Raw genomic sequence first — 144,179 nt, 5'->3', positions numbered from 1 at the left:
ACTCATAAAGAATCTTACAGTTCACTTGTACCATGAGCAATACTTACATATTATATACAAAGTTGATTTCAATGGTAGAATCTGTGGCAGTACATTTCATGATAATATAAATTTAAATTTTAGCAACATTAAATTTAAATTTTAAATATAGAATAATATTTACTAATTTTATTCATAAACTCGTTCCCTTACATAAAATTATAGTTCCTTTTAAAATATCGAGTTAGTTAGGTAGCAATATTTAGTTTTTCGTTTAATATTGTTATATTTATCTGATTTTTATACTAAATGTAGTTTACTATATAAAAAGAACTAACCTAACTGAAAATCAATATTGGCATTTTGATCTTAGTGAAACTTGGAAGGTTATTAGTACAATAAACCTATTTGGGACATAGCAAGCATTTTTTTATTAACAGATTTCTAGAGGTTTTCTAATCTCGAGATAGATAAAGTATTATCCATAAAATATAAAAAGCGGTGTTTGTTTTCCTTTTTTAATTTTTTTTTTTTATGTCATATGTGGCAAACGAGCAGGAGGCTCACCTGATGGAAAGTGACTACCACCGCCTATGGACATCTGCAACACCGGGGGGCTTGCAGGTGCGTTGCCGGCCTTTCAGGAAAGAGTACGCTCTTTTCTTGAAGGTTCCCAAGTCGTATCGGTTCGGAAAAACCGTCGGCGAAAGCTGGTTCCACAGAGTGGTTGTGAATTATAGAACCATAACACACTACATATGATTTTAACGCTTCAAAAATGAACTAAATAAAATAAAACGAAAAATAATACAATATTTTTCGTTTTATTTCTAAAATTACATCAACATCCGTCAATATTTAGAGGTACAAGTGATATAAGATAGTGAATAAAATCATCATCTTCTAAACTGTTGTTTCGTAACAAACAAATCGATAACTACAGTCAGTATTACAACTGTTTTACCCTTTGGCATAGAAATAGTGTGTGGTTTTGTGAAGGAGTCAAAGCTTTGTATTGCTCAAAGAAAATCAAACACTTTGGTAACATTTAGTTCTTTAGTTTTACATAATGTTGTTTTTTAAAAATGTACACCATACATAAAAAACAAGGTGCAAACTTGTACGTATATTTATTGAAGCTAAAAATATTCTTTCAAATTATGATACCAATCTTAATTCATGATCGATAATAACACAGTTAATTTAATTATCTATATTTTAAGCCTTAATTTGAAATATTATTTTTGCTTTTTTTGTGTTATTTTTGCATTATTTGTGGTAATTTATAATATGTGTTTTTTTTCCTATAATACTTTAAAATTATAAACAATTTACCTAAAAATATTTACATATTAGTTAAAAAAAACTATTCTTATCGGGATACTTAGTCCTCGTATGCATACCAATTATTGGTAAGTTATAATAAGTAATATTTCATGTTAAAATAAGTTCCATAGATATTCAGTAAATAAAAAGAAAATAAACACACAAATACTTCACTTTGTTTAATCCTTTTCACGGGTTTTGTTTTATTTCTTTTTTACCATTCAGCATACCAACGACGATTTGTCCAAAGTTCACAATTAAACTGATAGTCTTTTTTCCGACGCAACTGAGCTAGCTGGTGCTGTGCGGATAACAAATCCGTACTTCCAAAGCTATGCTCGGGATGCATTATTAAGGAAAGCTTAATTTTTCGTCGTGAAAGTTATCTTTCAAAACGATTTTTCTGTTTGCACTTAACTAACATCAGAATATTATATTCAATGGTTGAATATTAGGACAGTATTAGCATATAGTTCCGATAGGGACACTCCGAATTGGGGGCCATCTTGTAATATCGTAAAAATGAATATATATTAGGTAAAATCTGCCTCAGCAAATCAACCGCTTTTGAGATATCGATATTTTTGGGATATGTCATTCCACGTTTGGTCCTATCATTAATTTTTTCTATAATGACAAAGGTGGGTGAATATAAAGATTAACCTTAACCAATCCGAATCAGACCAGACTTACGTAAGATACGAAAAACCTAATAACATTTTAAGAAAGTTTTATATTTTCTTAAAATGTTATACAAATAAAAAAAAAAGTAATTAAATTAAAATCCTGCCTCGTTGTATCGTTCCTTCCGGGTAACGCTAAGTGCAGGGATACCAGAGTAAAAACCTCAACACAAAAAATGATTGCTTAATTCGAAAAAAATATATGCGGAGGTTGAAATTTTAAGAGTGATTTTTTTTAAATATTAAGTAAAAGCTGCGTATTTAAATCGAAGTGTCTTTTGGAACAATAGTCCAGTATTTGAGTTAAAACCATTCCATATTGTTACTTCCTTATAGATTTTTTTAAATACCAATATTAAGAACATATTTATATTACGTATACCACATATTATTAATACCAAAATAATTATATTTCAATATAAAAGCATGAAAAACGTAGTCTTCCAAGTAGTTATGAAATTATTCAAAAGTAACTAACCGGAATACGAAGAATTTTTCACCTTATAATTTACAGAATGATTATGTTGCCATATTGAAGAAGATTATATAATTATGTAACATTTAGATTTTGCCATTTGATAGAAATATACCCTATTAATCACGGTGTATAAATTTTTTGTGCATATAATTTTTTTAACTATTTTAGAAAAATATTATCGCCAGATGTCTTTAATTAAATAATATTATATATATAATTTATTGTTAATAAAAAAGCAACTTTTTTCGCTACCGGTAATATTAAATTATATTTACATTTTTTAATTTTGTAATATTGGCTGAATAATTTGTGCTCGATACAGATAGCTAATATAAAAAAGTAACTTTGATTAATACATATTTTATTTTTATTACTTTATATTAATATAATTTTTAATTTTAAAAATATGAGTTTTTAAAGAGTATTTTGTTCTTAAAATCAAAAACTGATATGGATAAAGGCAGAGTAACTTATTGTACTGACCTTGAAAAATCTGTTATTATAAGCAATTTCGAACGGCGTGGTTGGATCCAAGTCGGACCCGACGACGAATGGAACTTCTACTGGTCATTCACCCAAAATTGTCGCAACATATTCAGCATCGAAAATGGTTACAGAATGAGTGATAATCAAATAATTAACCATTTTCCAAATCACTACGAACTTTCGCGAAAAGATTTGTTAGTGAAGAACATTAAAAGATATCGCAAAGAGCTGGAACGAGAAGGTAATCCCTTATCAGAAAAGACAGAAATCATGTTACCTAATGGGCAAGCTGTCACGCGTTACCTGCATTTGGATTTTATTCCCGTGACATACGTTTTACCTGCTGATTATAACATGTTCGTTGAGGAATATCGGAAATCACCCCAAAGTACATGGATTATGAAACCCTGTGGGAAATCGCAGGGGGCTGGAATTTTCTTGATAAACAAACTTTCTAAACTGAAGAAGTGGTCTCGTGAAGCTAAGACTCCATTACATCCACAGATCAGCAGTAAAGAAAGTTACGTTATATCGCGTTATATTGACAATCCCCTTTTGATTGGTGGCAAGAAATTCGATCTGAGATTGTATGTTTTGGTAACTTCGTTCCGTCCCCTAAAGGCTTATTTATTTCAACATGGCTTCTGTAGATTTTGTACTGTGAAATATGATACGAGTGTTACTGAGTTAGATAACATGTACGTTCATTTGACTAATGTAAGCGTACAAAAACATGGGGGAGACTATAACAATTTGCACGGAGGAAAGATGAGTATACAGAATTTCCGTTTGTATTTAGAAGGTACTCGAGGACGTTCGGTTACAGAGAAACTATTCGCAGATATGCATTGGCTGATTGTCCACTCTCTGAAAGCTGTGGCCCCTGTAATGGCAAACGATCGCCATTGTTTTGAATGTTATGGATATGACATCATTATAGATAAAACGTTGAAGCCCTGGTTGGTAGAAGTTAATGCGTCTCCCTCTTTACAGTCGACTACACATAATGATAGAATATTAAAATATAAGTTGATCGACAACATCGTCTCCGTCGTTGTCCCCCCAGACGGGATACCGGATGCGAGGTGGAATAAAATTCCGAGTAACGAAGCTTTGGGCGACTTCGATGTCTTGATCGATGAGGAATTAATTGAAAAGGATGAAGCACCTTTACGCGGCAACAAATTTAATCGTTATAGATCGTAACTTGTTTTTTCATACATTTTTTTATGAAAACTTTTGGAAATACATATTAGTTTATTTTCAAATATTATTTTTTTCTTATTTAATCTACAAAATTTTATTTTATATAGTCTCAATAAGCTCGATTAAGCTGATACATCAAGATTAATGAACCGAAACAAAAGTATCCTCGTTTCTGAACTAAAATCTATGCGTCTATCAGAAAACGATTTTCTCGCACCTTTCCTTCGGTAAAAAACAAGGTGTTCCTAAAACGAAATTATGCGGAAGATTGCTTTCCTTTGAACGTCAGCCTTCCTTCGTTCATTTTCGAATTACCTAGAAACTGTAGGAATTGTTCTTTGAAATTCTTATTGACAGGAGGATATTTCTATTTATGTTATTATATTTACACGATAAAGCTGTTACAAAAATAATCGTATTCGATATTTCTGATTATTTATTGGTTTTGATGAGAAGGTTTATAGGAAATTATTCATTCGGAACGGAAATATAAATACAATGGACAAATTATTTCTAAGATACCCCACAATTCTGGTTCTAACCCAGAACCAGAATTGTCTTTGAATATCACTGACATTTCATGTGCGTAATTTGTGTTTTAATTCATCTCGTGAGTAAACTTGCATGTGTCGGATACAAATCTGCAATATGTGTATCCTAATTAAAGGAGAAGAGGAATCAGGCCAGAAGCGAGACCTTTACAGGCCAGGAAAATTAATGAATAAGTTGAAATTTGAATGTATTATGTAAATTATTTTCAATTCAAACGCTGCATAAAACATCCCTAACAACATGGAGTATATATTGACTTTCCAAATTAAACTGACCGCGCTCCACCACTCAACGTCAAACATAATCGAAATTCAATACGATTAATGAAGTGCAACATTTACATCCAAGTCGATTTCTTAGATCAAAATGAGTTTTACACGATTCGAACGATGAAGATCTATAAAAACTTGCCTTGATTATGCAATTTGTACACTTTGAACTCTTGTTAAGTAAATAACTACTCGTGATTAAAATCGTGCTAAGCTTTGCTGCTCCGACCTCGTTGATCTAGCGTATGGTACTGTGATGTTAAACAGTCCTAATACCATCTATTTATCTGACTTGTATATTCTACGATTAGCGTATTGAAACAATAATCTATGTAACGTCGTTACTTCTGATTTTGCATAACACAAGTGCTTTAATTACTTACATTGGGATCAGAGTAATGTATGTGATGTTGTCCAATATTTATTTATTTATATTATATAGATCATACTCGGATTTTAAACGAGATTTTACCTTTTGGATCGAAGTTCTTTTACGCGTACAGTAGAGTAAATTGACAGAAATCGTCACTCTTTCTTCTTTCTCTTTCTATCTCTTTCTATCTCGTTCTATTGTGTACGCTAAATATAAAATTATTTAAGCTTATTTTTTCTTATTGTTTTAATTCACACGGGATTTTAATAACAATTTTGTCATTTTCATTTAGTTATTTGTAATCCTAATCAAAGGCGCGTAATTAATTACAATAAAATAATATCAATCTACTTATTAATAATAAATTTATTATTATTATTATTACGACTTTGTAACTTTTTTTGTTGACCAATTCTATTACACTCACTCGCAAATTGATAATATTCACAATTTGAATTTGTAATAAAATAAACATTTTATAATAAGATACGGTGTGAAGTTATCTATTTCTAGCGACTTAATTGGCGGCTTAGTGAGTGAACTCATCGTGTAGTCGTGTCAGCCTGAGTGCATCATAGGATTTCTCATTCATCATTTCATTCATTTGTTTAAAAAAGAAGTCTAATATATTTCTAAAACTTTATATAAAGTCCAGAAAGCCTTATAATATCGGCATTTTGTTATAGCCCACGGCATATCGTACGAGTCTACTCTAACTTTCAAATAGTGAAAACTAAAAACAATTCATTTGATCAAATAAAACGTTACAAATAATTTCTGGATGTCTGATATTTTTCTAAAAAATATACTGTTAGTGTTTTCGTATTTTATATTTTAAATAAAACCTTTTTTTTTCGTTTTGTCGTTTTTGTACGCTTATTCGTTATTCGGTGAGTTTTTATTAATATTCTGCTGCTCGTTTCAAATGTATTTTACTGTAATTGTTTATTATGAATTGCTTGAAAACGCTTGTAATAAAGAGAAAACAAACAATTCATGCTACTTATCATCTATCATAGATTTGTGAATTGTATTAATTATTTTATAATTTTGGGTGATGGTAATTGCCCACCATCGCTTATATACACTGGCACGGTAAGAGATTTGAATCATTCATTACGATGCCAATCCGCTAGCAACCTTGGAAACTAAAATGTTACGTACTCCGTGCCTAATATTTAATATTTTACTGGCGAACTCTTGTTCAAACCGAATATCAAGTATCACCGCTTCGTTGTAGAATAAGTGTTGAGTGGATGGTACCCACCCACGCTTGCACGAAGTGGAACCACCAAGTAAATAATACTTCCAAGTTTATACATTCTTAATAATTATTACGGAACACGTACTATATCTAATCATACTATCAATATTTTTTGTAACATTTACTTGCTATTTCGACTATCAATATAGTAATATACAATTAAATTATACAAAAGTATATAGTATTTAATCTATGGTCTTAAATGAATTCGTTTTGTGAGATAAGATCTTGTGATTAACGTGAAACTTTTATTTTTGCATAGTAAGATCCATAGCAATGTATGGTGCACTCACACGGATGGATACTCTAATCGCAATCAAACATTTTTTTTACAATCATTATTAATCCCTATTCATATGTGTTTGTTACTTTGGGCATTAAATATAGAAAAAGAAAACACTTAAAATGTATGAGTAAGATAAATCTGACTTATTGAGGATAAACAAGTTCTATTTTATTGCGTTTCGAAATTGACGATAAAATATAAAACATGACACAGTTTCTGTTTTTTTTTATTAATTATAATGACCACGATCGCTTACTACAAACTGAAGCAAAGGTGAGGCGCTTTAAGGTTAAATAAAAACAACAAAAAAAATACCTCAATTTTCTTTTATTTTTGGGAAATGTAAATAGAGTATTTAACGTTTTCATCAGAAGCGGAATAAAACGGTATTTTCATTTTACCTTTTCATACAATTCTCAGGGCTGTGACTATTCTTTTTTTAGTTTATTTTTACAGGTACTGAATCTGCATATGTGTGCTCGTATATACGATGTATCATAACGTGCATTAGCATTACTTGTTGAATTTTTCCTTTCATGATGTCATTATATAAAACGCAAATGCATTTCTAGTATAAAATTATTATTATGAATATAAGTAAAATATTATGTTATATGACAACAACATAATATTGTACTGTTTAATAGACTACCTAAAATACTGTTAAAAACTGTCATAATTTAACATAAAGAACAAGCTGAAGTTACATATTGCGGATAATATTACAAGACAATTATTGCATTTAATATTAGTAAAATATTTAAGTCTGTATAATTAATGATGTTAAAATACACTGTATAAATTTATTTGATGAAATACGTGATCTTGAAATACTTTATTTATATACATGATTCTACTAAAATGTATTTAATATGAATATAAATTACTGTAATGTGTGTTCTTTATGAGAATAAATATTTTATTAATCTGGAATCTATAATTAAAATGACTCAAAAGATGTTGTTCGTTAGTCAGACGTGTACGTTATCAGAGAAGATAAAAAGGATGCTCGTAAGATACATATTTACTTTAAATAAAAATTGCATAAACATTACTAATATTCAAAAAATATGATTTCGGAAATATAAATGATTTTTTTTAAATTATGGAACATAGTTAAACATTTTTTATTTATTTTTTTCTAAGCGATTTGTCATTTTTAACAGAATATATAAATCAAAAATACGTCTGGAATATTTTTTATAAAATTTTCACTTAAACTTAAACAATCTCCTAATTAGTTGGTTAATTACTATTTTTCCATTCCTTATTTTAAATCAAACTAATCTGATTTCATTTCCCACCAATCAAGTATTTCAACTGAAATTCACACTATATCCATACTGATAATAAAAAAAAAAAACATATATATATAACGCCTATCCATAAATCATAACAAACGCTTTTATAGAAAACTAAGTTTTAAATCAGAAATAAATATGTATATCTTCGTTTTTATAATAGGTGGACGAGCAAATGGGCCACCTAATGGTAAGTGGTACGAAGTCTGTCTAAGATAAGTGAAAATTCTAAGAGGTATTTATACGCGGCCGATTCCTAGTACTGACTTCCTTGTCGGTCCTTCTCGGTATAATCTACATTCCGAACAGATGGTAGTTTTAAATTTTGTTCCATGTAAAATGAAGATTTAAGAATGCTAGTAAAAGTCATTTTGAATAAAGTATATTTTAGCGCTGTGAGAAATAATACTCTTTACATCGCTTATGCACCACCGACCTTTGGAATTAAGACACCATGCCGCTTGTGTCTATAATTACACTGACTGCCTTGTTCTTAACTGCCTCGTTGGTTTAGTGGCTGGATAAGACCACAGATTCCAAAACCGGTTCAAACCCCAAAATTCGGGCTGATAAAAAGTTATTTGGTTTTTTTGTCAAAAAATTCTCAGTAACAGCCCGAACTCTAGTACACTTCCGTGCCTCGTAAAGCACGTAAGGTTCTATGAACTATTTCCGGTCGTGTCAGATTTTCCGTCCCATCGGATTATGAGAGTGACTAAATAGAGATAGATTGTTTGCGCACACAATTGTGTACTGTGATGCGTACTGCGTATTCAGTTGGTCTTGAATTTTTATTTAATAGGCGTGAAGAGGCGTGAAGAGGCTTCTTGCGGGCTGGCATGACGAGGACGACTAGAGCAGTTCATTCTCGCTGACAGTACTGGCTGTCTTCGCGTTTGGACTCCACTACCACTTACCACCAGGAGTGGAGTCATATGTCTAACCGGATTGTATAAAGAGATTGGCCGTCATAATCGAAATCGGTATGACTATTATAGATATATATTCTACCGTTCCAACCGCAACAGAAAAGTACCAACTATTGCTGTTTGTTATAAAATATTGACGCTTTTAACTTTCGTGTAACGAACCGTTAAAATCGTTCCTATAATTATTTATATACCGTTCGTATTTATTTTATATACCACTATTATGTACTATGAATATTCTTCTGCCACTCTTTCGTTATCTATACTTCACATGTTGTGCAATAAAATATTAGGTATAAATATCTAGGAGAAAAACTTTGATGTCTCAAATCTGAGCGTGTTTTTATTAAAGTTATTTTATTCTATCGTTAAAAAATATTTCATAACCATATAATAAAATAACTTACGAGTTAAATGGTAAAAAATAATGAGATTTTTATCTTTATTCATTAAAACGTGTATTTTAGAAAATGCATCGTCATTCCGGTTCACGATATGGCTTATCTGATTCATTAATATTTAACGTTACTTTATGAAAATGAAAATTCGATGTGATGTGGAAAATGTTCTATTATCTTCCTTTTAAACATTTTATTTTTTATTTTAACAGTTTTATTCAGAGGTTAATCGAATTCAAACCTTTCATTTATCTTAGATAAGTAAGCAAAATTTTATTTAATACCGAGGTATATTAATATATAAGGAGAAATCGTTTATTGAAGAATAAACAAAATATTCTTGTTATGTTTCCGCCTTGTAAAATTGAAATTCCTGGCTTCCATGCTATGCATGTATACCTATAAACCTCCCGAATCACTATATTGATAAAAACCGCATTAAAATCCGTTGCGTAGTTAAAACTTCTAAGCGTACGGTCGGCGGGAAGCAACTTTGTTTTATACTATGCGCCTAACTACAAAAGCCACTAAGCCAATATACATAAAACTTCTACCAGACTATGCAGCACATTTTGCAGATTTTATATATTACATACAAATATTATTATACAAATTGCTGCGCTTCGCAGTTTCGTCCGCATTAAATTTAGACTGTTGCTGTGACAAATGTGGATTCCATTTTCTTGTATTTTAATCATTCATACCTGTGAATGCAACGTGACTGACACGCTGTTGGTGGTATACCGCGATTCGTCGACGTGATTCTTGATATCGCGGGGAAATATCTGCTCTGAAAATTAAAGTATACATATTCATGATTTATATTGACACTTTTTTGTGAGTATGATATTTAAATATTTGCATACTTATTCAATGAAAACAAAGAAAGTGCTGTAAGTTACCATCGTCATTGTTCGACCTCTAGGCTTGAGCCTCTAACACAGCACGCCGCTGAGACTCAAGACATGATTTCGTCAATAAAAAAATTCCCTAGCCTGAAGATTAGAATGATGTACACAATCGAATTTTTTTAATTAATAAATTAATACATAAAAGTATATATCGGCTCTTTTGTAGATAAGGTTTTAAAGGTAGGTCCATCCATTCATTATATGTACGTATATCACACAATCGAAAAGCAATACTCAGTATTAGTTGCTCCGGTTTGAAGCGCAATTGAGTCTGTGTTACAGGTATAAATGTCATATCGTCTTGGTCTTTGATGACATATCTCCTGTAGTTACACTGGCTCACTCACCCTTAAAACCGGATCACAACAATACTGAGTATTGCTGTTTGGCGATAGAATATCTGATGAGTGGGTGGTACCTACCCAGACGGGCTTGCACAAAACCCTATAACCAAGTAAAGGTCCAAGGTTGGTGATGCTTTCTCGATATAAGGAATAATTAATGTTTCTTAGACTGCCCTTTTGTCCCAATTTCCAATGTTTCTAAGTAGCCATTGGCCAATTTCCCTATTTCAAATAAAAAATAAATAAAAATATTCCTTACTTAGGAACGAGGGTATCTACCCGAGGTCGCGTACGTAAAATTGAATCAGTATTCATTTTTCTCGATATTGGTATTCGCAATAACATAAAGGCTTTTTCTCGTGATTTGCTTCACCGATTTTTTTTATCACGTTTCACTGAAAATATTAAATTAGTGTGAAAACACTCTATTATTAATACTTCAAAGGTGAAAATAAATTGAAAAGGCAGATTTTTACCGTTATAAATTATAATCGTTTACATATTTATTTCGATAAATAATCAAGTATATGAAAATAATGTTTACTTCATTCAATCAAACGGTTTTTACATATGCGTCGACTGTATAACCTTTTGTTACCTTATTATATTCCTTAAAGTTACCTAAAAAGACTAAGACAACGCGTGATAATGTGTTTTTATTTTTTTAGCAGCCTGTAAATTTCTGGGCTGGGCTAAGGTTTGGAGCATATTTCACGCTGCTCTAATGCGGGTTGGTGGAATACACATGTGGCAGAATTTCGTTGAAATTAGACACATGCAGGTTTCCTCACGATGTTTTGCTTCACCGCCGAGCACGAGATGAATTATTATTAAGCACATGAAAATTCAGTGGTGCCTGCCTGGGTTTGAACCCGAAATCATCGGTTAAGATGCTCGCATTCTAACCACCGGGTCATCTCAGCTCAATTTTCATTCTATTAATATTTTATTTCATTTTATTCTCTTAATATTTTCACGAGGAACAATATGAGATGTTGTTGGTAAACCCTCTAATACCCAGTAGTATTAGTTCGCATTCACAGATTTAACAATACAAACGATAGTTTTAGAAATTTCTTGTAAAACGCTAAACGTTCACCCAATCGGTATTTTAATGCTTTATTTAATAATAATTTATTAGAAAAACGTTCTAAATTTATTTTTATTTCCTTTGATACATTGAATCCTTTCAATGAAACCTTCGAATTATTGCCTCTTCAAAAACCTATAAAGAAAATGTCTATAAAAGCGACGAGGAATATATACACTCACTTCCTTATAGCAATTTAATATCATATTAGAAATTTATATAATTATGAGGAAAAAGTATGTCACTACCTGAATACCATTAAAGAAATAATTTCCATTTCCCTTAAGAGTATTATTATAAGTAATAAATAAAAAAATACTTGCGCTTCATTCACAATTCACATTGTAAAAAGTAGGCCATTGATCCCGAAAGAATAAAATAAGAACAAACATTATCACGCAGGACATAAAATCTTACTATATGGCAAATAATTTATTTGTCATTTTATCAATATACGCCTATAAAAAAAATGTAGGTTATTTTGTTTTGAAGCCTAATTAAATTAATAAATGGAGTCAGTTATGAGTTACTCCTAAAGAACCTATATGCTGCTGAACAGTTCATATAACTATTTTTTTATAAACTATATGATTCATAAATTCAAAGCATTTGTAAAAAATACATAAATAAAAAAGCATATTATTTAATACAAGATTATATAAACGATAGAAAAGCGTGGAGCTAATACGGGTTGGCTTCCAGGAGGAATATATTATAATTGTATTTGAATATCATAACTTTGTGTTGTAATTGTTGGAAAAGAGTAACTTCTGAGTTTCTTGTCGGTTCTTCTCGGTAGAATCTACATTCCGAAACGATGGTATCTTCATTAAAATCTTCACTTAATATAATTTTATAAGATGACGATACAAAATTGCTTGTAAAAGCCTACTCGAATAAAGTGTGTTTTGATTTTGGTTATTTCGTTTTTGTAACTTACATTACCAATAAAAAGTTTAATAAAATATATTATTTGATTTAGTAATGCCCGATGTGCTTCGTAAGCCTGGCCTAGCTTATATTGAAATTATTGGCAAGCAAATATCGCAACTCGGGTAAGAAAGGAACAATGTACACGCCCCTGCCTCGGAAAACACGTAAAGACGTTAGCTCTGTTTCTGATCTCTCCAGTCATCAGACTATCGGACCATAAGAATAAGGAAATAAAGACTGTGCCTGTCTTTGTGTCTACATTTGTGCACTATACATATGACATATAATGTCCTGGACTTATAATGACAATAATAATGTTTTATTGTATAAGTACAGTCGGCTACAGTCCATATTATGTATTTATTAGAATAATACTATGATATATTTATGATTGAATTGAATATATACCCACGACAGGTGCAACTCTAGAGAAACGATGGACAAAATAACAATAAAGAAAATATATGATTGCGGTTGAAGCCCGAATATGACATATAAAATAAATCGTAAAAGTTTAAAGTGTACATAAACAAAGAGTCATATAGTGGAATATAACACACATATATTCTAAGTTCAGTGTAAGTGGCCATCAACGCATACAAGTATGCCAAGTGCTCTAGAGAAGGCATTGCCTCTCCGAGACTACAATAAAAATGTCATCATTTTAAGACATTTCAATAAATAACATATTATACGTATAATTTTTAACATTTAGAAGCAATAATAGTAGAGAAGTTAGTTAAGATATTAATATGCCTTAAGGTTTTGAGTAAATTCATTTAAATTCAATATGTGTGCTAAAATGTTTATTATTCCAACCTTCGAAGAAACTGAAAGCATTATTGATGTAGTACGATACTTTGATTAACTTCATACATAAATTACAAAGATGTAGCCATTCTCAAGAGTGTGTTAATCAGGTAGGGCCTTAAAACTTTATTTTTAGGGCCTCTCAGTTATGCCATTGCTAAAAGTCACTAGTATGCTAGTTGTAATGCTAACCTTTTAATTTGTGCACAGCTATCATTATATATATAAAACAATGAAATTTGAGTGTAGAAGATTTTTTTGTGCAAGAAATTAAAGTTTAAGAGTCAATGTTTTTGCTTATCTCTCGCCGCTTCTCTCTACTTTCTTCTGTGTGCCTAACGCCTATATTATATTTCGGTAATGTTATAATAATAAAAAAATATATAGCAACAAAACCACATTTTTATTTACTTTACATGATTTTCTTTAATAATAATAAAAAATTAATGAATATCAATTTTGACCACGTCCGCCGTACATCCCGTGACGTCCGCATTTTACTTTGAATTTAACGAACGGGCTAGGAACCTACCGACACCTTACAATAGAGTCGTGCGAATTTCGATCCACGAGTATGCGGCTTACGAGCCGCGTTCCATGAATCCCTTTGAAAATATTCCCATCTTTTTATTTATAAAAAATAATGTTTGCCTTTGCCTCCGTAGAGCCTTTTAGTGGTTCCGTAGCTTTTTTGCAAATATGTAATTACTCTATATCATTTTAATACAAGTACAAAAATATTTTTATCAGCGAAACAAATGTTCGTATTTGCGTTTAACGTGATTAATAAATGGACATCAAAGCTAAAATAACGGGTGCTGTAGAATTAATTATCTAATACATTTATAGATAAAAGCTAACATAGATTTGAAGTACATTAAAACAATATTTTGAACCATAGCCAAAGGTTATATGAATTTATTAATAAAATTTATTATATTAAAATTCATGATTTAGTATTATGCATCGCGTCCGGATTTATGCAGATTGTGTATTATTTGTTTTGGTAAAATAAAAATGTAATACGCCCGTGGTATAGAGGAGCCGCAAAATAGTGATGAACGTAATCAGAGTAATGGTTGTCGGGAACTGTTATAAAAACGAATATATGTTTTGTTTTGTTTCACCATTCTATTTCCTGTAACTGTATGAATGTTTTTTTTTTTATTTATTATTATTAACCATCGAACGAACTAGGTTGTTTAAAATGCGATCATTGCTATTAAACATAAAAAATATTCATCTACAGATAATCTTTCTATAGACTTATTATTGTCTAGTGAAAAACAACTAAATTTATTATTACGTATTAGATGATTTTATTACGGTGAAAATAATTACGATACAATTTTAATGTATTTTAATTTAAAACGATACGTTCAGAATGTCGATTCTACTGAGAATAGTCATCAAGAAATTCATAAACATAGTTATATTAATTTATATTTATTGATTTTTAAGATAAGATAATAATACTTGTGATATTAAAATTTAGAAGCGGACTTAGGATGAAGTGTCTTTGGAAATACAGAATTTTTGGTGTTACAAGTTCGTCCATTCAAAATCATTAATATTCTGTATATATAATACATAATATCTGTTAGGTTCTCAGCGATTAGCATAAATATATGCATTTCTATTTGTCCATTGAATTTGAAGCTTAAACTGTTGTGTATAATTGGTTATAAAAGTTCCATTGGCATATCCATATAAAAACATGAAAATATCATGAAATTGAAATATCATTAAAGTTGAGCAAAAATTTGCTATTTTCAACGGAAAGTTAGGAGTGCTACTTTATTTTTTCCTAACTGTTCGTAATGTTCATATAGTATGGAATTTTCGCGTATTTCTGGAACAGGGTAACAGCCTAGATCGGGAGTAAGGACTCAAACTAACCGTGACTAATGAACTTATATATATTTTTTACTTAAACTTTCTAATTCACAGACGAGTCTGATATTTCTTATCATTATTTTGATTGAATTTACTTTATAGGATAGTTTGATCTGTCGGAATTCTAAAAAAATAGTTCTTGATTAGATATAAAATAAATAATTAATAAAATTAAATTAAATTACGGGATGGTTCAGAAAGAATATATATAATTAATAAAAAAATATATATAATAAATTAATACATTTATATATCAATAGATATAATAAATCTAGTGATAATATTTATCCATATTATACATTATACACCAATGTTTTCTATCAATTTCGATTCGGTGTATAAAGTTACATAACCCGTATTAGGTAAGGTTTCAATCTAAAATCTTATTAAGCGTAAATAAATAATGTTTTATTAATAACATTGAGAACATTATTATGGATTAATGTTTGTTGAAGTACATTAAACAATTTCGAGAATGTGTCCTCAAATATTGTAAGAAAACCGCGTGTTTACTGATTTATTCTTCATGTGTTCCACAGATTACTAGAGGGTTTTGTATAATATTTTACTAAAAACAAAGTGAAATTTAAATAATTAATTAGTATTTAAACTTTAACAATATTTTCCAATATAAGATCTTAACCTTATTAAATTTATAGGAAAAAAAGTGAGATTTTATACCACGTGTACTACGCGAAAACGTAGCCTCGAGCGTCAACTCTAACACATTAATAGAACGGTATTAAATTATTATTAATCAGGTTGTTCTATACGTTATCGCGTTCCCATAAATTTAGTTAATTATGAAATACAGCGGCGAAATTTTCCAATGAATAAAATAACCGACTCTAATTAGATCGTTCAAATTCACGCTCCCCTTTCATCACTTAAATCAAATATATAATAAATAATTTTAAACTATGAAACGTATCTATTTAAAATTATTGGTTTTGTTTTATTTTTATGGAATCACAACTGTATTCACCATAAATAAAACATCAAAGTTCTTGACTCGCTTGACTTAAGTCCAATTTTGAACCCACGATGCTTCAAACGTGTATTTTATTAACTGAATAAAATATTATTATGGAATTATTTTAATCATCAATATAAAAAACACGAACGAATTTATGAGTAATCTCATTAATAAATTTATTATAAAAAGTAAGGTTATTATTATGAAAATGGAAGTAGCGTCGATTCAAGAAATTCTATAGAAAATCATTTCATTGAAATATGTTTTTCACAATACATTAAATGGATTGATGTTTCGCAACAATGGAATCGCAAATATTCCCATTACGATAACTACATATGCGACAGATGCCAGCTCCAGTTTTTTTTTTTTTAATTTATAATATTGTTATTACAGCAAAGGCAATGCTTTGTTCGTCATAATGTTTATAAAAATAGGCAGACAAAACAATTCAGTACTCTTTCCTCTTATGTTTGTTAACCGATGTTCTTATTTTCGTTTTGTAGCTATTGAAGAGTATTTAATAAAAAAAAATATATAAATTCTGAAAAATGACGATGATTTTTGAAAATGTCGGAAAAATCATGCCGACTGGGGGTCTTAACTAGCGCGAGCCGCTTTAGCCAATAGTTATAATTTGTAGTTGTCGCCTGCGGCTTTGGTCGCGGTTTAGGGGTTTGTTGTTAGGCATGAAAAAGTCTTTGTCCTTCCTTGGATTTCAAGCTCCCTTCGTACGAAATTTCATCAAATTCGATTTAGTGGTTAGGCCGTCAGAGCAACAAATAAACAGACAGATAGACAGAGTTACTTTCACGTTTATAATATAAGTATAGTAGTACATATTTATTGCTTATATAATAATAATGTTCGAATATGATAGGAAATAGTAATCACATTGGCTCATTCACTTTTCATACCAGAATTAATCATAATAAACCCATGCATTCAACAAACAAAGATAAAAATACCGTTTCACTAAGTCGTTTTTCAACATTTCCCGAATGAAATATGAAGTGAGTTGTTGCAGAATAACACTGCAACATGCAGAGAATGCGAGGTTTTTACTGATTTTTGAAGTAGGATTTTTTATTATACTTTAACTACTTGTAAGGAACATATTTACAATGAATTTGGAACGGATATAGAACTGCCTAAAAACTCTTCTTAATAAATGAATTCAAAAAAGTATCAGACTATAAATTTACGTTATAAATTCCCTCCAACACATACAGGTTTTCTAACACAATTACTTAAAACAAAAACAAAACCTTCGAAAATTTTAATTGCTTCCTCATATATGATCTCGTAATTTGCGGGCAGCATTAACTCATTCTCACTGCTATTATTTCGGTTTTGAATGATAAATAAATAAAATATATTGCCATATTTTAATATACAAGACTAGCTGTCTTGTATATTAATAATAAGAATATTTATTAACGAATGAAAATAGCGAAAAATATACTTAATTGAATTCGGCAAAGTTCGATTCGACCCTGTACAAATTACAAATACCTTCAAACCCTAGAATGAGTAAGAGAGTAATAATTGTATGAGAAATCAATTAGCTGTAACCCTTAACTGCATTATTAACATCGCTTTGCTTTTACCGAATTAACCCAATATAATTATCTTCGGAGAGTTTCCATCGAAGGGTACGCAATTTACTTTTCTATGGAAGGATTAACAGGATTCTGTTTGTGGAATTTATTTGGTGATTATAATGTACTAAGCCAAACGATTTTGCACGCTCACAACGAGGATAAGGCTCGTGATACACATTTTGAACATAAACAAGCGAATCTCGAAATTATTTATTTCATACCAAACTCCTTATATACATATAAGAGTTTATAAACGCAAGTCAAATTCGCCATTTTAAATTCAATCTTAAATTTCATAGAGTATGATACGGGAGACTAACGGCTGTCTTGGTATGGGCATGTTATGCGGAGGAATGAGGACCATGTTATGAGAAAGTTTTTGAAAATGGATCTGGATGGATATAGAGGTAGGGGACGACCCAAGAAACGATGGATGGACTGTGTGAAAGACGATATGGTTAGAAAGAATGTTACTAGTGAGATGACGACCGACAGAGAAGTATGGAAGAAGAAGACATGCTGCGCCGACCGCAAGTAAAATTGGGATAAGGGCAGGAGGATGATGATACGGGAGACTAACATGACACTAACGACTTCTCATTTATGCGAATATAAGTAGCTTTAGAGTTAAATGGTTACATATCGCTCATACTTCTGAAATCATAACCTTTATTTTTGCTCTCCGTATTCAGCTAGGAATATCACAAAACTATAAAAAGCGTTGAAATTTAATGAAATAAAATGAGAAGTTCTCCACGAAATAAGTGAGGGCTATTGTTGCGCTGATCTTTTGTGAGAACAAAAACGTTCGTTAAAAGATTAAACCAAGTTTAAGCCTCTATGGACGTTGAAATATTCATACCATGGGAGAAAATATAAAACGTTTCAATATTTATCTTTCATTTGTAATACAATAAAAGTTTGACTGGTTTTAATTTTGTAACTATAATTTTTTTACATTTGTTGTATTACGCTATTCAAATTGAAAATCGTTTGTGATAATTGGTACTCTAAAGTATAGTATAGTAATAATTGACTCCCTTGATTGTTAAAGTTAATAAAAGTTTACGCAATTTAAAACTTCTATCTAGATAATCAATCAATTTACTAAGAATTTCGATTGGAATAGAAGTATAGTCCAATCGAAATTCGTAGTAAATTGATTGAATCGAAGAAGGAATAAAGATAAACAAACCTTAGATTTATGTACGTATTTCATGCGATTTGCTAAAAGCGCGGCTAATATATAGTTCTTGATTAATATGGTCATTATTTATGATACAACACTTTTCCACTTAACGATTTACATCCACTTTAATTTTTCTTCCAAAGTTCCGATAAAAGCATCGTCGTTCAAAAGGCTTTTTTCGAAAATTCACATATTTATATTCATGATAATTATCACAGATTATCCAAGCTCTCGACCAATGATATCGCGTCAATTCAATGCCCAGTGTATTTTATTTGGCTTTTGTCCTCTTATGGTTGGAATATTCTGTAGGTATCATTAAGAATCGCAGCCTAAAGTTATTTATCGAGAACCAAATCTAATCCAAAGCAAAATGTAATTGTAGTTTCAGATATTAGCACGTTTAATCTTCTCCAGTTTTATAATATCAATATAATATGTAGATAATGTATGCTTTTAGTGCTAAATATATTTTTTATTTATTCCAACTAAACAGTACAAATTGTTTTTTTTTTATATAAGTGTTCCATAGTATTTAAATTAATTAATAATTTTCATCAATTATTTATGGAAAATATACACATAAATATAAAGTAATTCTTAAAGAAAAACATTTTTAATAAATAGGTTATTTAAAGTAGAAATTATTTTATGAATATTCATTATATTTGAATTTATACATGATGTAATTGCATTTGAGATTTTCTCAATTATATTCTTAAGAGAAAATTTTAATTAAATTCAATTATAAATATAAACAAATTTAAATATTTATTTTTTATTAATTAGAATAACATACGTGGTCTCTTTGTCAGTGATTATACAGACTCAGCTTGTGTCATAAAAAAATGTCTTTAATTACTTTGAAGCTCGAATTAATTATTATAATAAATAGCTAATGTTTCTTTGTATGAAACTTAAACTAAGATATCATCGTAGTTGACGTTTGCATAGTTGCACTAAAATGATTTTAACAATATTATTTAAGTTCACACGAATATAGATCTTTTTGGAAGAAACAGTTACAAAAACTACGGTATTGTAAACACGAGGAGTAAAGGTAAACTTGTAATACCTAGTTTCCGACTTCGCAAAGTCAGTACATCCGTACACACATCAATACGTCCGGGGTTGTACTTGTTTCTATAATATCTGTGCACTATTATGTAAATCTTATGTCAAGAAAACAAAAAAATAATAATAAAATAAATAAATTACTTATACAAAAGTAGGTATATTTTATTTACGTAAGCATTATTTTAAGTACTTAAAAGTATACAAATATGAATTGAGAATAGTAACTGTATAAATCTTGACCGTGTGGAATGGTGGCAAGAATGCTAGCAGCTTTTCCCGATTGAATTGCAATTCCGATTTAACAGCAAACGGGACAAAACCATTATTTGACATAAGGCACGAATATTTGGATCGTTCAGATCGCTTCTGCTTTGTTTCTCGGGTATGAGACGGGGCCAGCATGTCAATGCGTGTAGCGTTCTACACAAGGGCCCATCAGCGTTCCCAGGCAACCAATGTCAGTCCATCAGATTTCTTACTGTCATCACGACTTATTACGATTAAAAGGGTGGATTATAGTAACCAATGTTTTATATACATAGTTGTATAATTGTATTTAACTAACATGATTTCGTATTTTAAAATGTTGAAAAAGAGTAACTACTGAGTTTCTAGCCAGTTCTTCTAGGTAGAATATGCATCCAAATGTAAGTAGCTAAAGCACTTGTATCGTGGAAAATCAGAAGTAAAGACGGTACCACAAACACCCAGACCCAAGACAACATAGAAAACTAATGAAATTTTTCTACATCGACTCGGCCGGGAATCCAACCCGGGACCTGGGAGTAGCGTACCCATGAACACCTGTGTACACGCTAATCGACCACGGAGGTCGTCGAAATAGTTATAATTACATGTTAATTATAATTACGTTAATTATATTATATAATTAATAAGGATTGTAGTCCCTTAATTGCATTATCGAATTTTTGCTATTAGCTAACCCAAATAAATGTAATCGAACTAAAATTATAGTTATAATTATTGAAAAACTGTTTTTTTAATATCTTTTGTTCAAACCTCATTGCCAACGTACGGAGATTTACAATAAAAGTACCATATAAAAATATTAGTTTACTATCCACAGAAACGGTAATAAAATAAATAAGGCTCAATTAGGACAAACGGAATCGTTAAAGTCCTTCCAATCAAAAAGTAATGAAGCGAAATTGTTGGTACGTGAGACCACATTAAAACCTTTTTGAAAATTTCATTCACGAAATCGCTGCTGCATTTATGAAGCTTTATTATATGTGAAAATTCCGACGCTTTGCGATTTGCTATAGAATTGCATATTCCAAGTGTGTCTGAGATGATTTTCTTCGTTATTTTACTCCTACGAACACGTAATCCGAAGGTAGAAACTAAACTTTTTGAAAATTCAGCGTTCACACAGCGCGTGACCATTCACATGTAACCTAACGTGACTTTTATTTTCTTCGTGTTTTTTTTTGTTTTTCTTCCTTAAATAGCTTCGTAGGACACAAATTCACAGTCACGGTTATAAATTTTTAACTTACCTTTTTTCTTACATAAAAAGTATACTTTTTTTAAATAATTTATAACAATTTTATTTGGAAACATAAACCAATAACCCCACTAATTAACGTACGAGGTCGGTGTGTCTTTACTGTACAACACAAGAAAAAGTTAAGTTTTACTTGGTTGTGGGGCTTTGTGCAAGCCCGTCTGCGTAGGTAACACCCACTCATCAGATATTCTACCGCCAAACAGCAATAGTCAATATTGCTGTGTTCCGGTTTGAAAGATGAGTGAGCCAGTATAACGACAGGAACAAGGCACATAACATCTTAGTTTCCAAGGTTGATGGCGCATTGTTGTGATGTAAGGAATGGTTAGTATTTCTCCAGCGTCAATGTCTATGGGCGGTGGTGACCACTTACCATCAGGTGACCGTTGGCCCGTCCACCTATCTATTACATAAAAAAGCTCTGCTTTATTAATCATACAATTAATTAAATAAACTGTAAGATATCTTTAAAAATGATAGTAATTATTAAGTTACTTACTCGATTCTTTAAGACTAATTGACAATACTGATACAGTAAACTAGTTTTGCAATAATTCATACGATTATTAGTTTACCGTGGAATAAAAAAATAATAGCACCAAAATTTCCAAATAATTTCTGTTTTCCTGTTCCACCTATTTTTTTCACATTCTCACCCGAACATAGAACACATTTATTATGATTAATATGTCTCGGTGCAGATAAATTCGCTTGCTTCGCTGAACACAATGCGAATATTTCATATTTGTGTATTGAATATCTTTCATAGATGATATATGACTATTGCTTCTATATTATATGACATTATTAACATGATAACTTTCAACTCCGTTAACAAATAGATGTTCTACGAGATTTCGTTTTATATTTAGAATAATATATACAAGCACCAACCAGTCGAATAAAAATAAAAAAAATAAACATATTCAATTGTTCCAAAAAAAAAAAAACACTACAATTATTTTATTCTTTTTGGTTATAAAAATGAGATTCATTAGGTTGACTAGCTTACAATATAATATCAGAACACTTTTTTCAAAAAGGTTTTTAAAAGCTCTTTTCATACGTCATTTTACAATGTAAATTAATAGCGAGAAGTACCAGAAAGAAACTTCGTAGATACTCTTTTCTACCGACCAATATTGTTAATAAAATAGATCATATATATGCTTTAACTCAACAAAATATTACTTTATAGAAAAATATTTTATGTTTTTTCGATCATACATCACAGTATCAAATTCAATAGAAGATGTAAAATACTTAAAATATAACTTTTACCTCCAATTAGATAGTATAATTACCAGACAATTAAGATTCGTACAACCGTTCTCTACGACGGTTGGCAGTTGACTGACACTTCACAACCTCTGCTCACTATTTATAAACTACCCTATAACACTACAGAAGAGAAGATACATTCAATATTTTGATTTATTAAAATTTCTGTCTTAAAGAAACATTAAACTAATCGTTCTAAATTTTGACACAGTAGGAAAAATGTTGGAGTCGTGAACAGCGAGTTTTTACTAATAAAAGTTCATATAAATTGTAAAATCTATTTGAATTTTGTATGTTATGTGGTTGAATTTTGATCTTTTGTTTTCTAAATAATCTGTGAAATTTGTTTCTTATAATCACAAATAAATTTTCATTTACATAATTTGTACTAACTACACACTATACACTATAACCTACGCAATAACCACCAACCCTTCTCTAAAGGAGAAGAGGCCCCAACACGCTTGCTTGCTTGCCTGCTGTGCTTGCTTTTACACGAAATTTTTGTACATACCCATTTTAACCGACTAAACTTATTTTGACAATTGCGTAGCATCATTTGAATACAATTAAAATATTTTCTTGTCCAGTGTTTAGTTTAAAATTTGTGGCAGTAATCTTGATACAGGAACTTTATAGTTGTTTGGTAACTGTTATCACTTACAGACACGCATAACGGAGCTATAAAACGTCTAGCATCGAAAACTGAGTAGCTATATAACATTTTACGATTTTCGTTTGAACTTCTTCATTTTCGTATATTAACAATTTTATGGGCGAAGGTAACGTAAGGTAACCTGACGTCAGCAACAAAGTTAATACGCAAAACTTTTTACGGCTTAATACGGTAATGCAATATAACGACATAGTGAAACGAGATTTCAGCTTCGTTATTGTATGAAATAGTACAAAAAATATTATTTATTTTTAATTTTCAATATATGACGATGTGAACAATACTCTCTCTGAAATAGTAAATTGGTTTAGTGTTAATAATTTAATGTTAAATAGTAAAAAGACTAAATGTATTAAATTCACTACTCCCAATGTAAGATGTGTCAAAACGAGTGTACGCTTAAACGGGGAAGCATTAGATGTTTTAGAATCAACAGAGTTCCTTGGTATGACAATAGACTCTAAGCTCCAATGGGGCCCCCATATAAATAAGTTGGCGAATAGACTCAGCTCTGCAGCCTATGCGGTAAAAAAAATTAGACTTTTGACTGATGTGGATACGGCTCGCCTTGTGTACTTCAGTTATTTCCACAGTATATATACGACATTATCGTATGGCATCCTACTCTGGGTTAATGCAGCTGACATTAATACTATTTTTGTACTGCAGAAGAGGGCTATTCGTGCAATTTATAACCTGGGCCCAAAAGATTCGTTAAGAGATAAATTTAAAGAAATTAAAATAATGACTGTCGCTTCTCAATTTGTTTTTGATAATGTTATGTATGTACGCAAAAACATAAACGATTTTCCCAGAAATTGTGACGTACATTCTATTAACACTAGGAACAAGAATAAACTTACTTACTCCAAGTACCCGATTACACAGGGTTAGTAACTCTTTTTTGGGGCAATGTATACGTTTTTACAACAGGATCCCAGAAAACGTTCAAAATTATTCAATTATAAAATTCAAAAGAATCGTTAAAGAGCGTTTGTGTGCTAAAGGATATTACAACACTAATGACTTTTTAGTTGACTGCACACCTTGGGAATGAAATGATCGCCTCCAGGCTGCTTCAAATAACTAAAATATAATTATCATTGTACATAATAATGGTTAAAAAAAAAATATATATATATATATATATATCCCGCTGAGTTTCTTTCGCCGGTTCTTCTCAGGTCCGAGGTGCTAAATTCCGAACAGTTGGTAGATTTTTGACAATCAATAAGCAAGTGTAAACACTTCTATATTGAATAAAGATTTTTGACTTTGACTTTGACTTTGACTAAGTTTTTTATGTTAAAAGCACATATTGTAAGAGAACAGTGTAAAAATAATCTTTATAAAATAAATAGTTTTAATATGCCTTTAAAAAACAAATTATAATAATGTTGGTTCATTTTACCAAAGACGATAACGATCGATTATAACATTTAAGAATGGAAACAGTGCGAACAAATTGTTATCATACTGTTATTAAGTATCTGTTTGCAAACTACTGAAACTAAGGTCATATCTGAATATTTTATACAATACTCTTAACATGAAACGGACTTAAAACAAGGCAGAATAGTTCATTAATGTTTCATCTCATATTTGTTTGTTTGTGTATGTGCGATTTACTCAGAAACCTTACGACTTATATTTTCGATTACTTGTATAATCTATATATTTATAACAAGATTCCAATATCCTAATAATAAGATACTTAAACTCTCGATACAAAAATATCTCGCTTCCACGTGGGTGGGAACCGTGGGAGGGTAGGTATTGGTCGCTTTTAGGTTTGTCAGTTTTTGTAATAATATGTTATACAACAAGTGAATAATTTTGCTTACGTAAATTCAAACAAATGTCTAAAGTTTCTGTTGTCAAAAGTAAACGCCGCTGAATGTAATAAATTGCGGTTAGGACATTGGCAGCAGTTTGGGCATATTAACAAGTTTACAAACGATTTCGTCGCTGTTTCGCTTAAATTTGAATTACGCCTGAGGAGACAGCAAGTTGCTTACCCATTTATATCAAAATTCCGGTATTGAATAATTTGCCATGAACCTTTATAATCCATTTAAACTCCAGAGTATGATCAAACGTAAATATGATAATTTATAATTTTATATTTGCTTTAAGGGTAACCTTAGGGTGTGTTATGAATATTGTAAACAATCAAATATATAGTGCCGAACCTTTCTGTATGTAATCGAGCCGACTTCGCATGAGATTTTAATATTAAACTAAAATTATAGAGTATGAGTATGTGCAAACAATAGCTGTATTCTCATATCTCATCTCACTTACCATCAGGTGACCATTTGCCCGTCCGACTATTACATAAAAAAAAAACTTTAAAATGTATTTCTACATGCATTGAATTCTATAATTATATTTCTAGAATAAACTATGGACGAAAGCTTCTCCTCAAGAGAAGAGGCGGCCTTATCTCGGCTTAAGGAAATTAAGTTACAAAATTTTCAACCCATTCATATTTTAGTACGTTCCTAATAAACGAGTTAATTAAAAATCTTAATGCAATGAACTCATTATGTGGACGTTTTATTAGATCGTATGAGTGGCTGTAATTCTAATGTGACTAGCGCTTGGCGTCAGGGCCGGCTGTGACGTACAGCGACATTAATTCGCTGTCTGTGTGACGTATTACTGCCTGCTCTTAATTACACCCATTACTGATTAATCGCAGTAAGATTGCTTCGAAAATGAGCAATTTATAGAATAATTGAACATTTATAAGGTTTGTTTTTCATCCACTTATTATAAAAATGAGAAGTGATGAACCCATTCTTGAATTAATATTGTTGGCTGGGCGCCATAATTGTGGAGCGGATGCGAATAATAGTGCTCATTTCGGTAATGTTACTTTGTTTAAATGTTAATTATTACGTATTAACATTTTAAGGTTGTACTTTGGTATGTCGATAATGAGGCACTTTTCTATAGTGTTGTACTTGTAGATTATTTTTTATTGTAGTATTTAAGCACCAATCAGGTCCTTAGGATATTTAACATAAATAAAATTGTTCTTTATTAGACATTTCTTCTAGATTTTTTTTAAAAATAAATACAACATAAACGAAACGGAACATTGAATGGATGCGTTCAGAAATGTTTCCGACAAATTAGTCATTATACTTTTCTTTTTAAGATCAAAAACCGTTACGTAATATTTGTATCATTTGTGAGTCGTTAATGAATAAATTTGAATGAGTTGAAATTAAGTTCTTGGTTACAAAGCCGCCTAAAACTTTTGTAATAAAATAAGTAATAGACACGTCTTTAAGGAGGGTTTATATCAACCTAAGTTCACTGATGATCTTAAACTATTTACGTTAGAATACTTACAATGCTACATTAATAACAATTTATAACTGTTTATTACATAAAGTTAGGCAGTTATACATTTCGGGAGCAAAATTTCGCTTTCTGATTTTATTATTAACCGTATGTATGTATATTGTATAACATTTATTTACTTTTATTTTTACAAATAACACAAAGGTACACAATATAATGCCATAAAGCGCTCTTTCGGTCACTCCTAAATTGAACAGATATAGAAATAATATAAAGTAAATAAATATATGTATATACAGAGTGTCCCAGGAAAGCTGTACCAGTGGAGGCCTGTGGTCTGGGGACACCAATACAATTTTTGTAAAGTGATTATTTGAGATTTTCAAATAATAATGAGCAAATACACAGACAATATAATTACAAACTTAAATTTAGTAATTATATAAGTAAACACATGTTTTTTATTACAAGAGAGAATAAAGTGTTGACAAAAAATTAGAATACTAATTCGGTTTTGCGATTAAAAAATATAATTATACATAGTTTCATAGCTGCTAATTAAAATATTTTTATTTATTTATTAAATTAATTAATACATAATTATTTTAACTGCTTAAAAAGCTTAGTATTGAGTAAATACTTAGTTCGGAAATTACTCATCATTATGAGATACATATTTTATTTTTTTAAAGCTAATTTAAAAAAATAAGGCATATAACTCAATATAAGATTATATTAATAATAATAAAGCGTGAACTGTGTATTTGTTGATTTTCAGGCAAGATTTAATTGTACTTTATTAACATACTCTGTAATAAAAATGGTGGAAAAGAGCAACTACTGGGTTTCATGACTGTGCTTTTGGTAGAATCTACTTTCCAAACGGGTGGTGGTTTTACATTTAATTCAACACTGTAACGTGACGATTCAAAAGTGCTTTTATACAACTTTTTAAGTATGCTGTTGTTGCTGCTACTGCTAGCAGCAGTAACATTACATTTACATTAACAGCCTGTAAATTTCCCACTTCTGCTCCAATGCGGGTTGGTGGAATACACATGTGGCAGAATTTCGTTGAAATTAGACACATGCAGGTTTCCTCACGATGTTTTCCTTCACCGCCGAGCACGAGATGAATTATAAACACAAATTAAGCACATGCAAATTCTAAAGTGGTGCTTGCCTGGGCTTGAACCCGCAATCATCGGTAAAGATGCACGCGTTCTAACCACTCGGCCATCTCGGCTCTCGGCAGCAGCAACAGTATACTTAAATAAAGAATATTTTAATTCGATTTGATCTTCAAAGATATTTTTAATTCTATTTATAAAATTATTATTTGACTATGAAAATGACACTGTATTTTTTTGCGATTAGTGGTTATTTAAATAAATCAAAGTAATTAAGTTTGTCCTATAGATTAAAACGGACGCTAATAAAATGTGACTGGCGTTTTAATTTTGAGATGAGGCAAACCGTCAATTAGTTGACATTTAATTAAACATTAAAACATTATTACAATGAAACGTAATAATGTTTTAATGTTTAATTAAATTGAAATGCTTAAAATATTTTTATAGACGTTAAATAGTGTTAAGCAATACTGCCAATGTCTATGGGCGGTGGTACAGTACCATCTATCATCTTTCAAAATTGTTTTTAGTGGATCAACAAATATCTTTCAACCGAACTTAAGGGAGTGCGATGGTATTTGCTTATGTTCATACATTACTCCATTTAAATTTGCACCACATACTTAATCTCTGTCCAACTCAGGGTCTGAAACATAATGACTTTTGGTGTTATGATTGCTTTTGCATAATTTATTCAAATAAATAAATCTTGCAGTTGACTTTGCGGTCAAACTCTTAAAAACAAAATACAATTTAAGATTTTAAATTAACATGGTTATTTTTATTACTATCAGTATTTAAAACGGGATATTTACCATGTTATTTATTTTTATTTGGTTGAGCTCGATATTTCGACATTATTTACGAGTGTCTATCATTATCTACGAATGTTCACGAGACCCAAACAAATAAACTCAATGAAATAAAAAAAAAAATGGTAAATATCCCGTTTTAAAATACAATTTTAATTGTCATTTGTTGCTTACTTGGTATAATTGGTAATCATCGTATTAAAATATTTTGATAATAAAATTATAATAATTCGATATTAGAAGTGGTGTAGCTCAGTGATTGGATCATGGATTGTAATCCAGGCAGGCAGTCAGGAAGTCTACGCGTATCCGATAACATTTTACCACATGAGGGTGTAGTGAAATAAGGTCTTAATTTTTTTCCTGAGAAAGTCATTTACATCAAGCATTTTAGTCCGTTATCGTCAATAGTCGGACAATAACGGACTAAAATATTTTATTGATATTGTTTTATGTTCACATTTGTCATAATATAATAAGAATAATTATACTAAACTATTTTAACGAAAGAATATTTTATATAGTATTTAACGTTCGAGTTCTAAAAGTAAATATTTCTTTGAATTTAGTTTCTATCCTTTGCGAAGTTTGTCGTTGCTCACGATAAGTTCTTTCAAAATACCGGGTAAGTTTTAAAATTTTCTTTTCAAGCAAAGAAATATTATACCGTTTTAAAAAAAGCCCTTTATACTATATGGTGTACTAACAAAAATACGTTTATCAGATTATCATGTGTAATACCTATTTACCTTATTTGTTTATTTATCGAGGTAGATCGTTCGTAAAAGCAACATGGCGAAAAAACTTTACCAACCTTGGTCGGTGACGCATTGGTGTGATGTAATTTTTATTATTTCTTACAGCGGCAATGTCTATGAAAATGTAAAACGTATTGATTTTTATTTAATCAAGATAACTTGTATCAGCTTAATCGAGATTTGTAACAGTCAATTGTCTAAAGACGAGCATGGAAGTCTACAATAGATACAAGTAGGAAGTTATTTCTTCCTTAGAGCTATTCGCTATACAACGCTATTATCGATATTTATCGACATCGATATTTTATATATTATGTCGATGTGAACATTAAGGATTCAAATACTTACTAAGGATTCAAGTAGCAAACATTTCAACTATATTTCTTGATGCAACCAGTAACGCTATTATGACTCCCTGACGCAGTTAGCTCGAATCTATTTATCATCATCGAAAAGACTAATTAACAATAACCTGATGAATTGTGATCCTAACTGTATGTGTTTAGAGGTTTTAAAACTTTGAAAAGCATGATTTCGTAGATCCAATACATAGGCTTAATTTTAGTGTTAAAATAGAAAAAACTGACTAATTTAATCAGTACAAAACTAGTTTCACTTTAACACCAAACAAAATTTAGACTAATGTAAGGTAATGCAAGTTTAAGTGACAGGTTTTGTGCGGTTTTTTTATATTTATATAAAGCTAGCGCTTGACTGTTATCACACCTGATGGAAAATGATGATACAGCCTAAGGTGGAGCGCGCTTGCCTAGAAGATACCTATTCATTCTAGACTTGAAGGTACCCATATTGTAGGTGGTGGGGAATACGGAGGTCAGGAGGGTATTCCAGACCCTAGCGGTGCGTATCAGAAACGAGGACGCAAATCGTTTCGTACGTGTTTTAAGTACGCCAACTACCAACTACGTACGGGTCTCTTCGATTCCTCACAGTTCTGTAGTGAAAACGTAAAAGGTGAGCCAAATTTAATAGTTCCTGAGCATACTCTCCAAGATAATTCCTATAGAATACCGACAGACAGGCAACCTTACGACGGTGTTTCAAGCTCTGTCTATGTTTTGATTAGCACGAGATTTTTATCTATTTATTCTTTTTGATTTATGTCTCATTTATTTCTGTCGATGAAAGTAACATTACGTAGTTATAGGTATAATGTAGGTAACTTTGATAAAAAATAGGGCAACGCAGTAAAATGTCAATGACCTTATAAAGCTACTCCACTGTACTTTATCTCGCATTAATATTACGAGTGAGTTCGAATATCACTCCGTTACGTCATCACGGCTTAGTCACTAAGCCGATTTATATCCGTTATATGTCATCATTGCTTTATAATGTACTAGTTACCTATCCCGGCTTTACCCGGGTATAATGAGGGTGTACATAAAAAGTCTATTCATATAATTCTATTGTTTATTGCGAAGACCGGTAAAGAAATTAATAAGAAAGCTTAATGAATTTTAGTCACTCCGTTCGTCGGTGGAAACCGAATAAAACCTGTTCCATAGTTTTTCAGTTTATCGTGTTCAAATAGAGAGACAGATAGACGCGGCAGGGAAATTTTGTTTTGTAATTTGTAGATTTTAGTGACTAATTATTCGCCTAGAATTAGCATGGGTTTTATTAGGGGTCTATCTGAAGATTTTTTTTTTAAATTTGTATAAACAGTTATAAAAAATCACACCGTGACCCTTTCAATCGTACATAGCGCGACTTAAGTGCTAATACATCTTACTAAAAGTTCTAGGTCGATATTTTTGCGATAATTATTTTCTCTTAATTTCATCGAAGTTACTAAAATTTCGTTTTTACAAACAAATTTGTAATATAATCATTTGTATATAATGTTATCATAATATTAGTAAGATTATGTTATGCAATCGAAGCGACCTTTTTCTCTCAGATTGACGTAGATAATATTTCATAATAAAATGAAGTATAAAAGTATGACCTAGTATAATTAAAATATTTAATAAAATTGGAATTTGTGATTTTTCTATATATACAAAATGACTCAAACTCAAAGTACCAACGAAATAAAATTAAACTATGGTAATATGAGCATCATGAATATATGGGTAAGTCTTTGCTCAGTCAGTCAAATTAAATTTTACTTCATAAGCTGTAATGTCAATTTCAAATTAAGAATTTATTTTTGTTTTAATTTAAAGTATTAAAATCGTAAATTGAAACATTTCAAAAAAATTATTAAAACACTTTTAAAATTTTAAACTTTTGAAACGCGATGACGTGTTCTATTTAATATGAAAAAAAAATCTACACAAGAAAAACTGTGTCAGACTTAAGCCCGTCTGTGCCTGATTTACATTTCATAATGGAAAATGGCGGACTCATTTCGTAATGAACATTTTACTGTTCATCCATCTGTTTGTGTCAAACATGTTAATTCAATTATTGGTATGGTATGGTAATTCACTTAACGCTATTTAATAACTTTACGGTCTCTCAGTAATGAAAAAAAAGTTTTGTAATTTGGATAACATGCCTGGTATATTATATATTATACTAGCCAGCCCAGCTTCGCACGGGTGCAATGCTGATGCTAAATATACTACAGAATGTTGAACTCAAATTCGCTTCGAAAATAAGCCATTATTTCTCGTAAAAAAAATATAGGATAAAAAATTGATATTGTGGGTTATCCCTAAGAGATAGACATACATCATCACCTGTACAATACTGTAGTGCATTATGTTGATCTTTCTCGTAGGGTTCAGCCAGCGATTGCATTGAAGCGCAAAAAAAAGTGTTTATTTACATCACTTTGGAAACCTCTAAAATTGTCAGTGTTTCTTTACTATATCGTGCATGTCTTTCTCTTGTGCAATCTTTCTCTTGAATCAATCTATCTATGAAAAAAACCATATCAAAATCCGTTGTGTAATTTTAAAGATCTAAGCCTACACAGGGACAGACAGACAGCGGTAAGCGACTTTGTTTTATACTACGTAATTAAGAAAATAGATTAAAAGACGAATACATTTTTCTTTAGGATATTATTACATTTATACATATATCCTTATTAATATTGTAATCATCGTAACTGCTTAATACCATGAAATTTCGTACATAATATCAGGATGAAGTCACTGTCAGAAACTTATAATTTTATATAAGTTATACAAACATAACTACCCTGACAGGTGACATTTATAATGAAGGTACCTCATATGCTTTAATATTCTTAATTCCTTACAAGCTTCAAAGAAATTACTCCGAGACTTCGTTGGCAGGAAATTAAAGTTCGTGACAGAAACCGCATTCGACGTTAAAATTTTTGATGTACGTTCAATTTCACAAAATCTCATTTTTCTTCTCTAATTTTTTTTTAAATTTACCTCAATTGTACATAAAATCGAAAATCTTTTATGATAAAGAACATATGATATTAGTTAATGGAATATCATATTATATTTTCAGAACCCTCAAATAATTTAACTGAGACACAACAATAAACTATTAACATTCAATAACGAGATAGTTACAAAAAAGTATTTTTCCTTCATATATACGTATTCATTTTGTATTCAAAATAAGTATAAGCCATAATAATATAGTAAGATAATATTGTTACATTTTTGTGCAAGACCACTCATTTATCATAATATGTTCTACCGTTAAACCGCCAAAACTTTTGTATTCCGATATGAAGGGTGAAATTGGCAGTGTACCTACAGGCGCAGGGGGCATAACGTCTTAGTTCCCAAAGTTAGTGGCGCACTGGTATAAGATAAACTAATAATATTTCTTACAGTACCGATGTCTATTGCCAGTGGTGACCACTTACTATATGACATATTTTTCAGTCCGCCTACCTATAGGACATAAAATAAGTAGGCACGTAAATAATTCACGTCCTCATTAAAGCGACATACAGTCATTTTTAAGCAATACGCTACAAAAGTAGGTTGACAGTAATTAGGTATGTGTGGGTGACGATGTAAAGGCCTTTCTTTTCAGGTTTTAAACCACGACATGTATGTTCTAATTTAAGAATCTTATGAAATAGGCTTATTTTAAGACAAAACTAGAAAAACGATACTGAAATTTCAAAAGCTATTTGTATATAAAATATTTAGTTCGAAATACAAAATACAATTTTTATTAATAAACACAAATAACATAATATATAAATAATATACTGGTCTCGTGGACTCAGATCTCAAGATCTGGGTTTTCCAATAATATTCTCAATAGCAGCCCGAAGTCTAGAAGTTGGAAGTATGCACGTAAATCCATTTGGTCTTGTGCCGGATTATGAGAGCGCCAGGTGCACTGTTTGTATATAAATTTATGCATTGTAATATATCCTCAGTAGGTAGCTAGCCTTCCTTGAAAACGGTCGCCGTTGTTGACATCGGTCAGGGACATCATAGGAGTTAAAAGAAAAAAGAGCAAACCTACAATATTAGAACGAAGATTTCACAGCAATTGAGAATAATCACGTATATTTTTTTAAGATATTTTACAACTCATCTTTATATAAAGCTAGCTAGGAGTCACTTCACACGGGTTCAATAAGGATATAAATACAACTTTAAGATTAAATACTAACATAAAAAGATAAATTATTGTCTTTTAATCTTATATAATACGGATGTAAATAATATACCTATTTATTAACGAAAACCGTATTAAATTTCGGTGCGTAGCTTAAAAGATCTACGCGTACAGACGGCGGGAAGCGACTTCGGTTTATGCAGAGATTGTCTTTGCATTATATTTAACAACAATTTTAAATAGAAATAAATATTTATATTTTTTGTTGTTTTCCTTTAAAAGTACAACATAACTTTTAAAAGCTACGCGACGTAAAATGAATCAGAATATTCTTTAAAAATGGCTGTTTGTTCTGAACAGCAAAGCCATAAATCTAGTTTCAAATACCCTGGGAGCTCTTTTGAATACAAAAAACAAAGAAAAAGATGAAGGAGTCGCTGAATGTTGTATTTTTCATGTTAATTAGCTTTTGTTACGTGAATTTTTACACGTAAAATTTTAATTATAAAAAAATTCTGAATAAAAGATCGACAATACATAATTTTAATGAATTATTGTTTCATTGATATGATTATTGAGAAAATTAACGTTAAATGTAAATATTTCTTATGTAATCAAAACTATAATACTATTTTTTTTTTTTAACTTGTTAATGTTGTTATTACGTTTGCATAAATTATTTATAATCAATAACAACCCGTTGTGGTCCCACTGCTTCCTTTTCACTTTATGAGAGTTCCAATGTTGGTTCACAAAAGTTCATTGAGGTTCGTGCAGGTGTCGTCGAGATGGTGGTATGCTACCGTTGCGGTGGAGCCTCGCGCTGTAATATCCACGGTCATAGGAGGAGACCTGTCGCTTCCAGCCCTTATCCGGAGAATAAGGAAAGCGAAAACCGAAAGACAGCTCTAGCGACACCGTAATGTCGGCAAAGGAGGAGGTGGAACGTGGAGGGAGTTTATGTCATCCTCCCGTTACGCCGAAGGAGACCAGGGTCAAGTCGGTGGCGACGGGCGTTCGCAGGCCGAATGCTGCCGCAGCACTGACAAAAATGAAGGTGTGGTTGGCGGCGGAGTCAACTTTTGATCAGCCACGGGGTGTCAGCCCCTGACGCCTCAGACTCGGGACGGAGGCAGTAGGAATGCGTACCCTACCATCCTAGCGCGCCGTCGAGGTGGGCTGCGTTGTTGCGTTCCACTAGCGAGGTCATGGTTGTAAGCGACAGCGTACCGGTAACCCTGGAGCCGTGCGGCGAGGTGGAAATCCAAGCTTTTAGTGAATACGCCGGGGCCGTCTGTCCCAGGAGTCCCATATATCCGTCCCGGTGTCCCCGACCGTGCGGTATGCTTAAATACATTTCCTCCCATCAATTAAAATATTATAATTTCTTAATGATTTTTTTACGAAACCGATACGCGAAAAACCCTACTAATCCCCTAAAATCAGAACGGGGATATTTTAAGCAAAACGTTTCGTTGTGACAAGCGGACCTGTAAAAATTTACTCCACAATTACAGGTCAGGGGATGTGAGGTTTCCGCGCTGCATATTTAACTGTCACGCTCAATCGAGCCTAACTTGGCTTGACGACAAACATCGGTTTTAATATGCAAACTTGTATACTTGGTATAATTATACGGAAAACCGATTGTTGAATATTTAGATTTAATAACAACAAGATCAAGATAATATGTCTAGCGGTGTTAACATTGCCAATAGCATTGTTATAATTTCTTTAGTAATTCGTGTTAAAATACAATCGTAGGAAATACTTCAAGTTTATACGCCCCAAAATTTTTAACAGCTTATCGCCTCCACTTGACCTGACCTAACTGGTTTAGGCGCTCAAATATACACACATAAATATAAATAGAATTAAGGCGTTATCACTTTTTTTAAATTGTGTCTTTATAGGTTATTTTAAAGTTCATCCTTTAATATAATATTCTGAATGGATATTTAATTCAAGGATATTGACTTCAATTAAGAAAATAGAATATATCCACATATAATATTACGGTAATAAAATACGTATGAATGTATTTAAATTAAAAAATCTCCCTGGATTAACACGTTATATGGGTACACGTACGAGTTGGTACATTACGCGGATTTTATAAAGCCGATTACCGTAGCTCGTGTTTTCCGTTTTCATTAAATTGTTAATATAGGTGATTAATATCAAAAAGGATAATTGTTAATGGATTTGTGGCAATGCTATTGAAGTTTTTATAGATTTTTTTTTTATTATGCGTTAAATTACTTGATTATTTTGCAGTTAGATTGTTAAATTGCTGTTCAGGAAAAACGATTACTTTTATATTAGTCGGATACAGCGCTTTAATTATTATTATTTTTCTTTACCTTAAATATTTTGGAATAAATGAATTCTTTAACAAGTTGATCCAAATAAAAACAACTTAAGTCCATCTGGCGGTTCCCGAATGATACGTGTACAATATACGATGCATGTAGATTTATATAAAGCCGAGATTATTAAAAACCGTAAAGGGAAATATAGACTATTAATTATGTTGTTAATGCCGTGCCAAACGTGAGGTCCAAATGTTATATCCCTAACTAGTCTAATTACAGGCACAAGCGCTAGCTCGCTCGCCTCTCCAACTAGAACACACCAATACAGATCAGATGTTTGGCAGTCGAATAAAGTCGTCAATTACAAGTAACTTGACCCACACAGATGGGTGGATTGCACAAATCCCTACAGAGAGTGTGTTACGTCACGTTTTATCGATCTCGATAAAACCATGCAAAACGGCCAAAAAAGAAATCGCTTTAACATTCTAAAATAAAACACCGCATCGGTTAATTTAGTCAAGTAACAAGAATTCGTTCGTACGATATTAAATATTTTAAAAAGAAACCTAAGCAAGTTCATTCTTCGTTGCTTCAGTTCACTGCATGCGCTTTATAGATCAAATCGCAATTTTGTATGCATTTTATTTTGAAACTCTTTGGATTTAAGAGCGGATAAAACTCGAACTTTTATATAATATTTTATGTTATAAAAGAAAATTCATGCAAAATTTAGTACGATTTGAAGATAGATTATTATTAATTATAGACAATAATACTATAAAATATTGTAATGGACTATAAATACTGAAAGAGCCTAATAAGTTTGTTATTAGCCACAAACTTCATTAAATATCAAAGATCTGTTCAAATGTGTATCAGAGTTTCCTCATAAATGTTATATAATATGTATTTTTTATTATTTATGAACACTTTTAAGATCCTAATTTGAGGTAAAAAATGCGTCATTAATTAAAAAAAAATGTTTTTCCGTGTTTTATTTCATTTTATTATAATGTGAGGTTTAAATATTCTCACGCGATTAAGATGATATGTTGCTACTCGAACCGATATATTTTAGTATTCTATATTTTACTAATTTTAGGTAAAGATAAAATATAAACGATAGTTCCTACGTTTATTTAAATACAATTTCACTATTTAAAAAAAAGTATCTAGTGAGCTACGTATATTACACATATGTGTTACATACGTATTTTCTTCTCTATAGAATCGAATTGAATTTGTATAATGACAATATAAAAGTGCTTGTAATAATCGACTTGACTAAGATTTACTGAGATTTAAATTATTTTTTATAAATTTAAGTCAAATTAGATTAATAGTTGTCAATGGGATATGAATAAGTTTAGCATATTCTTAGTGGTCTCAAAATGAAAGGAATTAGATTTTATAACTTCATTGTATCCATCTTTACTATCACGGGAAACAAGCCAACTGTATGTGGCAGCTGGATGACGACGGTTATGTCATTTGTGGTGCGTAAGCTTGGATGCCTTCTCTATAAAAACCTAAATCTATTTATTGGCCCCAACCGGCAAATAAGCTATTTCCTATATAAGACACAATATCTTATGCGCCAGCCAGTAGACGTATAGCAGTTAACATTACCATGTTTATTAGGTACCCTACTTTTTCACGCACAAATAACACAAGTTTTATTTAATAGAATATAATTAAATTCTAAATAGAATTCCTTCGAATCCAATTACGTTCGTAGAATATTTGTTAGGTATCAAGGACATTTTAGAGACAGTCTGGACTAGATTTTAATTCCATAAAGAAAATTAAAAGTTTGGATAGATTAAAGCTTGAGATCACTACTAAGCCCTGATTTGAAAATTTAATAATAACTAATTAGGTACTAATTTGTACTTACATACAAGAGGGTCCCATATAGTTGAATTCAGCGGTTTTTAAATTTATGGTTGCATGTGTTTGTTATAGTTTATATATGTAGGACAATATGTACTTGCGCGTAACACGAAGGTATTTTATGACACATCTAGCGAACGGAACACAATCTTATTGAGTGAAACAATTTTATATGTTTTTCGTTAAATCTGAATAATATATTTTTAGACTAAATAGAAGATAGACTAAGAGTAAAAAGTGCATATAGGACATATATTATGAAAATATATTTTGTGGAATAAAGAGATTCAACTCATATCGCTTCAGTTGAATATTTCAATCTTTGAAAGTTAAATTAAGCGAGGACTTCTTTGAACACGCCATTCCAAGTCGCGTACAACTCGCTTTGGATGAACAAGATGTAAAACTGTCGGTTCAAGAAACAATCATATCATAACTGATTTGATTTTAAAAACTGTATAAGTAATCACTGCAGGGGTAATTATTTCTTCTCCTTATGAAGATAAGGTTTGGAGATTATTCCATCTGGCGTCCTCAATGCGGTTTAGTGGACACACATGTGACATTATTTCATTCGATAGGTTATCTCACGATGTTTATCCTTCACCGACTAGCACGAAATGAATTTTATAAGCACATGAAAATTCAGTGTTCAATTCTTTTTTCTTTTTTGGGTTCCAACCGTAAATATTTGGTCATCTTCTGACTAAACAAATCTATTGATACTTATGGACCGCAATATTATGAACTGAAATTCTTAAGCTGATAGTATATGCGGTATTAATCGTATAGCTTACCAGTGTTTTCCCAAAATTTTCTTAAATTATAAATAAAACAAAGTTTAGTTTTTATAACCGATAACAATTAAAGTTACACATTTTCCCTGATTGTGGGCTACAGAGTAGGACATAATCTTGTTAACTAATTGTCTTGGCAAGCAAATTGAATTCTATTTAAACCCAGCGAAGTTGACGAATTAAGCGCAACAGCTCTATTAAATGAGCAATGTCAGATTTTCTCAATTTTCCGTTCGGTCAGAGGCCGAAAGCTGCAAACGTGCTGAATTTAAAGCTAGTCCAAAAGTAATTGCTGGCTCAAATCTCACTGCATTTCATCCGTAGCCTTCTATGAAAATGTTATACAGAGTAATGCAATCGTTTCCTAAATTTGAGAAGTATATGACCATTTGTTTTCGAGGTAGGTGTATCGAGGTTTGTATGTAATAAAGGCATTTTAAACAAGTCAAGTGGGTTTCATGATTCTATTTTTTTTTTTAATAATACTAACAACGCCCCAAATTAATTAAGGAATTACTAATATTCCTATTTACCCCTCCTTTTAGGTTTATCACTTGTGTTAGGAGTGGGGAAGGCAATAGCCCAAGGGGTCAGGATCGATACTGCGACTTTTTACATCGCTAGGCGGCTTGTAAACCATTGCGCTATTGACGCTCATAAATATTACGCTTAAGTTTGTAATTTTAAAACAAATCACGTTTATTCTATATAAATCGTTTAAAATCATACTCATTTATTACATTTTATTCGAAGTTGATGTTACTTGTACTATAATATAATAAAGACGAGAATTTGTATGTGATAATTTCCGAAACTATGATCCAATTGGAAAGTTACATTGCTCCTGTGTGTCTTTAAAGAATTTATAATTATATACAGAAAAGATACCTCATATATAAATACCTTAGAAGATATCACTGATTTCAAATTATATGCAAGCGTTTAAAAAATCGTTCGCTTCGAAATGGGCGGTAGGATAACTGCCTGTAACGGTACAATTTTGACCTTGGTACTTATTATTACCCAAATCTGAATCTATAAGCCGGGCATAAATCTAATCTATTTGAAAGTAGAATTACTAATCAAAACAATTTTTAGAGTATTCTAATTTTTCATTTATTTCATACCTACTTATTGTAAACCTATAAATTATTTTATATAAAATATTTATAAATAATCATTTGAGGTTGTATAGCTTTTAGCTATTGAGTTATATTCAATCACAGAATTATATAAATGTGATGAATACTTTTTGATTTGACATTTTTATAAAAAAAGTAGAGGAAGAATATTTTTGAATTTGACATGGGAATTGTTAATCTGGGTTGAAAAGCGGAAGATAATGGATGATTGTAACAAAAACTGGAAAAATAAATATTGTAAACTATATTAAATATTGTTAATTATTTGACGTTCCTATTTACTCGAAGCTGGGTCTTCATTATGTTATTAACCAATAAATAAATAAACATTATAAAACATGTAACCTACTTAATATTTACTTGCTAAGTGTACTTCTCATTTAGGTTTCCTAGTTATTTAAATGTAAGTTAGTGTTTTGCTTTGCGTGCCTCTTTGTCACATATGACAATCATATTCGAGTTCAAAGAGGTGGATATACGTTGTTCACCTTTATAGATTGGTCGTTATCGATAAATATGCTGCGTGGAAACCTCACAACCCTTGGGCCTTGTAATTGCAAAAAAAAGTGTCACAGATCCATTCAGAACAGCGTATTGACGCGTATCTCTAACATAAAAAATCATTAAAAAATATTTGTAAAGATATTCTCCAAAATAAAGCCAAAGGCTTCTTTTTATTTATTTTATTAATATTATCCCTTAAATTGTGTAATATAATATTACGGTGTAAAACTTCTGACAAATGGCTTAGGAAAAACAGTTATAACAATGAAATGAGAGGGTATTTTGCGTATTTATTTCTATTTCGTTTGTTTTTTTTTTTTTAAGCGAAGAATATATTCTACATATGTTATAATTTATAAATGTAGGTTAACCAATATTTTTATTTTAAGCTTTCCTGGTAATAATTACAGAGGAAAAAGAAATCAACGTAGTATATCCACGACTTAAATGCAAACATAAGTTTTTTTTCTTTTGCCCGATATATCAGCCGAGTTGCATCTGTGTGGTCGCCTGTTGACAGGATGCCTCTGACGTCTCATGTTTTTTACGTACCGCCAGTTAACTTTTATTTTTATATCACACTAGCGGCCCGGTACGTGCTTCGCTACGTATAAAGTGATATAATACAAAAATGAGTTAGAACATCGATTCATTTCTTAAAAAAATATATTTACTTAATTGCTAGCTATTTAAAAAAATAATTCAAAATATTTGGATAAACAATATTTTCTGGTTTTTCCATTTTGAGTGTGAATAAACAAACGGCTGGGGGTACCGACTCTGGATCAGGCAACATAAAGTTGGCCGTGTGAAAAACAAGATTCTTCCAAATTCACACCACAAACGTGAAGTGTTTGCCCTTGGCCTTGTTGATGAACATCGCAAATGATAAACGAACAGGATATTGTAATCGTTTGAACTCGAATGGCATATCAGTTTGAATCATAGGGATACGCGGTATCAAATAAACTTCACCTTTAGATTTACCAGTTAAGATCGTAGCTTCGATCAAATTTGGCAATAACTTTTTCACTGTCAATCTAGTGCCATTACACAGTTTTGGTGGATTAATATTTCGCAATAATATAATTAAAGACCAACTTTCAGATTTAAGCAGTGCGGTGGCATCCCAGCCAGTTCCAATGACTTTAAAAATTAATCTGGAAAGTTCAATGCCTCATCTTGATTCATAGCACTGTCAATTGATTTATATGTCGTGAATACACCTAGCAGTTTCTCTTGAATTTGAAAATTAATAGCATTGATATGAATGTTCTTTGGTGCTTAAATGGCGCGTTCTCTCAACCAATCATGATTTATATAACTCTGAAGAATATTCGGAAAAACACATTTAATCAATTCATCTATCGATTGCACAATAGTACAAAAATTGTTCGATATAGCGATCAATCCATTGGTCCTGTCGATTTGTATTTTGCCATCACCAATTTCTAACAATTATTTTGAAAACTCATGGGCAGCTGGAACATTTTGTAGGTTAATACGCATATTAATGTTTAGTGTCAATTTTGATACATATCTCCAAAGAACTGTTGACTTCAAACAGGCATTTATTTCATCAGCAGGAGTTGATCGAGTTTCGTACATAAGACATTGCGTCTTGTGCATATTTGTTCATATGCCGTGGGCTACCAGTAAACGAAGATGGCAATATAGTCATTCGCCCGATGTCATTTACATTAGCATCATTCAAAGACAAAGCAGGCAAAGACACGGGTAACAGCTAGTATTTCTATATCTTGTAATAATTCCAAAACAACTGGTAAGAAATAAAAATGTGAATATTTACCTACATGGCCCTATTAAAATTAATATGTTATTTATTTTATAAGAATAATACTTTGTGACAATTAAATTAAACTAAAGCTTTCGTTTGTTTTTTTTTTACATAAAATGTGAAATTGTTATTAGGACTTATCTATAAGTATAGCATTCAGTCGCTCGCTGACTTTTCTGTTAATATTTCTGAGATTTAAATATCTTCCATACATAGTACTTTCGAGAATTCGTAATACTTTGGGCGGGTTCCCATCGAAAGTGGCTGGATAACCAATTTTCTCCCTGACTATGTCGACATATTAAACTATATATAAAAAATACGTAACATACAATATAACCAATGGCCTTACTGAAACATAGTTTTCCATTTGGTTACGGCTTTTTGCAAACCAGCCTAGGTAGGTACCACTCACGCATATTGTACCATAATATTTTAGTTCCCAAGGTTGGTGGCACATTGGCGTTGTTTGTTGTGTTTTTTACGACGATCACTCACCATCAAGTGCCCATTTGCCCGTCCGCCTATTTATCCTTAAAAAATGTGCTTAGCGGTGATGAAAAATATTTCGGGGAAATCTGCATGCTTGGACTATATTATATATCATTTACTCTTCAAAAAAAGGTAGGCCTCTATGTGTTATAGTATAGGGAGTCATTTTTGATCTCACAAATACACAGAAATGTATTCAGTTTTTAATAATATGGCCCTATAATTTTTTTTCTCTTTTATAACAAGAAATAAATAAATTGCAAAAAAATTACCTCGGTCAAGAGGACACCCCAAGTCGTCCTTAAGTCGAGTACTAGGTCAAGCGATTTTGTCACCCTCGATAGGGTGCAAGACACTCTTTAATAAATTTTTGTACTTTAAATAATATTTTAAGCAATCTATAGTCACTTAACTTTGCATTTCAATAAACAATTTATCTTAATTCTGTTTCTAGTTTTCTATAACAAAAGACCTGCTAATAAAATTTATATACAAAATAACAACTACAGGAATAGATTACTTATAATAAGACAATGAACAAAACAATAAAATAATGTGAATTTACTTTGATTTAAATATTTAAATTTAATAATAACCATCTATATATGCTTGCGAACTAAAACTAAAATTGATATCGATTCGTTTAACAGGAGGGATAGTATAGCTTACGTTTATACCTAAAAAATAACTATAAAGCTACATAATTTTCTCGGTATAATCCGAAGAGTAGTTTCCTTTTATATCGTATATTAATTTTTTTATTATAATGCAGTTTTATTAAGGTGAATTGCTAGGAAATTAAAAAAAAATGTGGGTTGATTTCTTAAAACGCATACAACAGTAATATTGCAAAGGAAAAAGTCATGGGATGATAATTTGTCAACGTTGTTCAGTCTTCTGGCCAGAAAGCCTTGCTTTATGCTGTCGCCACCAATTTTATTATTAAATTATAAGGTCTGTATGGGGGTGTGAGTTGTACCCAAAGGGAAATCAAGAATAGAATATGCTAGAAAAACACCAGCTTTTTCATGACAATGAGATTTTAAGTGCTTGATTCGTAACAAACAAAGAAAAGGAAACTTGGATGTGACGGATGAAATTCTCCCAAGTTTGCCTTTTCCTTAAAGCGGACATGAAAATTTTGCCCAACAGCAAATCATTCATGTAATCTAAGATTAGTATTATACCTAGGAAGAGTGTCGCATTACAAATGAACTAAAACATACGAGTCAACTTTATGATCGTGATGTGCGTGACAGCTATGTTTGACACTCGCCAAACGTTATACTGATTTAAGTATAAGCAATTAGTGGCCACTATTTTTTTCGACGAGTTCTCGGCTTTCACAGTCTATCTAGTAATGTAATTGATGTGAGTAGTACCTAACCGACGGGTCTGCACAAAACTGTACCACCAGGTCCAATTTTTGTTGGCCAATTGGCACGAAACTGACGAGGCAGTCAAATGTCAATTAATCAGTATAAAAGGCATGATACACAATACCTACATCCTAATTGTAAGCTACCTTATCTAGTTTGCAGTACTAGCGATAAAACATCCAAGGCTATATTGCATCCTGTTTCAGACCACGAACACAAATTTGCCGTCGCCTTGACTGGACGTCGCTTCTGTAAATTGCTTCGGCCTCTGTAAGCTCGTGTTACATTTCCTAGCATTTTTATTGTGGAATACAAAATGTTAAAGAAAACAGGTATAATTTGGCTGTAAATATATTTTTAATTAAGCCTCAACTTATTTTTAAGAACTTAATTCATTGTCAAGTCGATTGTAATGTGTAAACAAAAATCGTTCAAAAGGACACTTAATTCTGAACATTTTTAAGATAGTAAGTACTTTAATTATATGTGATATTTAAATGTTATTATCGTCGTGGTCGTTGAATGGCTGATGAGTTTAATTTATGAATGAGAAGTCCATATCAAAATAATAAATGATTATACAAGCTACAAAGTGGTGTCCATGTAAATAAGTTTATGTCAATCGTTCCAAGGTTCTTTTAATGCTGATCTCGTCCAATATATATCCTACAAATGGTGACCCCGATGTGATCAATGGAGCAATAAGTATAGTGGATAAAAGTAAATAAATAAACAAAAATTTCACAGCCCGTGGATCGGATGCTGGTGTCTACATAAAGAGACGGTTGAACCGGTGCATGACGTCACGCAGCCTTAGCATCAAACATCGTGATTCGTGCCACATCATTATTTTCCACTAACACTAGAATTTTAAGAATCGAGTAATAAAATCATATTACTTAAAGGACACGTAAAACAGAGAACCGTAAGTCGATTTCAAATTTTCACAAATGAGATACAAAGCGAGTTCTTACAAAACGGCACTGCACTGAAATAAATACCTCAGACCTGAAAAGCCTCGACGAAACAGTGAGATTATATTTTCCTATTTCGCAAAATTTGTTCAATTTCTCGTATTTCATAATATAATCTACATACAACAGCTTAAGCACACGACTTGATTATAAAAGTATGGATTTTTTTTATTTCATTATGTACTAGCGACCGGCCCCGCCTTCGCAGGGGTGCAATGCTGATACTAAATATACTACTGAATGTCTAACATCGTTCACAATCTTTCGTCATTAAACAATACAAACCGCTATGTCCCTGCGTTTTAAATCTGTAATATCTTCGAAAATATTCATTTAAATTACATACTGTATAGACCATATTGATCTATATTAAATGCACAACGTATTTAAGGTACTTAATTAATGATTTAAAAAGTAAAGGATTAAAAATGGTTATTGTGGGTTATCACTAAAAGATAGATATATACTATCGGGGACTTTTTTGAAGACCTTTGTGTACAATATTGTAGTAAATTATTTTGACCAATCTCGTAGGGTTCACCAGCGTTTGCAACCTCTAAAGTTATCAGTTTCTTTACTATATTGTGCATGTAGCATACATATAAAGATTTATCTTGAATCAATCTATCTGTTAAAAAAACCGCATCAAAATCTGTTGTGTAATTTTAAAGATCAAAGCATACACATGGACAGATAGCGGTAAGCGATTTTATTTTATACTATTTAATGATAAAGGTCAGCGATGCCAATAAATATTGGCTCTTTAAGATTAATCATTTTACATTGCTATTGTACAACCAGATTTAAGGGATGATTAATATTTCTCACGTAGTACGCAGTTTAGAAATTAACTCAGTTTACACTCTCGTCTCTCAGTAAGCGCGTAAAGCCGTTTTCCCGCACCTGATCTCTGTTCAGTCGTGTCGGATTGCCGTCCAAGCGGATTATAATTGAAGCCTCCGAGAATGACCGCCATTGCTGAAATTGGTCAGGGAATAATGTAATAGAAACCAAACAATCACTACAACTACTAAATAAGCGGTGTTTTTATGATATGGTTAAATATTTAGCTATATACCAACAAATGCTTAATATACAGAAGATTGTGGTTTCCGTCATTCGAGCGGACGCGTCATAATCACGACATAAACCTTACCCATTTAAATAATAAACTAAAGTAAGAACTTGCCAATGACTAAATAAATACTGGGCTAAGGCCTCCCCTCTTTTTTAACAAAGATTAGGCGGTTATTCCATTCCAATGCGGTAGGGTGTATACCCATATAGAAGATTTTTATCCGACATTTGTAGGTTTCGTCACAATGTTTCCACTAAGTTTCCACGAGATTAATTGTGAACGCAAATTTTAGTGACAGTAAACGTGACTGACCTTGATTCACGTATTCATATATAATAGCTATATACGTAGTTATTGTTCATATGTGTAACTAACTTATAGTATAATTCTTTATCTCCCGATAAGCATAGCTTAATGCATTTCATAATGTCGAGTAAAGAGTAAACTGCGGCTCACCGTAACTCAACATTTGTGCGGTTAGAAGGCTTTCATAAATGTGAAGTTGAAACTCGAAATGCGCATTGAGTAAACGCAGCCTCAATTCAAACAAGACCTTTACAATCTCAGTATAATATTCACGTATATTTCTGCGTACTTTCGTTATCTTTTTAGTTCGTTAACAGTATCAGTAAAGCTTTTTTTCATTTACAAAACAATGATTATAATGACATTTAACACAGTTGTAAACAATGTCTATGTTATTAGGTTAAGATTAAACGAGAGTTCGCGCATTTCTAAATAAAAAAAGGAGAATTCGGAAATAATAAAATAATATTAATTATGGTATGTAAACTGAAATGAAAGTAATGAAAAGAAAGTAAAAAATAAATTAACCATTAAATTTAATCATAAAATTGGATAGTCTGCCATTTTTTTTCGAAATTTTGATATTCATATATATATATAATATAAAATTTCGCTCATAGACTATGCTTTACCAACAATCTGATTAAAATACATACGTATATAAAATATGTATCCTGAATATTATATCATCTCTCGAGCTTTAATTACAATGCCCTTAAAACCTTTATATTTGGTATTATATCGGCTGAGTGGGTAATTTCCAAGCCGAAAGGCTTACAGAGAGCCTTAGTGATAAAAGTTAATATTTAAGGTATCCAAAAATATTATAAAATATAATTTATAATTGAGATTTATATTTTTTCAATAAAGATAATAAGTTACAATTAGTGGTCAGACTTTTATAAAAATAAATATACTAAAAAGTTAATACGATATCTATAAGTTCTTAAAAATACCAGACAACATTCGAAAATCCTCGTAATCCCTCTCAAAGGCTTTGTAGTGAACCGCTGAGCTCGCTACTTCCGCTTGCTACTTCATTAAAACTGTTCACCGATTTTATCGGTTATCCAATCAAATTTAAACTGAACTCTCTAAAACTTTCCTAGTTCCTCACGATCAAACAATGAAATGGTTCGGAACAATCAAACAAACCTGTATGCTCTTCCAACTTGGAAATTTATCGGTTTGATGATATTATTGAAAAGTGAGTATTGAGATTGTTTGAGATTTAATCCAATTATTTCTATTCGGTAGATATTAATTAACCTAAAATAACCGCAGGTTTGTATTTTAAGTAAATTCAAGTACAGGCAACGATAGGAAATTTTCAACTAATCGAATTTTGTTTGCGTAAGCGTTGTATCAATCTTTCAACATACTCAATCCTGCCACTTTTTATTTAAATGTTAAAATTATATTGGTATAAAATAATTTATTAAAATACTATATTATTATTTCCGAGATAAAGTTCTAAAAAGTCCGTATATATCAGATTGATCCGAAACCCTGGCTGATTACGAATATGATAGGCAAAATATTCGTATATTTAAATTTCAAGATTTATTTTTAATATTCTCTGAATGACCTGTAATTTATTATTTTAATTAGAACTTATTAGTGTCAGATGTTTATTATTTTAAAAAATATAACAGTGGAACAGATGAAAAGTACGGAACTTTGTTATGTCTTTGACTGTCGGTCTAGTGAATAATTTAGAAGACTAAATTTAATATAAGACGGCGTGATACTTGTTTCAAAACTGTTAAATATCGTATTTAGATTTTCTGTCAAGCAAAAGTTAGAAGCAACTCGACGTTACTGAACCTTGGAAAACATTTTGTAGTAAACTTAATACATTCAATATTATTTTACTTCAAAATAGACCATAAATAGTTTAAATTTAAATTTACAAAATTTAACATACATTTCTTGGAAGGAATCATGATAGAGATGCTTGATCGATCTAGGCAAAATCTCATAATTTTAAAAATTGAAATTACACTATTTTATCTTAGGTATTGCCGATACAAGTGCACAAAAACCGATTATTATATTCTAAAAACAAAACAGGCCTTTAAAATTAATTATAAAAAGTCTCAATCAATTATTAATAAAAATAAATTCAAAAATTAACATAAAACTAATAATGACAACATCTGTGCTGTGTCTCAAAACTGTGTGTTATTCAACTTTCAGATTGGATTGTAAAACTGGAGATTGATATTTAAAAGGTATTTTTAAAATGAATTAATTATTTGTTTCGCTAGCAATTTAATAAATACAACATTAACTTCTTGATAATGAATACTCCGACCAATGTCGGTCAGCAGGCCTATTGCGGTTGCTTGACGATTATATCTAATCTTATCTTTATGTTATCATCAGGCTATAGTCTTATATGACTACGATGATATTTTTTTGCGGAAAACACCGCGATTTTAACAGAACAATATTCATAGTTTTAGTTCACGCGCTCAACGAGAACGAATGCTGAAATATTAATAACTACCATATCAGTTCGCTTTGACTAACAATAATATGTATTTAAAAAAAAACGCAACTCTTTTTATTTTGCCAATTTAAACAATTTACATCAATAGTCGCGCCGTAAACACCCATGAATTCACGAACCAGTTAATATTAAATGAATAATAAATTACACTTTTATAGTAGTTATTTACAAAAAGAATTTTAAATTATTCGTAAAAAAAAAGGCTTATCAAAGTGTGGTTGAAATCAACCATACATTTATGTAGAGTTAAATTTGAGTAACATGATGTTACTTAAATCATATCAGAATTATTCCATACATTTTTTTTTTGTGTGTAATAGATAGGCGAACCGGTAAATGGGCCACCTGATGTTAAGTGGTCACCACCGTCCATAGATATTGGCGCTGTTAGAAATATATGTTATATATTTTTTTTTATGGCATTGGTAGGCGGACGAGCATATGGGCCACCTGATGGTAAGTGGTCACCACCGCCCATAGGCATTGGCGCTGTTAGAAATATTAACCATCCCTTACTTCGCCAACGTATCACGAACCTTGGGAACTAAGATGTTATGTCCCTTGTGCCCGTAGTTAGACTGGCTCAATCACCCTTCAAACCGAAACACAACAATACCAAGTATTGCTGCTTGGCAGCGGAATATCTAATGAGTGGGTGGTACCTACCCAGACAGGTTTCCGAAGTATCACGAAGTAGAGAATTTTTTGAAGCTTTTTTTATTTAACGCCTTCAAATTGCACTGAATGCATTAACCGGTCCATTTCCATTTCCTGCCTATTTAGCATATAAAACTCCCAGCCGGCGTGTTATTTTCATACACAAACCACATTAACATGTAAATTAATCGAGTATGTAAAGCGAATAAAAATAAGTTTTCAAGTGCTTGTTTTAGTTTAAACTCCTTAAATTCTAATAGAATTTCCCTAATGTTTCTTAGTAACGACAACGATAAATCAATACGAAGTTGTTGTTTCGCTCGACTTTTTTTTTTTTTCATTGTCTAGTAATGAAGCTAACGTAAATCAAATAACAATTTAAGTTTTTTGTCGTATTATTCATGAAAAGGTAATAAATAGAGAAACTGAATTCGTTTTGCAATTACATAATACTTATATAAATGTAAGTATGTGTTTTATATTTTATAAAACACAAAATAAATAAATAAGAAATCTTCACATATATTCATAGAACAATAATTAGGTGTTATTTCAACAAAATAGAAAATTTACATAAATATTCACAATCATTGTATAAACACAGGAATGAAAACATATCTCTAAGTTTTCAACATCGGAATGTCAATACATACGTGCTCGAGTTAGATAATTCTATTCTTTAATAAAATCACGAGGTCACTTTACAGTCGCCATACATTTAATGCCTATATTTAAAAATAAAATCAAAATTGTATAAATAGTTGATAGAAAAAGGCGAGGAATTAACTACTTTTTTTTACACTATCTTGATTCATTTTTTATTATTTTTAGAAGTTCTGCTAGTCGAATTTGTAGAATCTTCTTTTTCCAACAATTCCTCATCAATCAATAAATCAAAATTACCGAGAGCTTCAAAACTTGGCACTTTATTCCAACGCACGTCTGGAACGCCTTCTGGTGGCAGAACAACTGACAAAATATTATCTATTAGCTTATATTTCATTATTCTATCATTAACGGTTGTGGACGTTAGAGACGGTGACGCATTAACTTCGACCAGCCATGGCTTCAATTGGTTGTCTATTATAATGTCATATCCATAACATTCGAAGCAATGCCTATCGTTCGCCATTACTGACGAAACAGCTTTTAAAGAGTGCACAATAAGCCATTGAATCGCAGCAAATAGTTTCTCTGTAACAGCCCGCCCTCTCGTGCCTTCCAAAAATAAGCGTAAATTCTGAACACTCATTTTCCCGCCGTGAATACTATTGTAATCTCCGCCATGTTTTTGTACGCTAACATTCGTTAAGTGTACGTACATATTATCTAACTCTGTTACGCTGGTATCATATTTCACAGTACAAAATCTACAAAATCCTAACTGGAACATGTAAGCTTTTAACGGTCGAAACGATGTCACCAACACATATAATCTGAGATCAAATTTTTTACCTCCAATAAGCAATGGGTTATCAATATAGCGAGAAATAACATAGCTCTCTTTACTCAATTGCGGATGAAAAGGTGCCTTCGCTTCTCTAGACCATTTTTTCAACTTTGATAGCTTATTTATCAGGAAGATTCCTGTACCTTGGGACTTTCCACATGGTTTCATAATCCACGTACTCTGCGGTGATTTACGATATTCCTCGACAAACATGTTGTAGTCCGCCGGGAGAACGAATGTCACAGGGATAAAATCGAGATGGACGTAGCGCGTAACGACTTGTCCTCCATGTAAAACTACTTCGGCCTTTTCGGCCAACGGACTGCCTTCTCTCTCCAATTCCTTTCGGTATCTCTTTATATTTTTTACGAGTAAGTCTTTCCTTGATAATTCGTAATGGTTCGGGAAATGGTTAATCATTTGATTATCGTTCATTCGGTAGCCACTTTCAACGCTGAACAAGTTTCGGCAAGTTTGAGTTGACGCCCAATAAAAATTCCATTCATCGTCAGGCCCAACTTGATGCCACCCACGCCTTTCGAAATTGCTCATCAAAACTGATTTTTCCATATCCGTACAAAAACTAACTCGACACCTTTCCGTGGGTGCATTAACACGTCCGTACAAGCTTGCTGCCATTTTCTTTCCTTCTGGATTCATCTTCGAATCGTAATTATTATTAAAAATAAAATTGTTACAATCGGTTATTAACTGGCGACATATAACACTAAATTACAAAACTATCGTATCTGGACAACGTATTGATCAAACAACAGCTGTTATTCGTTGCTTGTCCGAGTGAAGTTATTCACAAATCGTTACCTAGCAATAGTGTTTGACATGATATTTAAAAAAATTGAATACCGCTTAATTTTTTTTTTAAATTCCATTACCGAAAATATATATAAAACGATATCAGAGAACTTTTCTTTCGAAGTATAAGAACTAAAGCCGAATCTAAACTGAAAATAAAAAGTAACTGATAAGGCAAGGCAACTGTCACTACCTCGCTTGTCAGAAGTAAGCTCGGAGGGTGATAAATGACGATCGATCTCGACCTTGCTACGGAAAGACGTAATGTAATAACATAGCTTACACGTGCTTGTAGAAATTTTACAAATCGTTTTATTTTCGGATATAATTTTCTATATCGTTACAATATTCTGTAAGAATACAATTTTCTTTGTAGCCTTCAGATGCCAGGATTTAAATTGAGGAATGTTTTTTGTTTTATTTGATTTTAAATCATTTGTAGCAAACATATTTAAAATACTGAAGCCGAAAAATAAGGAGACTTCATATTTGCAGAATAAATACATTGATATAAATAAATATGCACAGAAGAAAATCGAATTTTATTTTTTAATTAAAAATCTTAAATTACAATAAATGTTGTACAACTAAGAACTTTGTGGATAAATAATATTTTTAATTTATATTTAAAATTTCAGACCGAATAAGAATTAATGAATTCATAAATGCAACTCACTCTAAAACGAAGTAATAAAAATTTGTGTAATTAATCAAACGCTATATAGATAATTTTCTCTTATTACTCGTCTTTACAAAAAATACGTGAATGTATGCAATTTGGCATATTGAAAAATTATAGGAGAAGTGTAGAAAGCTAATATTTTTTACATAATATGAATTACAAACATATATTAAATTAAAATTTTACACCTTTAAAGACGTATCACTTTGTATGTTACCCAAGTCAGATATTAATTTTAAGTGCTTAGTGATAAGTTGCTGGTGTAACTTTTCCAATAAATAAATAAATAAATAAATAAATAAATAAATAAATAAATAAATAAATAAATAAATAAATAAATAAATAAATAAATAAATAAATAAATAAATAAATAAATAAATAAATAAATAAATAAATAAATAAATAAATAAATAAATAAATAAATAAATAAATAAATAAATAAATAAATAAATAAATAAATAAATAAATAAAATAAAAAATCATTATATACACTTTTACATTCGTTTGAAAAATTCATATAATATTTGCACAATACACATACTGCTAATCGTAAGTTCAAAATCAATGACGCTCGTTTTGATATTTAAGTTTTTTTATTGTAATAAAAAATAAGAATCAATGAAAAGATAGGAAAACATTCAATTATCATAAAACTTTGTTAGCAATGAATAACGCTGGTACTTACTCGAATTGTTTGATTACTTGTGGTTATTAAAGAGCCAAACTATTCAATTATTATATTTTTATAAAATATAGATATATATTATATATAGAAAAGAAATATAAGAGACAATCTAATTATAGTCAAATTATCGTGAGTTTTCACGTTAAATACAATTTTTGTTAGTTAAATTGGTTTTGGTACATAAATCAAAATTCTCCGAAATATATTATATATACGATTTTTTTACCATTATATACCATTGATGATATGCCAAAAGGTCAATCAACTCAGGGAATATATTTAAATGTTTAATTTAGAAATTCTCAAACTGTAAACGTACACACACATACAGACAGTAATCATACTAATGGGTTTACTGTGAAACGTGATACAGTTCGTATGTGACCTAGTGAACTCAACGATATGCCATCAGTCATCCGCAGAATTGCTGTCCACAAACGACAGCTCAATTCAGATTTACGAATGACGATATTTTTTTTTTTCTTATGTCGTGTATCTTTGGTAGTTGAGCGCAAAATATTCTGCCAAACAGATCGTTCTATTCTAAATTTTGAATATTTTTTAAAAAAATATATAGTATTAATGAAAAAATATGGTAATGATCAATAAAATAGAATGACTTGAATAATTATTTGGATATATTATGTGATCGGAGCCGTATCAGGCAGTTTAACCGTCACATGCAGGTTTCCTCACAAAATTTTTCTTCACCGTCGAGCACAAGATTAATTATATTTGCATAAATTAAGCGTATGATAATTCTGTTGTGTTTGACCGAGCTTGAACACGCAATCTCCGATAGGTTTCATGTTTTTTTCCTATGGTTACAGGGCCTCGGCTTTTCAAATCGTTAAAATCATTAGCAGCCTGTAAATTTCCTCTCCCTTTGAGGAGAATGTTTGGAGCATATTCCACCTCGTTGCTCCAATGCGGGTTTGTAGAATACAGAATTTCGTTGACATTAGACACATGCAGGTTTCCTCACGATGTTTCCTTTCACCGCCGAGCACGAGATGAATTATAAACACAAATTAAGCCCATGAAAATTCTGTGGTGCCAGCCTGGGTTTGAACCCGAAATCATTGGTTAAGATGCACGCGTTCTAACCACTGGGCCATCTCGGCTCTCTCTTTAAACTCACTCAAGGGTAAATTTCTGTTATATATAAAGCAACTTCATAAGTTAAAATTTAAATAGCATTCAATATATTCTTTCACGTATTCGTACATAAATTTGAAATATCCGTGTCGTTCTGCCTCTCGCTTGCATTTAACGACTATTTGTCAACATAACTTTGTAATCTATGTAAATATTGACAGATGAGACATATTATCACGTACAAATTATTTATATACGTTAAATACATTACGTATAAACATAATCGAAGTTGCACATCAATAATTTACATCAAAAAACAAATATTACGATTTCAATTAAACAGCCACAAGCTAAATCAATGTATGATTAAAACATTCATGAGGTCAGCAGAATTTTGAATTGTATTTGAAGTGTATTTTATTTATATATGAATATAAATTGTATTTAAATCTATATAATATACTAACATCTCATGTTTTAATCCCAAAAGGGATTGATTTCTAAAGATACATCATTAGTACACCTCCACACATTTTATAAAGCATACATTTTAATTTTCAAGTCTCTTACTTTAAAAACATTGGACTTTCATACAAACTTCGAAACCCCGTTTTACCACCGGAGTTTCGTAAAATTCTAAACGGATGTACCTACCCTATAAGGAATCTACCTGCCAATTTCAAAATTGTAAGTGTAATCGTTTCTGAGATTTCGTAATTAATCAGTGAGTGGTATTTCGTTTTTATATAATATATAGATATACTTATATATTTTATATATGCATGAAAGGGAAGTGTCATGTATGAAAACAAACGAATAGAAACACGAAGCTCATCTTATCTATATCATATATAGTGTAAAAAGCCTTATTTATTAATTTTTATTTTATAAAAATTAGTTTTAAATTAATTTATTGGTTAAAGTAAAATGTATTATTTTGTATTATGATTGCGGTCCCGCCTCATTTAAAAGGCTGTCAGCTTAATATGAGAGGAAAACCGGAATATTAGCAATAAAAAAAGGCTCTGCTATTCTTTTTTTTTTTCATTTGTCTCATGTATTCGTTGTCAACGTGCGTATAAACTGCGGTCACAAATTGTACCACATGCAATTATCATTACATTGTCATCATGATTTTAAATTTGTATGTGCAGTAAATCCGTTTTACATTCATACGCCTGCGGAATGACGCAGGAGTGGTTTTATCTTGGCCATTGGAGCTTTAATTGAATTTCTGTTCATGCTGTTTTTATTTATCTTTTAATATTCATTGAAATAAAATATTTTCCATTTCTAAGCTTTGAATATGTTTAACTGTAAATTAGTCAATTATCGAAATGTATTTAATACTAATTTTTGCATTTTGCATTGCATACAAGCCCTCATCTACAAATTTACCCCCTTGAAGGGTAAAAAAATCCTATGTTCGTCCTTAGGGTTCGGCTCGCTTTGTAAAAAATTTCATTAAAATTGGTTCAGTGGTTTGGCCGTGAAAGCGAAACAGACAGACAGACAGTTACTTCGCAGTACAGCCGCTATAGCACCACTTGTGTTTATTGTTACAAAAGGGAAGAAACCTGCACGTGTACAATAAAATTAGATGTATGTAAGAGTAATTACTGAGTTTCTTGTCGGTGAGTCTCAGTAAAATCTACATTACAAAACATCGGTATCTAAACTTTAAAATTCACCTTGTAAAATGACGATTTAAAAGTGTTCGCATGAGCTTGTTATTATAATATATACATTACTAGCTGTTACCCGCGGCTTTGCCCGCGCAGAATAAGAATATATTTACAAATTAACTTAAAATATTACGTTAATGTAATACCTCTTTGTATACCACATTGGTGTGTATTTCAACCCTTAGGGTAGAATATCCAGAAACGCTTAAATGCGAATCAATTCATTTTTAATCGGTAGCCAGACAGACAGAGTTACTTTCGCATTTATAATATTATATAATATATAAAATATTTAATATAATATAATAATTAATAATTAATATGGATGAAATATACTCATATTTTTATGTTTATTTATGTATTTTGTCAAACTAATTTATAAGTGCGACTTTGATTATATTTTAATTTGTAAAATCTAAACAGATAAGTTAAGTAACAATTACGGCCTATATTCTAAACGTATGTTTGAAAGGACTATATAACAAATGAATTTTTCGGGCGTATAGCATATACATATATTTATTATAAAACATTCTACGGATACCAGACTGAACGCAACTACGATCAAAAATTGGCACAACATTCCATTAGCTATTATAACAAAAAAGTAAACAATAACACAACGATTTCCCTTTTTCGTTTTTCGGTATTCCTAGTTTTGCTACAAAGCAGCTATTTTGTGTAGTTTTTACGACGTTTTTAATTCAAATTATTAATATACTTATACTAGTTTGATTTTCTAGGACAACAAAGAGCCATAATAACTTTGATAATGTACGAAATAGGTACAGATCGGAATAAGCAACCCACATACACCGCCCTAATAATGCTCAGCGAAGCAAGCAAATTTATGTGCAACCAAAGAAATTTATCATAATAAATGTGTTCCGTATTTGCGAGAGAAAATAGAAAATGGATTGCGGTAGTATAATACGAAAATAACGCTTGTATTTTCTTGTGAAAATAAAAATATTGTCTAATCGAAGAAAATACTCGCGTCTGACATATTGTTACGAGTGTATGTTGTGATAGCTGAGTTTAGGCGTTTATATTGAGACGTTGACTGTTAACAGTTACTGTTGATAGAGAAAGGCGTCATTGAACCAATTTATTTATACATATTAGGAGTAAGAAAACATAAACTTTCGTATACAGCCTACGGAAGCGTGTCAGCGTGGTGCGTCACGGGCTTTGTCGTTACTTAACGCTGGCACTAGGTAGGAGACAAAAGTGACCTGGAATCTCCGCAAGAATAACAGACAGGCTTTGTTTGTGATATCATTGTCTGCCATCGCTGTACTGGCATCAAAAAGTCTTTATACAGGATCAATTTCAGACAGTGAAGTTATGTCAGTCAACGTATGCATCCATGCGATATTATTAATTACTAGCTGTTACCCGCGGCATTGCTCGCGTAGAATAATAATATATTTACAAATTAACTTAATTATTACGTTAATGTAAGACCTCTTTATATACCACATGTGTATTTCAGCCCTTAGGGTAGAATATCCACAAACGCTTAAATGCGAATCAACTCATTTTTAATCGGTAGCTCAAAACTAAAATTTCGAGCTTCTAAATTCAAAATGACGGACTTCCAGGCTAACCTGTCTACGAAATGTCAATACCTATTTTTTCCTTTAGGCCTAAAATATCAAGAAACGCTTAAATTCGTATCTACATATTTTTAATCAGTAGCCCAAAAATAAAATTTCATGCTCGAACTTCAAAATGACGGACTTTCAGACTAACCTGTATACAAAATGTCAACTCTTTCCCTTTAGGCTAACTTAAAAACTTCTAACTTACAAAATGATGGACTTCCAGACTAATCTATATACGAAATGTCAACCCCTATTAAACCCCTTAGACGTAGAATATCTAGAAACGCATAAATACGTATCTACTCATTTTTGATCAGTATCCCAAAAATAAAGTTTCATGTTTCTATTTTTAAAATAACGGACTCCTATTCAAACTATCAACCCTCATTTCACCCGCGTAAGGGTAGAATATGCAGAAATGCTTAAATACGTATCTATACGTATTTAAGCCAAAACTCTTAGCAGCATGGACAATAAAAACCATACGAGTGATAGGGCTAGGACGTACCCCACAGGCGACGCGCAGGGGCAGCACCCGGCTCCTGTGGGAAATGGACAAGGGTTGTCGCACCGGAACGGGCGGGTGCGACGTAAGAAGCGAGCTCGAAGTGTGAGAGAGTTAAGATTGAGGTGTGCAAGTTGGAATGTAGGTACGATGTCTGGAAGAGGAAGAGAGCTAGCAGATGTTTTAAAAAGGCGACGGATAAATGCAGCGTGCCTGCAAGAGACAAAGTGGAAGGGTGCAAGGGCTAGGGAAATAGGAGAAGGATATAAATTATTCTATTGTGGAAGTGATGGCAAGAGAAATGGCGTGGGTATAGTTTTAGATAGTAGGTTGAAAGAATGCGTGGTGGATGTAAAAAGAGTGAATGATAGACTGATAGCGATTAAACTGATTGTGGACGGCATGACACTGAATTTAGTAAGTGTGTATGCGCCACAGTCAGGCTGTGAGGAGAGCGTGAAAGAAAAGTTTTGGGAAGACTTTGATTGCCTGTTGATGAATTTACAGGATAGCGAGGAAGTCTACGTGGGTGGTGATTTTAATGGCCATGTAGGAAGAGAGAGTGATGGATATGAGAGAGTGCATGGTGGGTGGGGATTAGGAAATCGGAACGCTGATGGCGAGGCACTTTTACAAGCTGCCTGTGCCTTCGACCTGGCTATAACAAACACGTGGTTTAAGAAAAAAGAGGAACACCTAATAACCTACAAGAGTGGCCACTACGCGACACAGATAGACTACTTCCTAGTGAGGCGGAGGAGTCTATGCTGTGTCAAAAACTGTAAAGTGCTGCCAGGCGAAGCATTAGTCGCCCAACATAGGCTTGTGGTAATGGAGGTTAAATTAAGTGTCTCCCCCAGAAACAGCCAAACACGGCCCCCTCCAAAGACAAGATGGCGTATGTTAGAGAATGATGAATGTGCTAGTAGATTTAGGAACCATATAGTGGAGAAAATGATAGAAATGAATGATATGGAAGAGAAATCGGTAGATGAATGTTGGAATGAGATGGCCAGGCACATGAGGAAGGTCGCAAAAGACGTGTTTGGAGAGTCGAAAGGAAAAGGTCTGATAGATAGGGATACATGGTGGTGGAATGAAGAAGTGCAAAATGTACTGAGAGAGAAGAAAGTGGCATTTAAAGAATGGCAGGTTGTAAAAAATGTGAATACAAGTTTAAAAGATGAAAAAAAGGAAGTTTACAAGGAATTTAAGAGAAGAGCAAAGAAGGCGGTAGCAGTGGCCAGAGCTAAGGCACAAGAGAAGTTGTACAACTCACTGAACAGCCCTAGAGGCCAGAAGGAACTCTACCGAATTACGAAAGAGAGAGAAAGACGATCGAGAGATATAACACATATCAAATGCATGAAAGATGAGGCGGGTAAGGTGTTATGTAGAGATGAGGAAATAAAAGAGCGATGGAAGATTTATTTTGAAAGGCTTATGAATAAAGAGAATGACTGGAATGGTATTCTCCAAGAGGCACAAGTAAATAAGGGATTAGTAAGAGAAATAAGCATGGAAGAGATAATTACAGCAGTCAAAAGCATGAAAAATGGGAAGGCTTTGGGTCCAGATGACATACCAGTTGAAGTATGGAAGGTGTTAAAGACTGACGGATGTATGTGGTTGACTTTATTCTTCAATAAGTTGTTGCATGAAGAAACCATCCCTCAAGAATGGTGCAATAGTTCGCTAGTGCCCATCTTCAAAAATAAAGGGGATGTACAGGATTGCAACAACTATAGAGGGATAAAGCTCATGTCACATACTATGAAAGTATGGGAGAAGGTAATAGAGAGAAGATTGCGAGAAGAGAGTGAAATTACCCAAAATCAGTTGGGGTTTATGTCAGGTCGAGGGACAATGGACGCTATTTTTGCACTCCGCCAATTGTGCGAGAAGTACAGACGTGCTCACAAGAACCTGCATATGGTGTTCATTGATCTTGAGAAAGCCTATGATAGGGTGCCTCGTGAAGTGTTATGGTGGGCATTGAAAGAGAAAGGTTTGCCTGGGAAGTATGTGGAGTTAGTCCGTGCTATGTACAGGGGATCCTGTACCTACGTCCGATCGTCTGCCGGCAACACCGACCAGTTCAGTGTGGCTGTAGGGTTGCACCAAGGGTCGGCTCTAAGTCCTTACCTCTTCCTGCTAATTATGGACGCTCTAACGGCGGACATACAGGAGGAGGCACCCTGGTGCATGCTTTTTGCCGACGACATTGTACTGGTTAGTGAAGATGGACCTGAGATCCAGAGCAGATTGGAGGATTGGCAACAGAAACTGGAGAATGTTGGCTTGAAAATCAGTAGAACGAAGACTGAATACATGTTCTGTGATTTCGGCGGTCTCTCCGGTCCTGAAGCCATAGCGCTTGATGGCGTGGCCCTTCCAGTCTGCTCCGACTTCCGGTATCTCGGTTCACTCATTCAAGGCGATGGCGAAATAGATCGAACGGTGAAGCATAGGATTAACACAGGGTGGATGAAATGGCGGCAGGTTACGGGAACAATTTGTGACCCCCGTATTTCCCTTAAACTTAAGGGGAAGATCTATAAGACCATGGTCAGACCTGCTGTTCTATATGGATCAGAGTGTTGGGCTATAAAAGGGATGACTGAAAGACAATTGCATGTGGCGGAGATGAGAATGCTGAGAGGAATGTGTGGTGTTACGCGAATGGATAGAGTAAGGAATGAGTACATAAGAGGAAGTTTGAAAGTGGCACCGGTAACCGAGAAACTATCCGGAAACCGGCTGTCTTGGTATGGGCATGTTATGCGGAGGAATGAGGACCATGTTGTGAGAAAGGTTTTGAAAATGGATGTGGATGGATATAGAGGTAGGGGAAGACCCAAGAAACGATGGATGGATTGTGTGAAAGACGATATGGTTAGAAAGAATGTTACTAGTGAGATGGCGTCCGACAGAGAAGTATGGAAGAAGAAGACATGCTGCGCCGACCCCAAGTAGAGTTGGGATAAGGGCAGGAGGATGATGATGATGATGCTTAAATACGTATCTACTCAGTTTTAAACACTATCCAAAAAAAAAATTTCATATTTTTAATTTAAAAAATAACGAACTTCCATACAAACTTTCAACCCTTATTTCACTCCTTTAGGGGTAGAATTTCCAAAATTCCCTTGTGTGTTAGTTTATAAGTGTACAGCCTAAAATATAAGTTTTATGCTTCTAGTTCTAAAAATTCTAAAAATGACAATACTTTCAACAAGTTACAACCTTTCATCCCTTTTTCAACCCTTTATAGCACTTTTTTCCAAATAAAAGTAGCCTATGTCCTTCAGGCTCTAGACTATTTGTGTACCAAATTTCATTTAAAACTGTTTAGTAGTTTTGGCGTGAAAGCGAGACAGACAGACAGACAGAGTTACTTCCGCATTTATAATGGTAGTATATAGATTAACTTTGTTTGAATATAAATACATGTAGGTACCTACAGATTTTTTTATTATAAATCTAACCTAACCCTTAATATATTATACTACCCAAACAAGATAATATTTTATAAGGCTAAACTAATTACTTATTGTTGGGCGAAGATTTTTAACAAACAAAATATTTATTAATTAAGTCTGCTCATCTATGCTTATAGACGACGGTAATATTTATATATTAAAATATGACACAAAACCACCAAATTCACGAACAAACTAAGACATAACAATTTAACCTATTCTATAATGTATATAGTATCTCTGCAAAGTATAAAGATTTTTTACGATTAGATCGTATTAACATATCTTATCAGATATATTACGGAGACTTAATACATTGGTTATTAAAAATAGCATTGTAATCGCGAGCGTTTTAAATATTATTGTAATACGTGCGCACGCTTGCAGTCATTCAATACTACAGCGAGCGGCACGGCTAGCGACGCGGCTTGTGTAAGCTAGGCCGCGACCGACTGATATGACCAGTATAATTTAAACCCTATTTCATATGATTGAATACATTGATGAAAGCTCATCATCAATGGAAATTACAAAATCTCAGAATCTTTCAGATTTTTTAACTTTGTTTTCACGTTAACTGTCAATTATAACCACTTTACAGGCTACAGTTAAATAAAGTTTCAATCAAATCAACTTAACGACATTTTTACAATAAATATATAGATGTATTTTTCTTTAAATTGGCATATTTTTTTTATTTGTTAGACATGCCTTTATGTTACCCCGAGTTTACTACAATATATCAGTGAAAATCGAATCCCAATCAGCTAAGCCGATTCTGTGATTAGCGGTAACAAACGAACAGATAAACAGACAAAAAATCTTAAAATCATGTTTTTGTGATGTATTGCTTTAATAAATACCGCCAGTACTATTTATTTTCAACTATCTTTTATGAACAGATTTCGATCAGTTACGATTTTATTATATATATAGATTTCATTGTGTTTGTTCAAAGAAACTCGAAATAAATAAATTTAGTATTTTTATTTATCATTTGCTTTGCAAAAAATATCGGAAATTTTAGCCTTCAAAATAATTTACAATGCACCCAAAAATAGGAATCTCGTAAGTCAAGTCCAGTTGTGTTAAAAGTATATTTCACGTCTCAAATTCAATAAAGCACACCCGATAGCAAGATACAGCTTCATTTAGTGAAGAGAAAATTTCGCAATAGTAAAAAATATTGTTCTAGCTCCGTCCAACACTGTTCTGTCGTTATAAGTTGGCTTGCGGGCCGATCGTAACTCAGTGCACACGTGCTGACCGAACAATCTCATTTCATCTTCAGCCGTAGATATACTTGATTTTTAAAATTAGTTTAAAAAATACAGGATTTAGCCAGAAATTTTCATATAAAATATTTATTTTAATCCTTTTCAAAAGACTGTGTATTAAAAATTTGGTATTTTCAATAAGACCACCTATATGAACAGATTAAACACATTTATGGTATATATACTTTTTTAACAACTATTTTCTTTTAAATAAAGTATAACGTGTAAACATTTCATATTAAAATGTTTTTACTCGACTTGCGAATATATTTAAGAAAGTTTAAAGTGAACAATATCAAAATTCAAAAGTCACTTTTGAATGTTATTAACGTTTGAAATTGTATATAATCGTAAGGTATTTAAATAGCGTTTTGGGATTACATCATATTATTACAACGCCATCTTGCTCTCTTATTTATTATTTGGCCACAGATACCATAAAGATTTTTGCGCAACAATATTGTTTTTAATATGTAGTTTCACCAATAATCATATTTAAAAAATAAGTAAATTATTAACATTAATAAAAAAGTGAAGACTGTTGTTTTTTTTTATCGAATATATATTTATTAGTAAGTTTGACATGATTTAAAAGTATGGCATTTTTTTTTTAATATAATAATTATGATATCTTTACTATATTATTAAGAATAATCGCTTGTTAAAATTTAAACGAAATAAAATAATTAATTTAAAGTAAAGTTTTAGTCAGTACTTGAGAGTTATTTTATGTGTTTCGTTTAACTTTCAAATCTTCATTCAGAATCAAATCTTCATTCAGAATGGAATCTTCATCGATTAGTATTTCAAAATCTCTTAAAGCATTAGCGTCGGGCGTTTTGTTCCAACGCGCGTCAGGAATTCCGCTCGGAGGTAAGACGACGGATAAAATATTATCAAAGAGATTACATTTAAGTATTTCATCATTCATCGTTGTCGCAGTCATAGAAGGAGAAGCGTTAACTTCAATGAGCCAGGGTTTTAAATTGTCGTCGATAATAATATCATAGCCGTAGCATTCAAAGCAATGACGATCATTCGACATAATCGGAGCGACCGCCTTGAGCGAGTGGACTAATATCCAATTTATGTTTTCAAACAAACGTGTTGTTACATGTTGACCTCTCGTGCCCTCTAAAAAGAGTTTCAAATTTTTCAGACTCAATTTGCCTCCATGTTGACTGTTATACTCTTCGCCGTGTTTCTGTACACTAACATTTGTTATGTGAATGTACATATTGTCAAGTTCCGAGACACTTGAGTTGTATTTTATGGAACAAAATCGGCAAAATCCGTTCCGAAACATATAAGCTTTTAAAGGACGAAACGATGTCACTAGAACGTAAATCCTCAAATCGAATTTCTTTCCGCCGATCAAAAGCGGATTATCTATATATCGCGATATAATGTACATATCTTTGCTGGGTAAATTATTTTGAATACATTTCTTAGATTCTCGAGACCATTTCTTAAGCTTGGATAATTTGTTTATCAAGAAAATGCCTTCGCCCTGTGATTTGCCGCACGGTTTGATTATCCATGTCGACTGAGGAAATCGATGGTATTCATCAACAAAACGTTTATAGTTTGAAGGAAGAACATACGTTGTAGGAATAAAATCTAAATATAAATATCGCGTAACTTTATGGGCACTTGGAAGCGTTTCTTGAATTTTCTCCGCAAGTGGGTGACCCGCTTTTTCGAGGTTCTTTTGATAGCGATATATATTTTTCACTAACAAATCTTTGCGTACTAACTCGTAGTGATTCGGGAAATGGTTTATTAACTGTCTGTCTTGAAATCTGTATCCATTTTCATGATTGAAAAGGGTACGGCAGTTGAGAGTATTCGACCAGTAAATATTCCACTCTTCGTTCGGTAAAACCTGCTTCCAATCGCGTATTTTAAAACTATTTATAACTATAGACTTATCAAAATCAGTGGCAAATTTTAATCGCCTATTATTCCGTTTATTTAATATACTATCACTGTCTGTACATTTTTTGTAAAATGTCATAATAAAATATTTATTGTTATTGTATCAAAGAGTATATAATCGGTTCGTGTTATGTCAAATTCACTTGTTTGTAATTCCTAGAACCATTACAATATATATTTATTCAATATATTCTATATTATATATATTTCAGCAGACCCGGCCACGCGTTACTGTGGCTACGTTATACGTTGAATTATATTGTTGTCTTTAGTTAAAAAACCTTCTTTTTATGTTATAGGGGATAAACGAGCAGGAGGCTCACCTGATGGAAAGTGATTACCGCCAATGGACATCTGCAACACTGGGGCGGCTTGCAGGTGCGTTGCCGGCCTTCGAGGAAGGAGTACGCTCTTTTCTTGAAGGTTCCCAAGTCGTATCGGTTCGAAAATGGCTGGCGAAAGCTGATTCCACAGAGTGGTATTTGTTGTTTTTGTTGTTCTTTGAAACACGCGGAATATGGTACAAATTACATGTCATAATATTAAGAGGTTCAAAATAACAATGTTTTTTTATATACTCTTAGATAAAGAAAATATACGAAAAAATTAAATCATCTCAAACAAAAACAGTTCTTTTATAACTAACAGTATCTAAAACGGGATATTTACCATGTTTTTTATTTTTATTAAATATCCCGTTTTAGATACTGTTAGTAATAAAAATAACCATGTTAATTTAAAAGTTCTTTTATAGTTATTCTAATTTTTTTTTTTATGGCATTGGTTGGCGGATGGGCATATGGGCCACCTGATGGTAAGTGGTCACCACCGCCCATAGACAAAGGCGCTGTAAGAAATATTAACCATTCCTTACATCACCTATGCGCCACCAACCTTGGGAACTAAGATGTTATGTCCCTTGTGCCTGTGATTACACTGGCTCACTCACCCTTCTAACCGGAACACAACAATACAGCGTACTGTTATTTGGCGGTAGAATATCTGATGAGTGGGTGGTACCTACCCAGACGGGCTTGCACAAAACCCTACCACCAAGTATATAAAAATTATACAATGTATAAATATGGTGATGCAACATTTTATTTTAATGAAAATGGTCGGTACTACCTTCTGCCACAATAAGCTTTAAAATTTAATTACTTTTTAAAAAACATCTGTTATTGAATAGCTATATTCAAAATTTTAGTTGATTTTTTAAATTAATTCACAGCAAGGGTTCCGATTTGAAATCCACGCTTATTATTATAATATGTCACCTAACGATGATCCAGTTTACAAAGTTTGTTTATAAACCATAATATATTTGAGCTCAACATAGTGAACTCTATAATTTCAGGCGATCAATATCATTTATCTTTGTATAAAACAATGTATTAAAATAAAAAAAGGTAAAATGATAAGTAAAACGTATATAATTTAAGCGTTCTAAGTTTTGAAGCATGTTTTGTGGGATACCCAAACGCAACCCATTAGACTCCATTCAATATGCAGATAACAGACTATTTGCAATGCAATCACACTATGAAACATCGCCACTTCGGATCAATATTGACTTTCCGAATGAAACCGCCAGCCGAGCTCCCCGGCATGTTCAAACACTCCGTTGATCGCATGATACAATAATGTCTGTACTACGTCGTATATCGTTTTCCATTTTTGCTTTATCATTTCTGAACACGTGCTGAGAAATTACAACGATACTTACAAATGTAAAAAAATTACGACCAATATGTTCCAATATTTGGCCAATGTTGGGTTGTTGGCTTGGAGTTTTTTGACCACGCTGCTCTAATGCGGCTTTGTCAATCTGTTGGAGCGGCTATCAAAATATGACACTTGACAAGACGTCGATATTAATTTCGATTTAAGCCACGCGCTAAAAACACTCGTCGCCTTTTCCATTTTAATTTTGATAGCACAGTGAAATTTTCTCACAGATATAACACGATTATATGGATTTTTTTCCAATAGAAAATATTAAATAATATAATCTGTGCAAACGAAATTTTTAATACGTTGGTTGGTTTACACATTGAAAATTATAAAAATAACTAGGGATTATGGATTGTGTAATTATTATGTAATCCTCATTTAAGTATTCCTTACCATATTAAATCATTTGTACGCTTTTGTTTATTTACTACCCTATTATCACTCCTTTTTTTCCGTCCTCCCACTGCCCGATACACATAATTCACAACGTAAATACGATAACGTTATGCTACTTTTTAGATCGTATGTAATCTATTTTGATCTGTTATATTATACTGAAGGAAATTTGATTTTATTCCACTTAATACTAAGGTATTCCAATTAAATATAAAATCATAATTACAATGAAAAGAAACCTAATTAAGCTTATTAAACCTATATAATAACCCTTAAAATTGTGTAGGCATCTTGTTTTTTTAGTAACAGACCGAATTGAGCTATTATTAAAATTTACTTCCGTAGGATTTTTATAGACGCTTCACATTAACTTATATTTATAATTTAAATTTAAATAATATAATAAGAATATATGTTTGTTCCACTATTAATTATACTAAAAGTAATAGTTATTAATGTAATAAATAATATCGATATACTCAAAATAAAATATATTCCATAAATATTCTTATATACATTCATATTTATATACAATTATATAATCGTTAATGTTAGATAATATATTAAAGCATCTACTTTTTAATACAATTATGTATATTTGGAAAATAAAAAGCACTTGAAAAAAAATATTCAGCCCACTCATTTGGAAGGTTATATGAATATTTTGTGTGTTTGAATAGTTCGATACTCCGAAACAAAGGTTAATAAAGTATGACTCTACCTGACCTCAATTAGTACAATAAATAATTAAATTAGTTAGAGTAAAACTTCAGAATCACTCCTTTGTGTTTCAGTATTTTGGTTTTAACATTTAAGTTTACGCATTAACATAACGATCCGGTGAGTAAAGCCTATTCTAAACTAAGTATTATATAATGACGGATATTTTATAACTAAATGAAGTTTCATAATTTTATGTATTATACCACTAAACACCACATAAACTAAAAATACGAAAAATTTCTTTAACATAAATCTTTTTTTAGAAAAAAATATTTTGTGTGTCTCTTTGTAACATTTATTGTTTAGTGCCTTAGCGAAGTTCTTTACGCGGCTTACAGTAGTTACAGAGTTATGCACTCACGTGCCCTTTCCTTCTCTCTCATTTCTCTGTATCTCATTTTATCGTATAAAGTTATAAATAATAGTATTTGAACTTATTTTATGTATTCACACATGTAATTCACACGAAATTTTTAATATCAGTTTTGGTGTAATTTAATTATATTCAAACGTACACAATATATAATAAAATACACAATATATCAAATTCAACTACGTTACAACTGGGTGTTCGATATCTCTCTTTTTTTTAAACTTATTAGATGCTATTTCGATTTTATTTTTATCTTCATAAAACTCTTACCATGAGTGTTTCCCTCCGGCTCAAGGGTCGTCACTAAATCTTACGGCAATCGCGACTGGCTTGGAGACATATTAATGGGTTTACCTGGCTGACTGTAACGAATGAGGCTACATCGCCGCTGTTGACCCGATACCTTGACAACGAAGGTTATTTGTTTAGCATTTGCTATACGGCTCTGTATAAGTTGAACGTACCCTTTTTTTAATACATATGACGCTGCCAAGAAATCCAAGTGACTTGCGATTACATTTTTTTGCAATCTTTATATTAAATAGGTTAGAATAAAACTAATTTACGAAAAATATCCGTATACCCAGTTTTATCAAAAGTGTTAAAAATAAACAAATTAAATTGAGGTATCCCGGGACGCCGGGCAGATGTGAAACTCGATGTTTTAACCATTAAATAAATATGGAGCAAAATAAATAATAACATAGCTTCGAAAAAATGTATATTACTTATCATTGGTATATATAGGTAGGTATGTATATAATAAATCGATGCCATGGAGTAGAGAGGGGATAACGGCAAAAGAGAGCCGCTTGCGGTCACAGCATCAGTTTTACACGTATTATACGAATACTAACGACCTGCCCTGGCTTCGCATGGATCGCAATGCTTATACTATATATACTACAGAAAGTCTTTATATACAACGTTCACACAACGTACGGCTTTTTTTATCATTAGACAATACATTATGACGACCTCCGTGGTCGAGTAGTGTGTACACCGGTTTTCATGGGTACGCCACTCCGAGGTCCCGGGTTCGATTCCCGGCCGAGTCGATGTAGAAAAACTTCATTAGTTTTCTATGTTGTCTTGGGTCTGGGTGTTTGTGGTACCGTCGTTACTTCTGATGTCCATAACACAAGTGCTTTAGCTACTTACATTGGGATCAGAGTAATGTATGTGATGTTTGATGTAAGGTTTTAAGAAAAGGACTTACTAAGGGAAGGTAAATAAGGTCCCCCTTATTATAACGAGTATAAAATATATTTCAACAACATACTATAAATCAGAATGTTATGCTCTTGTAGATATTCCTTGAAGCTTTGCTGAAGTCATACAACTGTTTGAGGAAGTTCTTAATGTTTGTTAAGTTTAAAGATTTGTATCTCCATGAGAATTTGTTGAAATGAATGCTGTAGAATAGTATCTCTGACATTTCCCGTAACTTTGTAACTTGATTCGTTCTAGAGTTTGTTTTAATGTTCTTTCCAAGCTTTAACGTTCCAAATATTTGCAATGATATGAATACTGCTATGATGATAATTAAAGAAATATTTTGAGGTCGTTATTTGTTTATTATATTTGTTTTATTTATTATTCACAAAAATCACAAATAAAAAAAAACATCTTGGTGGTACTTGGGTAGGTACCACCTACTCATCAGATATTCTACCGCCAAACAGCAGTACTCAGTATTGTTGTGTTCTGGTTCGAAGGGTGAGTGAGTCAGTTTAACTACAAGCACAAGGGACATAACATCTTAATTCCCAAGGTTGGTGGCGCATTGGCGATGTAAAGAATGGTTAATATTTTTACAGGACCATTGTCTATAGGCGGTGGTGACCAATTACCATCAGGTTGCCCAATTATTCGTACGCCAACAGATCATAAAAAAAATATTTAACTGGTATTAATAAGCGAGATCAAATTCGGAATAAGCTATTTGGCAATATCAAAATATTACAAACTTACATTTAAAACGACTTGTAGTTTACCCATGATAGAACTGCTAGTGCTTAGGTAGTACTAAAATAATTTGGCATGACAAAGATATTACATAGAATTTAAAATTTACATATACCATTCAATATGGGTCGTGTATTGTATGATTAACGTGGAAAGGATTTGGCAAACTTTAACGGTCGTCTGCTTGACGCCCATACTCTTTGGGTATGTTTTTTGTTGGCGGGTTGACTTTCCATCAGCATAGGATTGGCGACCTTAAGTAATCAATTTACGTTTGCGTTTAACAAAGCTGTCACCCGCGGCTTAATACGCGTTTTAGAGGATGGTCATCAGGTCAAGTACTTCGTTGTACTTCCTTTAAGTTCAAACTTGCTTCATACCAAATTTCGTCAAATTCAATTCAGTAGCTTAGCCATGAAAGACTGACAGACAGGCAGACAGAGATACTTTCACATTTATAATATTTTTATAGACAGTTTTTGAACTTGGCATCAAATTGGATTACAAAACATTTTCGCTCACCATGTTCTAGAAGCCCTGTCGGTTAGTTTACGTTTACGGCTGTGTTGATGATGATATTATTTACCTATTTTTTCAGTGACATCTCCGCTTATTACAAATTACACCACCAATGCTCTGCAAATCCTGGGATCTGAAATTCTTTGTATCCGTAAATACTAACCCATTTATTCTCTAGACTGCAGTACAAAATATTGATGTTCAACGGTATTTCATATCCCTACTAATATTATTAATGCGAAAGTACCTCTATTACCTCTTCACTCTTAAACCGCTGAACCGATTCTTAGTTTGAGTCCCGGGAAAGGAAAAAAATTAAAGCCGCCGGTTCAGCTAGTTATTTATAAAACTAGCAACTATTGTATACCAACTGAATAATAATATTCTCTCAACGCTTATTAAATCTCGTTTATAAAATACAAATTGAATTGCATTTAAGAAGACTTGAAGATGGTCTTCGAAATTCAGTAAACAATCTCATATTTACGTAAAGCAGCCAATACAATGCTCCTGATTCGAACAAACAATCCTCGGTATTGGTGTATAAATAACGTTAGCAAATACTATTTGAATTTCATTCGTTCATTGAAATTCAAGTTGATGATTATAAAGGAACGCTCTAAGTCCGTTCGTTCGTAAATTCGTCTTCGATGTTTTATATTAATGATATTGTTTAATTTTACATATGAAATAATACAAATTTTCTTAAAATACTACACTGACCATAACTAATATTCAATAAAAAGTCCACTGTATTCTGAGAAGAGATTATTCGGCTACGTAACTCCAATGCGGATTGGTTGATACATGATGCAGATTTTCAAGCGACACATTCAGTACTCACGATGTTTTCCTTTACAGCCAAAATCATGCAAATTGTTTTTTTTTTAAATAGTTTTATCCAAATAACCCAAGAAACGATGGATGGATTGTGTGAAAGACGATATGGTTAGAAAGAATGTTACTAGTGAGATGACGTCCTACAGAGAAGTATGGAAGAAGAAGACATGCTGCGCCGACCCCAAGTAAAATTGGGATAAGGACAGCAGGATGATGATGATGATGAGTTTTATCCAAATAAATGGAACTAATTTCCTTTACGAATTATACAATATTTATTATATTATTTATCTTTCTTGTAGTAATCCGAAATTAAAGATCAAATGGATAATTAAACACAATCAATGTGATTGGAAACACATTGAACATAATGGAATAATTTATAAGTAATTTGTCAATTTAATAATTTATTTAATATATTACATACACTTTATTGCACACCACGACAATTAAATAAAAAGACAAGACAGTTAAAACAAATCAAATCAAACAATAGATGCCATGAAACGTGACCTTATTACCTTAACTAAGATATTGTAATATCAGTATATTATAAATCGCTCAACTTTATACAATAATTAGCTATTGCTCGCAACTTCGTTTGCGTAGAACTTGAAAATATTTGTAGTCTAAGTTCGTCGAGGACCTGTTTAAAGTACATCACGCTATTATCAGTAAGAGTGGAACAGAACGTTCGGCAAAAGTAAAGGGTCCTAAAATCTCATTATGTGATTTATTAGTAATTGATTATTATTTTGTTGCGGAGTTATTTTAAAAGTATTATAACTATATATTTTAAGATATGTATTGAAATGACGTAAAGATTTTATAAATATTTTGTTTGGTTGAAAGAGAATTAATATTATGTCTATAAAACACTCACAATTATTTTTTATATTAGAATTAATTTGATTACAATTAAAAAGGTTATAGTGAACTAACCTTAATGTTAATATGCTGTCGCTGACTTTTAGTTAAATACATTTATAGATTTTTTAATAAATAAGGCATATAATGTCACAGTTTTGCTTATTGCTATGTGTCATAAAAACATAATATTCAATTGAACCCGAGTGTTCTTACATAATATAAAAGCTAACAGTATACTCACATAGCTCATTAACCCGTCTTCGAACATCTTACCTATTAAAGCTAGTCGCCTACCATTTTCCGTATACAAAGGTCTCAAATAATCCACCGTAAAGCGCTCGGAGTGCGCCTAACTACTGACAGGAAAGGTCTGAAAAGGAAAGGCTAAATAGCGACCATTTGTTCGTCTTGAAAGGGCTCGGCAGCTTAACATAAATAGACCTTTAGAGCACGTAATAAGACACAGAGATATTCAATACATCTTATAAAATCCAGATAATGACTTTTCTTAGAAAATAATTTTTACGTTTTTAATTTGGTAAAATGTTACAAGGAATAAAATGTCGAAATTTTGTCGTGGCATTTTATTTCCTGGTTATAGAAATTCTTATTTGGTTTTTGTACAAATTTGGTAGATGATATACGAAAAAAAATTGTTCATTGAGATTGCCTTCGTACTCTTCGTATTTCCTACAACTAAATACATACGAGCAAAAGTTCAATTAAATTAGGTACATTAACGAAAAATCGTATCGTCACTATTTCGATTTATAATTTACACTCACTAGTAACTAAATCATGCACCGTGTCTCATATAATTAGGAGGCTTAGTAAATTACTTTACCGTTAGAAATTGATGATGGAAATGGTGGTTCAGACACATTAAGGGTATTTTAGGCTAAAATAATAATAAAATTGCACTCAAATTTGTAATATTATTCACTTTTTTTTTTAATTTAAAGTAAAACGTAAAAGCTAGTATATTGGTCACTGCTGACTTAAGGCATGATGCTCATTTTACCATTCAGATCTAAAAGGTGGTGAACTTTTAACTAATTTTTACTTCACGTATGCAGATTTTCTTAAAGTGTTTTTGAGATGAATTATAAACACAAGCCATTTAAGCAAGGAAATTCAGTGATGCTTTAAACCACTGTTCTAACTTGTGGGTAATCTCGGCTCTCAACTGTCCTTTCAGTCACTAACAAACGTAGCAAATTACCTAAAAAATGTTAGTAAAATAGAAACTAAAAAAGAGCGCAAGTATAGGCATATAAAAATGAAACGTGTAACATTCAGAGTTATTACTTCTTTTTCTACTTTTTTTATTTTATCAATTTTATTCGATATTCAAAAGTGCTCATACGAAATTCCTAACGATTTTAAAGTGGTTTTGACGTTTTTTTATTGTATTATATGATTCGTGTATAAAAGAAATACATGTTCCAGTTTAGCTTGTTAATACTATACGTAACTGCATTTGATAGTTTGACTATTATGAAAAAAACAATAAAGTTACGTTTTTTTTATTAAGTTTAAAATCGATACCATAGTTTTTAAATACTCGTACAATGATAACGTCACGTGACTCCCTTTTTTAAGTCACTTAAATATAACAAAAAAGTATGATTACCTTAAAAACCCAAATTGACAAATTCTGGATTATTATGTATTATGATTATATACATATATATATATAATAAGAGGAAGGATAAGATAAATTATTTGTAATGGTAGACGCAAAAACTACTCGACCGATTTTAAAAATTCTTTCATCTATGGAAAACTTGCAACACAGTAATCCCGAGTAACATGAGCTATAATTAAATACATTTCCTACGAAAATAGCAATAATGTAACACAAGATGTGAAGAAATTGTTTATATGTATGTGGGATTATTGTGAGTGAAACGTTTTAAAAAAAAACATATTTCTTTAATAACTTCGGAATCAAAATTAACACGTCTTACATCGGGTTACATTCTATGACAGCTGTCTAGTGTCATCGTACTTATAAAAAATAAATCGTCTAGTAAGGAGGTGTAACATTAAATAGTTAACCTAAATATCTTAGTATACCACATGTATATGTCATTGTGGCTTTTACTTTGAAAACTATTGATAATATTATATAAAATATTGTAATACATTTAAAACACTTACAAAACAGTCAGCAAGTCTGTTACAATTACGCAAAAATAGCCTTTTGTTCTAAATCAGTCCGATAAAACAAGAATACTCTGGAAATTTTGATATTTGTATCATAGTTATTAATCTTTATTCAATTAAATCTATATCTGTAAATAATATAAAACAAAGTCACCTTCTGACCTTTGCTTTTAAACCACTCGACAGATTTTGATACAATTTTACTAATAGAAAGAGCGATAAACGAGTAATATTCGTTTGTATAGTATAATATTTAGTAAATTAATATCAAATATGTTTTTTATAAATAAAATTATATTTGTGAATTGTCGAAATATTTATCGGTAATAAGGTAAAAGGGGAAATTCCCGAAACTCGTACCCAGACTGACTACAAAGCCAGTTAGGAAAACTCCACTCTCTCCTCCACATGGAGAAATATATATATAATTGTAGGTAAAATTACACGGTATTCGGTCAGTATCATTGTATTAAACACATAAATTAATCACACTGGTGAAATTATTAGTTTTATTTTTATTCCATAGGTTAGTGGACGAGCATATAGGCCACCTGATTATAAGTGGTCACCACCGCCCATAAAAAATGACTCTGTAAGAAATATTAACCATTCCTTACTTCGCCAATGTGCCACCAATCTTGGGAACTAAGATGTTATGTCCCTTGTGCCTGTAGAGTACCTCGCTCACTCACCCTTCAAACCGGAACATAACAATGCTGAGTACTGTTATTTGGCGGCAGAATATCTGATGAGTGGGTGATACTTACCCAGACGGGCTTGCACAAAGCCCCATCACCAAGTAAAATAATCTAATATTTATCGGTTAAAAGTAGTTATTTTTATTCCGCGCTGTATATCATAATTTTACGTTGTGTGTGTGTATGTCTATCGGAATACAACATAAGAATTAAGTTGAAAAAAATGATTGGTGAGTGATTGGACCCAAGATGGACTTGTTCAAGGTCATTTAATAGTGAAAAGTAACATTACCGAATAAAGGAACCACAAACATATAACAAAGCTGTATTGTTATATACAAAGTTCTCGGATAAGTAAATTCACACTGTTGAATACAGCATTTGTGCAACTTGCAGTAAGTTTTGATACAACGAATATGGAATATACAGGCTGTTCTAAACACCAAATATCATTTATCATAATCAGACTAGCGAATTCATGATAATGAAATAATAACATATTTTTCACTGTTAGAATATAAGACAACGATCTTTTTTGTACGATGATGTAGTGTCATGTTTCACATGGGGCTCATTAAGAATAATGAGAAGAGAATAGAACTCTCAAACATGATTACTCTGCAATGACGTGTTTCGGTTGTAATAATCTGAGCCAGTAGTATTTCCAGCGTCATATAATAAATTTGTATATCTTTATAATTTAATTGCTAGAAAACAGGATCTACTGATATTTTTACCGGTTGTTCGACATTCTAAACAAAGAACTTGATTTTGACTATATTATAAGTGCTAAGCGAATGAGTGCTATTATTGTTGGTTCTGAATTTTAAGTTACTAATTTATATTTGATGTTTACTGCTATGTATATTTTTTCACTTTTTATCTTAATTGAATTAAAATTTTATTTTCTTGCTTAAAGCTTAGTGTATGCTGTGTTCTCCGATAATTGAAGGAGCACACAACTTGTTACCCTTATATTGTTTAATTTTTGAGAATATGTATTTAGTGTGTATCTTTTGTTGAAGACTCGTGAATTAAATAAATAAATAAATTATGGAACACACTGTATCGTTAGCTTAAGGTATAGGGAACTTTAATGAACCGGTAGCGAATTATAATAATACTACACCTAAGAATTTTGGAAGTTCATACATCTATTTGTTTATTGTTTATCTTAAGTTTCTGAACGTTCGCGTAATATATTCCACATTAATTATTATTCTCGAGCTCGTCAGCTTGGCAAATTCAACAGTTTTTAAATTGATTGCTGTTCCATCAAAAATTTCTAATGTCAATATTAGAACAATATTATATTTTTTTATAAATGTCATATAAAAATGTATTTTGCAATTTCGCCAAATTATATTTTGCAAAATTCGCAGAAATTGACTATGATAAAAAAACTATGGCGTTTTCTCCATAGGTATTCTTTTCAAAGTTCATTCACCTGCCATTGATCATCACAGAGACATTTACTTGTACAGAAAGGCCGAATACCCAGTCCAGTTACTGGAATCCCACTAAGATCAATTACACAAGAAATACAATAAACGCACAACAAGAACAAAAAATACAAACAAAAATTAAATTCCTGAAATTTTGATTGTGCTATCCGGAAAGAGAATCCTACAGGAAAATTAAACTACTAAACACAATCAAAATAACAGAGAGATACATAAACAGCACGGACAACTCGTCTATAGAGATGAAAATAAAAAAAAAATAAAGAAAAAACAGTTTTATTAAAACTTTATAGCAATTATTTCGATTACATCATAATTTTATTTATGTTTTACGTAGTTATCCGTTTATTTTATAACAAATGCACGCTTGTATACGCTAAGACTCCAAACAGAATGGTTGATCGAGTTTTTTTTCCACATTTCGATTTACACAGATTGATTCGATTATGTATAAAAAGGAAAATGGGATGAAATAAACGGAATGAAGGAGCCGCGAAATTGTGTCCAAGATTATATGACAACCAGATTGTGCCAAGCGTAGGAAATGTTTGTTTATTTTTATCTGTTATTTTTTGTATTTATTTTGATATCGGACGACGAAAACTAATGTTACAATATATTACGCGCCAGTAAATAATACAAATATAATAGTATAAAATATTCTTATATGTTTGATAATAATAAACGTCGTGTCTTATTCGACTAGTAGATTCATTCATTCATTCATTCTTCATTTATTCATTCAGCTGCACGTTCTAAAGTTCTGAGTTCAAAACCCGAATTAGGCCAACGTTTTTTTTTATCTAAAATGAATAATTTTCTGTAGTAACCCGGTTTAGGTGATTTTGTGCCTGCCAGGGAAACCTCTATGAAGAGGAAATAGAACGTGTACCTGTGTTGGACTTATCTAAGTGGATATTGTTTTCCTTCATCGGTGAGCACGTGATGAATAATTGTCTAAACACATGAAAATTCAGTGATACATATCCAGACTCGAATCTGCAATCTTCGGTTGAGATTAACGTGTTCTAACCAATTGGCTATCAAGGCTCTTATAAACATATAATATATCTCAGTTGGGAATGTCGACTGCTGATGAGGGTTACGTGACAAGATCCAAGAGGTAAAGTCGAGACATGTCTCTTTATCGTGAATGAAACGTTACTCGGTGATTCGAGGAACACCGATTATATTATTTTGTTAAAGCAAACACATTTTTGAATACATTCTTATTAAAATAAATACAAAGAGAAAATCTAAAGAAAAATACATTTGTGAGTAAGTTCAGATGGCCCCGTGGTTTTCAGACAGGGTTTGAAACCGCAATCACAAGCACCACAGTATTTTTTTATGTGGATAATCTGTGTACAAACACAGTCATCTCGTGCTCGGTGGTGAAGAAAAACATCGTGAGGAAACCTGCATGTATCGATTTTAATGAAATTTTTCCTCATGTGTTATCCACCGACCCGCATTGGGGCAGCGTGGTGGAATGAGCCCCAAAAACTCTCCTCAAAAGGGAGAGGAGGCCTTAGCCCAGCAATGGGACATTAACAGGCGGTCAAAACTATAACAAAAAAAAAACTTGGCATTCTTATGCCAAGATCATATGTAGATCTCAAAATTCTTTATAGAACAGCAACAGCATAAGTTTAACTCACTGTTATATTTTTATCTAAGAGTATTAGTGCAAAAACCTTCATTAAAAGTATAACACCTCGCCTTATTGCCTCCACTGGTGACAGGAGGGCTGGTTCGTTTTTTGCCCACCGGATCGGAATTGCGATTCAACGGGGAAATGCTGCTAACATTCTTGCCGCTATATCATGCGGTCATGTTTTGTATAGTAACTATTTTTAATTCTTATTCGAATATAGTTAGGCCTAATTGAATAAAACATCTCATATAAATAAATGTTAGTAAGTTAAATAAATATATAACATATTAATTTTGAACTTTTTATGCGGAAATTTATTGCTTTTTACACTTTGCAAATCAAACCACTAGATATATTACGACAATTTTAAGTAAACGCGTTAATTTTTTAACGCAATTACGCGTGCGTTTTACGACTAGCATTTATAATGGACGAATAGAAGGGTTGACGAACGTATATATCATTGTATGCAAAATAACTCGTTTATTACCCGCTATCCGCACGTTGACCGTATGAAGTCGGTACAGTCAGCTAGTGAAGTTTATATTATAATTTTGACAGAACCAGTACAGACATAAGAGACGTTAAAAACTCAACGTGCGAGAATAGCTCTGTCATTTTGCTCGCTCGAATAGGTAATTAGTTCGTCTAAGTAACATTGTCAGTTAAAATTTCTGAGAAATGGTGGCTCAACGTATTTAACGAAGGGATAAAGCAGAAATCGAATCTCTCATTATGTATCTAGTATCAGCTTAAAGGTACGAGATTTAGACGGAGCGCCGTACAATAGACGCTGAACAATGGATTCAACTTCCAAATGATAACGTAGACGTGGCACGATTCAACTTATAATTTTCACCCTTAAAGTCATGTAGATGATAACGTTATTTATTAACATTTAAAAAACCTACGTCGCAAAACTGAAGCTCTGTTGCTCGGAATGGAATATTGTAGCATTCAAATTTGCTTTATGCTTTGGTTATATTCGATTTGATTTCTGCACTCGTTAACAATAATCTTTACTGCATTCTTTTCGAAATGAAATGTCTAGTATTTTCGTAATATTAAATTATTTTAATAAAAAATAAATTATATTTATGTAAAATGTATATTGTAACTCAAAATGTATGTTATACATATACCTTCTTAAAGAGTCACACACTTTGTATTAAGTCTATATATGTTTTTATTTTTACATTTGTAAGTTTAGTGACTATTGATGGTTCTTAAAAAATAAATTTAAATTTTGGTTATCCCAAATATGGTGCTGTCCCTCTTTTGCTAGAGACAAAGTAATGGTCAGCTTAATTCAAAGTGAAAACAAAACCATTAAAATATTCAATTCATTCTGCACTATAATTTTATCTGAGGTTCAATCAAATACTACAGGTATTAAAATTAATACATCATTCATCGGGTTCTATTAAATAACAAAGATATTACTTACAAATCCATCAAGCGATAATTTTAAAATAAGATTTAAAATAAATAATTACCAATTTAAACATAGGTATGATATCTTTGTCACTGATAATTATTATTACACATTAAAAAAAAATATTATACTAAAAACATATACAGTTTTTAGTTCTGTAACACCGAAAATTTATACAATATTCAACATTTTATACAAAACACCGTAAAATGTCTATTTCGTAATTCAAAACATGGAAAATATTAGAGTGGCTTAAATGTATTTTATAATATTACATTGAACTGTTTCCAGATATTTCAATCCCAAGGCGCAAAACCAGGTAACAATTTTTAAAACGGTTCCCGACGAAGTTATCGTAGATGGGTCGAGGCGTAATTTGCGGAGGTAATGCGTCGCAGACACGCTATTTCCTAATAAACGACAACATTGCAATACGGCGACACGTCGCATATCTACAGGTAACATCTGTGGGCACTATTCGATTCAATAACATCATGACCGGTCGCTGTGAATGGATAAACCATTTATCAAAATTAGCTTACATTACGGACATTGTACGTAGCTGTACATTGTCGTATATCGTGACCAGAATAGTGATATATTTCCAAACAATTATTAATTTTTGTTAATAATTTCTGTACCAATATTTTCCAACAACAATTTAATAATTGAGTACTTATAATCGCTGAAGTCCTTGAACACAAGAAGGTATATAAGTTACTACCTAGTTAGTTGTATCAAATAAAAATAAAAAGTTAATATGATATAATATAAATATATAATAGTTAGAATTATACAAATATTGTATATTCAAACATATTCACAAAAACAAGCATTCAAGTCAATAAATTAAAAATAGATTATCCCGCGACCTCATTCATTTGGATTTCTAACTGCAATTATTTACAAAAACACACAAGCAATTAGAAGTCAAATGTTTCCAATTGAAAATGATCAAATTATTATCAAAATAAAACAACATACACGTCAAATGTAGTCCATCGTTGATATTCGTGCAATCAGATTCGCTTTTGATCACGATTGTGATTCCAATCTAAAATCATGCACTCAGATTTGAACCACGCAGGTTAATTTGATTAATTTTAGCAATTATTGATATTATGACATACAGAAGCATCAATAGGGCAATGGTTCACCGACCAGCGATGTAAAAAATTGCAGGATCGATCCTGACCCCTTGGGCTATAGTCGTCCTCACTCCTAAGACAAGTTTTAAACTTAAATGTAGGGGTAAATAGGAATTCCTTATATAGGGACATTATTACTATGCTTTTAAAAAAAACATTACGATAGGAGTAAATACTTTTCATTGTTACGTGCAAGTTATAGACTTCGAAGCGTGTTAGCTGGTCCACGAAACAAATAATCTCACCTTCCCATTTATTATATTAGTAGAGAAGATAAGGATTAGAGGGTAATAATATCTCGGGGCAATTTCGGGCGATTTATTAATATCAAAATATTTCCCTTTCAGCTAATGTTTTCGTTCCTATTATGGCTAATATATTATTATAAATGCGAATGTATCTGTATATGAATGTTTCTTACTTAATCACGTCCGAATTAGTGGATGGAATCTAATAATAATTAATTAAACAGAAAAATCAACGACAATATGTGCTTGTCGCAACCAAATACTTTTTTTTAGCCTTTCAATTAACAGCCTAGCCGTTTTATTAAGCGGCATTCAAACAACGCGTTGAATTAACATGACTAACATTCCGCCAATACATTTTCCGTTTATCGAATATAATAAGTTGCTTAAGACTCTATTGAAAATAAATATAATTATATTGGTTAGGTAAGCTTTGAAAATTATCATTTGGTTAAATTAAACATAAGCGAGCCGAGATGGCCCTGGGCCATTGGTATTATTGTAAATAAAAAAATATTTGATGTTATTTTTAAATTTATATTATTTCAGTGCGTCACATTAATGAACAAACAAAGATTTTCTTCAAATAATATTTATTGAAAATAGTTAATAGCATCTACATATGTGTATTTTATTTACCAAATCAAAATCAAAGCGTTCCAAGTTGTAATACAAAAAATTGGGTCTCGTTTGTTTTTTACTTATGAAGTAAAAGATTTATCAATTATCTGAACTATATAGGCTGGATATATCGAGATGATTGGTCGGCAAGCGATGGGCAATCTTCAATTGGGGGCAATTTCCTTCATATTCCGCCCGTCAGATTTATTGGAGACAGACGCTGATTCAAGCTTATATTTCATTATACGTTTTATTAGGGGTTTTAATACAACGCGTTTTTTTTAGAATATGTAGGTTAAATCTAGAAACTAGATGTTAAGCCAGATTTCCAGAATATGCAAGGTGCATTGTGAACAAACTCACCACAGCAAGAATTGTGAGATGTCATATGTGTTATAGGTACGTAGGCGGACGGACAAATGGACCACCTGAGGCTACCACCGCCCATAGACATTGGCGCTATAACAAATAATAAATATTCCTTACATCACACCAATGCGTCAAAATCTTCGAAGCTAAGATGTAACAATCACCCTTTAAAACGGAACACAGCAATACAAAATATTACTGTTTTACGGTAGAATATATCATGACTGGTATGTACCCAGACGTTTTTGCAAGAAGCCCTACCACTATGATAATGTTCATATTTAAAATATACGCGTATCAAATTATCGTATACGAATATAAAATCACCCGCTAAACGTGTATTTATAAATATAATTAAGACACACAATATTTATAAGACCGATATTAGTTATTTGTTTTTAATTTCAATGATATGTTATAATTACAACATACTCGAATTTCTTTTGAGATTTCGCAGTTTTAATTTAGCTTCTATTTTATCTCGTAATATAAAATTAATTATTCATAATGTAGGCGCTCCTATCGAAATTTCAAGAGTTACTCGTTAAATCTTTAGAAACGCTGCTGAATTTCGAATAATACGGAAGGGCTTTATTAATATAAATTGTTGTATTTTATCAATTTATATTTCATGAACATCTTATTAAGGTAATGAAGTTAATATTTACATTTTATCTAATTGTATTGTAAATATACATTTTGTATTGTAAGTAGGAGGATTAAAAATCATTTATTTACTATTTAAAGAATATAGTTCATTTGTAATGAGATTGACATTACATTTAAACTTCGACAGTAGTAAGAGAGATACATTGATAAATAAATATCAGTAAAAAATATTTACTATATGCTTTTTAGAGCTCCGTACCCAAAGAGTAAAACGGACCCTATTAGTTAGACTCCACTGTCCGTCTGTCCGTCTGTCGCCAAGCTGTATTTCATGAATTGTGATAGTTAGACACTTGAAATTGTCCTCAGATGATGTTGCCACTATAACAACAAACACTAATAAAAAGCATAAAATAAATATTTAAAGGAAGCCCCATACAACAGACATGATTTTTTGCCGTTTTTATAGTTATCAGTACGGAACCCTTCGTGTGGTAATCGCACTTGGTCGGTTTTTAAGTTTACGTTTAAATATAATATTGTAAAAGACGTAGCGCTAGTTATATTTTTACTTTTAAACTTATTCTTTAAGTAGGACGTAAAATAAATCTAGATAAATAATATACCGACAATGTTGTAAGAATATCGGAATCTATACGAATATTATTGAGCTGAATAGTTTATTTTAGCGCACCAATCTTAATATATTATATTAGTCCAACATCAAAAATATTTTTACACTGATCTATTGCGAAAATTTTAAAAATAAATAGCATCGCTACTACAATAGTGACGCAGTGACGTTTATAACGAATAAAAAAAAAAGAAAATCAGCTAGTAAAACAAAATATTTTTTTTTTATTGAGTGTGACCTTTTTGCCCCTTGCCTCCGTAACATTTTACCTTTATTCCATTAGATACACATCATTTCACTTTTACCCACCAATGCATATATTCCATTCAACCTTAAACATATTCTTAATACTAGACTCCTTTATAAGAAAATTCACTCGATTATGAAAGGAATTCTTTTATATATGTCAGTTTAATACCAATTGTTCGGTAATAACAGACATTTAATTCTAGATAGAAAAACAAACCTCTTTCGTTGTTCTCAAAACAAATGACTCTTTTAAATGATTTTATTAATAGATATCAAATAGTATACATTATTAGTTCAGTTAGAGTTAGTCGAAAACAATTTACTTTAATTTTATTAAACCCTCTAACCGGCAAGTAACTTTACCCCAAAGAACTATAACCATTTTTTTATATGCGAATATCGTCTTATTATCACTGGGACAAAATTGGCTTACGCTACCAATATATAAGATATCTAGACAGAGTGCTGCACTACAAAAGAACTAAAACAAATGAACCAACTTTAATATCCTATTGTGACAGCTACGATTGACACTTGCCAAACGTCCAACTGTTGGCTACTATTCTCAGCTGTGAAAGTATATCTAGATATATAAATAAACAAAGATTATATCCGTATTTGATATCAAAAAGGAATAATTTATAAATAAGCTAGCAACCCGCCCAGGCTTCGCACGGGTGCAATGCTGATACTAATTATATTACAGAATGTCTTACAACGTTCACAGCTTTTTTGTCATTAGACAATACAAACCGCTATGTCCCTGCGTTATAAATCTGTAATGTCTTCGAAAACATTAATTTAAATGATGATGATGAATAATATCATATGAATGAAAATATATTTTGTATATCCCAATTTCAGCAACTGAAAGTTTTAGAATAACAATAAAATCAAAATACAATTTTCACAAGTGGGTTTCAAGGAGCACTTTGAAAATATTATTTTACAGGATTAAATTTAACACACAATGTGGATTAAAATAAGTTAACCCAAAGTAAATAAATAAACAAAAAAAAACCACAGAAAAATAAGCGTGGAATAGGACAGTTCTTCATACATTTAATGCATAAATTTCCTTTGTAATAAACATTCCGCATGAAAAAAAAAAACTAGTCTGTTTGATGATGAGAACGTTAATTATCAATATTTCCTCTCTTTCATACGGTCTTTTGTCTCTATCACACCGCATAATGTGCATTGTTATTATTTTATGTACATGCTATTTTCATAAATTTTCAGACATGTTATTACCAATATCACGATTATTCGTAATCAGTAAGCGTATATTCACAAATCCGATAAGTCTTTAATATAATAAATCAATTAAACAGATAAATTGAAAATAGTTGATTCGTTAATATATAACATACACAAACACATAAATCACTGAATCTAATACAAAATAATAAAGATAATGTCGGAAATAAACAATTCGTCGTTTACGTGGTGCGCGGGAAAATTTAAATGTAACAGTCCACCCAAGATGGCCACCCGCTATCTACAAAGAGATGCTTCACTAAATCTCCAAATCGCATAGACACTCTTTTCCGACAAGTATAAATAAACAAGATGGCGCATCATCCGCCGTCAATTTTTTTTATTAATTAGCAATAATTACCCATGACAGCGAACACAGCGAAACAACAATAAACAAAACTCAGTGATACTTTAAATAAATTCTCAACCGCTTTTAGTTTCCTCTTCTAATATCGGCATATAGAGAGAATAACAACGTCGTTATGTGAACCGTTACAGTTCATATTTACAAAGGACAGGTGGACGATGTTTTATGTAGTTTTTGTGTTCAATACAATGAACAGAGTGTGCTAGTTTCAGGGAACGGGTTTATAATATTGACTAGCACTAGATACAAGACTTTTCTTATATTGTTAAGTTTACTGATTTGTGTACAATTAAGAGATTTACAACAATACTGGTAAATGAAAAATAAATTATGATATTCAACATAACCAGAGATCAAATATTCAATCTTTATTTTACTGAAATATTAAATTATAAAATTTTAATATTTTCAAGAGTAAAATACCTTATTTTTTATTTTTATTAAATGTAATAAAATTATAATAGCAGAAAATCTATCTTATATTTGTAAATTCCTTAATTATATTGAGCAACGTTAGAAACATTAGATTGTTTTGGATATCGAGAACGCAATGCAAATCTGCTGATATATATCATCATCATTATTATCATCAGCCTGTGTTCGATCATTGCTGGACATAGGCATCTCCCAGAGAACGCAATGGAACCGAAAATTCGACATTCGACTTCTCCAACAGCCATCAGTCACTTTTCTTAAGTTTTCTTCCTAACTCCACCTAACCTAGGGACGTCCCCTCTCGCATTGGCCAAGACGTGGTCACCACTCAAGAACTTGTTGACCTCATCGGTTATCGGTTCTGCTCTAAATGTGACTGGCCCACTGCCAATTCAGATTGTTAATTCTCTGGACTATGTCGAATCTAATTTTAGGTCAAATCACTTTATTTCTGATTCGATCCTTAAGTAAGATCCCTTAGCTCTTCCCATAGATGAGATATATCATTTAATAAGGTGTATAATTTATGTGCTCATAAGAATTCGTATCAAGTACTGTGAGATCTTTTCATGAAATTTATCTGAAAACCCTTTCAAAACAAATTTAATCATTAACATCTATGTGGTAAAGAATTATTAGGACATAATAACGTACCGTGTCGTAAAACATTTTATGATTGTCTCATGGATCTCATTATATTATCAGATCTTAACTAAATTAACATAGAACGCTGAGGTACCCTCTTTCACAAAAGGAGAAACTTTGAAATTGGACAAAGATAACAAATTAAAAAAAGAAAACTGCTTTAAAAAACATACCTAAATAATATTAAATATCATCTGTTTAATTAAAATAAATCACACGATGTGTCATTTCAAAGAAATAATATAAAACATTATCAATTCGTAACTATTCTACAACTTTACTCGCCGCAAATAAATAAAAAATGAAGTTAATAAAAAATCATTCGTTCTTTGCATATATTTAGGTCAAATAACCATTTATATCCCAACATTAACATTCAAGCGCAGTATTCGAAGAGATAAGAATTAATTTCAAAGTATCGTAAAATGTTCTTCAAGTCGCTGTAAGAAGTTACTTTCTGGTTTATGTCTTACCCAAAACTTTACATTATTCTATTCACGTCGCTCGTTTCTTCTCTGACAACTTTTGTTCTTTATTTAAATGTCTATAATAGTTATTAAATATATTGTTTATATTCCATTTTTAAAGCAACACCAATAAATTAAAGGAGAGGTCATCTCCAGGATTAAAGTAATAGGAAAATAGTATGCACAATGAATTTTTGTCTTTAATTAAGCTTTGACGTAGTGAAATTCAATAATCCCGGTACTATTTCTAACTTTGACGCGCTGTTGGGATTATGCGTCACTTCATCTATGAATAAATTATATAATAATTGGGAACTCAAGTAGGTATATAATATACGTTGTATGATATTTTTATACACGTCAGATTGTTATGATAATTTGATAATTTTGGTTGAAAACACCTCATCTATTCAATAAAAAATTAATGTTTATATTATGTTTTTTTTTTTATGCGTTACCAAGACATTTAACGAAGGGCGATGAAACTAAATCCGAGAAGCTAATATATATATATATATATAAACCTTACTAATATTAAAGCCTTACTAATGTCAAAGAAATCATATACAATATATATATATATATATATATACAATATATCTATATATATATATATATATAAATCGTCAAAGACTTCTTGCATCTTTCCAAATTACCACCCTACGGCGTCCACTGAATGTAACAACATTTTAAATGTTTTTAATGCGTATATATGAAGTTTATATCTGTATAATTTCATGAGTTAACACAGAATTTCGTTTTAATATGATTTTTTAATATTCGATTTCAAAAAATTCCGGGTCATTTAGCGCATCCGTGCACCACCTAAACCATCTTGTACCCTGTATATCTCCGTATACTTTCTACACTCTCCCTGAATGCTCCTACGTCCATCAAAACCTATGCTTAAATCGATTCTATATAATGCCCTGTATATATTACAGAGATTATGCTAACAATGTTACACCCATCTATTTTGGAAAATATAGCGATACCGAATACTGTTTTTGTAATCTTGTATTCATCGTACTAGTCAACCAGCTTCCAGCTATACCAATGCTTATACTGCGTCCGTAGGCATAAGTACCTACTATTTTAGGTTTGTATTTAATTTGTATTTTATCGTCTCTGTGGCATAGTGGTTAGCGAAATATAAAAATTATAGATGAAATAAGTAAGCTGACAACATTTATAAGTAAATTGGTGTAAAAAAATAAACAGAAAGATAATTATGATTAGGTTTAAGTATATATTCAAAGACAAAATTAGAGTATCTATGTACGGGTAAGTTGTTGTTGACGAGTAAGAATGAAGGCATATATATTTAGGTAAGTTGGTTTAAAATTATAAGCAGGTAAGTTAGTGTAAACAGGTCAGTTAAATAATACAATCGCAGTGTGGTGTGTGGCGCAGTGTGGTAGGTAAATAAAAAGATAAATCTTTAAGTAGGCAAACTCATGGACACAGGTAGGTAATCACGCGTAGGTGAATACTTCTACCCATGTTTTGGGTAGAAAAAATCACCTACTTATGTTTTTAACAACAGTTGCTGTAAACAGGTAAGTAGAAAGATTAGTTATATGGTTTGGTAAATTAGTGTATATGGGTGGGATCAAAAATACAAAGAAGTGAATGCTGTATATAAGTTCCGGTTAATTGAAGTGTAATTTTTAATTATTGTTATTAAATATATATATTTTTTTTATGTTTAATTCTAATTTGTTTTCGAAAAGATATATTATAAATGCATGTAATAAAAAGCGTATCATAATATAAGAAAAGCTTTATTTTCCACTTTGTATACATAAATCAAAATCTTTCATAAAAATAAAACACTGAACATAACATACATCACAAGGTAATCATTTTCTTACTAATACTAATAATAGCCATTATTAACATATTTTGTTAAAATTCTCTCAATCAAATCAACGTCGCTTTAATTTCTATGTTAATCATTATTGATTATTTAAGACAAGAAAAAAGAAACATAACTAACAACAATATTCTAAAAGTAATATAATTAGTCAACAATATTAAAATATACTTAATCAGTCTTCAAATCATAATTTGATATGTATTGTAAAACACAAAAGATACGATATTTTTAAAACTTAATCATTACTATACCCAGCCACTTTAGTATTAATTTAATAACTCAAATATTATATAAATAAAAATCCACAAATACTGCTTGAGACATTCAAAATAACTTATCGCATTTTTGGTTTCATAAAAGTCCTGAAAATTAATATTAGTAATATTAAGATCTTCCTAATCATCAAAATCTATGTTAATCATTGGAATGTATTGTGGAACATAAAATACACTTGAACTGAACACACATCTTTTAAAACACGATTAGTGTTTAAAAGGGGTCTATCCTAACGGCCCATGAAGACGTCACTAATACGAATTATTTTTTATTTCTTAGAATAAATATTTTGCACAAAAACTTTGATCTTGAGCCAGTCTTTGTTGTGAAGTAGATCTCCGTGTTTTTCTTTTAGTTTTTCACATTCGTGTCTTTTCGGTGGTTGATGATTTTTTATGTGGAGTTTGAAAAATTTTGTTACGACATTCTTCTGCTCTACTGTCCAAGGTACCAAGGTTCTTTTTTTTCCTTTGTTTATTTTATTTTTGACATTTAATTGTGATATCTGTTCAATTTTCTGAAAACCGGATGGTCCAGCTTGAGATAAATCATTTTGATTGTATATTTGTTGAACGCAATCAGAGTTAACATTTACGGTAGACTCAAAATCATAGTCTAATATTTTATCATTATTAAGGAATTCTTCTTCTAACTCCTCATTCATATCTAAATCAATTTCGTCCAGAGATTTCCCTTTGAAAGCATCTCCTTTGCCGTCTTCCATAAGAATTAATAGTTTCGATATCTTGGCGGTTTGGTAAACGTCATCTGGCAATCGATACGATTTTTTATGAACTTCATTGGTATGACCCATGAATGTAGCTAGTTGCTCCTTATCATTTTCAGACATGCTAAATATTTGTGATAACGTTGCCAAATGTTTTCTAAGTTTCGTAGCCGAGATTGCTTTTGGGTTTTTGGCACCAGATAATCTAGCATGCTTTTCAAGAACTTTGTAGCCATATATGGTGTTTTCATAACCTGGATTACCAAACAAAAATAGATTTGACGTAGCAGTAAAAAAAATATTTCTAACCGACAATAATAGTTTTATGTCATCTTGAACCTCTTGACTAAACAGAACGGGTACTCCACGACCACGTTTACCCCTAATGACAACTCTCTTAAATTTCTTTACGAGAATCCGCTCAGAGACAGTAAGCGCACGATCAAATTCTTCATACTTATCAGATGCATTATTTTCACTTTCTAAATAGTCGTACAATGTAATTCTTTGTAATTCTCCAGGCCTCCGTCTGTTCAATAATAAAACTCTACAATACACAGTTTCTAAAAGTTCTATATATGTCGCAATATTTTGTAAGCCTTCTTTAATGCTTTTAGCCGCCTCCAAAGATCTTTTATTTAGGTATTCTTTTAAAATTTTCAAATCATTTGCTAAAGGAACAATAGTAACTTTATTCCATTTTTTTTTGTTTAAATCAGTCGCAGCTTGACTCGAAATATCGTACTTCCAATTTGACTCTATGAGGTTTACCATGGTTTTTAAGTCAGCTTCTATTTTGCCTGTTTCAACATCCATATACGGTCCTTGTTTTTTTAATGCCAACATTATTGCTATATGGCAGCAGTGTTTTAAAGTAGTTGACACATTCATTGCAAATGTAGGCGTTTCAAATCTATCTTTTTCGCTGTCATATTTTCCTAATACTTTGGTTGCCTCTACAATAGTATCGTAATGGTTTGGTCGAAGGGCACAAAACAAATCATTGATGGATGGGTCAATCTTTTTCGTTTCAATTAATAATTTTGCTAGCTCTCTCATTTTTCTAGACACAACATTTGCAAAATGCTGTTCTCGGTGAGTCTTCAAATATTGGGACCCGAAAGCACATATTAGGTAGTCTGATTTTGCAATAAGTGATATCTTGTCTGCCCTCATTCGGGGAAATACTTTTTCTTTAAGTTTTTCATCTATTTTTAAATGACGTATTAGTAAATTTTGAGCTTCTGATTGAACATTTCTTGACTTTTTACCAGTGCATTTTTTTTTATGTTTCCACAGTAATTTTTTTGAATAAAATCCCAGACAATCTGTACAAGGTAGATGTTCAGTAAATTTTTGTTTTCGCATGGGCTTAGTGACCTCTTTTGAATTAACAAGGTAGTTACCTTTTTTGCGTAGTGCTGCAATAAGTTGTCTCCTTTCTAGGCTTTTCTTTGGTTTTGATATAATTTTTTGTACGTCGCTTTCATAAATGTGGTGTCGAAATAAATGACGAGCAAAATTTAAGACGAAAATCTCACAGTAAAAGCAGTAATCTCTATCTCGAACTTTAGTGGTACTTTTGGATTTTCCCCCTTGGATTATTGTTAAACTCTCATTCGAATTATCTCCCATTTGAGATTCATTATTAATATCGAGATCTGTCCCATTATTTTTTGCGAATTCTTCTGTTGTATAATGTGGAAAAGATACAGGTTGTAGAAATCTTTTATCGACAACATCTAAACTGCAAGGAGAATTACTTATATGACTAACTTCACTAAAATTTATATTTCTATGCGATGCGATAGATGTATCAGATAAAGGAACACACTCTAATAACGATAAATTATTTTGAATGCTTGGAGGTTTGTTGCACGTCTGGGTTACCTCTTTAAGTATAGAAGATTGTTTCAGTGTCCCAAATTCTTCTAGAAAAGAATCATCAGAACTAGTCTGTAAAAAAATATATTTATAGAATTACTGAGATTGCAAGTATCTTAATCGTTAGTATGGTTTATGGTATTAGTTACTGATTAACTATTCGTCAATGATTTTCTATTGAGTTATTCGACATTTTTAGAAAAATATAAGTAGAAATTAGAATATTTTTTATACTTACATCTTGTCTTGGTGGGGTGTAATTTGAACATGTATCAGAAAAAGCAGATATTGAATCAGATATGTCCTGCAACAGACATATAGAGTATATATAATCAATTAATACAAAGAAATAAAAACTGTTTCGATTAAGGGTTATACAGAAGGCAGAGAATAATCAGTGACTCAGCCAATAGGAACAAAGAAGTCAACAAAACAGAAAACTAATGAATTATTATATCAATAATCAAAAATGTGAGCCGAGATGGCCCAGTGGTTAGAACGCGTACATCTTAACCGATGATTTCGGGTTCAAACCCAGGCAGGCGCCACTGAATTTTCATGTGCTTAATTTGTGTTTATAATTAATCTCGTGCTCGGCGGTGAAGGAAAACATCGTAAGGAAACCTGCATGTGTCTAATTTCATTCTGCCACAATTCGAAATTCGAAACTCGAAATTCTGCCACACGTGTATTCCATCAACCCGCATTGGAGCAGCGTGGCGGAATATGCTCCAAACCTTCTCCTCAAAGGGAGAGGAGGCCTTTAGCCCAGCAGTGGGAAATTTACGGGCTGTTAATGATTAAAAATAAAAAAAAAATCAAATATGAGTGGGTGAATTGGTGTTACTATATAAGATCAAGGACAGGAGTAGGTAGATATAGATATGATATTCGTAGGAGTAGGTTTCAAGATACAGATAGTTAAGATAGACAGGTAAGTTAAATGTTACGGATAGGTAAGTTCAGAGAACGGGTAGAGGGGGTGTTTTGTACAGGTAAGTTCTAGAAAACGAGTAGTACGGTGAGTTGGCTTAATTGAGTAAATCAAATGATACGGATAGGTAAGTTGATGTATGTGTGTAAGCTTAGAGAGAGATAAGTTGTGTACAAGTAAGTTCAAGGACACGGGTAGCTGACTCAAGTATTAGGAAAATAGGCTTACAACCATTAAATACATACCTCATTTAATTTTTCTAGATTATTTTCTTCATATTCTTGCTGGTTTTCTTTATTTTCGTTTCTTTCTAATGATAAATAAAAAAAAAGTTTTATTATATTTTTAAAGGAAAAAAATACTTCTGGATATATGACGATTGTAATTATGTAACATAATTACCAAGACATAAAAAACAAATATTGTCTCAGTTTAAATAGTTTTTATACGACGCAACAGTTAAGCCATTGACCTACTGTACATTTACACGTTACAGACATAATTTTTTTTAATTAAAAATACTCATTTGCAATAAATAGTCGATTATTCAATAACCTATCTAAAACCGTATTAAACAAAATAAGTAAACAGTAGTTATATACCTACCTAATAATTAATGTCTGTGATAATAACATTCGTCTTCCGGATAATGGTCGTAAAAGGTATATTCACAAACAGGACACCAGAAAAATAAAGACTGAAAGAGCCTTTTTATGTCATCGCATGTCATAGGTAGAACAAAATGTTCTACCACTGTATTATTAGCGATACTCGTGCCACAATTAATACAATAATATTGCAAAATAAAATGAGTCGAATGCCAAGGCCAACGCATTTTAGTCTTATAAAAGTATTTGAAATCACTTCTTTTAAATAATTGGTCCACATCAATTAGAACTACCATTATTGCAAATATTGTTTCGTACGTAAGCGCCCTAACCGACAAACTAATTTAAACTGAGTTCACTTAAAGAAACAATGAGTTTATAACATACTACATATTTAGATATTAGACTTAGATATTAAATTTATATATATTTTTTAAATGTAGTTTTAAGTACTTACCATTTGCCAATTGAAGAATCCTTGCACTTCTTTTCATTGTGTTTTACTTATTTAAGAACTTTTAATAATATATAATTTGATAAATCACTGCGATGACAAATTCGCGTCTTACCGGGCGGGACGCAGTCTGTTTTGAAACATAAAACACAGGACCGCTTCTTAGCGCTCCCTCCACCTCTGCTCTTACACCCCGAACGGGCCCCACAGGAACGTCGCGATTTCCCAATTTAATATTATATACTGGACGCAAGATGATAGTCGTAAGGAATTGATAAAAACTTTAAAATATATTCATTGAGATGCAATAAAATCTGTAAATTAAACGCGAAGTATACGCTACAAATTATACACTTTACGGTACCGCCCTCCAAATTCGGTGCGGCCGATGGCTGAACTACAAAATACGCTGAAAAGCATTCTAGTGATAAAATTGTGTCCATGCCAAATTTTTGTCCATACATTCTACTCATTAAAAGACGCTGTTACAGCAAAAATGAGGATCGGTTAATCTTGCGTCCGTATACCGGACGCATCAAGTAGGTCGGACGCACTATCATTGGTAAAAAGCGCCATGTAGGACGCAACATGAACTGCAAGATCTATATATATATATATATATGGATATATATATATATATATATTATTAAAAAAACAGAAATGGGATAAATAAAAAAAAAAATCTTTCTTTTATAATTCAAACGTTAACACTATTTCTAATCTTACACTCTCTAAAACCTACACAGTCGTTTAATTAATTAGAACAATTACTACCAAAATACGAAACCACTATAATTCAATGATAAAATGAAAAAGACCATTAATATTACAAAAGCAACTATCTAACGACCACCGCTCGCAAAGGCCCGCACAAAAGTGAGTCTGAGCAAGTCGTGAGCATTCTAGATACTTTCGTCTACCCGACACTGTCAAGTCTTGACAAATAATTGGAGGGTAGAAAATGAAAGAAAGAAAGAAATGTTTATTTGTTATAATGTTTAATGCTGACTATGTCTTATCTCTCCTATTGGACTTTTTCAAGCCTGTGAACATCTGGCAAGTTGATTTCAGAATTTATAATCTGTTCTTCTTCCGAATTTTCTGAACATTCAAAATTAATTGTAGAAGATGCAACAGCCAATTCCTCTTTTTCTTACATTCCTTTCTTCTTCTTCCAATCATTTTTGCTTACCTCTTTCTTCGTTCTCTGTCACACAATTTAAAAACGCCTATGTTAGAATCCTTGCTTTTTTCCAAAATATATTATACTACCTAATCACAAGCTTTGCATTTCCACTGACAGACAGCTTGACTTCGACAGCGAGGACTTGTCGATTAGAACGTAATTTTGCATCATTAATTTGATGGCAAGGCAGTCCGAAAAGGTAAATATTTTGTTTGTCACTTCGTAAATCAACCGATATATTTATACAATTAACAATAGTCCACTAATAACCTTAAAAATCACGCAGTGCAATACCCGCGTAACTTGTATGGACAAATTTAAATTTAGGTCGGCACGTTTTATTGTTAATAAAACGGGCTAACATTTTTTTCTAGACAAAATTTTGCTTTTTTTGCCTAACGCGTAATGCATAATTGCGTAAAAATATTTACACATTATTAGTAATTACCTTAGGACACACACAAGAATGATACCCTGCCTTCCAACGCGCTACTGATGAGAATTTTATGTCAGAAAAACCCAATATATTCTATCAAATATTAAAACGTATCCACCTTCACTGAAAATTTAATTAAGCTCTTTTATTAATAGTATCATCATTTACATTTATATTCCACAAAATATCCGTTAAATCTCCAATAATAATTGACAATATGCATAATAAATTGTAGCGAACAGTTTTGTATGAAAAAGGGCCGTTAAATTACATATTAATTACATATATATTAAAGCACATGAGATTTATGTTGTTTGAGTACGAGTTAATCATTATTAGTGAATAGTTGTAATGTATGAAGCTTAACTAAACGTCGGTCTGTTAAACATTCATTTGTCTATGTTGAAATCGTTATAATTTCACGTAGAAGTACATTTTGTATTCAGTTGAACAAAAGTCATGATAGTCGATAAAATATTATGTTCGTGTTGTATCTTTAATGATATATTTGTACCTCAACAAACTATCACGTTCATAGTTTAAAAAATTAAAAATGTTTTACAACATTTATTTAGTATATATAATTTAAAAATTGAGATTATAATTATATTATTAGTAACTTCTAATGGCTAACCAGATATTTGCTCTTACATTAGACGAATATAAAGTCTTAATCTTGAAAACGAATGAATAATGTTAGCTCCGATTAAGTTTAAATAAATCATATAATAAATATTACTAGTTGTAATGGTAAGGCTTCGTACAAGTCCACCTGGGTAGGTATCACCCTCTCATAATTTTATGTATATTCTACCACCATATAGAAATGTCTTTACAGTTTTGTTGTGTTCCAGCTGGAGGAGTCAGACTGAGAGAGCCTGTATCACTACAGGCACAAAGGACATAACACCTACGCTCCCAAAGTTAATGGTGCATTAACGATCTAACAGAGTGTTAATATTTCTTACGGCGCCAGTTTATAGGCAATGGTGACCACTAACCACTCTTTGCTCTAGAACAGTAGTTCCCAAACTTATTTTTCTCGTGGACCACCTATTGGCATGTGTCTGTAACCACAGTTTGAGAGAAACACTAAAATATGAACTAAATTTAAATTTGTTTAATATTGGTGCTTTTAATTCTATCTTTAGTAACCCTACGAGTATTTCAGCAATTAAAATTTATGAATTTGTTAGTGATTCTCTCAAACTGATGTCGAAAAAAAAAAAAAGGTAGGTACCTTTGGCATCAAGTATTTATAGTGGTGATCAAGTTCATGTCTGAACAAGCATTAAGCATTGTCGGGCGGATAGCGCTTTGCAAGTCTGTACACGAAATTGTACGTAATATCGAATACACAAGTTTGGAAAAGTAACAGTCGCTTGCCTTATTAAAATATATAAACAAAAGCAGATAAATTTTCGTGGACCCCCATTAACATCTTATGGACCCCCATTTTTTATTCACGCCTACGTAGAACCCCAGCAAGTCTCCCGTGGACCCCTGGGGGTCCACCTGGACCACTTTGAGAATCACTGCTCTAGAAGCTAGTTGGCCTGATTAAATTTTATTAAGTTTTTTCTTTGAAAAATTCTCTTTTGCAGACCATAGTCTGGAAGTTGAAAGTTTGAACTCACCTATATCTCGCTGGTGAAGCCGTTCGTATTGCGCCTGAACTATTTTTGGTCGTTACGGATTTGTCGTTCCATTCGATTAGAGTGAGGGTGAGGGGATAGCGAGTGTACTTACGTTTGCGAATACACATATACAGTATAATATATTCTGCGTAGTTGGCTTGTCTCTTTTGAGATATTTGGTCGCTGTGGCTGCAATCTGACAGGAGGACATCATTAACATTATTACAAAAATAGTAGTGTCTGTCGCTAAACAATGTCTTATCTTCGTCTTTCAAATGTTATATTACGAATGACAAAATAATATAAATTTTACAATATGTAGCTTTAGTACATTTTAGAACATTAATCGGCGTTTTTCATGTATTATATATGTATATGTATTTTTTAATATAAATATAATTCTGTGAAACAGCTGGTGATTTTCACTGGAACGGATTACATCGTATTGATGTTATTTTTTTTTTATTTCTGTATTAAAATATTGTACATTAATCAGCTTAAATTGCAATCAAATTAAAACTATTTTAAATAATATATTTAATTAGTAACATCCCTTATCAACCGATTTTCATTTTTTTTCCATGCAAAATAAGAATAGAAATAACAAAGAAAATTCAAACATGCAAAATTTTCATGAATAATAATATTTATCATTCATTAAATCATAAGATTAAAAACAAAAACGATCGTGTTTACCAAAATTGTTAAGTTCATTAAAATTGCAATACTGAAAAATAACAAAAAAGTCAACGTGCTTAAATTTATTTTCATATTCATTTTCCATTGAAACCATTAGAACTCTATATTTAAAAGCCAATGTAAATACTATCAGTCTCGCGGGAAACTCGACATAGCAATCTTTTGCACGCACTTCGTTATTTTTAAGTGCTTTCAACAACATTTCAGCGTTTTAATAATTGCATAGCACTGCGATCGACAAAGATTGACAAGCTAGGGGTGACTGAATCATGATAGTTGATGCGATTTTCTACAGCAGTACCTCTACTTTGAGTCTATATTGTAATATCACTTGTTATTTTTTGAGTGAGCGTGAGTGCTTTTTGTCTGTGTGTGTTGTGGTTTCCCATTAATGACCTAGGTCCTAGAACTTTTTGTTTTGATAGTTTTATAGCAATATATCTTAAACTTCAGTTCAATTTATTAGTGACACATTATTAATTCTTATCAAAATAAATGATTTATATATTAACTAGAACTTTCCCGCGGCTTTGCCCGCGTTGAAGCTGATTTTATTTACACATTGAGTTAAAATATTTCGTTAATTTATTATATTTGTATATCACATTGATGGGTATTTCACCCCTTCGAATGGAATATCTAGACTCGCTTAAATACGTATCTATTAATTTTTAATCAGTATCCCAAAAATAAACTAATCTAATTGAAAACATGACGGACTTTCAAACAAACTTTTCACCCCTTATTTCACCCCCTTAGGGGTAGAATTTCGGAAATCCATTCCTTAGTGGGTGTTTAATCAATAAAACGATTATTAAATTTCATGGCCCTAACTTTAACAGTTTACGCTCAGCGATGTTGAATCAGTCAGTCAGGACATGTGACATTATAAGTATAAATAACTAAGCATGAACAACTGAAACTTTGCACAGAAATATAAATTAATAGACATGTTATATAATATTTATAACCACAGATAATATAAATACAAAGATATATGTCATGAAAAAAGAAATGAGGTGTGCGCCGTGCGGTGAGACGTTAAAACACACGAGGGAGGGATTAGCTTCAATATTAATATTTGTTAAACAGCAACCCGACCCGAATTAGGTAGAATAGAGCTATTACTCTTATTAAATTGTATATCTTTTTAATTGTTAATTTAAGCATATCTAAAAGTAGGTAATTTTACCTAATATTAATAATAATTCATATAAAAGCATCGTTAGAGTAATTTCCTTGTTAGTATTGTATCTGATCCGATTTTGAAAATGTAAATGAATGTAGTCACTTGGTGATAGAGCTTTGTACAGGTGGTAGAGCTTCTGAGTGGCGCTTGACTAATCATATATTCTGCCAAGAAAAAGCAATGCTTTGTATTGTTATGTTCCGTTTTGAACCATTGAGCAAGTGTAACTAGAGGCACGAGAGACATAACTTGGTTCCCAAGGGTGGTAGCGCATTGGAGATGTAAGGAATGATTAAAATTTCTTACGGTGCCAATAATTATGGACGGCGATGAGGACACATTTACCGGACTGCCTAACAATTTCATTAAAAAAAGATGTCTGTTTTTGTTATAAAAATTTTGTAAACGTGCTCATGTAAGAAATATCTACACAGGTAGCACACATTTTAATTTTATTGGCAAAGTGTGCCAATAAATGTATCACGTCAGTAAATATTCATAAAATTTCATTTTGACGTCATTTTGAACAATACATACGCGTAGAATATATTCATTATGTCAATATCTGATAGAATATTACATTGTATCATCTTGTCTGTTATATAAATTGACAGACTAACGACTGATGGTAACAAATGACATAACGCTGTTCGCTGTTGACCCTTTACCTTTACTTTGAAGCCTGTTTGTTTTATTCAACCGTATTGTGAATTCATGAATATGTGATGCACTCTGTATTTTACATTTGCTTGTGTTCGTACGTAACGTGCGATTTTGTATCAAAAACTTAATCATATACATAGTTATAGTGGTAGGGAGTCGCTCAATGGTATTTTCGAAAATGAAGGATCGGTCTTCCACTTTATTTTTTATCGGCGTACATTAGTTAGAATCATTCTCACAATGTGTATTAGTGTGCGTAATACGCCTAAGATTAAAGACAGCATAACTATATAAACTAGATTATTATCTTTGTCTAATAAACTTTATTAAAACGTCGATAATTTAAAATTAAGGGGCGCGCCTTCGTGAGTTAATAGAATTATCCCACACTCGGTTCGCCTAGTGATGTGCATGTCGTATGACCGATCTTGATCCCTTGGTCTATTTTAGTCCGGATTTATAATATAAGTTGTACGATTAATTGAAGAAAATTAAAATATCAATAATAAATTATATATGTATATTAAATTTTACAGCGGCATCCGAAAAGGAGCTTTAAACTCTGCCTTATATTTTATTTTAAATGTCCCCCCGGTAGTTTCAACGATTGTAAGTCGGTTTTGTTAATTCTTTTTTCATTCAATCGAATCGGATTCGGTTATTTCACGTGGGTGTTCGAATTTTAAATTAAAAAAGAAACATTCCTGAAAGTGGAATGATGTAGAAGGCTTTGTCACGTGTTGGCCATATATTAACCGATATCTCTTTTACTCATACATATATTAGAGTACATTAATTGTAATAAAGTTATTAGTTATGATATTTTGAAGGTCCTATATACACTGCTACTAAAAATTTGAAAATAGGTATAATACAAAAGTTTTGCAGTAAGCAGGTACTTCAAAAGTAACTGATAAACATTTCATTACCTTTGTATAATTTTATTCTAAAAATAACAAATTATATATTTAAAAAGAAAATTACAGTAGGCTTAAAAGGAAAGGTACAATAAAAGCTAAGTCGTAATATTAAACACTGATTCGATGTTTTTTTTTTTATTATATCGTGGTCACAACCGCCCATAGCTCTTCAAGAAATACATATAATTAACCATTCCTCAGAGCTAAGATGTTATGGCTCATGTGCATGCACATACACTGAATCACTAACTCTTGAACAATAACCGGAATACAACAATTCTAAGGATTTCTGTTTGGTGGTAGAATTTCTGAAGAGTGGGTGGTACCTACGCAAGTAGCCTTGCACAAAGCCCTAACCCCAAGTATAATCTTTATAGCTTGCAGCACGAACTTCATGACTTAAAAACACAATATTATCAAATAATAATATTAAATTACTACATCACAATTCAACAACAGTTATTACCATACCTAAAATTATACCATACCATACCGTACCGTGTTCATTATACAATGTCACGAAGATATTCACAGACAACGAAAAGAATTAAAATAGAAAACCTGAAGCGTTGTCCACGCTCCTAAATAAGTCACGTTTGGCATTAAGCCTCGATATCCATTTGTAGCCAAACGAAATTGGACTGACGAGCAATATATGACAAAGAAGACGTATAAACTGGATTAACTATAAATTGATTTACAAATATTAATAGGATTTATTAACGTAGGATTACTTAGTAATCTTTAACTGTTACTTATTAGTAATTTTACGCAGTGCAGACTCGTCTGAGATAGAATACCTTTTTTTTTTTTGTTTTACGAGGAGGAAATGCATTTACGCATGCCGCCCGGTCGGGGGACCGGGACGGGTATGTGGGACTCAACCGGGATCTAATGCCCCGTGCCAGGGCACGCTGATGCTAATGCCCTGTCCTACCCACTAAAACCATCCTCGGATTTCCACCATGCTGCCGAGTGGTGAGGCCACGGTACCGCCATGGGCATGCAACCGCGACCCCACCAGCGGCAGCCGCCGTAAGGTGGCTGAATATTCATGGAAAGCGCGCCTAGTGCGCGCCTTCCCCCTCATCCTTTACGTGGGAATGTGGCGAACTCCCCCGAGTCCGCCACTGGAGGCTGGGCGTCAATGAAGCTGACGCCCTGCGGCGGATAAGATAGTAGGCTCCGCCGCTGACCGCCGGTGTAAAACACCTGGGAGGCTCGAGTAGCGAGCCCTCCCACTCCCTCCTAGCCAACGAGGCCACTCACATGGTCTGCCCTGATGCCGATCAGGGACGTACCAGGAGCAGCCCCGCGGCATCCCTCCCGCCAGTCTTAGCCGTGACCGACGAGCAAGCTCAAGCCGCCCCGTTGCCCAGGGTACACCACAAGGAGGTGACTGACATGTACCCCTGGGATAGAATACCTGGAATTTTGGTTTAGGTACTGTTAAAGAGTAGCTGGAGACTTAAATAACGCTTATTTGGAACTAGTACTTTTAAATAATTAAATTAGAAATATGTTATGTCCCACAGCTAAAACTAACATCGATCTGCTTTTAGTACATTACTAAAACGCGTGTTATAACGTTATGTTAAGCCACAGTGTAACCACGTAAACATGTATATACAAATCATCAGTTCATACTATATTTGATGTTAGAACAGTACCCACCCATCAATCAGTGCTCTGTATTATTCAGATTTAAAAAAGTGAGTTAGCTGGTTTTATTACAGGAATAAGGAGTTGTGAAAACTTAGATCCTTTGGTTAGCAAAGCATTAATATTTTAATGATTGATAAATGAAGCTCCTCGAGTTCCAGTATTTAATAGCGAATCTCTCCATAAGACTATTTGATGGTTTAGTGGGCCTTCAGAAAAAAAAAGTCCGTACCTCTAGGAGATGTAAGCAAAACAGATTAATAACTGGTATTAGCAAAATTAACTTTTTATTTTTATAGTATTAGTAGGGGGACGAGCAAATGGGCCATCCGATGATAAGTGGTCACCACCGCTCACAGACATTGATATTGTAAGAAATATTAACCATTCCTTTTATAGGCAATCCGTAATCAACCTTGGACTCTAAGATGTTATGTTATTGTACAGTTATGTAGGTACACTGGCTCATTCATTATTCAAACCGGAATATAACAATACTAAGAATTGCTGTTTGGCGGTAGAATATCTAATGAGTGGGTGGTACCTCTCCAGACGAACTTGCAATTTAAAATAAATATATTCTCATAAATATTCGAAATAATTATAACTTACCCTGTTTTCCAACTAAGCTTGCAGTTTACCTTAAAGCCTAATAAAAAATATAAGTAACTATCAATCTAAATATCAGTTACAATGATAACTATGAATCAATTGTGGAAATGTAACAAATATCAATTAATATTACGGATCCGATGCGGTCATCGGGATTCGAAGCAAAATCTGCCAAGATCGGTTATTATCAAAGACTGGAGCAACAATAATATTGTAAACGCTTTCTAAGCGCTCTTATTCATAAAATTTAATAATGAAGGTTGTTTTTTTTCTAAAGGAGCAATTTTAATCTTTATACTAAAAGGGCTTAATAATTTTCCTAAAATACGTAATTATAATGCTGAAGGCGAACTTGATATTAAGGAAGTATAGCTCTATTTACATGCGTTTGTTTAGTCTGTTGTTTTGTATATTTACATTTTTAAAGGCTTTGTGTACTTGAGACCAGATTTATGGCAACCGTAAAGAACAATGAACAATTTTGTAGGGGAATAAAAGAGGTCTTACTTTCAAAAAAATAACGAATGTATGGTAGCGCATTGTCTATTTTCTTTTCCGTCAAAACATTATACAATATTTCTGATAACAAAAAAATAATTATAACCAAATAAAATACAAGCCCCCGAATATCCCTGTTGCAGATGTCCATGGATCGTATCAGTCACTTTCCATTGAGTCATCCCCTGCTCGTTTGCTACCTATATAAAAAAAAATGAACTACTTTTTGGGCAAAAAATATGGCAACAATTAATTTTAAAGGGGTTGTATTATGTATAACGTCAGTAATATATATAGTGATGTAATATAACGAATGTTTATGCACAGTTAGGCAACCTCTTGTTGCAGAGGATATGAAAAATCACACACATCACATGACAACGCTGTCTTTGTTGACATTTGACATTTCGCATAGGTTTTCGCAAGACCTTTTTCTTGCATTCGAAATCAGTTAAACCCTTTTTAATCATATTAATATCGGTTTATATATTTTTTATAACGCCTAAGCAAAAAAAAAACGTATTTTAACGAATTACATAATATTATCGTATGACATGTAACTCTAGTGTTTATAGAAACAACAAAAGGATGAAAATGACAGTACAAATTATTAATACTTTAAAAGCCGCACGAATTTACAATATGAGTACATAGTTTTGGTAATTACTAACTTTAATGAAATGTCACCACATAGTTACTGTGAATTTGATATAATTTATCAAATAATATTACGTAAAATACATATCACGAATGTACATATATGAAATAATAAATTGATGTTACGAAATACTTAGAGAATTGTTTATGGATTGTGAACATCTTAATTTAATTTGATTAACTTAATAAAAGTAAAGACGTTGTGTTACTTTAATAAGAATATAATTTAAATCTATAAAAATAAAATAAGAGAATCTCTAAAAAATATTTTTAAGGTTTTTTTTTTTTAATTATCTGTCATTGCTCCTGTAAATATTGTTAGGCACGGGACACAGTTAGTTTTATATAAAAAAAAAACGTCGCCGCCGTTTTTGCATCTTTCTTTAATCTGATTTATGTAAGTGTTTATCGGTGTACAATGAAGAGTATTTTGATTTGATTTGACTTTGTTTTTAATATATCGAAATGTTAATTATGAATTAAACAATTTTGAAACTTACAAATCTAAATTTACGCATATTATTCATGTTTACTACAATAACATGTCTCCTTTAAATAATAATAATAATAAAAGGAATTAAAACATTTTAATAAAATTATTTTTCTGTAGTTCTCAGTTGATAATTCAATTTACTCACATTTTAATTTAACATGGCTGTAACTTAATAAAAAAAATATATTGAGTTATGAAGTTGACATTCTGTATATTTTATAATAAATAAAATAAATACCAATTATGCACCTGAAAACTCTCTTTGCCAAGATTTCAATCAAGCTGGCCATCACCTTTTTCTCGTTGGTCCAGTGCTATAGTAGCTAGGTATAACAAAGGCCGCAGATCTCGAGGTATTGGATTCAACCACCAGGTCGGGTCGATAGGGAGTTATTAAGTTTTTCAATCAAAAGTTGTCAGTAGCAGCCCTGAGTATGAAAGTTGAATACACTCCCGTACCTCACATAGCACGTAAAGCCACGTTGGTTCTGCGCCTGAGTCCTTTCCAGTCGTGTCGGATTTGCCGTCCAATAATTATGAGAGTGATTGAATAATTAGTGAACGTTTGTTTCCGCTCATAATTGTGAACTATTTATAATATGTCCGGCATAGTTGTTTGGTCTCCCTTGAGATTTTCCGCGGTTGAAATCGGGACACCATCATCACTATTTGTGACACAAAAATAACTAATTCCATATTATATTATCTGAATGCTTACATTCTATCTCCAGATACACTCATCCGGGTAAATGACCTACTGCTGGTCAAAGATATACTTTTCTTTTGAAGATAGGGTTTACAGCTTTTGCACGGCGCGGCTTCAAATCATATTGGTACACACTTGTACGGCATAAAAAATCGACACATACATAAGCCAAAATTAATTACATGAGAACTTCAGGTTAAAGAAATTATTTTTTATTACTCATAAAGAACCCTACAGTTTACATGTACTATAGGCAATACATATGACTGATATACCAAGTTGGTTTCAATGGTAGAATTTGTGGCAGTACATGCCCACAATGACTTAGTAGTACTAGTCGTATGAAGCAATAAACGCTATGTTTGTGCACATCACGTAAGAGACAATCATGGTTATATAACCGAAATATTTGTTATTCTGTCGTTGACGCTAGAATTCCATATTCCATACTTGGTTGCTCGTATCATCTGGAACAAATATATATACAATAGGATATTCCTATATCTGTTTGAAATTATTTGTCGTAGAAACCGATCGTCGTGAAAGATGACACCTTTTATTTTCATTCGGTCAACCAAGATCTGCGGTACGTTTTATCCTTTGAATGGGGTCAAAGTTAATCTGCTGATCAACATTGATATCGTTCAATGCTTAGATTATTTATGTATCGAGATAGAGTGTCGCACTACGAAATACCTAAAACAAACGAAACAACTTTATTATTTAAGTGTACGTAACAGCTACGCTTGACCAACGTGTGCCAATTGACCAACAATTGGTAACAAATTTTTCTACGTATCTTTGACAGCCTATTTAGACATAAATAATCAAAGGTTGAACCGATAGCCGGGACAATCGCCGACGAAACGAAAAGTAATATTACTTTTTGCGGTTTACGATTTATAATTAGGAATTTAATTAACCTATTTAAAATACTTTACTCCGTTTTTTTAGGTGCTAGTATAAATATTTATCTATGAATGATACATTAAATATTATATCGGCCCCAATTAAAGTTTAGACGATAACCATTTCATAATAAATTCCCTGTCCAAGATAATAAATACAAATTCGCAAGAATTTAAAACTTTCACATACTTTTTAAAGTTTTATTAGTTATCTACTCCTTTTGCTACTTTTGTTTTGGAAGGAAATTCTTTTACAAATTATTAACGCTCCAGTGTGTATAATGAATATATAAATTTATGAGTTCTTTGTGGTAGGGTTTTGTGCAAGCAAGTCGGGGTAGGTGGGTCATCCAGCATCTTCACAGGCATAAGCTACATACTTTAGTATTATTTTTGATGTAAGAAAGGGTTAAATTGTCATACTGTGGAAATGCCTATGAGACGAGGTGTCCACGTACCATCCAAAACGACTCATATCCAATCAACATTACATTTATCGTACATAAAATAATATAAACATCCTAAGACAGTTCACGCTAAGACTGTAAGCCTTCGAAACTTTCCATTGACGCAAGAAAAGAGATCAACTATATAGTCGTTTAAGTACAAGGTTAAAAGTTTTCTTACTACAACGTACATAACAATCTCTTTGTATACAATTTCTTTCATCATTTAGTTTTCCCCGTGAGTCGTATATTCGTTTTGTTTCTTTCTAGTTGTTTTTCTTGTTATAACAAAAATGTAAGTTCATTTTTGTCGCAATTATTTTTAGCTTGTGCATTGTTGCTATTTTTATTTAGATTTTTCTTTTATAATATTTCCACAATATTTTCTCCGTTCAACTCAAAGTTAACTGCAACAGAATAACTTTTAGTATTGAAAGATTTTTTTCACTTTTCACACCAGTATGTATCTTCCTTGACAGCATCATTAGTGGTTACAGGTCATCAGGATTGAATTCGAGCACAAATAAAGGATCAACTATTTCGTACAATTTAATTAAAGTTTCACAAGGTTTAAACAATTCACGATTATTACTACACAGTAACTAATATATAACATTAATTAAACAGCTACATTTGAGTAACGACTCTCGACTCCGAATTAACTCCACTCCAAACATTATTATTTAATATTAACTTTTCCAATGATTCACCTCGATCCAGCTGTCATTCGTATTAGGTATTACTCCAATTCCCGCCAAAACGAGCGCCATCTTAAGATGGCGCCTCGACACAGCACGATGCCGATCCTCTACTCTGATTGGTCGTGAAGTGTGATGTAATATTATAATAGTATTTTTAAATGAATTAGTAAGATTAATAATAAATGAATATACAAATACAATCTAGAACAAGAAAGAATTTAAAATGTAAACAATAAACTCTATTCCGATACATTCCCCGATATATACAATTTAATATATTTTATTTTAGTTTTATCCAAATGTATTTCTAAATCTTCACTAATTTTTTTTAGATTAAATTTTAAATTTGTTTATCTCTAAGATGAACCTCCATTACGTAACGTTTTTGGCGCTTTTTATGATGCTTAGAAGTCACGCTGTAAACGTAAGACCATAACGTGACTTAGTATTTTATATTTAAAGAGGACGTAAAGGTTTACTACAGGTTTACACACATAGAGGTTATACTAGTTATTTATACAAGGACAAAGGGCTCACGTAGTAAATTGAGCCAAGACTACATCATGAATTGAAGGGTCGACGTTGAAACTACAGACCCTGCAATATAATTCATGAATACTAGGGATTGTGTGAATTTAGAACTGAAATGCGCATTACAGAGCGAAACTCATAAGATTAAATATTTTGAGGATCCATGTCAATAAACCTATATGCATAATGGTGCTACGTATACAGGTTTATTGTTAATTCGACGTATTCCCGTTAGGAGGTGAGAGGGGTGACTATTTGCGATAATTTTAACCCCCATATGTATGACGCAAAAGTGAACCATTTTTGAGTTATCACGTTTTTTAGATTTTTTCAAAATAAATCAAAATTGCAACTTCAAAAATAATTATCGGTCCAAATTTAAAAACTTTTTTTTAAATAAATTTTTGAAGTTGCAATTTTGACTTATTTTGAAAAAAATATAAATCTAACGGGAATACGTCGAATTACCAATAACCCTGTATATATACGTGTATACGTATGTGTATACGTGGTACGTACAAAGTACGTACGTACGTTAAAAGTTAGGTTATATTAAAATCAAAATATTATAACTATTTTCAAAATGAAATAAACTCAAGAACTTTAAACTAGTATGAAAGAAATACCAAGAATGGTTTATTGATAGATTTCGATCAAATTGTTGATTGTAAACAGCGACTAGTTACTGCGTCGGAGATATTATTATAAGTATTTGTGATCGTGCTGAAGTGGGCAATTTAATCTATCCCCCTACTGATGAGATGAAAACTTAGCACTTAAGAAATAGTCTTATTTTCTAAACCGATTAGGCAGTTGTTAGTAGGAATACGACCATAGTGGTACATTTTATTTTGTCTTGTATCAACAACAGAAATGCCGCCGAAAGAAATACAATGAATATAAAGAATTTTGCTCGATCTTGCTGTACTAAAAGATGTGCAAGTTTTATCTCCAATTAACTTAGTCATTACGTGTTTTTGCTCCTATAAATGTGTATATATATTTTTTTTAATGATTATTTTAAAATTTACGCCTATTTAAGATTTTTCTATATACAATAAAATTTAATATTATAATTACAATATTTTTTGTAAGTGTTCAAGAAAATGCTCGTATTTATAAACGTTATTGTACGGATAAGATATAATGCGTTATAAATAGGCCATCGCAGCCGACTAGATTTGTTACAAAATTTTGTTAAAAAATATGTATCTTTAACTGATTTCGTCACACTTACGCGAATAAAAATCAACTAAACTATTTTTCTCTAATATCTTAATCTATCTATTTTTTAATTAAGTAATTACGAAATAAATATGAGAAAAAAGTTAGAACTCGAAGAAAGGCCAATATGCAATGCAGTGACCGTGTATCGCGAGAGAGGGTAAGTGGTTATGAAAAACAAACATTTAACGAGAATATACATTTATGCTAGAGTCTATGAAGAAATATAAATGAAAAAACATATTTGCAGCTAAGCTTTAATACAATTAACATTTTTCATTTCTACAAAAGTGTATTACTAAAGATAATTTAGTACACAGACATTTTTTTTTAAATAACCCTTTGGTTTGCACTCGTATATTTTTACAGAAGATTGCCGGTTCAAACTCGGTATAGCGCCAATGATTTTTCATTAGCTTAATTTGTGGTTCTAATTCATCTCCTATACGGCGAGATGAATTGTGATTCAACTGTATTTAATAAACATACCTAGGTTATTTAATTGCCGGAAAAGAGTAACTATTCTTCGGTTCTTTCTTTTCGATTATTCTCGGTAGCATCTACATTCTAAACTGGGCGTAACATAAATGTTATGTAATCCTATAATATGATAATTGTATAGCTACTAAATTTGGTGTTTCCTGGTTGGTAAATTCTATTAATTGATTGATTTTCTCACCATTATCTCACCTGACTGCAACTACTACTTTTTTCAGTACGTGTTCTCGAGAACCGAGTACGCAATTACTATTTAAAAGCCATCTAAATTCAACCAACCAGGTACCGTATATGTTTTAAGCAGAAATTCAAAGTAAATGAGAACTACTACTGCAAAATTCTTTCCTGTTAAGGAAAATATGGAAATAAAACCACTACTACACTGCTCCCCCGCGCAGTACCGAATATGCACGGCTCAATTTTTTTTACTATAAATTTATTATTTCTCACGATGTTTACAGTCTTGTACAGGAATACAAATTTAAATTAAATGAATATACAATTATTGCGAGAGTATAGCAGATTCAGTGGTTAGAACACGTGAATCATAACCTAAGATTGCAAGCTCAAATGCGGGCAAGCGCCGCTGATTTTTAACTAATCGTGTTTATAAATCATTTCATGCTTGGCTATGGAGGGTATGGTATCGAATAATAATACATACATATAAGTATCGAGCGTGGTGGAAACTACACCTCAAGAGGACAGGTATACGTCCAGCTGTGGAACAATTACAGGCTTACCTTATAGTCTGAGGCGGCAGGCCAACAGAGATCAGGCGCAAAAACAGCGTCAATTTTTGAGCCACTTGGGAGTGGAAGAAAATAAACTAACTTCAATTTGCCTGATTCGGGAATCGAATCCAGCACCTTACGATATTTACCGTTCTAAGCTAGCTACTAGATTAATGAAGGAATAACAATTTTTCACTTCTTACATCTGATGTCACTAAATAAATTGTATTTCATTGAAATTGAGAACAGAATATATAAACAATTAAAAACAATTGAAATGAAAACCACACCTTACTCTCGTTTTAATACCAAAATTCGTGTAAATATCTTATATTTATTAAATATCACGCATAATATGTTAAATTTTCAATTTAATTAAAATAGAACAAGATTACCGTTTTGTATAACGAATCATCTAATTACTTAAAGCCGTATTATTACATTTTGAAATGTAATTAAATTATAAAACGATTGCCATGTACATTGAAGATAACATTTCCATCGGCAGAAATTACTTGCAGCGCTTGGAGCAATTCGAGAAAGCAATTCTCGCTTACAACGAAGCTCTACGGTGGAATGTGAGCGATAAATATTTTGCGAGTATAAATTATGTCTAATACTTACGAAAGAAAATACAAGTTTACATCGTGGATTATGTAATCATATACTTACAAATAACAGAGTATTATTAATTTATATAATGGCATATATTAATGTTTTTAATGTAAAAGACATTGCTACTGTTGTAAATATTAACAATTCCTTACATCACACGTATATTGTACCAACCTTAGGATCCAAGATGATCCCTTTAACCTCATTACACTGCCAACAATGATGAATGGGCGGTACCTTCACCTTAGGCTTGCACTAAGCCCTAAAACCAAGCTTATAGTTTAACAGTTTTAGCCTACTTCATAAGGATGGTATCAAATCAATACATTATGTACATTATTAACTACTGAGCCCTTACCAATTTTTCTCGGTAGATTCTTAATTACGAACCGTTGGTAGCTTTCCATTTAATACAACTCTGTAAAATGACAATTCAAAATTGCTCTTAAAGGCCTATTTGAATAAAGTATATTTTGTTTTAATTTTTTTGCGTATGATATTATATTATTATAATATTTATTTTCTTGTGTATTATCTAAGTGTCAATCGATTCCATTTCGATCGGTTGTATCATTAAAAATAATACACTTTCTAAGAGTTCAATACGGACTTATGTCCGTAGGAAACTGACAAGTGAATTTGTCAATTCTACTTTTATTCGTCGATAGCTCTTCACCTATACAGAAAGGATTTTAATTATCCTCATTTTATTGAATAGAGTATTCTACATATTTGTATACTGTATATTCTTCGCAGACTGTATATTCTTTTGTAAATTTTAATAGATATATACTTTGAAAGTGGTCTCATGTTAGCCTACCGCATAGAGTATAAAACTTTGTTTCTCTTAAAAGCACTGTCTCGTTTGAGCAGCACGTTTTGAAGGACTAGAAAATTAATTTAATAAATAAAACCTCTCTGTTTATATTAAGTCTCCGACTACTAGATAATAACCCTTCTATATAATTTAAAATTTTATGTGAAGTTGAAATTTACTCGACTTCAATATTACATTGTCATGTCTTGCTTAACATTTGTAGAACTCAGATATTGGTTCTCTGCTTGGAAGAAGTTTGGCTCGCGCCAAGGCGACGCATTATGCCGGTGCTTTAGAAGATGCTGCACGCGCTGCTCGTAAGCTATTTATCATATAATTTTATGATAGATGAAAATAGTTAAGTGACTATATGTACATGTATGAATGTATCGTAAGTTGTGGTCGAGTTTTACTTTAAAATACATATTCATGTCCCTTGGTCATTAAAGTATATTTTTGTTTGATCAAGTGCTACACGATATGACAAATCAATGCCGCACGATGCTAGACGATATGAGATGTTTTAAAATAAATAATTAATGTTTAAATATCGTCAAAACATTTTAGCTACAAGGGACATAACATCGTAACTTTCTATGAAAATAAATTTTTTTTTTTTTTATTCAAAAATACAGTCAAAATTAAAATGATTTTTAAGAGCACTTTTATAGTAGGGGAGGCGAGGATGCTAAATTTGCAGTTGCTCGAGCGTCATGGAAACTTATTGAATTCGAAAGTTAATGTTTTAATAAGAAAAAAGTTAATTACAAGTTTTTATTTTTGTGGGGAGGAGAGCGGGTAATCATTGTTAAAAATGTAAAAAAAAATCACTTGTATAAAAAAGTCCTCGAGCGTGTCAGCCATTAATCGTATAAACGCGCTTTATATTTCTGACAACCACTATATATTAATCTGACTGAAGTTGAGGAGGCTGCCTTTAACAAGCGGTTGAAAATTAAAAAAAAAAGTGTCTCGAGCGTGTCAGAAATTCATAGTATATGTATATTGAACCCTCAAAAGTGTCGTATTAAAATTTCTGACGATTTGGATGCGGCCCATAGGAATAATTAATTTTTTTTTCTGTAAAAAAGAAACGTAATCCTGGGATACTCCGGCGCGTCACATTTTTATGCAGGGGGTTCATATTGATATGATAGTCTTCCTGAATAATAATCTGACAATTACATGAAGGATTATTCTTATTTTGACCGATTTAAAGGAACTCTAGAAACAAGGTATAAGTATTCATATATAATTTACTAGCTGTTATCCGCGGCTTTGCCCGCATAGAATATGAATACATTTACAAATTAACTTTAAATATTACGTTAATGTAATACCTCTTTGTATACCACATTGGTGTGTATTTCAGCCCTTAGGGTAGAATATTCAGAAACACTTAAATAAGTATCTATTCATTTTTAATCAGTATCCCAAAAATAAAGTTTTATGTTTCTAACTTAAAAAAATTACAGACTTCCATACAAACGCACAACCCCTATTTCACCCCTTTAGGAGTAGAATTTCCAAAATTCGATCCTCAGTTGGTGTCATGATATGTTAGTTAATAAGTGTACAGCCTAAAATGTAAGTTTTATGCTTCTCGTTCTAAAAATGCCAATACTTTCAACAACTTACAACCTTTCATCCCCCTTTTCAACTCTTTACATCACTTTTTTCCAAATAAAAAGTAGCCTTTGTCCTTTCTCAGGCTCTAGACTATTTGTGTATCAAATTTCATTTAAATCGGTCCAGTAGTTTTGGCGTGAAAGCGAGACAGACAGACAGACAGACAGAGTTACTTTCGCATTTATAATATTATAATAATATATAATATAGTATGGATTAATAAAAAAATCAAATAGAGACCCGTATAGAATATACGAATGCAAATGTTAATTCTCATCTTCACTGGCTGATTCATCTTCGAAGGTTGAGATTCTTCAATTTCCTGGACATCCTCATCATCTCGGGGTTCTGTAACCAAGAATGGTTATGATCATTATGTTATATTTATTTTATGATAGTATAATATATGAAATAAAACGTACCTAAATCAGAAGTATCTCCTAAAATGTCAGGTGTTATGACAATATCTTCATAAGCTTCAGGTAGTTGTTTTCCAAGGAACCAAGTTGGCTCCAATTTTCCATTTGTTGTTCGATTTTCTTACTTTAGTAGGCTTCACTTTTCGATACTCCAAAACATGAATACACTTTTTTAACGTTTCGGGAGATTTTTTTTTGATTTTTTCACTAGTTTCTTTTTTACAAAAAGCACACGTTATACTTACGTCGATCATGATTATAATGGATGTAACACTAATCACTTTAAATAGACAAAACACCACAACACAAAAACGCCCCATGGAAACCGTCAGATTATTAAATCTCTATGTTTCCTACGGTGTTTACTTCGATTTAAAAAAAATTAGAAGCGCGCTCGAGTATTTCGAGATGAGATTTTTTTTTGCAACTTCAGAGCTCGCTAATTTCTTAACGCCACGCCCAAATCGTCAGATTATTGAAATATACACTTTTCTAAATGTAATTAATCTGTCAATAATTAATCTGACGCGCTCGCGTTTTTCAGAGGATCGATTTTTTATTACTAATCTGACGGGCTCTACTCAACACACGCCCCCATACTAAGGGTTGATACTTTATAAAAGTATATTAAAGAGTACAAGGATTCTTCCTATATGTTTATCTGACACACTCGAGCAACTGCAAAAATCCCCTCTTCGCCTCCCCTACTATAGTATAAATTATCAAAACTAACATCAACGTGATGTGGGAGGATTTGAAATTAGAAGATTATATAAATCTGTAGTGGCGCAAAACACATAGAGCCATCGATAATCGCGCTGTTATATTTCCTTGTCATTCGTGTGCGTCCTTATAAAAGTTGCGCGCACACAGGCAAATAGCTTAAGATTTTAGTATTTACAAATTCAACAGTCTTAGTACTGTGAACAAAGATATCTTATTTTCTTATCTTTATAAAAGAGTATAGTAAGATAATCACTTGGTGGTAGCTTTGTGCAAGCCTGGTTTCTCATCAGATGGTGTACCACCAAATAGCAGTACACATTATTGTTGTTTGCCGGTTTGAAGGGTGAATGAGCCAGTGTTACTACAAGTACAAGGGACATAACATCTTAGAGCCCAGGGTTGGTGGCGCGTTGGTATATCTAAGGAATGGTTAATATTTTCTTACAGTACCATTGTGTATGAGCGATGGTGATCAGGTGATCCATTAGCCGTTCCACCTCCCTACAAAAAATAAAGACACTTGTATACATTTACTTGCTCATAATTTTCTTATGATAACCATTTTCAAATAATTACAAACAATGTAAGCATTGTACACGGATAGCAGGTACTTTATGAGTACGTATTAAAATAAAGTGTGCATATATTTTAAAATTTTGAATAAACTTGGTATTAACGTTTCGTTAATATAGAACTCGAGCCGGAAAATCTGACAGCTCTGCAAATAAAAGCAAAAACGGAATATGAAAAATGTGAATTCGAGAGGGCCTTAGTGCTCGCTTATCGAGGCCAGAGGTTGAGATTATTGCCACCGAACTTCGCAGATTGTGTCCGATGCGCTGAGGAAACGGTAAATGTTTAATTTTAAATTTATTACATACATATAACACTAGTATATAATAACAACGCACACATGTAAGATATTGTTTGGAAAAAGAGTAGGGCGCGTCATAGTGGCTTGTATTATCAATATGAACTATTATTTTTATGTAATTATAAAATCAGCGTTCGAAGGACATTTAAAATAAAATGTTATGATTTACGCTCTTTTTTTTCAAAGTGACTTTATATATTTTTATATTTCATACTTATCTGTAATGTATATGTGACTGCGCGTTATGTATTTGTATATCAATTTGAAAATAGTCTTTACTTTCGTTATCTGTAGTGCTTTTTATTACATAAAACCCTAAACGATAAGACTGCCTTTTTGTACAACTATGTATATTAAGATGAGAACTTTTTTGTTTTTTGGGTGATAATAATTACTTAACAAATTTTCATACAATATAATATATCTATATAACTCAAAATCAAAATAATCTTTATATAAGTAGGCTCATAAAAGCACTTTTGATTCGTCAAAAGGCCAAGTTGACAAAACTGTCTACTAAACAAAATTAAATGTGTATAGCAGTAACCTATCCGACGTTAGTCATGGTCAATCAACTGTTTCTCTTTACGAACTATTTTTAGTCTTCACAAAAGATCACAATCAGGTATGTGCGTTGTGCGCCTTTTTACTGGGAACCCAATTAGTATTCCAGGTAAGAGTACGTAAAAAGACTACAAAATCTTGTTCAAACGTTTGCTCATCTTTGTGCGACCCAGGCTGCCTCACCGGACAATGTTGTCACGGACCAGGGGACGCAAACTGTTCTTTATTGCAACCGGTAACGAAAATACCTTTTGTCTAAGCTCGACACGTCGCTGACAACTTTAACTGTTACAACTAATATTGGAAATTCTTTATAGATTGCTCCTTTTAAGAAACTCCAAAGGGGAGTAATTTTCATTTTGCTTTGTAAAAAACATGATATATCGTCAATAAAATCATATGGTATGTTAAGTTACGTTAAAAGTCGATATTAAATTATAAAATAATCCATGAAATACCTTTAATATATACTGGATATAAAATATTAATTTTATTAATAGTAAGCTTGTAAACCGTCTCTCAAACACTCGAAATTGGAACACAACGATACGAATTTTATGTTTGGCACTAAACGTGTTGTTTAATCTGTAGCGTTACAGTTGTGCTTGTGGATCCCGAGAAAGTGGGAATCAATGTAATTCAAATGACTTCATTTGAATTACATTGATTCCCACTTTCTCGGTAATAGTTACCGGAAAAATATATGTATAATTATGTAACCCTATATTATAAACAGTATTTCTCTTCTCCTCTTCTCCTCCTGTTTCAAATAACGAAAATATGTTTATTATTATTCTACATGAAAACATGAAATCAATACTTGTTTTTATGAAATTAAGAAAAAAAATCCCGCTGAGTGTCTTTCGCCGGTTCTTCTCAGGTGTTAATTTCCGAACAGATGGTAGACACTACACTACACTGTTACACTTGCTTATTGATAGTCAAATGACTATCAATAAGCAAGTGTAACACTTCCATATTGAATAAAGATTTTTGACTGACTATACAGAAATATCAAAACAACTAGAATTAATAGAAATAAATATGCAAAGTACTCTCAGATTTTTTTATTATTAGCTTTTTTTTCTTAAATTACCTTTGATTACAAAGTTTGCCTTATTTTCCAGAATATGTTTTTTAATATTTTTTAAAAATTTCAATTCAATCTCTCTGTTACATAATAAATCAGTGCGGGACGAGAGGTTGTGCTGAACGGACCTGTGACATCGGGAGTGTGAGGGTTACGTGCGGTATATTTATTGGTAACACCCAATCGAACACGGTCATCGATATACCTCAGAAATCCCTATTACATCTGTTTTATATTACTCATTTCTTAAGGTTCGAGAATGTGTTGGCGAAACAGCTGAGAAAACATTGTCTTCTAGAATCAATCAATTACAAATAATAGATATGGTTGACGATACTATGGCCAATATCACAAATATACCCAAACGCAAATCTAGAATGCTGCCACAAACAACCCGACAAGTAAATATTACATAAATTAATTCATATTTTTTTATAATCTTTGTCTCGAGCACAAAGTAAGAAACACTATTCTATAGTCAATAGCCTTAAAACATATATAAACCTAGCCTCCGCCAACGTCTTCACCGGCAGTTGAGGCACACTCCGCCCTCCTCGAAATATTTGCGTGTCGTGTAACACCCAAACAAACATGCTAGCATATTTACGATATTAGTTTCCAAACTATCCATATAAAGGTATTTCGAATGCTAACGTAGAAAGACAAACAGTAAACACTAAAATAAATTAATATGAAAACGGTTTCCTAAGTCTTCACGTTTTAGATTCAAGAAATATCTCGTGTGGAAAAACAGAAGGCTGAACATATATCCCGAGTAATGGCTTCGAAGTATTTGGAGCAAATGGCTCATGACAAATATTTTCTCACAACACTTTGTAAAGATGAAAGACTTTACTCTGCAAATAAACTGGGATCGCAGAAACTACAACTATTAGCTAATAAAGCGTTAGCAGATGTTGAAAAGAGACAAGTATATATATTTTATTCATACTTGATATTTAAGTTACGAAACTCAAAGTGGAATATTGTTTACAATAAAATACTAATTAGGTATTGGAATTCATAAAATCGTCAGAATATTAGCTCAGTCTGTATAGAATGTTATGAAATATCTACTAAATATGTCCAAGAATTTTCTGTAATCGATATATTAATAAAGCAATATTTTGTAGTATTAAAAATATGAAAAATTAAAACTTATTTCATTCAAAAAAACTAAATGCTATAAAAGTGCACAAAATAAATTGGTCGATTATCCCAAAAATATGGGCTAAAATCAATCACACACAATTTTTTGCAACATAATAATATTTTAATAATCAAATTAGCATCAAATCAAATGGTTATAAAACGTTTTAATTTTTTTTTATGGCAGGCTGTCCTTCGGGAACGTAGACCTTTATATGCTGCACGAGCCATAGAAGCAGCAGCTAGAGCCAGACTTTCCAGAGCTCGAAAACAAAGAATAGGACACGCCCAGCGTCAGCACGCAACAGACGCTCGTCGTCTAGTTAGTGCTGCTCGGGATATTTATGAAAAACATGACACTGCGAAATGTCTCGAAGCAGCTGAGTTTGGAATGGAACAAATCTCCAGAATCCCATCAAATATGCTACCAGGCAAAGATGTTTTTTTGCAGCAACTACATGAAATCGTTGCAGAGGCTTTTTTAGACCAGGTAGTCTTCTATTATAAGATTCGTAAAAATATAATTTGGTATTTAAATACCAAATAAAAAAATATTCTTCTGTTCAAAATCTTTTTTTTTTCAAAACATCGCTCCCAATATTAATATCCAAAATGTAAAGTTCATTCTTAGAATTTTTAGAATAGGCTCTACCAAGTAGCTATCGCCATTTTACTAGATTAAACTAAAAGTAAAACTCACTATCAAAATCATCACTATTTCTATCATTCGTTTCATTAAGTCTTCAGTCTGTAAATTTATTACGTTTTAAATTTCCATTTCATTCGCAGAAGCGTGTTAGAGATGAAATGAGCGAAGCAGATCGTGAGAAAAGAGCCTTTATACTATTGGGAATACCAATATCGCGTGAACCGAGCCGTGATTCAATTTTGCGTACGCGACCTCCGGCGCCCCCTCGTGACGCCAAGTTAGGAACTTTACGTGAACATAATATTTTACAGCTGAAATTTTGGTGTTGAATATTATTATTTTTAATTTTATTTCATTCAACAATATTTGTGAGTAATATGCAATCGGATGTCATTAAATGGGAAAATGGTCACCACATTGATATTGATACCACTGTAACAACCGTCACACTACCTCATCTGAAATTCAAACCATGACGCTGCAAAATAAAGTATTGCTCTATGGCGGTAGACTATAATATAATGTATGTTACATATGTACATATCTGTTTAAGATTAATCGACATTCGCCAGACATGAAAGTTGACACATTACTATTTGAATTTATTCATGGAGAATGTTCGTCGATGGTTATCAACCGATCGCCATCACAGTTACTGCCGGGTTTTACATTTTTTTATTTTTAAATGTTATAAAGTTTACGAATTTAACATTATGTGTTTTGCTTAAGGATAAACATTTTCAGACGTCGTCTTCGCCGATTGGAACGAGCCCTAAGTGTGAGCGTCCGTGCCTCGGAACGTTGTTACGCGCTACATGAACTTGGACGCCTTCTTGCTGACACGAAACAAGCCCACAGAGCAAGATTCTACGCTTTGAAATGTCAATCTGGTAATAAAACATGTTTCAACTACTACAGTAACTACAGTTGTGTTTTCGCACAAGATATATTATGACGGAGTATTTTCAAACATACGTTAAAAAATGTTTAAACATCCAAATTGAGGAACTTCTACTTTTTTGCAGTCAGTTACACAGAAAATCGTCCCACTGCTTTCATTCTGACTATTTAACGTATTTTCACACGGCTTTTACCAATGGACGGATTGATTTACTTTAAATATGACTATGCTTGTTGAAGATGTCGCAAAAAATCTTACTTTACTAGCGAATGCCGCTTTTAATTTTTTGTTTTATACCTATTTTTATATGTACTCTAACAGTTACTGATTTTTTAATTAATAATTTATTTTTTTCATACCATAAAAAGGTTTTTTCAGCTTAAGTAATATTAAAACTTAAATTAAAGTAAAAATAAAAACCGTAAGTATTTTATAGATGATAAAAAAAGAAGTTTATATATCAAGAGCTAAACACTGATATTTTAAATGTGCAGAAGCGAGATCCGCTGGTCAACGAGTGTGGTTACTGAACGCGACATTCCTTTTGGCTCGATGTCACATACTACAGAACAACCGTCCTGAAACCAGAGCGGCACTCATTGAAGGAGCTGGATTTGCTCGCTCTTTTGGTTACAAAGATGTTGCAGCTTTCTTTGATACGGTATTAAGAAACAGTTTGTACAAATCTGTTCAATATATACTTACCTATGTCATTATAATAGCCTTGGAAATTATTAATTATTGTGCATACTCGTGTGTCAGACGCACAATCAAAAGTGTGTTCGTGTGAGTATGTGTATCAAACACGCGCACATACGCACATAACTACATTCTGTATGTGTGCGTATTTGTATTTCTCATAAACTATTTAATGACGAACAAGACGATTTTCACGAGGTCTGTAAATTACTTTTGAAAAGAATAGACTAATACTCTCCGACTTTATAATAACCAACAACAAATAACAATAACATTAATCAATTTAAATAAATAACGATTATTAACAAAAACCAAATAAAACGACAAATTTTCTATGACTCAGAAAGCCCTGTGATAGATAACTGCACCATATTTTTTGTATTTATTGCACTGAGAGCTATTGTTGCATTTTATAAAAAAGGAATAAGTAGAAATGTATAAATTTACTTTAACTCTAGTTCAATAAAATATGTTCTATTTGTATGCATTCCGTATTCAATATCGCATTCAATTCGTTCGGATGAACTATTGTTATTTTATTCACAAGTATTACTAGTCTAGCAGGAAGTAATAACAGCATCAAGTACAAACACAACTCTTCATAAATCTACAGCAAATGTGCATTTTATTTCTCACTATCTACTTTTTCAAACAATAATGTGATAAGTTACGTACTGTTTCGTATTTGTTGAATTATTTCAAGTATTATATACTAGTTACTTTATTGATGATCGTGTAGGTTGAAGAACTAATCGCCTCCAGGCAATAAAGAATATAATATTAATTCCGGTAAAAAGATAATCTCGCTGAGTTTTGTAGTAATTTCTTTCGACCGAAATGCCTAAAGTCGCAGAAGTAATGGCTTCACTTAATTAATTCACGAAGACTGTTACTTCCAAAATCTGGGATGCTAGTGATTTTTTTTTTTTGTAAATGCGCAATAATATTATAGCTCGTTTTGGGGCTTAACCCAATAGATCTACGTTCTATAGCGTTATAAGCTAGTCACTAGACAAACGAAATATTAGAATGGGCAATTTACACAAACCATAAATCCTAACTATTCCAAGATATTATATGTATATATAGATTACTGTCTGTATAGCTCTAAGAGAGTTATAGATGAGAGTATATGAATATATTTTTTAAGATATAGGCAAGCGGACGGGCAGGTGGTCACCACCACCCAAAAAAAATGGCACCGTAAGAAATATTAAGCATTCCTTACATCGCCAATGCACCACCAAACTCTGGAACTAAGATGTTATATCCCTTGTAGCTGTAGTTACACTGACTAACTCAGGCTTCAAACCGGTACACAACAATACTAAGTACTGTTATTCGGCGGTACAAATATTATATCTGATGAGTGGGTGGTAGCTATCGTTGCTTTCACAAATCCACCACTAAGTGAATATCTTACTATACGCTTCCATAGACATACAAAAATAAAATATATTTCTCCGTAGTACTAAGACTGTTGTATTTGTAAATACTTAAAACCTTAAGCCGTTGCATGTGTTCCCGCAACTTTTATAAGGACAGACACGAATGACAGGGATATACAAGAGCGCGATTATCGATCGCTCTATTTTGTTTTGCGTCTCTACAGATTTATGTATATAATCTTCTAATTTGATATTCAAAAAAGGATATGCGAGGCCACAGATGTAAGTTTTAATAATCATACGAAGAGTGCTCTTAAAAATCAACTTAGTTTTGACTGCATTTTTGAATAAAAAGAGTAAAAATGTAAAATAACATACTGTATACGCGTACAATAATTATGGAAGTTTTAATGGCATACGCGCCGCTGGGTTAGTATTAAAACGTCCCATACTTTACTAATGGTCGGTATATATACATATTATAATATAATATTTACATACGTGTGTCTGAAAATATGGGAAGCTTGTTACCTTTTTACTGTGGGTATGAATTTGAAGAAAACGGTTTTGTTATATAACTATTTAATTGTAGAAACCAAAATTTATAAATCTTACAATAAGTTTAGTTACACTTTTGTACTATTTTATATAATTATTTTTGTATAATTAAAAAAAATATGCCAGTTAGACTCAGCGAGGGTCACTTGGGATAAGGAATGTTTGAAAATACAATGCATTATAACTTATCTTATTAAATAATAAAATTTAGGCGCCACTGACATACATGTGGATATTGTATATATCTAAGGGAACAGGCATGCCATCCTTGGAGTTGCACCAGCAGCTATCTGGGCACACTCAACCAGGAAACTGCAGCCGTCCAGACTTAATATTTCAAATCCATGTGGTGGGTAAATCAAAGCACCGATAAAATAAATGTAATTTATTGATATAATAAATATAATTTATTTTATTATTTAAATTCAAAGAAAATGCCAAAATGATGTATTGGGCTAGCAATACCGATATATGGGAAGTGGGAAATGGGTTAACGGTTTAGGTTAACGGCACGGATTTTAGCGAATTTACACTTTTGTGACGTTTTATACAATTTAAAAAAAAAAAAGTTAAAATTATAAAAATAATTTTTAATGTAACAAGCAAATACCCATTAACCCTTTTAAATATGCATGTTGAATTCAGGCAAACATTTAATAAAAAAAAATAAGACACGAACACATTCATTCATTAAACGAACTTTAGAAGCATAATTTTTATTTAAAATCATAGGGCTTAAAAACTTTCAGTAAAAGTCGTGATGGTTTGGTAGGAACTTAAACACGTGAGTCTCGATTTAAAATTAATTATTAATTAATTAATTAAACTTAACTTATGTTTATAATGTCGTGATCTCCGGTGACAGAAAACATCGTGAGGATTCCGCATGTCACTCTCTGTGAAACTCTGCCTCAAGTTTAGCAGATTTTTTGTGATTAGCGCGGTGTAGCTCCAACTCTTCTTCTCAAGAGTCGATGAAATAGCAAAACATTAGTAGGACATTCACGGTTACTTTACTTTTACTCTTACAAGCATTTCTTCTTTAAATATACATACATATTTACTATATAGATCTTTCATAAAAGCTTGAAATAATTTAATTCAATGTGTACCCACTGTATTGTTATAGGTATAAGGCAATTGTTTGTGTGTGTGTGTGTCTTATTCTTTCAAATGTTAGGTTACTAACGACAGAAGGAGATAATAAATGTCTTTTCAACCGCTACACATATTTCATTAGTGAGCCTGTGAACGTTTAACTTGAAACATAGATTAATAGTGTAAAATGTGATAATATATATAAAAACCTGTCTTATTGCCTCCGTCGGTGACAGGGCTGGTTTATTTCGTCGCTTTTGTCCAGAAATTCAACGAGGAAATGTTCCTTGCATCCTTGTCACCATTCAACACAGTCATTTATAGAGTCGTTACTTTTTAATTGTAAATATTTATTAAAGTTATCAATGTAGAAAAAAATTAAATAAAACCTCTTTTATTCTATCTAAAATGATTTTATTATATCATATAGTGCGTTGACGTATCATTAGAAGGGGAGATCGGCTCTTCGGACTCGATATTGGAAAAACGAGAGAAAGCAATGGTCAGTCTGATGCAAGATGACGATATGCGCATGGCGGCTGAGCATTTGTTTCGACGAATGTCCGTCATACCCGCTTCCAGGTAAACATTACAATGTCTATTCTTTATTTGTGAATCATATGACTCATAAACCACCGATTGACCCTTGATGAATATTGATGCCTAAAACCTTCCAAATATTATACAAGAGTTTTATCGTAATCGTATGAACAGCATTGGAACGCATAAGGAACAAACTCAGAATTTGTATACATATTATATAAAGATACGATTAAACTTAGCAGAAATAATCTTTCCCTTCGCCTACCGAGTGTCAGTACCTACATCAATAGCATCTTTATGTTAAACTTTCACTGAATATTGCAAAACGAAATTATAAGTTATATTCTTGAAATAAACTAAATATAAAAAAAAGAACATAGTATGTACTATACAGAAGTTAATAGATATTTTTTTATATAATTATACTAATATTCAAACGTTACGTAAATTAATTTTTAAAGTGAACACTTACAAAATATAATTAAACACACTTGTATCCAAAATTTCTAAGATGTTCGAAAAAATTAATCTCACGTCAAATATTTTTTGCATAATATGTTATAATATTGTCAAAACAGCGCCCGGGCAAATAATAATTCTATAATCCTACAAGGATTTCGTCCGTCAGATGTCGAAATAAATACAATACTTAAGCATACTTACATACAGTTATATAATTATTATTATATTCATAAAGTATCATTATATAGAAAATAATACCTTTCCATTATATTTATACAATTTAAAAATAATGTTAAACATTTTTATCTAACTATATAATTTTAATTACGTATCTTTTTATATAACACATTTTATAGATAGGTAAATAATAATCACGAATCTATACAAATATTCTTATAAAATAAACACGCAAATCTTATTACAATTTCATAACATAATACGAATTAAAAAGTAAGACTCACACGTCATCTCAGCATTATCTTATAATTGCAGGCGTTTCTCCGTGATGCCGGGCGCTAGAGCGGAGAGCGCGCCGTCCGCCGCCGGCCGTCGCGTATCGATCATGCCGAGAACTCAGCAGCCTGTGCGAATTGCACACAAAGCACGACACCCGCTGGGATTTCAGGATTTTGACATATGAGTCCATAACACAAGCAATATACTAGACATTTTATACGACAAAAATTAACACATTTCATAAATAATCAATTTTATTTCGAAATATTTTCTTATAAATTACATTATAATTGTTTAGCGAAAAAATACACTTCATAAAATTACAGTTACTCTTATATTATTATAGTTTAATTTTATTTCACATAGAGATAACAATAATAGTAGAATAAATTATTAAATGTATGTAATTTTTAAACAATAACGATGAATATATTTCGACCCACCTCGAAATTATTTTTCTAGACATAGACATTTGATAACAACGGGAATAATGGTCCGAACGATATAAGCGCTTTAATAATAATTATATTTCTTAATAAAGATTTTCTTTAGTAGTGTAAAATTTACTTATTGAATGTTTTTAATAAACCTACTTATATTGAACTTAAATAAAGTCAGTTGAAATTGTAAAACCGAAGAATTTTGGAGAAAGTAGTACATTTATCCAGATTTACCCAGAATTAAATCCTGCTACGATAATGAAGCGCACCAATCTAAATACAACTCAAGCTATGTGCAGACAGAGCCAACCTCTGTAAAGCCGAAGCAAATCATGATGATAAATCATTTCTTGGCTTCGTTTGGACTGCCGCATCGGAGTTGATTTTTTTTTTCTAGTAAAAAGTTATCCAAATTCCGAAAAAAATGATAATCTGTTGGAGCGAAGTCCGGAGAGTACGATGAATGTCGCAGATATTCCAATTGTAGCACATCTAACTTAGTGGTTGTTTGTTGTACAGTGTGGTCTTGCGTTGTCGTGAAGCAGCAGTGGCCTAGAGCGATTGACGAATCTCGGTTGTTTACCAGCTAGTCCTTCCTTCATGGTTTGCAGTTGCTGACAATAGATATTTGCCGCAATCGTTTAACCAGATTTTAGACACCGGCGCTAGTCCACCACACTCAAAAGTAACTTTTTCTGAGTCAATTTTCGTTTAGGGCAGGATTTGGCTGGGTCTCCAGGGTCCAGCCGTTGCGACGAGCGCTTCCAATTATAGTACAGTATCCACTTTTCATCACAAGTAATGATTCGATTTAAAATCCCTTCATTATTGTGTCGATTGAGCAAAGTAACACAGCATTCGACGCAAGTTTGCAAGTTCGATTCACTCAATTCATGATGTACCCATTGTTCAAGTTTTTTTACTTACCCGATTTTCTTCAAGTGGATTAATACAGTTTTATCACTTACCCGGAAGCCTGCAGCTATCTCTGAAGTGCTTTGTGTCGTATCCGCTCCCACAATAGCCTTTAATTCTTCATTTTCCACTTTGGTCTCCGGCCGTCCACGGGGTTGGTTTTGAAGGTCGAAATTTCCAGAACGAAAACGTTGAAACCAAAAACGTACCGTGCTTTCTTTTGCGACCCCAGCAGACATAATTAATCCTTCGAGCTGTTTCTGCAGTACTGGTGCAAGAATATGTTTGTATGGTTTCTTTTGATCATTATGCTAGAAGGCTCGGATTCATACATTTGATTGTGCAAAATTGTCACAAAACCGACTCTGTTAACTCTGACTCAATATAGTCTTGTCGGGCTTACCCTAGTGTGTTTATAAAGAAACCGAAAGCGCGAAAAGGGAGCAGCACACGTCTGCTGTAACTTTTTGATACGAAAGGCGAAGGTACTACACATCCCGTAGCGCCAATAGCCACTTAGTTTCGAAATTGTTAGAATAAAATTAGGTTAGAATTACAATAAGTTTTAGGTTAGGTTTGAGACTGAGATGACCAAATAGAGTTAGATAATCGGGATTTTTAAACCAATTTAAAAAAAAATCTAAAGCAAGTTATCCTATTCTATGAACGGAACATGAATTGACTGAAACGGGTTAAAAGGATATATCAGATAGAAGAAAAATATTATAATTACATTAAAATAGTTTTTACTTTGCCACGTAATGGTAGAGTTAGTTATACAATTCATAGATGGCGCTGTACGAAGTTAAATCGCGCTAACACTTCATTTAGTTGAGCTTATATAGACCAAATAGATTAATATTCACCACGTGGATCATGGGCAAACACCTCAATTAAAATTTTTGAAGCCTGCATTCTTTCTAATGCGAGGTTATATGAATGTTACTTATTTTGGCATACTAGTAGGTCGCCCGCGAAACTTCGCGTGTATAAAATATTTTTGTAGGAATTTCATACCTATGACAGGCTTTGTTTTGATTTCATTTAATTGGAAACTGCAAATCACTCATCTAGATTTGGCGCCAAAATGATGAAACCTTTTTTAAATTACTTTTTTAATGTCAAATAGTATCCATTAGTTCATCTACAATTTGAATTTATTGATAGCAATTTACTTTAATTATATTTAGAATATTTTGTCACAATTTACAGCTAAATTATTGTTATTTGAATTAAATTAATTTAATAATAGTTTGTTTAGTAAATGGTCAATGCAATGAACCCTGAATTAGTGAATGCTCCTTCACCATTAATGAGACCATGCTGCTAATTGTTGTCAATTTGTACGTTGAGTGAGTTTTCAAAACCGACTCGAGATATGGCTACGTGTATTTGACCGTGTGAGAAGACGGAGCTCAGCAAATAAAGGCTGTTATAAGATTTTTGTATATTGGTTAAGTTGAATTTTCAGTAAAGCATTATCCTTATTATTGGTAGAAATAGCTTTAAGTAAATAGATATTTGAAAAAATATTTTCATGCATTTCATGCAAAATTTTCTAAATGTTTACTTTTATGATGTAGATATAAATATAATACGCAATTATTAATTATTAATACGACTTTATAGAATCATTACAGCTAGTGTACTTAAGTACTTTATGTATTGAAATTATGAACACGCAAAGATATATTTTATTACAGCTATAAAAATACTTCAATGAATAGGTAACCTATATTAAATTCTCGCTTCCATATCCTAAGATCATTAAGATTCAACTTGAATATTAATTGTCGTTACTGTTTGAAGAAATGTATGTTATTTTAAAGTATTATATAAATAGTATGGATATCTAATAACAATAATAGATAAAGCTTTTGCGTATCAGTAGAGATTTACTTATTTTTTAATGGTATGTAATTACTAATAAGTATTATAAAAATAGATAAAAAAAATATATATTATCAATTTTTTATACGTGTAAATTATGTGGTTTAAGATGTAGGTACTTACCTATAAAATGTAAGATTTAAAAAAAAAGCTCGACTCGACCATGTTGTCTGTACAGTAAAAAGGTAATCTACTTAAGAGACGATTTACATTCAAATTAAAAGGAGTAAAATCTAGAATGGAATCGGGGTCCCGTATTGACTGCAACCCGCAGACTACCAATCTACTTATATTTTAAATTGGAACAAAACATTTACCCAGTTTAGAAATTGAATGAGATTACTTTAACATATTAAATACACTCAAACATGAATAGTTAATCCAGTCCAATATTTTATACAATGTACAATTGTTGAAACGTTGAAAATTGTACCTATACGTATTATGCTAAATAACCTTGGTCAATTTTAACTGAAATTTTAGGCTATACATTCCCGCGCCACTATTTACAGAGTTTATGAACTAATTTGAAATGTATGTTATTTTGAATGAATGAATTCCTGGTAGCAAGCGTTTGTTTAAAATTATCACCATTGTTATGTAAATATTAATTGGATTAATTTTAGAAATACTATAAAATGTATAGGCACGTACTTATCTCTTAATATAACATTACAACTACTCAGAACAAATTTTTACTTATTCGGAATTCTTTTGACGAGAATGAATTTGTCATTCTGATATTATATAACACATTTAAAGTTATATTTGAATTATAATAAAAATGAACCTACACTATGGATATATTTCAAAGAAATTAAAGTAATTTTGAAATAATTTTGAATTCAATGTTTTTTTTTTTTAAGTAACCGTTAATCCGCTTGAGAAAGTCTAGAAACTATATCAAACACATTTTATAATTTTTTTTAACTTCAAAAATTACAGATTCCAGACTAACCTATATACGGAATGTTAACCCTATCTCTCTTCTTAGGCGTAAAATATCCAGAAAGGCTTAAATACCTATCTACACATTTTTAATCAGTATCCCAAAAAAACAGGTTTTTGTTTTTAATTTAAAAAATGACGGACTTCCATAAAAACTTTCATCCCTTATTTCACCCCCTCAGAGGTAAATTATCTAGAAACGCTTAAATACGTATCTCCTCATTTTAGACCAGTCTCCCAAAAATAAAGTTTCATGTTTCTATCTTAAAAATGACGGACTTCTATACAAACTTCCAACCCTCATTTCACCCCCGTAGGGGTAGAATATGCAGAAACACTTAAATATGTATCTACTCCTTTTTTAACAGTATCCCAAAAATAAAGTTTCATGTTTATAACTTAAAAAAATTACGGACTTCCATACAAACATTCAAACCCCATTTCACCCCTTTAGGAGTAGAATTTCCAAAATTCGACCCTCAGAGGGTGTCATGATATGTTAGTTAATAAGTGTACAGCCTAAAATGTAAGTTTTATGCTTTTAGTTCTAAAAATTCTAAACATGACAATACTTTCAACAACTTACAACCTTTCACCCCCCTTTTAAACCCTTTACAGCTCTTTTTCCAAATAAAAAGTAGTCTATGTCCTTTCTCAGGCTCTAGACTATTTGTGTACCAAATTTCATTTAAATCGGTCCAGTATTTTTGGCGTGAAAGCGAGACAGACAGACAGACAGAGTTACTTTCGCATTTATAATATTATATATAGTTTGGAAGTATGGATTGTAATAAAATTCGTAGTCAATGAAAATAGTACTAAATAAAACCAGTTCCACTAAATACATATACAGACGAAACGAGGTACGAGGGTTACGTTGAAGTACTAAATTATTTCCTTCGCATATTCTGCACTTAGCTATGCTTCAGAAACTTATTCAAACTAATTTTCACTATCAATTTTGCGATATATTTTTGTCAGTAAAGACATATTTTTTTATTCATTCCTTTTACATTTAAAACTAAATTGCAATAATGACACCGCTTTTAAAATAAATGCATCTCGTCTACCTGGAATTAAAAATCCTTCACATTGAGGTGCATTCGAGCAAAAAGCCATTAAACTGCGACCATTAGTGTTAGATAGATTTAAAAAATATATATTTTTTAACCGACAGAACGCAAATATCACCATCCGCTATTAAAATAATTATATTAAGATTTATCGTTATAGTTATACCGAATCTCGCATAATTATAATGTATGAGTGAGCCAATGTAGGGGAAAGGAATGACACTTAATAAAGATTACCGGTAACTGGCTATCCTAGCTATATTGTTTAGCTTATAGTTTTCTTTACTATATTTTTAATTTATATAAATAAAACGCTTCGTGAAATAAATAAATTATTCTTATTCAAAATAAAAAAATATTTTATTCAAATATATAAAAGCTACCAAAAGGTTGAGATTGTAAATTCTATCTAGAAGAATGGACAAGAAATTCATTAGTTACTCTTTCCACCGTTATAGTTAAGGAGAGATTGTCAATCAAATAAAATAAAATATTATTAAAATAATATGTTATAATTATATATCCGGCCTGGCTATTAACACTTAGTGCTAACACTTACACCACGCTTTTTTAACATTTATCATATATTTAAGATTATATTTTCTATTGAGTAATATTGTCCTTTTTTTAAGTCTTCTTCATATTTCTGTAAACTAATTTCACCTGGTTATAGTGGAGCAGCGTGACGGAATAAGATCTAAATGTTCTTTAGCAGAGGAGGCATTTGCATAACGGTGAGACATTTATCAACTATATTACTGAAGTATGTTAATTATTTTAGCGGTAACGTAGTGTGACGTGGCGAGTGTCAAACGTAGCTGTCACTTACACCAAGATAATAAATTTGACTCGTTTGTTTTTAGTTCTCTTGTAGCGTGACACTGACTATAAAAATGATCTAAGAGAAATGCTTTCCAAAGGTTAACCTTGATGTCCCTTTTTATACAAGCGTTCTGTGATTAAGATCATATATAGAATAGCTAGACAATATGACTATACTATGATAATTTATCAACAAACAAGGTTTTGTATTTGTTTAATTTTTTTTCTGTTAGTCGATAACCGTAGATAGTTAGTCTTTATTATTTTTGAATTCCTTGAATTCCTTTTTATATAATGTCCAGCGAATTAATAGTCAGACCAGCGTGTTAATATCATATGTGCCAGTTATTACATTGTCTCACATATAAAAACAATACGTACGTATTAAAATATTGCTAATTATTTATTATTTTATTTAAATAAAACAAATATTGTAAATCAGTATATTTATTTATCCTTAAAGTTAATAAACACAATTTTATGACGTCATATTCACTTTAATCGATATATCTAATAACGCACAGAATTTATAAAAAAACATATTTTTTAATAATCTAAACTTAATAATGTAATAAAAATATTAGAACCAAAGGCCGTCTTCCGCTTCTTCTTCACTGTCAGTAACTTGTAAGTCATCTTGTATAGCAGGATCCGGCTGAAAATTACGACAGATTATAACGAATATTTTAATTAAAATTGATATATATTTGTAATGACGTTTGGGTTTCTTATTGTAATAAAGGTATCGTCAAGTTGAGCCACATTTTCCTATATTTCGAATCAATCTCATCTTATACTTTGTTAGTATGTAATTAGTTATGGTCTAACGACCAGCCATAAATGATCAGTAATTACGAAATGATTTTATAACATCTATAAACATTAATTTTATACGTGTTTTTCGTGTTTGCTTAAATATTCAAGATTTATTTATACTTTATAACAAACCTGCCAATTCTCGAGTGGTTCTTCTTTGAACTGTGGATGCTCTCCTGGTACATTGTCCAACATCGGGACATCCATGTTCATGTCTGGTTCGATCGGCTCCTCCTGTAAAGGATTTGTTTTTAAATTGCATTCAATCGGCGTATAAAGATTATATATTACTTGTTGTCGCCCGCGCCCGCGGTTTATTTCGTGGTTTTGGGGTTAGTCGTCAGTTGTTAGGAATACAAAAGGTATTCAAGTTAAAAAACGCTTTAGCTGTGAAATAGCAACAAACAGACGGACATAGAGCCGAGATGGCCCAGTGGTTAGAACGCGTACATCTTAACCGATGATTGCGGGTTCAAAACTAGGCAAGCACCACAAAATTTTCATATGCTTAATTTGCGTTTATAATTCATCTCGTGCTCGGCGGTGAAGGAAAACATCATGAGAAAAACTGCATGCGTCTAATTTCAACGAAATTCTGTCGCATGTGAATCCACCAACCGCCATTGGAGCAGCGTGGTGGAATATGCTCCTAACCTTATCCTCAAAGGGAGAGGAGGCCTTAGCCCAGCAGTGTAAAATTTACAGGTTACTTTTACCTATATTATTATTATTTAAATATATTATATTAGACAGACGGACATAGTTACTTTCGAATTTTAATTTTAGTATATATACATTTATATGATCAGTAGAGCTATTTTATTTTATTTTTAATATATTATATGTAGTCTTAGATTTATGTTGCTCTATTCAGAAAGAAACAACATTCACAGCTATTTTTAAAATGTAAAAACTTTTAAGTATTTTTTTTAAATAAAACCACAGCAAACTTTATCACTATTAAAATTAAAATATTTTCATTATAAAATTGACTTTATATTATTATATTAATAATAAATGATACAAATACAATTTCGTAACACACATCCATATACATACGTATCAATATATAGCTATTAATTTGCCTACCTTTACGACAGCAGGATAAATATAGTCTCTGCTATGTTGATCCAAATCGACGAGGTCGTCTGACATCTGTGGAGGCTCGTCAGGCACTTCCCGTTTGATGAGAAACTCGGACGTGTCGAAGCTTGGCTCGCTCGGTACATCTTCATCTGAAAACAACATCATGTTACAAGATATACATAAATGGTTAATTATATCAAAACACAAGACACATTGCCTATGACTTAACAATGTAGTCGAACCACTTTTTTATGTCGTTTAGGTAGGTAGTCTGACAAATGGACCATCTGATGGTCATTATTGACATATTGACATTGGTGCTGTAAAGTATAATAATAATGCTTCATATCACCAATCGACCACCAACCTTGGGAACCAGTAAAAACCAAGTAAAAGAAGATTTACTTGATGGTATTATATATATTTATGTGTATGTCGCTTAAATTTATGAGTAACAATACCGTAAATTTAATTATAGTATATATTTTTAAAATAAATAGATTAATTCAAGTTATCCGTCTATTCCACCACGCTCTTTGGTAGATACATGTCGCAATTTTTTTTGTGACAATTGTAAGTTTCCTCACGATGTTATTTGTACCGAGCGCTCTTATTAGACTACTAATATTCTTAATCTAATTAAAGTTCGTAAACGCAACTTGTATTTAAAAACCGAACACGGCACGAAAATATTTTAAAATTCATCTGAAATATAAGGTCACCTGGTCGCACGGATAGTTGTACCATCGCTTCAGCTGCAAATTTCTGTTCCACCTCCTCGAGACCTGAACTGCCGCTGTCAGAATACTGTAGATCTGTAAATATAAGGTTTTTGCTAGAAAACATCTACACGGGCGTGCGTATCGAGACACGCAGACATGGGTTCTAAGTGCAAATAGCACCCCATGTTCATTACTATAACATCAGAGTTAAAAATGTTAAAAAGTTACAAGTTATATAGTTGTGCCTTGCCTCGCTTTCGGTTGACATCTAATCCAATAGTTTCAACTCAAGGTTTTTTTTTTATTTATAAATTACTCAAAATCAGCGAAGATATCCAGTGATATACGCACAAAATAAACGGTAGTTTAATTCTACCCTAAGTTTTCGTCTTGTGCGAACCGCGCACGTAGAATCCGCGCGTAATTCCCAGCCGGCCAGTATAATGTAAGTGCCCACAAGCAATTACATTATACTGGCCGATCCGAGGGTACAATACACTTTCATGTCGCACACATATTCCAGTCTCGGAGGTATATATATTTTTTTTAAATTACATTCGGTTCTCTTTTAAGGTGTAATTTATTCATTTACGGTTTCAAATCGACGAATATATCGAGGAAGGTCCACACAAAAAAAGGTTTTTTTAAGTATAACTAATAAAAACAATTAATAAATAGACAATAGTAAATAAATCCATAACCAAAAAAGATTGTTATAAATTTCAAAAAATGCTAAAATCAATTTGATATACATATTGACATTAACATATATTCACAATACGTCAAATAATAATAATATAGAGAACATTATGTGCTATAAATCCACTTGAGTCAGTTCAGTTAAATTACAATGAACAAGTCTTACCATCGACGAGACTGTTTTGATCCTTCTTCGGTCGACCGCGTTTCCTTGGTGTTGCATCTGAGGAAAAAGCAAATAATTGTAAAATAATAATGAATAAGTGAAAAAATATTTATTATCCACTTAATTTTAGCGCCAAACAGGGCAGCGCCATCTATCAAACGTCACTGTAGGCTATGTTTAACTTTTATGCGGTTCAACAATTGTAATGGGTCACCAAAAACGTGTCTTCCATAAAGCCCCATAGTGTGGTTCTCACCGTCAGTGGAGGTAGAGGCGAGCGCCTTCTGCTTGCGCGGCCGGCCCCGCCCGCGCTTCTCGTCCTGCTGCGGCTGCAGCTCGTCGTCCAGGTCGGAGTTCTCCGCGTCTTCCAGCATCTTCTGCTGCACGCGGACGATGTTCGCCTCCAGCTGACTCACGTGCTCGTCGAACTAGTTACGGGCAGGTGTTATCAATTCGAATTAAAGCATAAGAGATGATTATATTATTTTTTCCTGTATTTTTTTCTCGATAGCGGCTTATTGAAAAAGGTAATGGTAAAATGTTTGGAAAAGTAGCAAGGTTTCTATGAAAACGTTTATCTAATCTTGCTATTGTTTAAAATTTTTACCAGGCTCGGTAAGCACGTAGAGCTGTTGGTCTAACGCCTTATGTTGGCCATCTTACGTGTTATGAGAGTGAGCATAATTTAGCACTATAATATCTCCAAAACCGATCTGGAGGACATCATTACTACGAAAAATTACTTGTATTTCAATAATTAGAACGACTTATTAATTATACGTAAGATGTTTTTCAAAAAATATCAAACATGTAATGAATGTACAAAATGTTATCAAAATCCGTTCCGTATCCGTTTAACTAAGATTAACTTAATCTATCTATTCTATTCTATTACATATAATAATAGCTTACCTGTTCTAAAGCCTCCTGGGTCACTTTAAGCACGGCTTCAGCTTGTCGTGTAAACTGCGAATTGATGCCGTTGTATGCGCGACAATTATCCACCAATAACTGTATGTCTCGTAAAAATTCTTCTCGACTGTGATATTTGTGTGCTATATAAAGTTAGAAGAAATGTTTAAATTGAAATTATATGTTTTCGTATTTAATAAACTATTAATATTTATTTATTTAATAATAAAATAAAAACAAATTATTATATATTTTGGGAAGTAGTCATACTAATTCGAAAACAATGCAAAGCTTGCTTTTCATGCGGTTACTTCAAAGCTTAGGTGAACGTCTTTTCAATATTAAGAAATACCATAAATATTTGATACCGTTATGCGGACACGCTAAGTCAAACGAAGATATAGCACCGAATAATGGAAAAGAGGTTTCCACTAATAAAAAAGTTATTTCCAATTTTCTACCAAGAAATCTATACTAATAAGGGGTTTTCCAATAGGGACGCTTGAACTTTGACAGCTGATTGCGGCCATGTTGTTTGAGTGACAGCTGTCAAATGCAGTGTGTTATATTCATTCTGTCCTCCCAAACCACCATGGCAGGTTACAGTGTCGAGCAGCACGTGCAAATCATAAAATTGTTTTATGAAATTGGGTCTTCAGTTCGAGCAACGTTCCGCGCACTTCGCCCATTTTACGGTCGCGATGATCGTCCTGCCGAGTCGACTATCCGTCGATTAGTGGACAAATTCGAGTCAACCGGGTCAGTTAACAATCAGCCGGTTCCCGTGCGTCAACGTAACGCGAGATCTGCCGAGAATATCGCCGCTGTGCGCGACAGTGTCCTCGAAAACCCGCGGCAGTCAATTCCGCGTCGCGCACAGGAACTCGGCCTTTCCCAGACGACAACTTGGCGAATTTTGCGTTGTGACTTGAGCCTGCACCCGTACGAGATCCAGCTGACCCAAGAGCTCAAGGTTAATGACCATAGACAGCGCCGTGTGTTCGCTGACTGGGCATTAGAGCAGTTGGAAGTTGACGCCGATTTTGGCAAAAAAAATCATCTTCAGCGACGAGGCGCATTTTTGGATGAATGGCTATGTCAACAAGCAAAATTGCCGTATTTGGGACGAGACCAATCCACACGAGGTTCACCAAGTGGCAATGCACCCGCAGAAAGTGACTGTTTGGTGCGGATTTTGGGCCGGAGGCGTGATTGGTCCGCATTTTTTCGAAAACGATAATGGTGTGGCCGTCACCGTCAATGGTGAGCGATACCGGTCGATGATAACCAACTTCTTTTGGCCTGAAATCGAGAATATGGATCTGGACAACATGTGGTTTCAACAGGACGGCGCTACGTGCCACACAGCACACGCTACGATGGAAGTTCTGCACGAGCAATTTCTGGACATGGTCATCTCGCGCGGAGGCGACGTGAACTGGCCACCGAGATCGTGCGATTTGACCCCGCTGGACTTTTTCTTGTGGGGTTTTCTTAAGTCGCAGGTCTATGCCAACAAGCCGCTAACCACCGATGCCCTCAAAGTCAACATACGCCACGCCATCGATCAAATACAGCCCGATTTGTGCGCCAGAGTCATCGAAAATTGGACCTTTCGTGTGCGCGCCACCAACCGAAGCCGTGGCGGTCATTTGAATGATGTCATATTCCATACATAATGGGGTCGATAGACCTTCCAAATAAACAAAAAATTTCGCAAATATCTCTCCTACATGTATTTTTTTTTTTGCATTTCAAAGATCAAGCGCCCTTAATGGAAAACCCTTTATTATAAAGCGATAAAATTTTTCTTCGTTTGTATGACAGAATTCCAAAAAAAAATTCACTGATAGAAAGTCACTGCAGCCGGGACGGGTCGCTAAGAAATATAAAATAATTATATTATCTGTTATAAAGAAATACCTTGAATTTTTTTGCCAATGGTCTCCATGTCAATTGGTTTCTTGATAACGTTGTAATAGTCCTTAACTTGTTTCTTGTTGACGGGTTTTAAGAACGGCCACGCCTCCGGCATTACTTTCAGTTTCGTTGTCAAAAGATTTTCAAAGATAAATGACAGCGCAACCTGTTAAAAATAATATAAACTACCTTAAAACTTGGTCCTTCGATATTAAATAAGTGTCATACTAAAATATACAAACAATTTATCTTATTCAATAAAAATCCGGCCAAAAAAAGGCTACATCGTTTTTAATAAAATCGTTTTATAAGAAAATCGTATATTCTGCATCAAAAAACAAATGTAAATTATAAGTATATAAAGTGTTGTTAATGTATACATACATAATATATAACTGAGATATACAAGAGAAAAATAAATACGAACTCTTAAAAAAATAACGAACTCTACGGTCAGCATAACTAGATAGTTGGTAGTAAAAAAACTTCAGTTAAATAAAACCTTACCTGATCATTGTCATCGAGTAAAGGATTGATTTGCTTCTCCAATTTCATGAACTGCTCTTCTTTTTCAGCTAGCTTCTCAAAACATCTTTGCATCATACGCTGCGCGGCGACCGTCAGACTACTTGTTGGACCTTAAGTAAAATTATTATTATTTTATATCAACTCATTTTGTCAGCCTCCACTAACACCGCGACAATTATCTTATCTATATAAGTCTTACGCATTATAATCAGATATATAATTAAAACTGTGCAAGAAAAAAAATTATATATTTTTGTTCAACAATAAGTAAACTTACCGTTATATAGATTCGAATTTTCTACAATTTGATTGACGTCAGCGAGGAATTCCTCACGACTCTGGTAGTGCTTCTGCCTCAAATTATCCCTGATCGTCTGTAGATCCATTGGTCGAGATATAATTCTATAATAATCGGCTACTAGCTGCAAGAAAAAACGTGAATTGACATTTTGCCCAAAAAATAACAAAGTTTTGTCCACATTTTATAAATCAGTTAATAATATGAGTGTGACGCAGAGATGAGAAGGTATTTCCTTAAAAATCCTTAAAATAGCAAATAAGTTTAAAGCATCCAAGACGGCAAAATTTTTAAAACATCCATTTTCCAATTAAGACAGCCACATTAAGCAAAAAATATTTCTTTAGATTTTAAAATCTTCTGTAGAATAAATACGCTACCAAAATGTCAGGATTACGATTACATTATAAAGAACTTACTTTAGGGTTAACAGGGAACAGAAAAGGTTGAACATCCGGCAGATGTCGCATGTGATTCAGCACATCCTCCAGCAGCGATGACAGCGTCACTAGCGGGTCCGTCCGTCGTCTCTCCGCTGGTCGCTTGACCAGGTAATCGCAGGACTCGCTAGCGGTACCACGTCGTCTATTACGGCCCGCTGCACGGAACTCTCCACGACGACTGCCACTCCGACGCTTGAAATCTTCTGCTGATTGCTATACATTAACGTGTTTTAAAGACATGGCAGATAATTGACACATAAGGAAATAAAATTAAAAAGGCATTATAAAAACTAAGTTGTATTTTAGGTACATTATTTATTAAATTTTAAGCTAATAGTAGACACTCCTATTATTAGTTAGCAATAATAAGTACATATTCAGTTTTAAAATGGATGTAAGGCATATACCTTAACCTGTTATGTTATATATCTAAATAAATAAATAAATAAATGATGTGAAACCAAGGTCGGTCCTTAGAAGCCGGATATCATAGATGCACTTAGAGAATGAATAAAGCCGTAATCACCTTGATGAGCTTGGAGGGCAGTGTGAGCTTGGTGCCCTCCACGTAGCCGAGGTCGAGCTCCTCGGGCTCGGGCGGCGGCTCGTCGTGCTCGGGCGACAGCGCGCCGCCGCCCGTATACAGCGGACACGCCTTGTTGGTGCGCATGTGGCCCACCTGCCCGCACGCGCCGCACTGCGCGGGACGTCCGGTATTGATTAGTACACTGTCTGCATACTTCTTTCAAGTACAAACTGAAGACGCTAATTTTTATATAACAGGGAATACTTGAAACTGAATTATTTGAATATAGATTTATTTTTAATGAAGTGAAATTATGAAATCGAAGAATGTCGTAATAACTATGAATATAAAGAAAACTTGCGAGTCTTGGAACCCGATGCATTACAAAATGTATGTATAATTTAACATTATTTTATTAAGCGATAAACACAAACGCTTTTTATGTAAGGTGTTTTTTTTTTTTTTCTTCTATGTAATCTATACTTGGGATGTATTAGTACCTTCAACTTCAAGTCTGGTTTCAACTTCGCGCGTCGGCGAGACGGCGTATGTAGATCAGGTTCTTGTTTTATTTGACCCAAGGGAATTAATCCAGGCGAGGTAGGAACTATATCCGACATTGTCGACACAGTAATATCTAAAAAAAAAAAGTTCTACTAAGTAATATTTCATGTACAGCCTGTCAATTTTCCCCAACTGGGCTAAGACCCTCTCTACACATTTTGGAACATATTACACCAAGCTGCTACAATGCGGGTTGGTGGATTCACATGTGGCAGAATTTTACTGAAAGTTAACTCACTGAACTAAAGTTTACTCACGATGTTTTCCTTCGCCGTCGAGAACAAGATAAATTATAAACACAAATTAAGCACATGAAAATTCAGTGGTGCTTGCAAACATCGATTAAGATGTACGCGGTCTAACAAATGGGAAGTAAAAGTAATATTTCTATAGAGTAGAAAAAGCGATTTTCAAAGAAATTTTACGTAGTAATCTTCCTAGCTAGCCCCCTTTCGAGAAAGACCGCCATGAACCAAATCATGTCGAGAACATTATCAGTTGCGAAAAAAATTTTTTGACACAAATTATTGATTGTGTAATAATAATAGTTAAGTATATCTCTGACATATTTAGTGGTACCATAATCGCACTAAAAATAAAAAAAAACAATAATCTTACTCCCCGGAATGGGCGTAGCCGGTACGGATACATTTCCTGCTAATCTTTCTCTTTCTTGATTTCTCTTGATACGCCTCAATTGTTCCTACAAATAATATAAGATTTAATGACGACAATATCTAAGGCTTAATAAAACTTTACCAAACGAAAATGTTTCCCATCTAAATAATTACAATTCAAAAACCATAGATGTCCATTTCGTACAGGAATACGTTAAAAGCATTTTCCAACAAAATTATGAGGTCAATAGGTATTTTTCATAATTTTTCATTCGATATTAATAATTTATTAGCTAAGTTATTACCTGAATCCTTCTCTTTTCCCTCTTCATCTCCTCTTTTTGCGTCTCATCCATTGTAGCAAATTGTCGTATGAAAGCGTCATCCTTGGTGGATCGTATCTTGGTATAAGCCTCTATGACCGCGGCTTTCCGTACTAACTCAACGCGAGTGTATCGCTGGCCGGACGCGTTACGGAACGTACGGACTATGCGAAGAACTCGACCTAAAGAAAATTAAATAAATAAAGTTAATGAAAATTTACCAATTAAGTATATTAGGTTTACCCAATAAACTTCAACACAGTATTGCTGAGAATATAAGATTCTCCATGTACGACTGCATATTTGTTTGTACAAATTACATATTACAAGTAATTTAAATTTTATTTCATAAGAATCAACTGTTTACAAATAGATACAATTAATGAACGGATTCATAAAAATAATCAGTAAGGTTTTCGAAAAACAACTTCAAAATAAAATACGCAATTAAAAACATTTGATATTTGTTTATAATCGCGGAAGCTTACAAAAATTAACAGTCTTAGGTTTTTCAATCACAAGAACTCGTAATTTAAGCTTGAATATAGACATGTTTTATTGATCACTAATTTTCGCCCGGGGCTACGCTCAATGTATAGAGATTAGTTATCAGGAATTTATCACACAACATCTTTATTAATAATAGTCTATGTGTTATTCTGATGTATCTGCTGTAATGTTTTATTAAATTCAGTACTTTTTGCGTGAATAACTGCCATACATACATAATTTGCCTTTATAATATTAGTAAGGAAGGATGCAAACATCACATTTTGTATGACATTCTATTGAGTTCGCTGACGGCACAGGATATTTAGCCTGAACTGAACTCTGAACTAAGGTGTTATCTGGGTTGGTTGTTGTACGCATTGTACATACGTTCATACGATTATTATACGGAGGGGTAACGCGCAGTATCTCAGCGAAATTCCATAGTGAACAAGACCTTATGTACCTTGATTTGAAGCGTTTTGTTGATCATTTTGATTGATTTGAGGCTTCTTTTCTGATTGTCCAAGAATCATTTTTCTTAACTCAGCTCTCTCAGCTTCTTCTCTTTCCATTGTTAACTACAATATAAAATAGACAGTTTAATCTAAGTATGATTTTTTTTTAATTTATTTCATTAAGGCGAACAAATGTGCCTGATAATGATTAGTCAGATGATAAGTGTTAACAACCGGCTTTTAGTATTAACCGGCAAAAATTATAAAGTCCACCATTTACACAGGCATACCATCAATCATAAGTTTTAAGATAACATCTATCCCTTTTGAATACGAGTGTATATATTATTTTAATATAATAAAGGAACAATCCAATAAATCATTGATAAAATCTCAATGTTAACTAAATAAGGAATGATGATAAAGTCATTGGGTCGATCGAAATAAATCAAACTCCCGTTACTAGCTTTAAAGTAAATTACCAATGGGAATCATTGGTTTTCTTTAGTAAAAATTACAGCTGGCAGTTTTAATAAATATAGCACCCATAACCAAGCTGACTGTTCAAAACATTTTTTTTATGTCTTGGTATAGTTTTTACCTGTTCCGTAGTTTTCTTATTAGCTAACATATTTTCAAGATTTTTGCCCATCTCTTCCAAGTCTGATTCCTCGCTCACTGAACTTTCGGCTTCATCTGTACTTAACACTTCTGTGCTTTGCAGTACACGATTCTGTAGCTCGAATATACGCTGGCATTCTTCTTTGTATCTACGAAATACCTATTATTATTGTTTATTCCTTAAAATGGTCAGTTACTTTACGTATTATCTATACTAATAATATAAAAGTGAAAGTAACACTGCCCATCTGTTTGTCTGTTGCTTTTTCACAGCCGACCCACTAAAACCGAATACGGTGAAATTTGGTTCAAGTTTGAACTCCACGTTACATTACATACATTAGCAGCCTGTAAATTTCCCACTGCTGGGCTAAGGCCTCCTCTCCCTTTGAGGAGAAGGTTTGGAGCATATTCCACCACGCTGCTCCAATGCGGTTTGGTGGAATACACATGTGGCATAATTTCGTTGAAATTAGACACATGCAGGTTTCCTCACGATGTTTACCTTCACCGCCGAGCACGAGATGAATTATAAACACAAATTAAGCACATGAAAATTCAGTGGTACTTTCCTGGGTTTGAGCCCGAAATCATCACATTTTTATGAATAACTCTTGACGACTGACCGCAAAAACGCGAGCGAAGCCACGGGCGACTAATAGTAATTAAACTAAAACTAAACATATATTTTGCTTTCTGTTTTAAAAATTAAACAGAAAGCAAAATATATGCTAATCGACTAATCAAGCTTAACGCGTCTTTGATGATATCGACTCGTAACATCTTATGTTAAGGATGAATAAACCATAAAATAAACTCATTATTGTAACATTAAATATTGTATTAAAAAATGAAACCTTTCTTGGTGCTCAGCTATGGAAAATCTATTTCCTCTTGAGAATTTCGTCATACCCTCTTCGCCAGCCTTTGCTTTTTCCGTTGACAAAGTTCTTACTACATCGATAACTTCCCATCGAGACAGTTTTTTAATCTGTGAAAGAAAAATATTTTTAATCTACGTCGATCACCGATTCGCTAATATACAGTCGTTGTAATTACTAAATTGGTGGTAGCTCTAAATTAAATATAATTCTGTATAACTCTGAATTAAAATGTTTTTGTAAAAGCCTACTTGAATAAAGTTTATTATTATTTTGTATTTCTTAAGGTGGCTTTTTATAATATTACCTCCTCCTCGGGCACACCGAACTTCCTTAACAATGCCTTAGCGTTGTTCAAGCTCAGTCGTCTCAAGTCCGCATCAGTACCGGTGACAGTTCTCTTCGGTTGCTGCTCCTCGTTCGGTTGCTGTGTCGGTTTGTTGGGAACGCGGACGTACGAGAATCCCTCGCCGCAGCCCGTGGGGTCGGCGGGGCCAGTCAGCTGCAAGAGGCACTTGCCTCGCATCGCTTGGATGTACGCGCGTGTCGTGTTCCATGGAGCCACTTTTACCTTTAATGATATTTCAAGATCACTTTATATTTTACACCGACATTTAGTTTCAGAAACGCATAATTAATTATAAATTAATCATCTGAATAAAATCATCGGTAGATGGCTGGAAATTACTAATCAGTGCTACAGTAGTGTGTTTTGATTTTCCAGTGTTAGACACACTGTGGAAACTAGACTAACGAAAAATTCTAATTAATTATTAAAATTACTAGTGCGCTCATTTCTTTAATTCTATTATTAGTGAAATAATACCGAATCACTGACAAGAC

General features: G+C 32.2%; 6 protein-coding genes across 6 annotated transcripts in view; 2 read left to right on the top strand and 4 right to left on the bottom strand.

The window, feature by feature from the left end:
• Window positions 1–2,863: 2,863 nt before the first annotated feature.
• LOC113395132 (polyglutamylase complex subunit TTLL1-like) lies at window positions 2,864–4,183 on the top strand. The gene has a single exon (XM_026632690.2). The coding sequence runs from the start codon at window positions 2,917–2,919 to the stop codon at window positions 4,156–4,158; it is 1,242 nt and encodes a 413-aa protein (XP_026488475.2). The 5' UTR covers window positions 2,864–2,916; the 3' UTR covers window positions 4,159–4,183.
• Window positions 4,184–51,072: 46,889 nt separating this feature from the next.
• Window positions 51,073–52,384, bottom strand: LOC113395006 (polyglutamylase complex subunit TTLL1-like). Its single transcript, XM_064215828.1, has one exon. It carries the CDS (start codon window positions 52,369–52,371, stop codon window positions 51,073–51,075), a length of 1,299 nt encoding a protein of 432 aa, XP_064071898.1. The 5' UTR covers window positions 52,372–52,384.
• Window positions 52,385–64,272: 11,888 nt separating this feature from the next.
• LOC113395133 (polyglutamylase complex subunit TTLL1-like) lies at window positions 64,273–65,562 on the bottom strand. The gene has a single exon (XM_064215846.1). The coding sequence runs from the start codon at window positions 65,560–65,562 to the stop codon at window positions 64,273–64,275; it is 1,290 nt and encodes a 429-aa protein (XP_064071916.1).
• Window positions 65,563–89,581: 24,019 nt separating this feature from the next.
• LOC135193415 (uncharacterized) lies at window positions 89,582–93,386 on the bottom strand. Its single transcript, XM_064215817.1, has 3 exons — window positions 93,326–93,386; window positions 92,385–92,450; window positions 89,582–92,218 (listed from the first exon to the last, which is right to left on the bottom strand). The coding sequence occupies exon 3, from the start codon at window positions 91,895–91,897 to the stop codon at window positions 89,804–89,806; it is 2,094 nt and encodes a 697-aa protein (XP_064071887.1). The 5' UTR covers window positions 91,898–92,218; window positions 92,385–92,450; window positions 93,326–93,386; the 3' UTR covers window positions 89,582–89,803.
• A 15,973-nt stretch (window positions 93,387–109,359) lies between these two features.
• On the top strand, window positions 109,360–125,489 carry LOC113395134 (outer dynein arm-docking complex subunit 4-like). Its single transcript, XM_026632692.2, has 12 exons — window positions 109,360–109,470; window positions 111,051–111,120; window positions 112,198–112,291; window positions 115,441–115,598; window positions 117,528–117,677; window positions 118,001–118,207; window positions 118,613–118,915; window positions 119,215–119,351; window positions 119,819–119,964; window positions 120,470–120,636; window positions 124,149–124,300; window positions 125,216–125,489. Exons 1-12 carry the CDS (start codon window positions 109,403–109,405, stop codon window positions 125,361–125,363), a joined length of 1,800 nt encoding a protein of 599 aa, XP_026488477.2. The 5' UTR covers window positions 109,360–109,402; the 3' UTR covers window positions 125,364–125,489.
• A 6,209-nt stretch (window positions 125,490–131,698) lies between these two features.
• The window catches only part of LOC113394965 (transcription initiation factor TFIID subunit 1), a 20,206-nt gene continuing 7,725 nt past the window's right edge, over window positions 131,699–144,179 (bottom strand). The window contains exons 17-35 of the mRNA XM_026632465.2: window positions 143,644–143,907; window positions 143,313–143,446; window positions 142,436–142,604; window positions 141,843–141,957; window positions 140,870–141,069; window positions 140,566–140,650; window positions 139,884–140,020; window positions 139,384–139,554; window positions 138,834–139,070; window positions 138,394–138,538; window positions 138,096–138,226; window positions 137,592–137,754; window positions 135,669–135,811; window positions 135,013–135,184; window positions 134,757–134,813; window positions 133,892–133,984; window positions 133,173–133,318; window positions 132,216–132,317; window positions 131,699–131,922 (exon numbers count right to left, since the gene is read on the bottom strand). Of these exons, the coding sequence (XP_026488250.2) occupies window positions 131,848–131,922; window positions 132,216–132,317; window positions 133,173–133,318; window positions 133,892–133,984; window positions 134,757–134,813; window positions 135,013–135,184; window positions 135,669–135,811; window positions 137,592–137,754; window positions 138,096–138,226; window positions 138,394–138,538; window positions 138,834–139,070; window positions 139,384–139,554; window positions 139,884–140,020; window positions 140,566–140,650; window positions 140,870–141,069; window positions 141,843–141,957; window positions 142,436–142,604; window positions 143,313–143,446; window positions 143,644–143,907 (2,739 nt within the window). The 3' untranslated portion in view covers window positions 131,699–131,847. The remainder of the gene's footprint in view (window positions 131,923–132,215; window positions 132,318–133,172; window positions 133,319–133,891; window positions 133,985–134,756; window positions 134,814–135,012; window positions 135,185–135,668; window positions 135,812–137,591; window positions 137,755–138,095; window positions 138,227–138,393; window positions 138,539–138,833; window positions 139,071–139,383; window positions 139,555–139,883; window positions 140,021–140,565; window positions 140,651–140,869; window positions 141,070–141,842; window positions 141,958–142,435; window positions 142,605–143,312; window positions 143,447–143,643; window positions 143,908–144,179) is intronic.

The sequence above is a fragment of the Vanessa tameamea genome, chromosome 9 (genome assembly GCF_037043105.1).
Source record: "Vanessa tameamea isolate UH-Manoa-2023 chromosome 9, ilVanTame1 primary haplotype, whole genome shotgun sequence".
Lineage (NCBI taxonomy): Eukaryota > Metazoa > Arthropoda > Insecta > Lepidoptera > Nymphalidae > Vanessa > Vanessa tameamea.
Note: the sequence above shows the minus strand (reverse complement) of the source record. Positions and strands in the feature narration are given on the sequence as shown.

Excerpts from the sequence above, each read along its gene's own strand:
- LOC113395132 (XM_026632690.2), top strand. The coding sequence starts at position 2,917 with ATGGATAAAGGCAGAGTAACTTATTGTACTGACCTTGAAAAATCTGTT.
- LOC113395006 (XM_064215828.1), bottom strand. The coding sequence starts at position 52,371 with ATGAATCCAGAAGGAAAGAAAATGGCAGCAAGCTTGTACGGACGTGTT.
- LOC113395133 (XM_064215846.1), bottom strand. The coding sequence starts at position 65,562 with ATGACATTTTACAAAAAATGTACAGACAGTGATAGTATATTAAATAAA.
- LOC135193415 (XM_064215817.1), bottom strand. The coding sequence starts at position 91,897 with ATGGGAGATAATTCGAATGAGAGTTTAACAATAATCCAAGGGGGAAAA.
- LOC113395134 (XM_026632692.2), top strand. The coding sequence starts at position 109,403 with ATGAGAAAAAAGTTAGAACTCGAAGAAAGGCCAATATGCAATGCAGTG. Across the intron at positions 117,678-118,000 it reads TGCCACAAACAACCCGACAA|ATTCAAGAAATATCTCGTGT; the intron begins GTAAATATTACA and ends TTCACGTTTTAG. Across the intron at positions 118,916-119,214 it reads CAGAGGCTTTTTTAGACCAG|AAGCGTGTTAGAGATGAAAT; the intron begins GTAGTCTTCTAT and ends TTTCATTCGCAG.